General features: G+C 39.2%; 11 protein-coding genes across 14 annotated transcripts; 5 read left to right on the forward strand and 6 right to left on the reverse strand.

Annotated features, from left to right (window-relative positions):
- The first annotated feature begins 2,247 nt into the window (after positions 1-2,247).
- On the forward strand, positions 2,248-29,612 carry LOC128305552 (uncharacterized). Its single transcript, XM_053043053.1, has 20 exons — positions 2,248-4,003; positions 4,148-4,397; positions 7,374-7,428; positions 7,504-8,484; positions 13,330-13,512; positions 13,592-13,750; positions 13,834-14,047; positions 14,120-14,269; positions 14,335-14,505; positions 17,114-17,291; positions 17,421-17,586; positions 21,053-21,457; positions 22,128-23,208; positions 23,272-23,621; positions 24,604-24,719; positions 25,054-25,141; positions 25,896-26,535; positions 26,611-26,746; positions 26,832-26,961; positions 27,040-29,612. Exons 1-20 carry the CDS (start codon positions 2,248-2,250, stop codon positions 27,127-27,129), a joined length of 7,299 nt encoding a protein of 2,432 aa, XP_052899013.1. The 3' UTR covers positions 27,130-29,612.
- On the reverse strand, positions 10,559-12,502 carry LOC128305553 (putative per-hexamer repeat protein 5). Its single transcript, XM_053043054.1, has 3 exons — positions 11,602-12,502; positions 11,389-11,535; positions 10,559-11,313 (listed from the first exon to the last, which is right to left on the reverse strand). Exons 1-3 carry the CDS (start codon positions 12,500-12,502, stop codon positions 10,559-10,561), a joined length of 1,803 nt encoding a protein of 600 aa, XP_052899014.1.
- An 8,023-nt stretch (positions 29,613-37,635) lies between the features above and the next one.
- On the forward strand, positions 37,636-39,848 carry LOC128306033 (CXXC-type zinc finger protein 1). 2 transcript variants are annotated; one of them, XM_053043716.1, is made up of 5 exons: positions 37,636-37,813; positions 37,897-38,018; positions 38,105-39,172; positions 39,251-39,507; positions 39,579-39,848. In XM_053043716.1, the coding sequence occupies exons 1-4, from the start codon at positions 37,781-37,783 to the stop codon at positions 39,471-39,473; spliced, it is 1,446 nt and encodes a 481-aa protein (XP_052899676.1). In that variant the 5' UTR covers positions 37,636-37,780; the 3' UTR covers positions 39,474-39,507; positions 39,579-39,848. The 2 variants fall into 2 exon arrangements, with proteins under 2 accessions (XP_052899676.1, XP_052899675.1); XM_053043715.1 differs by having other exon boundaries at positions 39,251-39,848.
- Positions 39,849-39,859: 11 nt separating this feature from the next.
- Positions 39,860-44,993, reverse strand: LOC128306032 (DNA-directed RNA polymerase III subunit RPC1). The gene is made up of 8 exons (XM_053043714.1): positions 44,865-44,993; positions 43,836-44,799; positions 43,555-43,761; positions 42,214-43,477; positions 41,680-42,115; positions 41,054-41,581; positions 40,469-40,976; positions 39,860-40,402 (listed from the first exon to the last, which is right to left on the reverse strand). The coding sequence occupies exons 1-8, from the start codon at positions 44,906-44,908 to the stop codon at positions 40,214-40,216; spliced, it is 4,140 nt and encodes a 1,379-aa protein (XP_052899674.1). The 5' UTR covers positions 44,909-44,993; the 3' UTR covers positions 39,860-40,213.
- A 743-nt stretch (positions 44,994-45,736) lies between these two features.
- LOC128300824 (uncharacterized) lies at positions 45,737-53,868 on the reverse strand. 3 transcript variants are annotated; one of them, XM_053037030.1, is made up of 9 exons: positions 53,772-53,868; positions 52,805-52,946; positions 52,259-52,691; positions 51,766-52,183; positions 50,616-51,681; positions 49,577-49,803; positions 49,175-49,353; positions 47,393-47,586; positions 45,737-46,533 (listed from the first exon to the last, which is right to left on the reverse strand). In XM_053037030.1, the coding sequence occupies exons 2-9, from the start codon at positions 52,815-52,817 to the stop codon at positions 46,514-46,516; spliced, it is 2,550 nt and encodes an 849-aa protein (XP_052892990.1). In that variant the 5' UTR covers positions 52,818-52,946; positions 53,772-53,868; the 3' UTR covers positions 45,737-46,513. The 3 variants fall into 3 exon arrangements, with proteins under 3 accessions (XP_052892990.1, XP_052892988.1, XP_052892989.1); XM_053037028.1 differs by having other exon boundaries at positions 50,616-52,183; XM_053037029.1 differs by lacking the exon at positions 53,772-53,868 and adding an exon at positions 53,091-53,228 and having other exon boundaries at positions 50,616-52,183.
- Positions 53,869-57,958: 4,090 nt separating this feature from the next.
- Positions 57,959-103,536, forward strand: LOC128302031 (sodium channel protein para). The gene is made up of 34 exons (XM_053038744.1): positions 57,959-58,151; positions 65,383-65,472; positions 65,618-65,814; positions 67,377-67,409; positions 69,546-69,701; positions 70,044-70,249; positions 71,587-71,715; positions 72,358-72,449; positions 73,460-73,672; positions 73,750-73,810; positions 73,910-74,054; positions 74,479-74,643; positions 75,296-75,571; positions 78,918-78,980; positions 79,567-79,750; positions 80,774-80,970; positions 81,049-81,148; positions 81,225-81,293; positions 84,038-84,315; positions 84,447-84,620; positions 86,263-86,425; positions 87,427-87,614; positions 87,679-87,886; positions 90,189-90,370; positions 90,728-90,869; positions 90,948-91,213; positions 91,292-91,465; positions 91,809-91,931; positions 95,224-95,346; positions 95,418-95,612; positions 95,686-95,931; positions 96,005-96,275; positions 96,365-96,669; positions 96,752-103,536. The coding sequence occupies exons 3-34, from the start codon at positions 65,659-65,661 to the stop codon at positions 97,766-97,768; spliced, it is 6,300 nt and encodes a 2,099-aa protein (XP_052894704.1). The 5' UTR covers positions 57,959-58,151; positions 65,383-65,472; positions 65,618-65,658; the 3' UTR covers positions 97,769-103,536.
- Positions 103,537-112,033: 8,497 nt separating this feature from the next.
- On the forward strand, positions 112,034-113,878 carry LOC128303965 (ATP-dependent RNA helicase abstrakt). Its single transcript, XM_053041074.1, has one exon. The coding sequence runs from the start codon at positions 112,034-112,036 to the stop codon at positions 113,876-113,878; it is 1,845 nt and encodes a 614-aa protein (XP_052897034.1).
- A 570-nt stretch (positions 113,879-114,448) lies between these two features.
- Positions 114,449-114,887, forward strand: LOC128303671 (cytochrome b-c1 complex subunit 9). Its single transcript, XM_053040714.1, has 2 exons — positions 114,449-114,661; positions 114,751-114,887. The coding sequence occupies exons 1-2, from the start codon at positions 114,530-114,532 to the stop codon at positions 114,787-114,789; spliced, it is 171 nt and encodes a 56-aa protein (XP_052896674.1). The 5' UTR covers positions 114,449-114,529; the 3' UTR covers positions 114,790-114,887.
- LOC128303670 (39S ribosomal protein L18, mitochondrial) lies at positions 114,779-115,476 on the reverse strand. The gene is made up of 2 exons (XM_053040713.1): positions 115,296-115,476; positions 114,779-115,229 (listed from the first exon to the last, which is right to left on the reverse strand). The coding sequence occupies exons 1-2, from the start codon at positions 115,463-115,465 to the stop codon at positions 114,881-114,883; spliced, it is 519 nt and encodes a 172-aa protein (XP_052896673.1). The 5' UTR covers positions 115,466-115,476; the 3' UTR covers positions 114,779-114,880.
- A 360-nt stretch (positions 115,477-115,836) lies between these two features.
- LOC128302033 (probable arginine--tRNA ligase, cytoplasmic) lies at positions 115,837-118,547 on the reverse strand. Its single transcript, XM_053038747.1, has 5 exons — positions 118,329-118,547; positions 117,928-118,259; positions 116,802-117,864; positions 116,427-116,733; positions 115,837-116,353 (listed from the first exon to the last, which is right to left on the reverse strand). Exons 1-5 carry the CDS (start codon positions 118,506-118,508, stop codon positions 116,244-116,246), a joined length of 1,992 nt encoding a protein of 663 aa, XP_052894707.1. The 5' UTR covers positions 118,509-118,547; the 3' UTR covers positions 115,837-116,243.
- Positions 118,548-130,885: 12,338 nt separating this feature from the next.
- On the reverse strand, positions 130,886-139,808 carry LOC128304130 (zinc finger protein ZFP2-like). Its single transcript, XM_053041270.1, has 3 exons — positions 139,801-139,808; positions 132,260-132,488; positions 130,886-132,175 (listed from the first exon to the last, which is right to left on the reverse strand). Exons 1-3 carry the CDS (start codon positions 139,806-139,808, stop codon positions 130,904-130,906), a joined length of 1,509 nt encoding a protein of 502 aa, XP_052897230.1. The 3' UTR covers positions 130,886-130,903.
- Between the last annotated feature and the right edge of the window lie 4,371 nt (positions 139,809-144,179).

Raw genomic sequence — 144,179 nt, forward strand, 5'->3', positions numbered from 1 at the left:
ACAAAAATGTGAACAAACCGTCTCTATATCCGTCCCATACTGTACCGTTGATGTTTCGTAGCAAAATTAAAATCTCATTAATGCAGCAAATTCTAGACACATTCGACATTGGAAACAATTTCTCATGCATTATTGTTTCGTTAAGTGGTTCAGCGACAGGGAACCTTATGTGAGGCAGTGTATTTAAAAAATACAGAATATATTTATGGGATTAAACGCTTAACGAAACAAGCGTATTTTTATAATCCATGTACGCGAGCCAATTGCATTAGATTAATGTGGAACAAATATCGTTCGTTATGGCCAAAGGTCGTACGGTGAATACTAGTACTAGGTCCTACCAACATTTTTTTATGTTAGCTTCAATTTATTATTTTTATTATAACGAATGGCTGAGCTGATTTTAAATTATTATCTTAAAAAAAATTAATTTGTTACACATTTTCTTAATTTCACGATTTCGCTTAGAGAAAATTTCTTTACCGCTCCAAGTGATCAAATATATCCCATTGGAAATATCGTAAAAGAAAACAAAACAAAGCACAAAACACACTTCCACAAAATGAAACATATGGCCAACAGCATTTCGTGAAAATATAAAGAATGAAATGATGCAGAATGCAATAACAATAAACACTTGCTCGTTGCTTCGCAATATGCTGCACTTGACACCAGCCCTCGAGTGGATGACTTTTACGATCTGTCAATAAATAATCAATTACGCGCTCGTTTGTGGGTCTTGGTTTCTTGCCTCGGACCTACCATCCATCAGCCATGAACGTTGTTCTAGTTTGCCTCGTTAGCTGACGCTCTTGTTCGGTTGCTTATCGGGATAAACTGGAAACACAATGTTGTCAGCATACGCTTTAAGCTCGAGTGAAATTGAAATCCATAATGCAGGTGTTGACAGTAGAAATTCACGGGCAGACTGAGCCTGAGACAGACCAACTGGCCAGTGCACTTTTATTTCGTCCTGAGCCTTGGCTTGTTTCCGTTTTGTCAGGATGTTCGCATGACTTGAGCCGTTCTCTAGCCAGCCGTTTGGTGAACAGCGCAATACGACGAATGTAAATAGAAAGCAAAAGGAAGCGGGACGACAAAACGGACGAAAAACTACGCGATGAATATTTCTTCAGGCGCACCTGCTGTCGGTTCCGAACATTCGTGCTGTAGCAGCGTAGAAGTGAATTTGCTGCTCAATGCTCTTTCCTTTGCACGCAGTAATCCACGATATCCACTGTTGGAGAATATCAAAAGGGGTTATTACACCACTGCAACTTGCCAAATATTGACTGCCGTACGCGTCAACATAATTTGCAACACCGGTAAGAACACATCCCGGTGCGCGGTGTTGGGCAAACTTTCTGCAGAAGGAGAATGTTTTCCTTAGTTCTGAGGGCAAATGGGTTAACCCGTATAGTGTTTACTGTAACCGCGCAGCAAGCGATGGCATCATGCTGGTAGCTTGCTTCCCTTTGGAAACTGTTGTCAGTAGGGAGTCGAGAACAGGGAGTCGAAAATACAACAGTAAAATTTGCTAAAGCTGTTGCATTTTATAACAGCGTTCAGTGCAGAAGTAAAAGGAGCTGGCATTCGTGGCAGCAGGATTAGAGCGTAGAACGTAGCCTATAAGGTTAGCTATTCGTTAGGTTTCGTATTGAAAACACACCATACTGGAGACGATCTTTCTTTTCGCTCTTGGGCAATTCTTAAGCCACAAAGCCCCACCAAAAAGTCATTTACTGGGAGGACATTTCATGAACACTTGTCCCAACAAGCGATGTCTCCAAGTGTACAGGTGATTGTGTTACTGCAGCATGGCAATGACCCTTCGGGAAGTGGATTGAAGTTGTTCATATCCGGTCCATGCAGGAAGTGAGAACATTTAGCTCAAATGCACAAACCCGTATCAAAGTAGTCGGGAAATCAAGAGACGATTTGATACATGTTCGTTGTTTTTTGCCCTTATCAAGATGTCATCCTTGACTTCGTAATGTTACGATGCACTATGCTGCTTGCTTTAATTGGTTCGATGCGCGGTGAATGTCCTAGGGGTACTTTAATATGTGCGTGAGTGTGTAAAGCTATGTGAAACGAGAGTTGACGTAGAATTTTCCCATGGTTGTGACAGGTTGACGACTTCCGTGCGTACGATTGCTTTGCTTGCCATGTCCTCACTGAAAAGTTTACGTGTAATTAATTAGTTTTTTCCTTTGTACACATCCACAGGTTTCGTTTCAGATCAAAATGTTAAAGTGGACGGTTACAAAGCGTTCGGAAGCCAACGCAAAAAATGTGCTCCCACGGGATAAATTGTTATTGCAGCAGCGCCAACACGCGAGACGTTCTTTGGGAGCGTTAAGTGAGCGCTTAGTCAGCGTCACCGCAGACGGTGCTGGGAACGGTGGATCCAGAAGCAGGAAAGGTCGTCGATCACTGGGAGGACCTATCCGTGAAGTTTGCCCGAACTATGATAAGGAAAATCAATGCATTACCTCGACGCCGCATCCTACGATTGGACGGAGCGTTGGTTCACCGTACTCTATGGCGTTGCGTGATGTTAGTAACATTACTCCGAACACTACGCCATGCCGCCTGTCAAACAGTACGCCGCAGAGTCGCAAACGAACATTAGCCGTTTCGCCCTTGTCGTCAGGCCTGAAGCGAAAAGAGCACGTGGACAGTGTGCGTGAACCTTACGCCACAACACTGCCCACGTTCGACATTGAGTATTCTCCTTGTGGCGTGAAGGATGTGCCGTTCTTAGCGCTTCGTGGGCTGGGATTGACTGAATTCGACAAACCGGGTCGTTACTTCCCAGCGGATGAACAGGAGCCCTCTGCCAAACGGATGAAAACGTTCACGAAACCACTGCCACTCGTTGAGGATTGCCAACGTTGTCAACCTACCGAGGACAAGTTGAACCCCTGTTTGACTCCGTTGTCGTCGCGCCTGTCCGAATTACGCTTTAATAAAATCAACTTCAAGCGACCCCTTGCCGTGGGCAAAGCGATCAACAGTATGCCGCAGCCAGCACCGCCACCACCACCACCATCATCCATAGAAAACATGGAAGATTCCGAGCTGTCGCTCAACTCATCCGAAATGGGCGATCTAACGCTCGACAAGATGATCGATGCCATACTGGAGAGCGCCAAGAAGGACAGCAGATGGGCAACGCCACGTCCAAAACGATCGTTGAGTGTCAAATCAAAGCAATCGAAAGGATCTTCACCCACCTACACGCCTGCAGATGATCCTGCGGCAGATTTGTACCTCGGACTCCGGTGCCCTCCCCGGTTGTATCGGCAGGAAGGAGAAACAACGATAATACTGGAAGAAACGGCGAGCCACATCAACGAACGGGAGGTAAAAACTCCTGATTCCACGCAGGATCAGCATTGCACGGCTGCCAAACACACGGCGAAGATTGATTATGTGCGTCAATCACTAAGCAAATGCGTTGCCGCTAGCCCGCTCGAGGCTGCGTGTCACCTGCGCCGCCAGAAAGCGGTCCGAAGAAAGCACAAGCTTGAAACTGTCGGCAATAGTGAAAAGCAGGGCACACAGCGGCACGAACTTACGCTCGAGGATTGTCAGGCGGGCAGTCCCGAGACGCCGCACATGCACTGCAATCAGTCGAAACTCAGTCAACTAAATGTGATGCAAACTCCGGTACGCGAGGATCACCTGCGATTGGGCTCGGAAAATCCGTCCCAACAAATGTTGTCGGCCAACGCAACACCCGATATACGTTCCATCGATTTGCAGGGCACCTCGACACCCACCGGTGGATCGATCGAGAAGAGTCGAAAATGTTTGACCTTCTCCCCGACGCCCAGCGAGGATTCGATCGAAAAGCGACGATCCGTAGCGTCGTCGACGAATTCGCGCTGCTCCAGAACGAGCACGTTCACCGGATCGGCAATCGGTGCTGGTGCGATGCGCGGTACACTGGAGCTTAGCGTCTATCTTGAGCAGGATCGGCGATTACACGTACACGGTGAGTGGTGTATGGTATGGCATCGTTGACGCCGTTTTAGTGCTCTCAAACTAACCCCATTCACTTGGCCCGTGTGCACTTCTGGCGCACGCGATCATTGCTACAGGTATAACATTTCCGCATTGCCTCTGGTTTCTTTCACAGTTATCCGGTGTAAAGATCTTCAACGAAGCACTTCCACTAGCAGTACGGGTGGTAACAACGCTATTAATGCGTACGTCAAGGTGGCACTGATCAACTTCGGAGCGCCTCAAACGGATTTAGGCTTTCAACGGACCACTGTGCACCGGAACTCAAGTAATCCCTGCTACGACCAACGCTTCCATTTCGAAATTCACCCAAACGACGAGCGCCGCGTACAGCTGGCCGTGTGGCATCGAGATCGGGAATACAAGTAAGTGTAACGTGGGATAAGCATTGGGTACAATTAAATGTCACGCTACGAACCAGAACGACTGGTTGTCAATAAACGAATGATATGCAGAACGGTCCAACGCCGCCAAGTTTGTCGTTGGCACAGTACACAAATGTCGGTAAAATCTCGCATCAGCCCATCGCTCTCTCGGCTCTCAGCTGGTGCACTTTTGCGCATGTGTCCACTTGCAGTATTCGGAGTTATCGGATGCGTGGTCCTAGTTTTCGGGCTTCAACACTCGCGGTCGCTGTTGCTTATGCGGCAGGCCGTACATACGGACACAGTTCAAATTCAGCTCCCGGGTACATTCCAGACCGTTTTTTGGTGTGATCTCTCCGCCCAATAATACCAGGGACCTATTGGCCAGTGGTTTTCCAAAGACCGTGAAACTTCCCACGAAACTGGTTCCGGTTGCATTGCAGTAGTATGTCATTCAGTTGAAAATAGTGCAATATTTCTAACGTTTAGGTGAGAAATCAACAGCATTCGTGCATGGAATAAAGTAATTTGTGCACGGGGCAGTGTCATGCGGGTGCGGGAGGGGCAGGAAGGGGGGCTGGGTGCTGTGGTCCATGATAATTGTTTTGATAGTGTGTGTGTATGCAGGTGCGTGCGAGTGTGCAAAAAAGTAACCCCTAACAAAATTTCGCTCAAAAAACGCAGCAAATCTGGTTGTGTTACATTATCGAAGTGCGGAAAAGGTACCAGTTTATGTGATTGAGTGAATATTTCTTCCTGGTGGAACTCTTGCGAATGTACTCAGCCGTACTGCCAGCTCTGTGTGTTTCGAAAGGAACGTTCTCTGCCAGCCAGAACGACAAGGCATATGCAGCAACAGTGTAACACAACACACTGGAATACTGCGACACCATGCATAGTTGCGGGTGGAAGTGCCGACCAAAATGTGAAGTTGTTGTGCTGCTTCACATTGATGTGACTGCAGAACATCAAGGAAGCATTCGTCCCCTAAGAAATTCAGTCCATCAAAATGAACAGAAAAGAGGAACAATGTTTCTCATCTCGGTTTCAATGTGCAGGGTAGACAGGAATAAAAGTGTATGGAACAATTAGAGCTGCCACGATAAGAGCATCAATTATACTAAAATTTAAACGGCGCATGCGCGCTGGTGACGCGCGTGTTTCACGATGGAAAAGTGCGAATGTGTAAGTGGAGGCATGTATAGCTACTCCAACGGATATAGAAAAACTTCGTTTTATGTAATCGTCAGTGGAAAAGTAGACCAGGGACTGTGCACATCGGGCATGGTGGCGTACCGTGAGAGCATGAAATATGTTACCGTAGATTCGTCTAATATGCTGTATAGTTATCAATAACATACAAAACAAATAATAATTATTGCTAAATGAAAAGTGTAAGTCGATCTTCGAGCTAGAGTGAAATCGGATTCTTCAGCAGGCCCCATGCCTCATGAACGATATTTCAAAGTGATTAAAGGCGGACTTTCAACTTATAATTGATTGATGATAAAAAAAACGAATCGAAACATAATCATGATAGCCGGCCTCTTATGAAAAAAAAGACTTTTGAATCATCTAATATGTATTTTATATAATCTAAAAAGTGTTGATCACTGCAAAATTTATTGCAAAAGATTTTTATAATAATGACTTGTCGTAAGCATTCAACGTTCTTTCATTTATGAAGCGATTTCTTCGAACAACGAAATTGATTAGTAAGAGTTGGTGGTCTGTGGTGTTGTTTCACAGAAAGATCAAAATGAAAAAGAAATATTTAGTCTATAGCTATGAAGTAAACGAGTTCCTATTTAAAGATGCTTTAAAGCACTTTACCAAAATGGAATGATTCGTTTTCTTACATAATACAAGACACACCAATGCATTGCGTTCATTTTTTAAATCAACAATTTGGGCTGTATGATTTTGGAGGTTCGGTTATGATATGGTGTATTTAAGTTATTTACAGCTATTTAAAATTGTTACAACTCGTACAACTCTCGCTACACTAGAGGTGTATCACATCTTCAGAAAAATCGAAACCATAAAGGAATATAAAATTCTGTGACCTTTCAACACGTCAGCTACCGGCAATGCTGCCGGTGGGTCGATTAGTTTTCCATTCAGCCTTTGGAGAATTGCCCGAGCCTGTTTGCATGTTCCGTTCCGGGCTACGAACCGCCCACATATGGAAGGCTTCGTAGACAAACTGAACCGGTGCCAATTAAATAAAAGCTTCAAAGCCATCATGCAAATATATTGCTTTCAATAGGCGCTCTAATTTCATTGCTCTACTCATTCCATCCCTCCATTAGGAGTCTGAATTCCCATGCTGATAGCTTGTCAACACTACATTTTAGGAAATTGGCAAATAATGCTTTAATAAAGATTATGTAGAGCAACTGTAAACAAGTGCAAACAACATTTTGTAATTTTAAATGAACAAAATTGTGTCATAAAACGAATATCATAATTATCGTTTGGAAGTATCCCATGCATTCGGATGCAGTTTATACAATCTTCTTGTACTATTTCTGTATGTTCTTCATTTTAAAAATGTCTGAAACAGTTATATTTCCCTAATATGACATCGTTAGTATTGATGTTACTGCAAATAATGCAAATGCAAATTAAAATAACCATTAAGCAATATAAAGTTGGCATTAATAGTTTAACACTACATGATACTAATGGAACTGATGATTGTTACTTATACTTGAGCGCTTATTTGGTTTCGCGCATTATTTCGGTAAATGTAGTATTTCAAGGTCAAGAGCTAAATTTACCACAAGGGGCAACGAAACAATGGCACTAATTATGAAGACTAAGTAGATTGAGTGGGATACTATGAAAAGTAAAGCTACCTGACAACAGCGAACGTAAAAAACAAATTGCCATAACATACAAACATAAACCAATCGTCACGTTGTAATATAAATTAATTAATTATGTTTTTTTTCTCTCATTTTAATATTACAGGCGTAGTGAGTTTCTAGGATGTATGTCATTCCCAATAAAACATGTTACTGCATCGGTAAGTGATCATTTAATATCTCCGCTTATTGCTAATGTTGCACTTGATGCTAATGAAACATTTTCGTTGTCACAGGGCATTAATGGAACATACCGTCTGCAGCCACAATCCTGTCTGACGAATCCTACTGTACCCATACTAGAAACAATGTGTGAAAATTCACAATCGAGCATGGAGGAACTAATGAACGCTGAAGACAGCAGTAGCGCAAAGGCAACTAGCACGGTTACCTCGACAACCGCGTCTCTGGCTGCCGGAGCAACTGGTGGTATCATCGGCAATGCTGGCGGAGAACAAATTAGCCTCAGCAAGAAGGCCATCCACCAGCGCGATGCAGATGAGAATCTGTTTCTGCGCTTCCTGGAACTTGATCCGTCTCCCGAAGCATCACAGACGATCGGCACCGGCGGCGGAGGGAGTCAGACAACACCGGCCACTCCTCGCCGTAGCTCGGTCAGTGCCGTTAGTGGTCCGCTCAAACCAACGACAGGAGGAACATCGTCCGGTCGGACACCATTTACCATTACGAAGCGGTTGGCGCGAACGGGCGATCGAGGTTTTGGATTTTCCATCGTATGGACTCATCCGCCCAGAGTGGAAAAGGTTGAAACGGGTTTGTCGGCGGATCGAGCAGGCATTTTACCCGGTGATTACGTGGTGTTCGTCGATAAGCACAACGTGGTTACGATGCCCGAACAGGACGTGTTGAACCTGATTCGAACACAAGGCAATTCGCTGCTGCTAGAGATCTTTCGCCGACCACAGTCGACCGGTGGACTACAGCTGCAAAATCGAACCAATGGTTTGCGCAACATGTCCGCTGGACAAACGCTCAGCTCGAATTTTGGTGGCATCACGAACAGCACGGGAAACATAACTACGCTCAACGTGTCTGCCGGTGGTGGTGTTCTAGCGCAACCGGATGAAGGTGAACCATTCGCGAGAACTTCTCCGTCTCCGTTCGGTGTGGCTCGATCATCCACCGCGTGTTCGAATATTTCGATTGAAACCGCCAAGCGAAAACTTCATCTACCACAGGTCACTTTTAGCAAAGAGGTAGGTAAAGGTGTTCTCGTGTAGGTGTCTTACCGCGAAGACTCTTGATTTGGAGCAGATCGCATCCAGAGGTTACGATCTGCCCATTTGATGATGGTTCCACTGTAAAACAGAAAACTCCATCAAAGAATGTTTCAATTACGACGCACATGCAAAAGCATTTAGATAGACGGATTAACACAATCACTGCCAATGTTTAATGGACGTGTTGCGAGCAGAAAACAGTCTGTTCGGAGCATTGACATCAATCGGATTCGTAAGGATAAAGATTTAAGTAGGATTAAGTGAATCATGCGCATTACATTGAAGACGCGTCATCAGAACATGTTGGAAAAATACGCTTCATAAGTTAAGGACACTGCTCCCCTGCTAGCGGTACAGTGTCACAAGAGCTGTGCTGCCAGAGCTAAGAATGTTGTGAGCCTGCAAGCCATGGTTGTGCTAGCGGCTTGATTGTTATTGAATTTACGTGTACAGACGTAAAGGTGGCACTGGGGCATATGCGTGTGTAGCTGTAATCACAGTTCATTAGTTTATTCAGTGAATTTGAGATTTTTGTTTTGTTATCGACCTTTACGGAATTATTAAAAGCGATGATTACGGAGACGGAGGTTAAAAAAAGATGAGCAGAACCCGGTTCACCATCGGTTTCGAATTGACTGATATTTGTGGAAAATTGCAATAATTAGATAACGCCCGCTGGTTTGTTCGGTTTGGACATCCAACACGTGCGAAGAGAACGGTGTGCCTAATAAACGGTCGACACTGAGCTCGGGAACCGCAAAGCGAATAGCGTAGAAGAGGGTATCGATTTGTCGGTGGTGTAAACACCGACCAGCTTTAGATGAAAAATTAATCAAAATTACCGTGTAATTTGTAGTTTTTGTACGGGTACTCTTGTTAAAATTAACATAACCTTTAGGTTAAAAGCACAAAACCGATGGTGAACCAAAGCCAAGGAACAGTCGGAGTGGCTAATGCGTTGTTTATAGTTAGGCTCTATCGAAAGATGTTCTGTTTTACATTTTTCATGGCTTCGGATTTTGGCAATCAGTGGAAAAAAAATACATTTTAGTTTTCACTGTCAACCTTACTTAACACATCACCGGAAGTATAACCCCGGCTATATGAACTATTCGAGCCCGGAACAACTTCCCGAACAACTGATTTCCAATGAGGATGAAACATATGAAATAATCGGTACATAAAACACGAAAATATCAATGATTCGAGTATAAATTTAACATAGAAATAGAAGGCTTATTACAACGGTTAATTACGTCTGAGCACAAGTGTTCGGTCCCTAACACTACTTTCAGCTTAAGCGAATGATCGGCGAAACGTGTTTGGTTTCACTCGGTTACGGAGGTGAACCCATATGACCACATACGAGGTTGTATGACTGTAGTTTTAACAAAATGTCGATAAAAGCGAAAATTTCAAAACACACACTTTTAGGTAAAGGACCATGTTTAAGGTGTTTTTAAGTTTTGTTTTTTTTTTCCTAGCATAATATATGTTTGTTCTGTTTTAGGTCAATTTAGTTTAGTATTTATTAGTTTCTGAAAATTAAATTATCCTTTTTTTAATCAACGCTGAAAATAAACTACAAAACTGTTACACACAAGCAATGATTGTCATTTTTATTTAAACACATTTTGTAGGTGTATGATTTTAACGTTTCGTTAGTTAGTTATGATGTTTTCAATGTTTCAGTTAGCTTTGTTACGTTTGCTCCTTAACTATCAGTACTTCAACACTGATCAAGTAATCGCAGTTGCCGCAGGAGTTATTTTGACCGCTCACAGTTATGCGTCGTCGTCAGTTATGGCAATGTAGATGGTCTAGAAAGAGGTCAGGTTGTAGCATGATCGGTTGGAATCCAGCACCACACAAAAAGACACTTGTTTGACACTTGAAGACAATAGTGAGACACATACAAAAAGATTGGTTTTTGGGGTTTTTAAAACCTGTTCATCACACATTCCCTGGCATGGATTCATTTATTGCAGTTTGGTAGTTCGAGTAAGGAGAATTAGTAAATGGTAGATTAGTAATGTTTCACATGCGCTGTTTACCCATGTCTGTGGCCACCGGCACGAATTCCGGCTTGGAAACCGCCTCCCAGAGGTCCCTGCACACGCAGCCCTGCCCCGATTCCGCCATGATGCCTTCCAAATCCTCCTACACCAGCTCCGATTCCAGCCTGAATGCCTCCCCCGAGTGGTCCACGAATTCCAATACCAATGCCAAATCCACCATGGAATCCACGGTGACCGCCGAATTCCTCCGATGAATGGCGACGCCTCATGCAGCCACCGGAGCGACCACCACCATTGTTTGCCGAAGGAGCCGGTGTCGGTTGCACTGGATTGGCCGGAGTCTGCACGGTTGTGGTTGATGACGTGGTTGTGGTTGAAATTTGCTGCATGATTTGCTGTGTCACTTGCAAAAGGCTCTGACTAGTGGACGTGATCAATATGAACTGACCATTGATGTTGATAATAATTGAAATGGAGCTTGAGCCAGCATTGGGAGCGGTTGTGGTAGCGGTACCAGTATTGGAAGCACCTGTTGATGCAGAGTTACTAGCCGTCGTAAGAGCAGCCTTAGTGCTAGACGTTGTAACGGAGGCTGCAGTAGTGCTTATTGTCGTCGTTGTCACAGGAACCACGGAAGCGGTAGTGGTTGTTGTCGTCGTAGTTGTCACAGGAACCACGGAAGCGGTAGTAGTTGTTGTCGTCGTAGCAGCAGTGGTGGTTCCACTATTAAGGGTTTGAATGATCGCTGTAATCGTAGCAGTGTCAGCAGCGTTAACAGTAATGATCGCTGAAAAAAAACATGAAAGCAACATTTTGTTAGTAATCCGCTGTGAGAAAGATGTTGTAGCTGTACGGTGCTTACATCCGCCAATGTTAAACGACACTGTGCTTCCAGATGATGGTGCAGCGGTGGTAGTCGTGGTCATCGCAACGGTGGTCGATGAGCTTGCCAAGACGGCATTGATAGCATTGATAGTTGCCTGATCACTGGCAGCGATGCTGATGATGCCTATTGGAGAAAGATCGACGATCAACTCTAGTTCTAAGATGGTTACAAGAATATTTTAACACGTACTTCCATTAATGTTGAATGTCACAGTTCCTGTGGGAGCAGATGTAACTGTGGTTGCTGATGCGCTGGTAGTTGTAGTTGGGGCAATGGTCGTAATAGGTAGAACCGTGGTCGTGGTAGGAGCGGCAGTCGTCGTGGTAGGAGCTGCCGTGGTCGTGGTAGGAGCTGCCGTGGTCGTAGTAGGAGCTGCCGTGGTCGTAGTAGGAGCTGCCGTCGTCGTGGTTGGAGCGACTGTAGTCGTGGTAGGAGCGGCTGTAGTCGTGGTTGTCGCAGCTGTTGTAGCAGCAACAGTGGTGGTAGTAGCACCACCACTTCCACTGAGGAGACCAGTACCAAGAAGACCACCGGTAGAGCCGATTCCAAGACCCGCTGTTCCACTGCTAGTTCCGGTTCCTGTTCCAAGCAAACCCGTACCAAGAACACCACCGGTTGTACCTAGTCCAGAGCCCAACAATCCGTTCGTAGTAGCGGTTCCGAGCAATCCTGTGTTCAGAACACCGTTGGTAGCACCAAGTCCGGATCCCAATAAACCATTCGTGGTTGCGGTTCCAAGCAATCCTGTGTTCAGAACACCGTTGGTGGCACCAAGCCCCGATCCTAGGAGCCCATTTGTGGTAGCGGTTCCGAGCAATCCTGTGTTCAGAACACCGTTGGTAGCACCAAGTCCGGATCCCAATAAACCATTCGTGGTTGCGGTTCCAAGCAATCCTGTGTTCAGAACACCGTTGGTGGCACCAAGCCCCGATCCTAGCAGCCCATTTGTGGTAGCGGTTCCAAGCAACCCTGTGTTCAGAACACCGTTGGTAGCGCCTAGTCCTGATCCTAGCAATCCGCCGCCCAGTTGCGGTTCTGCTTGTAGTGGAACCAAAATTCCCAGCAAGATGAATGTCAAAGTTAGACGCATGTTTCCTAAGTCCGTTCGTTTGATCCGATATGGAGTTTCGTCGGAAGTAACGGTCTTCGGGTATAAGGAAACAAATTGAGTTTGTACTGAGTGTCTCCCAAAACATTTTGTCGCCCTTTTATATGAAAACTGTGGCTTACTGTATCGTTAAAAATGTCGTACCAAACAAATGTTCTATTATGTGCATTACAAGTGTACAATTGTGGGCATTTTTTGTATCGCTTACAATAGGGTCGTTTGTAGACTCATGAGAAAACTGAACGAATACGTAAATAGAGTTGGAAGAAAAAAAATACTAGAAGGGTAAAAGGTAAAGCACATCGAACTAGTTAGGAACTGCGTTTTCGTACAGCAGATTTGAGGTTTGAATTTTTTATGCAATTGAATAACTCCACCACCAACAACATTTGAAAATACACACTGTACACTTTACACTGAAATGAGGTTACCACTTTATATCTAAGGTTCCGTTACGATACTTCGTATTTCAACAACAAACTGGGGAAGTTGAATTAACTTTATGAATAAGGAATTTAGTTAAAAAGTTGCTTAGTTGTCGTTGATCGTTGTGATGGTATAGAGTTGAACTTCAACTGTGGAAGTAATGTTTCATTTGAAAGTTAAAACATCTCATTCTATTTCTCATCTTATTTTATTACTATATTTGGACAGCTCTTTATATCTCAACATTCTAATAGCTTAGTTATTGTGTTTATATAGTATCAACTAGTATTACGTGGTAGAACGACATCAGAATAGCTATATTGGTCGCTTGGCAGTTGATCATATGCGCTTAACGTTCGAAATGGTTGCTCTATTCTTTACAGTCAATTGTTCAACAATTTCCTGACGATCATCGCCGCAAGTTCCTCTATCAGCTGATTAGCCGTGAACAGCATTTTATTAACGCCATCAATTTTGGTATTGAGCGATTTGTCAATCCACTACGCGAACGAAAAGACTTAATCTCACCGAACGATCACAAAATCCTGTTTCAAAACATTGACGAGGTTGGTTTAGCTTACAGTTGTGATATCTAATAAGATTACTAGCTACTAAATATTTGCATTGAATGTGTCGTCCCATCAGCTATCGCGAATATCTGAAGATATTCTGGAGCAAATAATTCAGGACGAAACCGAACCACAAATCCATTTTGCTTCCCGTGTTTATTTATCGAAAAGTACAGCACTTTGTGCGGCTTACAGGAAGTATTGCAATGGACTGAAGAAAGCAGATTGCGTTTTGGTAAGATATTGAGATTGTGCATATAATTCTTTGTCAACCGAGATTATGAATAACTGCATGGACCTTCCTTCTTTTCTCTGTAGGTCAACAAGTCAAGAAATTCGAACTGTGATTTTATGAAATTCATTACGGAGCCACCGGTACCAAGGAAACGTCCAGATCTAACTACATTCATACATCGACCGCTTCAGCATTTTAGGGAAATTTTAAAATTAGTGCAAATGATAGCGTCCCATTGTCGTGTAGATAGTGAAGAACATAATAATTTCAGCAGTATCATAAGCGAATTACAGGCAAGTTTACGAACCAGGTTGTGTGCGAAGTGTCTAGAGGGTTTAAAATCACGTGGATTCCTATCATTGCAGGCAGCGTACCGTGAAATAACCGTTGGTGGAGGGCTTATGGAGCCGATCGGCGAAGGGCGTCCACTTTTAACGTTACAGGATTTAGAGGCACGCATGGTGTTCACGAAATGCAAACCATTTCAGTTGGCATCCCATGGACGGCAGTGGATTTTTGGTGAGTCTTGATGATAATACCGGTATACGATTTGTTGGCTAAATGTCGAAATCTCTATTGCACAGGTGGGGATCTGTCACGAGTTGAGGGACGCTCTATAAAACCTTACTGGACGCTGCTGTTTAGTGACATCTTGCTGTTTGCGAAAGTAAGCCGAGACCGTGTGCTGTTTATTACCGAGGAACCGATAGCACTATCCACAATAACTGATTCCTGTTTTAATATTCGCAAAAAAGGTAAGTTTTACAAACACACGTCCACACTTCGGGGTTCGGGGAAAAAAGGCAAGATTTTTTGCCTGCATTGCCTGACTTTGGTGACCAATATTTCGAAAATTTAAAGTTTACAAAAGATTACTCTGACAAGGTGACATTTGGTTCCGAAAAAAAACAACTTGTTGTTGTTTGGTTCATTAATTCGTCGTTTACAAGTCGTTACCAAGGGTCACCACAAAGCGCCCCTGTCTTCACACGACAGGACTGGTCGAAAAATCCCATCTAGAACCATCCCCTGTAGGACTGACTATCAGACTTCATGTGGTAAAATATCAGTTGTTAGTACCAGGTTGTCTGATAATTGTTTGGCTTAACACATAGATCGCGCTAGTAGATTTAAATCGATATCATTTTTGGTTTGCACCAACCTTGAAATGAGTTCTGTCAAAATTTGACAGCACTCGGACAATAACCTAGTAGGCTAGAGCATTTTGTATGACGCAACTTTTGTGTATTGAATAATCATGGAAAAGAAGGAATTTCGCGTGATGATAAAGTATTGGTTTTTGAAGGGGAAAAATACAGTCGAAGCCAAAAGTTGGCTTAATAAAGAATTTTTGGACACTGTTCCACCAAAATCAACCATTAAATATTAGTATGCTAAATTTAAAAGTGTTGAAATGAGCACTGGAGATGGTGAACAGTGGACGCCCAAAAGAGGTGGTTACTGACGAAAACAGTAAAACAATTCACAAAACTATTAAAAGCAAGCGTAATGTGAAGTTGATCGAGATAGCTGATACCCTAAAGATGTCTGAGGAACGTGTTGGACATATCGTTCACGAGTATTTGGATATGAGAAAGCTCTGCGCAATATGGCTGCCGCGCGAGCTCACATTTGACCGAAAATAACGAGTTGATGATTCTGAGCAGTGTTTGGAGCTGTTTGAGCGAAATAAATCCGAGTTTTTGCGTCAGTATGTTACTGTGGATGAGTCTTGGCTTCTCCACTTCACTCCAAAGTCCAATAGACAGTCATCCGAGTGGACTGGACGCGATGAACCTGCGCCAAAGCGGAGGAAAAACGCAACAATCAGTTGGCAAGGTTATGGCGTCAGTTTTTTGGGATTCGCAAGGAATAATCTTCATCGACTATCTTGAGAAAGGAAACACCATTTATTGCGACCACTATATCAAGTTATTGGAGCGTTTGAAGGACGAAATTGCCAAAAAACGGCCACATTTGAAAAAAAAAAAGTTTTGTTTCATCAAGACAACGCACCGTGCCACAAATCAGTGAAAACAATGGCAAAATTCATGAATTAGGCTACGAAATGCTTCGCCACCCATCGTATGCCCCAGATATGGCTCCCAGTGACCATTTCCATTTTTCAGATCGCAAAAGGATGATCGCTGGGAAGAAATTTTCTAGGAGAGGGGCATCATGAAATTATCTCTAAAATAGCAACTATTGCATTGACTGAGGAGAGTACAAATTTCTCAAGGCATTTCCTCCTTGTCTTTTGCCGTATCCCGGGCATGCTCGTTTGTGATTGTGTGTAGTGCCGTTGTTGAAATTGCTGGTGCTATTGCTGGTGAAGATGTAGTTGTTGCAGATGTCCGTGTGGGTGTTTCTTCCTCTCGATTTGTTGGATTTGATTCAATTGGTGCGTTTGTTGTGATATAATTTCCTTAACTGTCCTATTGGATTCCGGTGGATGATGATATATCAACAAAATTGCAACTTATTATACAGCAAAATGGTGCACATTCGAGCAAAATCGGACAAATTGAAGCATGGTTAATAAAACCATCCATAAAAAAATATTGGATTTCTTGTTTTCCAGCCTAATATTAATATTAAAGCCCCTCTTCTCCAAGTTAAAATGACGGTGAAATTAGTAAATTGTGGAATATGAACATGGGTAGGAGATTCGATGGGCGCCTGCGGTTATTGCTGCAAATGAACATTGCGGGCAAGAAGAACAATATTTAGAAAATAGTTTTAAATTGAAATAGTTTTCAATAGTAATAGATGGAAGTCTCAAAAGCAGGCATCGTGAGGCATCATTTGCGAGTGATCCATTGACCCGACAGAGAAGAAGTCTGATGGCAAATCGCGTAGCATTAAGATGGATTGTTTCGATGCGCTGGCTCCAGATATGTGCTGAGGGGCCCGAAACAAGGCATGTGTCCTCTCATATCGCCAAGACTAAATATCAAAGCGCAGGGTTGAGGAGATTTCTAAACTCTTTTGACATGTGAAATAACATGTCTAGATTTTTATGGTTAATTAAATTTATCATGTGAGGTCTAAAACTGCGTTGTTCGTCAAGAAGGATTCATAAATCTCTAACAAATACCAAACTTTGCAATAAACTATTGTCAATGTTTTAGTCCAGGGGTCTTCTAACTTTTCAGTCCGCGGGCTACTTTGATTGAAACTACCGTAGGTGGGGGCCACTTACACAGAGGCTGGAGGCTCCCGACATGCCGTAATTTAGAGACCGTCGTTTAGAGAGTGTCGAATAGAATAAGAGAGCTGAAGTTTAAAATGCTAACTTATCGCTTAGTATTGTATATTATTGAGGTAAATAATTGTTTAATCAACGCTTGTTTGTTCCACCAGGTACTGAATTCCGAATCACCATAGATCCCAACGGCAGACAGATTGAAAGTCCCACGGTACATTGTGCACCGGACTTATCCCGGACACCGAAAAAAAATTCCAAAAAACGGTACATCGTACTTCGCGCTCCGTCGACAGAATTGAAAGCAGTGTGGCAAAATTTGCTAACAAGGCAAATGTGAGTATGTTGCTGCTTTGGCAATACAATAACGGATTTTGACGCTTAGCAGCAGTGTAGTAGATTTGTTGCGTTAGTTACAGCATGATATTTATTCGTTTTCCTTTTTTACTGAACATCCTATTGCAGTTTTTTAGTAAATGCAACTCTAGGATCAACACCATTAAGCAGCCCACTTGACTCACCGGATATTTTGCAATCGTTTGTACCAATAAGCGATATCGGAGCGACGGCTACATCAGCATCCTCGGTGAAGGTGCCATCGTTGGATGGTGTTCACCTAAAAAACCAACAGGTGTGTTCCCTAGGTTCATTACCATTAGCAACATATTGTCATAGTAATAGTAACATTAGCAATACAAGCTTTCACAACGCTGCCACGACGGTACTGAGTGGCATAGGAATAAGTAGTGGCAGAAAACACTCAACCTTGAGCGGGCGAAGTATCACAGTAGATAGTCGTAGTTATCGATCGTTAGCAACCGTGCAGGATTCGATATCCGAGTTACCCGAATTAATTTTACTGCAGCATGGTCGTACAAATCATAACTCAACAAATGATTCGGCTGCCCGGATGGCCGCCATGAACAAATCCGATGGTTCCACATGTACAGCAGATGAGATAAATCAAAACTATTTGAACAACATAGTTGCGGGTGGGGTAGCGTCAAAGCACGTGTCCAGCGAGGATTTGCAGAACAGTCAGGCACAGTCAGGTGGAACCCTTTCTGTTTCCACTAGAGATCGCATTTTGCACAGTTTTTCACGTGGCTCACGTGACAACATGCGATCTATTGTTGAGTTTAGTCTCAGTTCCGTGGGGCGATCGTTTATCGATAACGGGGATGAATCGGATCAGGATGCACATTCGATGGTGATGGAAGATGATTACATGCCCACGCCCGAGACACCACCGCCGAACGTATCGCCATCGTCCTCCAACAAGGTGTCTGATACGTTTTCGAATGATTTTAAGGAAATGATTATTCCACCCAGCGCCACCGTATCACCGATCGAGGCTAACCACAAAAGTAAAGGCAACGATTGCAGTAAATACCTTCTAGCCAGCGGATACGGAGGGTCGTGGGATTTGCTTGAGCTTGATCTCGACTTTCATCAGGTGAATTGTGATCCTTCGTTTGGCAATGATGTTACGGAAACAGAATTCCTGGGCGATGATGACGATCCTTTCGGTATGCTTCCCACGCAACCAACCCCCCCGAACCTGCTGGATTTGTAGTCAAAAGCGGATGATTTAGTTTTTCGCGAGTATAGCGACTACTACCAGCGATCGCGAGGTGAATCAGATCGAGATAGGTTATGCGAAGATCGGTGGTATATCGCTGGTTCGGGCGTTATCAAAGAGCATAGCGAATAAAAGGCAATAAGTGCAAGCTGTCTGACAGTAACTGTACCGCCGTCCATCTATGGGTATTTGTCCATTTTATCTGTTTATCTTCACTCGTATGATTGATTGTTCGTGAAATGCGTCGCAAAATTCACAAACCTTTCATGCACAACGAACTGTGTAGACGTTTGAGTTTGTTTTCCGAAAGCAATCTCCATGTGCAGCTTGCCACATCCATTTTACAACATATGCAGCGAATAACGATAGCAAGTATCTATTAACGGTTATAACTTTAAAGCTAGATTGTGCGTGTCCAACTAAATGTTGCATTAGACATCGTAATTTATTTCGAACAGTATAACAACTCAGGTATGGGAGAGATCAATGTGAAGAATCGAGGAGATGTTGTTGGTGAATTAGAGTGAATTTTACAATTTCCTACAGCCGCAGTAAAGTGTGTCTGGCAATGAAATGTTACATAATGTGTACAGGAAAATAGTTTTATGGCTGTTAAATTAGTGAAAAACATTATGAGATTTGTTTCGCCTTTTCAAGAGAAACATTTTCAAAGTGATTGTCCAATTCACTTCGATTCATTAATAACAAGTATAATTTGAGATATTATGCATGCATTTTCTTCAAGGTATTACAAAACTTTATTGCATGTATTCATAAGATGTCATAAGCAGATGAACAAAACGTTAAACGGAAAAGATGCTCTAGTTTCTTACGAGTTCAACATATTGTGTACCCTACTTTGGAAATATGTTGTGCAATTCGTTACACGCTTTGCAACATACATCCCTCATACAATCCTTAGCGGTTTTCCTGCAAATGTTACATTTATTGATTGTCGTTGGTTTTTAGATTTATCTCGTACATTCCGTGCCAGTGCTGCAAATTCGATGGAAACATTTAGCACACGTTCTGTAGGAACGATTTTGAATAAGAATAATTTAACCGTTTTATGTCATTTTAAGAACATAAGTGGTTTGATAGCAATTTTAAATATTGAGAAATGTCTATAGGATAAATATTAAAGTTAGCGCAATAGTCGAAAGCATAGACACTAGATGAATTTGAAACTTGGTAGTTAAAAGGAAACAATCTCAACTTTATTGCAATTCAACCGTGTTCCCAACACTGTATACTAACGCAATTGATCAGCCGTTTTGGCATTTAAAGATAAATGTGTGTGTGTGTGTGTGTGTGTGCGTCTGCTAAGAAGATACTACAGTTAATGTGGCGCTAAGTACAACAAGATCCAGGCAATTCGTTATACGAACAATTCACCTTTATCAATTAAGAGCATCTAAATAAACATTCGTGTATCTGTATGAGCTAGATTACACTAAATTTACCAACAAGCCAATGTGCGCAACGTTATCCATAAAAAGCTCGGCATTCACGGGTTAGTACAGCTTGCAAAGAGGAATTCTAGAGGGCAAAACGCTATCAGCACAATCTAAATGTGAAAAAATAATGACACTTCTAATTTGGGTACAGTTTTCCTTTGATCGAAAACAAAAAAAAACTCATTTTTGGAAACAGTAGATGCAGATGAGCAGCATCAGCTAGTACATCCATTTACAGACAAAAGGTTACATATGAATGAAGAGGATAATAAATACAATTGTGTTCGGAAAATTAAACGCTTGTTAGTTTCATTCCATGTGCAACAGGCTGTGTCCTTCAAAGAGAGTACGTACGTTCAAAAGCTTTGATCAGCTAAACAAAACTTCTACCACGCGTGGGAAATGTAATTCAATTCGTGTACAACACAGAAAAAAAAACACAGTCCGGCATTGCTTGGGAAGCGGAATCTTAAGGAACACCATTCGTTGATTCTGATATATTCAACAACAAAAAGAAAACTAGATTTTTACCAATAATGTCTAAACCTCCGGTAACGTTGAGCGTGATCAAACCTTTAAATCCAAAATCTATGGGTACAAATTTTAACTGGGCATTACAGCAGTTTTGAACTCAATATAGCAACCGCCTTTGTACTAATCGTAAAACGATAACTGTAACAAGCGTTAAATTTTTCGTACAAAATTGATTTTTGTTTTCCATTTCATTATTTTGGTTCGTATAACAACCCTGCAGCAAGCTTAGGAAAAGCTACAACTGAGACAGATCGTACTGAACTGAAGGTTCCGATCGAACAAGTCCAAATTGATGTGTGATAGCATTTTGCACAAGTACGTAATATAGTGGAAATATTTTAGCGAGTATGGCAGCTTAATTACCCTTACCAAAGCACTTATTTTCTACTCAGATATACATTTCAAATGCATGTCCTTTCCTTTAATTTATGTCTCTTTTTCTCTCTTCCTCATTTTGTTCACGCTATCTTACAATGCCCACGGGTTTTTTGTTGTCGTTGTTGTCGTTGCGATGCGTCCTTCAGTCAAGGCTGAGCAGAGTTCCAAAGCAAGTCGAAGAGCTTATCGATGAAAAGTGTAGAAAGCTCAATAAAACCGGTATACCGCAGGGCAGTGCTCTACATTTGGCGCAATGGATGAAAGGTCAGCTGAATAAACAGATCATCGAATCCGATCCTATAGATTCCGAACCCGAGCAATTGGTAGAAGATTGGTCGGTAGAGCAAGTGAATAATCGGTCAAAAGAACTGAACCTGGTCGATGCTGACGGAAGCCCTTACAGATCCGCTTCCCATTGCAATGGCACTAGTAATGGGATTGTAGGCAAAAATAATGGACCCCCGAGCCAACCGCCAACTGACGACAATTCAGCGTTTGAGGACGATGATGATAATAAGAGTGTTTCTAAGAGCACAACATCCGACAGTCAAGTAAGTATAAAATAACAACTTGTGCCGCTCCCTTAATTTGCTATGCGAAACACCGACATGAATCGTTTCGTTTGTTTTTGAATGTTACGCGATGTTACTTGAAATGTATTTAATCACACAGCCAAGAGAGCAAACCAGAGTGTGTTGTCATAGTTATGCTATCGCTTCTTCATATACAAAATGAGTAAATTATTCATCTACAGCGAACGTCATTTGCCCCATTAATGATCGAAATGGAACCACATCCGGGTTTAGTTAGCAATATGTGTTTTTGAGCCCACCTGCAACTGTTTGCGAGTGGCTTACATCATTATCATCTAAAAGTTTTTAAGTACTACTACAAATAACATCGCGTAGAGCAAAGCCAAGACTATATGTAATATGTAACTAAAAACAAAATCGAATGTGGTTGCTCGAATTGGAACATTTACGATTTTGGCTTGAAACTAAAGTGATATTGACTCAATGCCGTTTTGAATAATCAAATTTAGTACACTATAAACTTAGAAATATTCAAATATTAACTAGTTCAATTACACGAGCAACTAATTTAATTTTAAAAGTTGTAACTATAATCCGATAGTTAAAATAGTACACAATTAGAGCACAAAACAGATGAAAGAGTTATGTGTTTTCTACATTAAATACTTCTTTACTTCTTCAAACACAGATAACTGTGAGATCAAGCCCATTAAGCAACAAGTTGGACACGATATCCGTGTGTCGGCAGTGCCACAAGAACTGCAAAAGCCGCTTAAATTCACCAAGCAGCAACTCACTGACGGTGCAGCACAGCCACAGTACTCCGTCAAATCGTTGCTGCGTGTCCAACTCCACCACCGGTAGCAGCCTCAATAAGAGCCCGAACTCAATGTCAAGCGTATCCTCGTCAAGCACATTGACCATGCGCGGAAGAGCCGCGGCCCAGGAAGCGGATTGCGCAAGTCAAGGATCGATAGCGGAGGGTGCAATCTGCCACCGGCAGGCATCGCTTGTTCATGTGAAGCAGGTAGGAGAGTCCGAACGACATCTGCAACTGTCGACCAACGGCAACTATAAAACAATGTGCCAAACACCATGCCATTGCAAGTGTACACCAAAAGATTTCGAAAAAAGCACTCTCAGTCCCGATGAGTTGCTACACGAGCGGGTTAAAATATTGGATAATGTTTGCGAAGCCACCACCACCACCACCACAAATATAATCATTCAGCATTCGAAGGATACTAGCAAGATGAATGGTTATCCGCGTTCGTTGCAGGAGCGTGTCGATGAAGACACTGGCAACCGTGATGAGCGCAAGTTGGAGTATAATAATAACGAGAACGATGATACCGAGTGGTCCTTGATGGGGTTGATTGGATTGGCTCAACTAAATCCAGCTGCATCGTTAGTTCATATGGATCCGTTCGAAGCATTGCCAACCATCGCTGTAGTACCGCCGACGCCAGATGCTTTAGGCAATGTGACTTACGCACGGCAGGTTATGCCGCCATCGCCATGGACAACGCTTGAAAGAAGTCATCTTCAGCTAGCCCCGAGTAGCTTAAGTTCTGCACACGTGACCGAAGGAACGCTCAGCGACGAATATTCGCCCGATAACTCACCAGAGGACGAAATAGCCGAACCGCCGTATAGAGCATTGAATCCTGGTTTGAAGCGTTACGGAACAATATCGAGTTTGGAGCGAGTTCCGTCGGAGGATACGGATGATAACAAGACATATTCTTCAGAAGAAGATTCGGAAAGTGGTATGTGTATGGTGCGATATGGTAGTTTGACGACAACTGTTGATATGTTTAACCCTTCTTTAGACATTAAGATTGTTACCAAAGAAGTATACGACAATAATACGCAGACATTTCTGAACTGGACGACCAGGGCGGGCAACTTTATCGAGGAGTCTCGCGCCTTCATCGATCGGTATCTTGGACGTCGCGACAACAGTACTGAAGAGCCAGAAACGAATGGTGATGATTGGGAGAAAACCCGCGTAGAAAAACGCCCCGGTGAACAGCATGCGGCGAGCAGTGGCGGCGATGAGGAGGAAACAGTCGAAGGTGAAACGTCGGCCACCTCTGGGGAGGAAGTTTGGGGTACTCCTACCAGTGGTGGTGAAAATGACGATATGCAGATATTTGGAAGCATTGAACAAACACATTCGGTAAGTTTGGTTAGGTTGTAATAATAGTATATTTTACTTGTTTCGCATTATGCTTACTCAAGCTGCTGTAATTTGGTTGAACGAGATCACTTTGCATTTAATTTAGCTTATCTAAACGACGTGTACCTGACGATCCGTAGTGGATCTTAGGGTCGAGGGTTACCAAATTACAGAGCAGTAACTTCAGAATAATAAGTAGAAAATAGCCTCTAGACATCGGAGTTCAATAAAATCCGTGGCGGCTCTTGTCAACATTTCTAAAGATTGTATAGACCTTTAGCATGCGATATTCCTCCGTTAAGTCGAATATCGAACAAAAGCTGGCCTGAGAGGTAAAACTGAAAAAGCTAGGATGGCATTCATGCTTGTTACTATGTGCTTGTGATGACTATAAGCCATATTTTGATTGGATTTATAAACAAGGATCGTGAGGTAGTTGACAGACAGGTGTCGTTGTTTGTCGATCAATCTGAATATGCGATCATCTATGATCGATGGTCTTCAATCGGACAGCTGTGGATAAATGTTGACGTCGACATCAGCCTGTTGACTAACCTGAAGATCAAAATGTGATACAAAAAAGCACAGAACCAAAAACATCCTCTTTTGGCGGGTAAAGAACAAGGAGATCAACGTTATTGCCAAAACAACCTGGTTGCCAGGATTATTACCAGGTTAACCAACTTATAGATTTTGTAGTTGTTGATTAGTTTTTTGAGTTCATGTTCGATTAAGGCCCAGTTCAGTATTAAGAGAAACGGGGCGACACGATTTGGGATAAGGATTTGAACACTCCAGCTGAATATCAGAAAATCTGTAAGTTAAATAGATGTCACAGGATCACTCATTCTAATTATTCGAGCACGGCTTAAATGGTCCATTCAATCGCATATCAAATAGCCACATACGGATTCATATTGAACTTAATTGTTGCTAACCACTCAATTTCTCTAAATGTGTTTGCTTTCATATTGAAAACTAGTCGCCAACCAAGTCGTCTTCGTCATATACAGGTGACGATGACACTGAGCTGATGATGGACGAATTGCTGATGGCGCCTCCGATGACGGCAAGTGCAGTTCGTGGACTTCTCCCTAGGTATGTTGGCGCTTGAGATATACACCATTACTAGGAAGATAGTTATAGATTATCTAGTTCAGTTGTGACTCTGTCCATTGATTGATAGAACATTATAACCTTTCTCATCGATGATCTCAAAACTGTTCGATCTAGATAGCTTAGTACCAATATGTTCTGATTAAAGTAGAGAACGAATAGATGCGCGCAAAACGCTGTGCAACGATTTAGTTATGGAGAGTCTTTGTACGAATTTATTTGATCTGTTAGTATAGATGGTTTTTCTTCATTCTTCCATTAACCCCCCCATGCTGAAAAATATGTTTGATTACTGTGAACACTTCGATACAAGTAGAAGAAAGCTTGAACCTCTGTTCGAAGAGGACAGTGAGAGCGCGGAATCAGATGATGACAGTAAACCACTCAGCGGTCGCGATCACCAGGTAGGATATGAGTAGTACGATATGTAATTTGTAGCAAACAAAATCATTTCTTAACTATAAGGTAGACTTTCACTTTCCATCTTCAGGCATGATACCTTTGATGCATACAATTTCATTTGTAGGTTTATTTGCAGTTTTATAATGGTATTACTAGATCACTACCCTTACGGTACTTGAACGCTACGGTTGACAAGCATACGCATGATCGTTTTTGGTAGTGTATATTGTATGTTTTTTTTAGCGTTCAGCTGCCATACAAATTGAATACCTAGAAAATCTATTATTTTGTGGCAGTATTTGTTGAATGAAATGTTCAGTAGCGTTCGTAGCAATTGGTTTTCAATTATTGCACAACCAGTTCCATTTTGCAGCACATAAACGTAAGACGAACCAAGAGAACAGCTCAATTTCGCTAGTTCACTAACAACTAAATGATGCAGAAATTGAAAATTGTTAGTTCATTCTCGCCGTTTAACTTTTCTTCTATGCAAATATAGAGCACCGTGTTATGCGTGAGGTATGAGTTTGGTCAGAAGAAAATTTAAATTCAAATGAGATACATTTTCGTTTTGTTTTTAACAACGTCTCAGTGTCAAAAAAAAAGTCAACCCGTTTTGCGTCTTTGTGCGTGTGGCTGCGTGTGTGTGTGTATCTTTTTTCGTCTAGCTCCAACTACTAACGTTTGTTCGCTCGTTTGTTCGATTGCGTAGATATCTTATAATTAGCGGGTAATTTACTTTCGATAAATTGGCAGGGGCAAGCTTCGGAAAAAAATCCTCCGGTTTATGCGGATTTAAACGATTCCACCGGTACCGATTCGGTAAGTACGACGCCGTCATCGACCCCGCAGCCCGAGAGGAGCGAGACGATCAAGACTACCACTCCAGACGAAAACTATGGGAGTGTTGCTGACAGATGTTATGCATCTGTGCAGCTCCCGAACACCGGGACACCCTGTGCAAGCGATACCGCACGTTTCGCCGACAAGGCAAATGCACCGATCGGGCTCAGCCCAAGGCTCGAGATGCGCTTGGCACTGAATCACGACATTCTCGGCGACGAAGATCTGCTCACCTACAGTCCTGGGCCGGACCTGACGGCAATTCTCGGGCGCGACCTCTCCACATACCATCGGATGAATGGGAAGGACATTATCATGAATCGTATCGTGACGCGTGTGAGCAGCTACATGAACATTCAAGCGGCGGTGACATCGACCCCGGCCAGCAAACCGACCACGGTGGAACCCCACAGCTCTGCGACCAACCAAGCTATGAAAAACGGAATGAGCTCATCATATCAGCAAAACAATTCAAAGATGGATACACCTATACTGCACCGTCGAAAACCTACCGCCCCAGTTACCTGGAGCAGTTTTGGGTTTGCGGATCGAGGTAACAGCCTAACACGCAAATTGGATTCGTCGGCAGCGGCCTACTAAGCAAGAAACATATTTCTTACCTTTGCAGAAGAAAGGACTCTGTCGGACCTGGAACGTTTGGCGAGGCGGGAGAAAGTTTACTGTATGACCCAGCTCAATCACAACGCTTCTCAGCTGAAAAGAGTAGCTAGCTTTAATACAACCACGAAACACACCAGTAAGCTGTAAGCATCTGTGCCACATTCAATACAATGCTAGTGACATTGATTATTGGGCTTAATGCGGTATTTCTATCCATTGCTTTCGCAGATTCAACTTTTTGTATCGACGCAACTCGGAAAATCAACTGGCGGGACTCTTGACCTCGAAAGACAGTGCGGAAGATAGTGCCACGTGCCATTCCGATCCGAGCCGTTTGAATTCTCCCCGAAAGGAAACGGTATGCGAGGTTCGTTTACCTTTAGCTTGCGTTCATTTTAATACATTTCCATTCGCTTTTGCTCCATGCGTCTTGCAGGTGAAATCACTCGATCGAAGGTTTTGGAAGCAACTGAGCAAAAGACGACGCGCTAGTTTCCACGAGGAACTCACAACTGGCGCATCTTAGGTTAACCGACCTTTAGCATACGATGCTCTTTTTGCACAAGTGTGTTCTCTTTTTTAACCTAGACTGTGTGTTACTAGACAGCGATGCTAGTTTGAGCGTCCTTTTATAACTCATACTGTAATGTTAATAATGGGGCACCACTATTCGCAAATCATTCTCTCGCTAACCTTATTGATCTGTCGCTGCTGCAGCTCAACAGTTATTGCAGCGATTTCAACAGTTATTAGGCTAGTATCTGTGGAACTTAACACTTTTTTGTGTAGTCATTTATGATACTATGCGCAAGCCCACAACTCTGTTCAGAATCTAATATGATCGTGTACTGATTTTAAGTATAATCGTGTTTTTGTGCAAATAGAAAGACAAGTTTATGTTCGTACATTTTCTCTACAGTAGTTGATAGCACAGAGAACTAACAACTAACAAACTAAAAGAGAACTAAAGAGAACTAGAAGAAAAATACTGCAGCATTTCAAGCATCAAGAATATTCGATACAACGGAAATTTAAACCAAAAATACAGGAACAAAAACTAATCTCGCGTACTTTGGGTACCTTGTTAGTATGGGGAAAAAAAGAACCATTTTCTTTATGAAACTTTACGAAAAGATAACCAATGAGTAAGAAACAATGCTGCATGTACTACATATGACAAGTGACAGATGGCATCACTGCTCCGAGATAACGCATTAATGTTCCGAATCCTGTAAATATGCACACTGTTTAAAAACATTTCCACTCTACTTCAATAACTAATTCTTTGCGGTGATGTAAGTCGTTACAAGAAATAATGCACATAATTTAAATTCAGTTTCGGCGCAAGGGAAAGGAGATTTATTTGAGATGTTTTGATACAAAGGTACGGCTTGACAATCCACGATTGCGAGGTTTTATCGATTTACTGTTTTGGCGTAATTTAGAGCAATTGTTCGATTACCTCTACAAAAAAAAAATATCACCGGAAAAGCCGGCTGAAAAAGCCAGCAAAGAACATTTATTTCTCGGTCTGCTATCGTCAATATTACGTCCAGCTGAATATGTACCATCCGCGCCAACGAGTATACTATACAAAATGGCCTCCCGTCCGGAACCCTAGTAACTCTATGTAAGTTGCTTCGTTATGAATGTGAGATGATGGATATCACTTCTTTTAATACACCCAAAACGTTTAGAAAGGTCAGACACACTAAAAGCAACCAGACCAGGTATTGCCAGATATCTTAGTGTTAAGTTCGCTAGTGATAGTTATTAAATTTTAAATAGATTGTTTATGTATTTTAGCTAACAACTATTTTCAGAAGTTTTCAGAACACTAAGATGCTTACTAAAATGATCAGAATTGTTTACGTTGCATCTCTTGTGGAATGCGGTTATCCCAACTGAGTTGTATGGAAGCAACGATTTCGAAATGATCTGTTTACCAGCTCATGTATTCTTCTGTAAGATGTATTTTTGTACAATTTACTACTCTTAAAATGGTAAAATGCATCAAAATTCATCCTTCTATTTTACGTCCTTGGACAAACGAACATATATAATAATCCTGCAAACTGCAAAGGCTTCTTATTAGAAACAGAAGAAATGGAATGGCTTAAGCTTTCATTCTCATTCGCACAAACTGGTTGTACGCACTGTGTACAGATTAAAACAAAACAAACGTAAACAAAAACGCCAAAAAAGAAGCTTTACAATGTACATTTCACAATTATACGCCGAAAGCAAATAATAGATCGAGTACGAATGCAATAGCTAATAAAAGAAAACACACAAACACAAACACAAGCATCACGGTAGTTAACTTTGAAAAGCATGATGGGTAAGCGAAAAACACTTTACGTGTAAAGAAAATACTTCTTACCAGTAGATACATCTAATTGAATTTGTAAACCCTAAAATAGAAAGATCAAAAAGCCGTCTTTTTAATAACAATTCATACAATGCATTCAAAAATCGCTTCAAGTTCGGTACTCTTGCACACACAGAAGTTACCGGTGTCGATGTCGATGGAATCTGCAATAAATAAATGCAATTTGTCATTCTTCACGTAGCTAATTCTAAAAGACATTCAGAATAGATGGGGATCGTGGCCTACTGAAATTGAAAGTAAAAAGGGGTGGTAAATGTAACGGTAAATCAGTCAATGCAATTTTGTGATAACTGTCACAATAAACTAAAACAAGGATACAGAATCAAGCGAAAGGCGTGAATAAAAACAACATTTTGAGTTAATATACCACAATGGCAATTTGGTAGTTTGCATAAGGTAAACCACAATACCACAGAAACAAAATTAAGGTAACATTGAGCAACGGGTTGTACGACAAAAAACGAATTATGTGAAAATACTAACATATTAACACAAGGAGCTACTAACAAAAATCTGTCACCATCGTATTAGACGAAAAACCAAACAAAACAGTATTTTGCCTTAAACTGCAATTCGACATGAAGTATTAGACATGAAAAACATCTTCACGAAACAAAATAATGTAATAAATCAATTGTTTACGAATTTTAAGCAAATCAAAAATGGGTTTTTTTATTGGAAATTTTATTTAAAAACGATTGCTTTGAGAAATTTTTCAATCAACTATAACGAACCATTTTATTTTGTAAAAACTTTCGGATAAATAATTTTTCCTACGGAGATACTATTTTCCAGCGATCTGGTTTTCAGGTATTAGAAAATTTTTAAAACTGGTGAATTTAATATGTGTAAGATGATGATAAGTCCCACTTCATACCCCAACACAGGTTTGAGAGAGATGAAATTATCTTGAAGATATTTAAACTCTAATAATAATGTATATATATAAAAAAAAACTAATCGATAAGTTGAGGCATCAAGTAACTTTCCAAGGCACGCGTCGAATTCCATACACTTCCAACCATGAAACTAGTGTTGGGCGGATCGGATCGGATCAGATTCTTGGATTCGATCCTTCGCCGGATCAATCCGGATTCAATCCTCAATCCAAGATCTTCTGGATTGGAATTCCAAACAATCCTTCTGGATCCGGCTCTTTCATGACGAGAATCAGGATCTGAATTTGTCATTGCGAAAATCCGAGATCGAAGCAAGAGACCGGATTCGGAGGATTTGCCATTTTGGAAATCTGTTAATGGAATGCACAATAGTTATTATAATAAGGGAATCGTCCCCAATTCCCCAAGGGAATTCTAATATACCAAGATTTTGTTATTTTAATAAATCACGCCTTCTTCTTTGGTTGGTTTATTGAAACTGCATCGTCTACAGTGCGTTAAAAAACTAAAATAACAAAATATATTGATCATTGATGGTGCGTTTTACGAGAATGTTTAAATTATGAACATGTGCAGCACCGTAGAATCCGTATTCGGATGATATTCTAATACATTTTCTCTGGGATGTATATAAATATATTCTGTAAAATCACAACGAAGAAGACATTACATTTTTTTTCAAAGCTAGGTTCGGATCGGATTCAGAGGATCGATCCCAAGGTGGATCCGGATCGGACGGATCGAATCCCTTATGGGAGCGATTTTTCTCATCTCTACATGAAACTCGCATGTACTAATTACCCAGTGTCCGTTAAAGAGGTTAAAGAGGTGTCCGTCTGCCGAGTGCCATTGATTGGGTAATGGTCTACCAGCTGTGTCGTTCTTGACAAGCAACTCAGTTTTAGACCTCTTACGACAAATCTAATTAACCGCAGTAATCAGACGCCAGGCCTACTATTTCGAGTGACTAAAGATTTCCGTGACCCCATATGCACAAACCCTACTTTATTCGTTAGTCCGACCAATCTTAGAATACTCGAGTATTGTTTGGTGTCCTTCAACGCATACCTGGAGCCAACGCATCGAAGCGATCCAACGGAAGGCAACCCGATTTGCCATTAGGTTTCTTTCCTGAAGAGCGAACGACACACGCCCAGACTACTCAGCAGGATGCCGGCTCTTGGGACTTCAGCCATTGGCGGTACAACGGACAATGGCTCGATGTATGTTTGTTGCTGGCCTCATCGGTAACGAAATTGACGCACCGGCTCTTCTTAGCTCCATCAACTTTTTTGCTCCGTCCAGGAGTCTAAGGCAATGGGAAATAATTAAAACTACTCGGTATAGAATCACTTTCAAACAGAACAAATGTGTACAGTTTTTAATGGAAACCACAATAATACGGCCAAGCCCACGGACACCAATAGCAAGACTTATCTACCGTCCTGAGAATCGACCTTTCCAGAATGTACAACAAACGACGGAGCCCTTGTTTATCTCTCAAATGTCTACTTCAACGAGCACGTGTCTGAAACTGTGTTGTCTCATACATTTTTTGTAACCAATTAATAATTTTATTGTTATTGACCACCCTATACCGCATTGTTGGATCCGACACGGTAACTTACCATTGACAGGCAACGGTCAGCGGTTGTTGTGTAGGTGTGATCCACCGGAGTCAGCGAAAGATCAGTACGACAGTAAGTTCACCGTACAGCTCTTTGAGTTCGTCTTAGTAGCGGATTCTGAATTGCCCTTCCGCACATACGGAGCGAAAAATCCTCTGTAATTGCTGCACTCTAGCTTATCTCCCTTCTTGTACATGGGTTAGATGATACCAAGATTCCAATAATTTCGTTCTCTACTGCTGCACTCCTTTTTTTATAAGTTCGGCTACTATTCCGTCGTTGCCTGGTGTCTTATTTTGCTTGAGTCGACGGATGGTCTTTCGCGGTTCGTCAATGCTAGGTGGCAGTAGTGGAGCCTCTAGTTGTGTGTTGAAATGGTCGTTTAATAATTCATCAAAATTCTGAGCTCGCCGCGAGAGGAACTCTTAGTGACCAGATCTCCTTCCTTATTTCGACAACAGGTTAACCTACGTTTGAAGTTGTTTCGGTGACCTGCTATCTCTTGGTAAAACTTTTTTCCGGGCCTGTAACGCAGTCTGGTTTCTAGAAGTTCCCACACTCGATGTTCCTCCCGGAGTTGTTTCTTGATGCGGTGAACTTTTTCTCCTCCCGTCTGAGCCGTTTGATTTCCTCTGGGCATGCCCGCGTTCTATGCCGCTGCTACATTGCTCGGTATGCGCAGTTCTTACGTTCGGTCACTTTTCTGCATTCTTCGTCAAACCTGCCAGATCTGGTGTAGCCCCGACGTGGTGGGATAGTGTCATTGACAGAGTTAATAGTACTTGCACTTAGAGCGATCCACCTTTCTCTCGTAGTTGTGTATTCATTTTCTGGTAGTAGAGCTTCACCTATGGAGGTTGTGTATGTCTGTTAGCTAGTACAATCCTTCTTTCTTTAGGATTGTCAGAGGAGAGAATCTTCATAGAGAACCCACATCCTTAGCCAAGGAATCCTGCTCAAACAGGAACCACTATAGTCAGGGAACTGCCCGATTCGCAGGAGCGCCTACGGACTAACAACTCCTCAAGCCTCAGAAACCCATGCCGGATGGCCGGTAAGAGCATTTACGTCAGCATAGGCTCTCTGGGTACATTTGTCCTTACTAAGAAGCTAACAAAACTCCCAAGGCGCCGCGCGATTGTCATTGGTTACATGTCAGGCGTTCGAGATGATCACGGAATCCACACGGGAGTAATGAAACTATCCGTGCTTCAGCCTACTCCCCTCGCGATTGGCAAAGCACGGTCCACGTATAGACTACATGGTGGAAGGGCATGGTGCTCGTCCATGGTTCCACATAGTCACCCTTCGCGCACTCAATCTCACGAGTCTGATGCTGCAATGTCGGGATTGACCACGTGGCGCACCCCTACAGCGTCGCATACCACAATGTCTACAACCGAGAACTGCCCGCAAGGAACATGTAAACAGCCTCAAGCGTTCAAACCCACGTAGACATCGATTTGTACGCTTGCCACACGATACACCTGTCAACTACCACCGTTCACTTATGCGTTCAAGAGCCGGTTGGTGTACCTGCGACCACTCAATTTGTGCGCAAGGAGTTCTGTGTGCGGGGAGCTAACTGTGAAGGCTTTAGGAAGAGTTGGCAAACGAAGGAACCTTATCTGGGTCGGAACCTTCCCTCTTTCATTCGTCTCACATTATGTTAGCTTGGCCATGACACCTTGACCTTGAGCCCACAACAGAGAGGAGATACGGCGCACCCTGGTGGCACCGCGCTTATCCCCAAACCTTTCGCACTCTCTTCATGCAGATCAAGGTCGTAGTTGTATGAACGAGACTCCGGATAACTAGTCCATTAGGAGAATCCACTGGCCTACTGCTAAGGACACGGCGCATTGGCACCAGGCGGCACCGAGCTTATCCCCAATCTTTGCAAAGGCCTCTCATGACTACGGAGGTGGTGCGCAGTCAATGGCGTTCAAAAACTATTCCCAGGATTGCAAGTTTCTGCCCCGGCTGGAGCCATGATAAGGTCTACTTATAGTGGGTAGACCGTTAGGGGCCGGGCCGGACTCATCCAGTTCCCGGTTTACACCCGTTCACGTTAACCGCTATATTTCGGCCCCACACCTACAGAACACGACGCATTTCAGACTGGACTAGGTCCGGCTTCAACATCCTCCATGCTCGGTTCTGCTGCAGACGCGGCAATATTAGATTTGAACGTAGAGCTGCTGCGCCCTCATGGGTGCAGACCACCTTACCGTTCCCAACACTCACGCCTGCGAAGACACAACGGCTTTTAGGGTTGACCTTTCAGTGGCGAACTACTCCACCTTCCAGTTCCTACATTTCGCGGCCCGCAATCGTCCCAACTTAGTTAGGGTATACTGAGTTAGTGCTTATGCTTATGCTTCTCAAGTGGCCAACTTTTCTTTAGCACACATCCGTAAAATGCAAAGTACTGGAAGTATTGCGCTAGATTCGTCAGTTCTTGGCATAGCAGCAGATCAAGAAGCTGTTCCTCGCAAGGAACAGGACATCAAAAAACAAGACATGAAACAAGGAACGGCATATGGATGGCATAACATTATGGCAGTTTGCTCTGGTGGGACACAATGTGATTAGAATGATCCTTACAGAGGACTTTAAAGGGCCCAAATGTGAGTGATACTGGGCTGAACGTGTTAAAACGTAAAGGCAACAGGATCGGTCTTAACAGGCAGCATTAAAATAGTTGACCAATTTTAGTCAATTTTATTTTTCATACGGATTCCTTGCTACATTCCTTGCTTATGATTCTAGCTTTGTTTCATCGTTTGTAGCTATCTTATTGTTAACACTCAGAGTGTGTGAATGTGAACAGTCCGGCAACTGCTTTCGAAGTATGTTTGAACTGTAGCCGTCATACCAGACACCATGTAAAAAAGTGCAGAAAAAATGGAGGTGGAAAAGCAAAATTAAAAAGATCTTTTCGTTCCTCTATGTGGTTGAAGTAATCCGAAAAAATAGTGAAAAAGTACCTGGACAAATCTGAAATCATGTCCTGCTTTGTTATCAAGATAGAAAAAACTCAGCATTGTGTCTCACCATGCTTCACAATGCCTTGTGAACAGCAAATGATTAATACTTGGATGATCGTATTACTGAACGTATTACTGAACTTTTTGCAACATCTTTAACATTGTGTACGGTACTGGATTGACTAGTACGGTACGAAAGTGGCTAAGAGTATCTTTTTTCATTTTTGTGACATTACGTTGAATAAACATGACATTCTCAACCTGGTCAGTCGCCGAGAATCGTTTGGATCAAAATTGCCCGCTAACACTACAGCATTCTCTTTTTCCCGAATGATGTTTTTACTGCATGATGACCATCTAATTCTGCCTTCACTAATGTTTATTATGTCGACATATTATAAACAATAAAGAATGAGAAGTCTACAAAACAAAATAATGCTAACATTTCAGGTACTTATTTAAATGTAAATTAACACATTCAACACCATGCCCAAATCGTGCATGGCTTATTACTTTTGATAACGTCTTCCCAAACCGCGATCTTGAACAAGCTTCACTCCGCTGATCGTTAATGTCAACTGCACCATGAATGCATAATACAGCACAACCCCGTGAACTCCCAACATATGACCACATCAGAGATAATGGTTCTAGATCCCTCGTTTTCAGCTACACCCTTTTTCTATTTTTGGTCTGATTAATGCAAAAAACGTCCCTTTAAAATGTTACAAAAATGGGCATCTTCAATATGCATAGGACTTGTATTTTTCCGTTGGCCTGTTGAACTCAATACTGATAGTTTTGTTCTTTTGGTGCAAGTGCCTATCGAAAGTCCGAAATGCATTCCAATCATTGTTCCATATCGACGCATCAATCGACGCGTTGATCATAAAACAAAACCCGATACGTTTGCCTACCCTCAGACTGGGACTCCGTGGCAACATCGGTTGGCCGACAAGGTAAAATGTAATGATATGGTATAATGCAAAGTTCTGTTCTCACTATTTCTACAGCTGATCCGTGCAATCATACGAATGGAAAAATGTCTAGCACACTCCTCTTCACTCTGCTCCACTTCCGTACACGAACAATCCAACACCGTATTAACACTCATATAGAATAGAATTGATGCACACGACCTTCTCCAAGACAAGACAAAACAGTACGGAAGAGAGAGGTACCATCACACCCGTGGGTACAAACCGTGGTGATTTTATTTTTGGACCGTTACGTCTGGATTCGTCTAAAAATGCGTTATGTTTTAGAACTGCTTGGTCGAAGCCTCTGAAAATTGGAAAAATGGTCTAAAATTTAGATTTTTGTTTGTTTGGGTTTTGGGTCGCGCGACCTTTTGAGTTAGTTCCAAGTTTTGGGTTGCTCTCTTTGGGTTTGGGAATTGGGTTTGTTTTTGGTTTGTGTCTTAGGCTCACACAAAAAAAAAACGAACGAGAAATAGCGCTGCAAATATTTATCATTTTTACCCTAGTTGATCAAAAATGTCTTTTGCATAAAACGCTGTGGTATTCTCCCAAAAGGTCGCGCGACCCAAAACTTGGAACTAATCGTGACCGTTTTTGGACGTCGCGTTTCGGTCTTGATTATGTGCCAAAGGAAGCAGGTTTGACCTCAGCTCGCGACCTCAGCTCGCGACCAAAATTTTGGGTCGATTAGTTCCAAGTTTTGGGTCGCGCGACCTTTTGGGCGATCTTTTGAGCTTCTAGACGTCCAAAAATGGTCTAAACCAAGGTCTAAAATTTAGATTTTTGTACGTTGGGCGAAATGTGGCTTTTGGGTTTGGGTCGAAATGTGGCGTTTGGGCTTTTTGAGTTGCTCTCTTTGGGTTTGGGAATTGGGTTTGTTTTTGGTTTGTGTCTTAGGCACACACAAAAAAAACAAACGAGAGATAGCGCTGCAAATATTTATCATTTGTACCCTAGTTGATCAAAAATGTCTTTTGCATAAAACGCTGTGGTATTCTCCCAAAAGGTCGCGCGACCCAAAACTTGGAACTAATCGTGACCGTTTTTGGACGTCGCGTTTCGGTCTTGATTATGTGCCAAAGGAAGCAGGTTTGACCTCAGCTCGCGACCAAAATTTTGGGTCGATTAGTTCCAAGTTTTGGGTCGCGCGACCTTTTGGGCGACCTTTTGAGCTTCTAGACGTCCAAAAATGGTCTAAACCAAGGTCTAAAATTTAGATTTTTGTACGTTTGGGCGAAATGTGGCTTTTGGGTTTGGGTCGAAATGTGGCGTTTGGGCTTTTTGGGTTGCTCTCTTTGGGTTTGGGAATTGGGTTTGTTTTTGGTTTGTGTCTTAGGCACACAAAAAAAAAAAAACAAACAAGAGATGGCGCTGCAAATATTTATCATTTTTACCCTAGTTGATCAAAAATGTCTTTTGCATAAAACGCTGTGGTATTCTCCCAAGACCGTTTTTGGACGTCGCGTTTCGGTCTTGATTATGTGCCAAAGGAAGCAGGTTTGACCTCAGCTCGCGACCTCAGCTCGCGACCAAAATTTTGGGTCGATTAGTTCCAAGTTTTGGGTCGCGCGACCTTTTGGGCGACCTTTTGAGCTTCTAGACGTCCAAAAATGGTCTAAACCAAGGTCTAAAATTTAGATTTTTGTACGTTTGGGCGAAATGTGGCTTTTGGGTTTGGGTCGAAATTTGGCGTTTGGGCTTTTTGAGTTGCTCTCTTTGGGTTTGGGAATTGAGTTTGTTTTTGGTTTGTGTCTTAGGCACACAAAAAAAAACAAACGAGAGATGGCGCTGCAAATATTTATCATTTTTACCCTAGTTGATCAAAAATGTCTTTTGCATAAAACGCTGTGGTATTCTGCGGAACATCCGTTCATTTTCCTACCATCATTTTCCTGATGGCATCGTTTTATTCATATTTTTAATATAAAGATATTGATTATTCAATGCACATTTTACATGCATTAGAATGATCTTAGTTGCTCTACGTGCCATGCAAAACGGAAAATTTTATGTTTCACTGCTTCTCTTACAACAGCTCCAAATTTATCGCAATTTTTCACTCTACCTACACTTAAAACCAGAAGCATAAACGCGGATCCCACATGTCAAAGTAAGCAAAAACGTAAAAAAAGAAACAAAACATTCTTCGCAAAACAGCAAACGATTTTCAGTTTCTAAAGGCAATAGAGAAGCGGGAATTGAAGTAGTATTGAAAAATACAACAATTTCGCTGTTCAAACAGCTGCAACTGAACTCCGCTGCAGCCTATTGAAAAGCACATAGTAACAATGAGTGAACTTAAAAAAAGGAAGAAAAAATCCGTAAGTAACAGCAGCGTAAGTTGCAAAGTCTCACGTAATTGAACCAAAGTTATTCTTACTTTGGTTCGTTTTATCATTTGCAGAAGGAGGAAATTGCCAAGGAGTTTGATTTACCTGAAAGAAAAAGTAAAATCGCCACTATATACAAACAAGATGGGCAGGCTTATTGCTTATGTAGATCATCAGACTCGTCGAGATTCATGATGTAAGTAGTTTTTGTTAATATTGACGCGACAGTTCATGAGATTGTCGAATCACACACATCCGTTTATTCATTCCTTTCGAGAATAGTGGCTGCGATGCTTGTGAAGAGTGGTATCACGGCGATTGTATTAACGTTTCGGAAAAAGAAGCAAAACACATTAAGCATTACTACTGCCAGCGATGCAAGGAAGAAGATCCGTCGTTGCAAACGGTCTTTCGATTGGTCCCAGTTGCTGGCCCAACGCCTATTCCGGAGGAAAAAAAGCCTCCAAAGAAAAAGAAAGAAAAACCTATTGGCAGTTCTTCGGAAAAGCGGTGCGGTAACTGTGATGGTTGCCTTGCAGCGAATTGTGGTAACTGTGACGGATGTCTAGATCATACAAAACACGGCCGAAAACAACGGTGTGAGATGCGCATTTGTAGCAATTCTAGTACTAGGAAAAAAGATCGGGCTGCTGTAAAAGCCGCCGGTCGAAACAAGAGGAGAAAACGTTCGCTTACGCCAGAGGTAATTCGAAATCCGGCATTGGAAGGTGATCGGCAATGTTTCGGTCCCGGTTGCATTATGACTGCACGACCCCAATCAAAGTATTGTTCGGATGAGTGCGGTATGAAATTGGCCACAAGCCGGATTTATCAAGTATTGCCCCAACGCATCCAAGAATGGTCTCTGAGCCCGGCCGTTGGCGAGGAACAAAACAAAAAAGCGCTGGAATCGATCCGTATGAAGCAAGCGATCGTTAGAGCTACACTCGCAGAGCTCGACAAACGACATGCGGAGCTGGATCTCTTGGTTGAACGGGCAAAGCGGTGCACGTTGGATCCGAATGCCTTGGAAAATACCGACGTGGAGGATGAGATGTCCATGTACTGTATAACGTGTGGCCACGAAATTCATTCGAAAACCGCCATTCGACACATGGAGAAATGCTTCAACAAGTACGAGAGCCAGGCAAGCTTTGGTAGCATCTTTAAAACACGTATCGATGGCAATTCTATGTTTTGCGATTTCTACAATCCAGCAAGCAAAACCTACTGCAAACGCCTTCGTGTGTTGTGCCCTGAACACTGTAAGGACCCCAAGATAAACGACACGGATGTTTGCGGCTGTCCCTTAGTGCGAAATGTATTTCAATTGACGGGTGAATTCTGCCGGTAAGTCGTCATTTGAAATTGTTGCATTGTTTGTCTGTTTGTTGCAAAAAACTAAAATTGCATTCGAATCCCTTTCAGAGCTCCAAAAAAAAATTGCTTCAAACATTATGTGTGGGAAAAGATTCGACGTGCTGAAATAGACCTTGAACGCGTACGACAGTGGTTAAAAATGGACGAACTGGTCGAGCAGGAGAGACAAATCCGTCAGGCCATGGCATCACGAGCCGGAGTACTAGGACTTATGCTACACTCAACGTACAACCATGATATAATGGAAAAGCTGTGTACTGGCAAGTTTTAGGCATGCATTATGCTTATTATGCTGAAGGAATAATGTAAGGAAATATCTGAATATATGAGTGTAAGGTATTTTCTAATCGATTCTTACATACTTCATATGATCCAGCCATCCAACGTTCAATCGAACCACGCGTATATTTTTGAAGAGCTGACAAAACGTCCGATAAGGTAAAAACTCACACAAAGCATTTATACATTGACAGTCGCGTTCAGGGCACCCTTACGGTATGAAAATCATTTCTACCGCAGAAAATGATCATGTCGTAATTCTGACGAGATAATCGTTATTTTTTATCTATCGAATAAGATGTCCATTTAGGCTCTGGTTTAAGAACTAATCGCTCTAAGCCGTTACAGTAACTAAGAATAAAACTCAAGTGATGGAAAACTTAAATCGAATCTTTGTTGATTGATTGGTGGGACGACTACTTTTTTAATGATTCCTAAGAGCTTTTGAAATACTTCATATTCACCTTTCTGGCTGTTGTGTAATTAAAAATGCATTTAGCCATTATTAAATGGTGGTCATAGAATCAACAATGGGATGAGTAACTAACACAAACCACGTTTCTAGATGGTTAGATTTAATGCTACTTACATAACCAAGAAAAATGGAAAAGTCAGCGTCGGATTCGGATGCACTGTCATTGGCATGTTGAACGGCTTGTTGGTGCAAAACAGACAACGACGGTTTTTTACGAAGGAATTTCATTGCTAATTATAAAACAACCTACGATGTACTTATACCATGTTAAAAATAGGCTCGCTGATCTGCTCCAGTTGCGTATCGTGGTGATTGTGAATTAGCTTAAACAAGCCGGTACCAATCGAAGCGGGCATACCCAGTATAATACGCTCCGAGACGCCGTCTACGGAATCCGTTTGACCGTAGTATGCTGCGTCGAACAAATGATCGGCCGTTTTTTCGAACTGTAGAAACGGTTGGTATATTACAAACATATCAAATCAACCTAAAAGCTACCGGATTCAACTTACCGACGCAAGATTAAACACAGATTCACGCATTTTTGCCAAACCGTGACGCGTTATTCCAAGTACTTCCCCGCGCGACGTCATTTGACTGGCTAGCAACATGATGTGTCGGTGATCAACGCTCATTCCGTGGCCTTCCATCACTTCGGTGATTTCCGTCATAATTGTAGTCCGTGCTGCCTCTATTCCTAACGTCTGGTACACCTCCAGGATGTTATTGCTCTTGGTTCGCGTTCCAATCACTCCGAACGTGGCCATAACATCACGTAACCCACAGCCTTCCACGCACAGCCGATACTTGGCCGTGCCACGGGAATCATCGACGGCGATAACTGCTCGGGACACTTGCGGCAATCCTGCAACCACCACGTTTGGTATTGCTGTGGTGAGACGTTGCAGTTCCGCATTTAAGCTGTGGCTGTGTTTGCTGCTATCAGGACGTATTGTAATAATTGAAGCACCACAAACGTCCACATTATCCTGCTTTAGCTTTAGTTTAGACGTACAGATTCTGATATGGAAGGATAAAAATGTATGAACGTTAGAATGTTGGGAAATTGAAATCGCCACCATCTATGGTACACTTACGAGTAGCGTATAGTCTCGGCATTGACCTCCAAGCCAAGCACTCGAATGCGATCTAGATCGAGTTTAATCAAAAGGAAACAGTCGTCTGTCTTATACACCTGTTCTATGAAGGAAGAAATTTCTCCCAGTGTTGTTTTCTCGATGCGGGCTTTTACTTTACGCGCGAACTCCATGTTGATGTTGTTCTCAATCTCCGCAGTTATGATTGGTGTAGAGATGGCTTTGGTAGCATTAATAATTTCCACAATACGGGGTACTCCCTGTGTAATGTTCATGGAAGCAACGCCAGCAAAATGGAAAGTTTTTAGCGTCATTTGTGTACCGGGCTCGCCGATACTCTGTGCGGCCAATGCACCAACGGCCGTTCCCGGTTCGGTAATGGCTTTGTTGTACTTGTTGCGAACTTCCAACAGAAATTGTTCTAGCTGACCGGCGGTAGTGCGCTCAACTTCCATTGATACTTTTGGTCCGTTGCGATAAAGTCGTTGAATTGTCGTCAAACGGGTGGAAAACTTTTGCAAAAATTCCCTAAAATTATATGAACGATATTTAGCCTATGTTGCTTCATATTCGCTGTTTCCTCCATCAGTGGAAAACTTTCCTTCTGAACCATAAGTAATACTTACAAACATTCATTGCGAAAATTTTCACCACATTTAGAAAACTCTGGTTTGGATAAAATTCGTTTTCCTATGCTATTCACTTCCTCTCCGCGTAATGGCAATTCATCGCGGTAGGGAAGCATATTGCGCACGTGCATAAATTGTCTTTCTATATCCACCGGTTTATTCTTCACCTCCATGTAGACTGGATCTAAACCGTCGGCACCGTAGGTGAATTCTACTACCTCACCAATGGCGTTCCGAACGGTACTATCATACTGTACGACCAAATCTTCAAGACATTTGACCAAACGTCGCTGTAGGTAACCCGTCTCTGCTGTCTTGACTGCCGTATCAACAAGTCCCTCTCGGCCAGCCATTGTGTGGAAGAAAAATTCGGTCGGTGTTAAACCGGAATAAAAGCTGTTCTGCACGAAACCACGAGCGGCGGGAATTTTAGCTGCGTGAAACGTTTTAGAACAATTGACGAATGATTTGAAAAATAAATATCGATTATAATTTGTATATCATATATCTCGTGAACAGGGTTTTACTTACAAAACTTCTCAAAATGAGGTAGTGCGCGGTCCTCAAATCCGTTTGGTACTCGTTTACCGTTGATAGCTTGCTGCCCTACACAGGCAATCATTTGTGAGATATTGATGTTTGATCCTTTCGAACCCGATTGGGCCATAATAAGAGCGCTGTTTGTTGGGTGTAGTTCTCTAAAGCAAGCTTTTGCTGCTAGCTCACGGATGCTGGACAGTTCCTTCAGCATGACTGCTTCCAGGGTTTGCTCTGCAGTGCAACCAGGTTGGCATTGTAATGTTCCCTTCTTCATCTCAGCAATGTACTCGTCACACTTGCGATATCCATTTTCCAACAGCTTTTGCTTTTCTTCCAGCAGCTGTCGACTTGGTGTAACATCACCGATGCCAAACGAAAATCCATGGTTCATCATAAAGTACGATGCCATCCGTGCCAGTCTCCACATGGATCGTATCGCATAATCCTCGCCAAAGTCGCGCAGAATTACATAAAATATACAACTTTTCGTGCCCGAACCCAGTGTGCCCTTGTCCATGGCACCACATAGCAGCTGCGAGTTTCTTATGACTACCCACGAATCCTTCACGCACAGATCCATATCTTTTGTGTAGTTACGTCCCTTGGTGGACAGGTTCGCGTTTACACAGGAAACGCTGTTGGGTTTCAGGATGAGGCTGAATATTTGCTTACCAGTCCACAACTTCCGTGGTTTCAAAATGGCTGGACGTGGCAAATCGATTACCATGTTATAATCTGGACCCGATAGCATGCAAGCGGCCAGCTGCATCACCTGTTCGCGGGTCAAAAATTGATCCTTTTGCGTTAGGAGGTATCCACCGGTGATGAAGTCCTGTGTGGCGGCTATAAGCAACTCTCCGTTGCGTGGCGTTACCAAGTTTGACTTGTTGCCCATCAGTACGAATGCTTCAGCGCGGGCCTCTTCCGTTTGCGGCAAGTGAAGATTCATTTCGTCACCATCAAAATCGGCATTGTAGGGTGTGCAAGCACATTCATTAAAGCGGAATGTTCGTTGCGGTTGAACCTTTGCTACGTGACACATGATGCTCAGTTTGTGCAGACTGGGCTGACGATTGAACAGCACGACATCACCATCAATTAGATGGCGCTCGACAATATCACCGCATTTGAGATCTTGTGCTACTTTGTCGCGGTTTCCATACGCGAGGTACTTCTTGAACACGCTCCCTTTCTGTTGCACGTAGTTTGCTCCCGGATGTTTGTCGGTACCATTGCGAACCAAGTCCCGCATACGCTATTCAAACGATGACAAAGCATACATTCGAATTAATGTTACATGGAACTACTCCAAATTCATATACTATTAATTACCTTAATATTAGCCGAATTAACTTTTTCTGGAAAGGTTAGAATTTTTGCTACCCTTTCTGGTACACCAACTTGATGTATCATCAAATTGGGATCGGGAGAAATTACAGTACGTGCCGAAAAATCCACTCGTTTCCCAGAAAGATTTCCTCGAAAACGGCCTTGTTTTCCTTTTAGGCGCTGCACGATACCGCGGGTTGGCTTTTTCGGCTGGAAAGCAAAGCATAATACAGTGGTAATAACTTTACATAACAATAGAACCCTTATGTAGCTAATCTACCTACCATTAGCGAAAGCGGGATACCGGAGAGCTCACTGTTGAAATACAGCGCACAGTGGAGTTGCAAATAGTCCCAATCTTCCTGAATCAGCTCTATCTTACCCCCGGTCATCATGTGTTTTGCAATCACGTCGCTGATGAGCAGTATTTCGCTCTGTTTCATTGTTAAGTCGTCTTCCGTCGTACCTGCCTTTACCTCCGACACAACCGAGGGTCTAATGCACACCGGGGGCACAAAAACGCGCGTTACAATTAGATCGGCCGGATTTGATTGTGCGGATGTCATCCCAAGCAATGGCACGTCGCTTTTTGGAATATTTCTAAACAAATCCAAAACTTCGACCGGATTCAGTTCCTTCGACAATGAAGCAGGACCGACGACGGTTTGCGAAAGTTCGCGATTCGATTCGATTGCGGATTGCATCTGATGAAGCGCATTGGTGACCAACGGATCGGACGGCTTCTTTCCACGAAATGGTTCATGCACTATTTTCATTAGACCTGGACCTTTCTTTACTGGGCCGTTCAAGCTGTTACAGTAGGGACATTTGGTGCTTTTCTTCGCTTTTTTCAACACCTGACTGTGGATGGACTTTTTTGCCAAGTATGATAAATTGGGATTCACCAGTCGAGCGCTAAATTGTTTCTTTTCCTCTTCCTTCAACATTACTCGAGAACATACTTTGCATATCGATTGCAGTATCGTAATCGTTGCACGAAAGTGTCCTACATGAAATACCGGCAGAGCCAGATCGATGTATCCAAAGTGTCCCACACAGTCATTTAAACCTTTCTTGCAGGTTTCGCAGGTGGCATCCTTTTGACTAACTCCCATCCGTCGGTCCAGTACTCCGTAAGCAACCGGTGTACGTTCCGCATTTTGGTTGTATAAATTCTTTGCAACCACATGAAGATGAGCCTCCTGTTGGATTTGCTGGGGGCTGTCAATATTGAACGAAACTTGCGATCTGCGGAACGATACAAAATCACAGGTAAGTATTCAACGATTTAGAAGCTTATTTACCAGTTTTACATTTTCTTAACTACATCCGCTTCACGAAACTGCTCCTTTGGCATTTTGAAAACGAATTCAGCTTCAACTATTGCGATCGTTTATGTATTTTACACCGGTACAATGCCGAAGCGCGTGTGCCGAGTATACGATCAAAACAAACTTTTGACAGATGGTTGTGAGCGACGGTACCGCACAGTGTGCTGATATCGAACAGCAGAGCGGCATTTTTACATCCTCTGCCGTACGTTGCATTTCATAGCGGCAAAACTATGTTGCATTGCTTCGCAACTGTTCTTTCTCGTACTTCATGTACACTTGGAGCATTGGTGTAACTACATTTAATTGGTTATGTTGGTGTCTATAATTGGCTTTCTCTTAATCTGTAAACATCAGAAACATGTAATATTTTAATTCATTTTTCGGCCCTAATCTCGAAGACAGTGTTTCGTAAAATCGTTTGCAACAGAAACAAATATATTGTACAGGCAGTCCCCGTGATACGGTATTACAGTGAGTCGACAAAGAAAGATTTGTTGAACAATTTTTCACCTTTTTCCTTAGATTTTGTGCTATAAACTACCTCAGCTGGCAAATTCCCAAAATCGCGAATACAGGGTTTGGCAATAGGTGCCTAACTTATGGAATCGCCCAAGCGAATAAGATAAACGGTGAGATTGATATTGAAACACAAGACATTTTATGGTATCGCGTGAATTAGACTTGGAATCGCGTGCACAATTTAGTGGAATAAGAGAAGTGAAGTGTAAGAGAAGCCGCGTAGCCGCGGGGATTGCCTGTACACGCTTATTGTAGCAGTTAATTGTTACTTTTTCGGATATGATAAGAATAAAGGGACGGAGGGAAAGAAAAATAATGTTCATAATGGTTTACGATAATGGATATCTGTTTTTTTTTCTTCAAAATTTAGAAAAAAATATTCACAATTATATAAATAATTCCACCACTTCCTAGAAGTTCACGGCTTGTGACACTTTTCAGTTACGCTATTGACTTTCCTTCTTCGTCGGTCATTCAAAGCTTGGATACAAAACAGTGGCTATAAATTAATCTATACAACTGTTGATTCAAGAGCGAGCTTGCTACCGCATGATGATATTGTTGATCAAACTTAATTTAAAACTGACGTACATACTACATAAATCGGAATTGATTTAATTACATTATCATACAATGTCGTTTCCCTAGACAATCACGTACCAGTAGAGACTACTATCAGACTGTAAAACGATGCGATGTTGCACATTTTGCTGCACTCAAGGTAAGCTTGTGGCCTAAGAACATCGGAGTTACATTTAACCTGATCACTGCTACGACAAAAAAGGAAAGCGTGAATTATTTAACAACACATTAACAATATCAATCAGATATACAATCTGTTAGTTGCTGTAGTTCGGTATCCTACAACGTTGTGCTCTTTTTGATGATGCTTCTACGTTGCCGTTGCATTTGCGCTGGGTATCATACAAATTGAAAAGTATTCTACTCTACTAGTCGCGTTTAAAATACGACCGGCTACGGTTGTTCTAAAGTTGTCATCTGGTTAACAGTTACGATGCGATGCAATTGGTTTCACTGTACCAAAACAGTAGAACTGGTTTGATTGCCGTCCTGGATTGAAACAGCCGGGATGCCTAGAGAACCTACGTTTATTTTTGACGTCTGTAGTCTGTGTGCAGCTCCCCCCAAACAGCAGCCAGCGACAAATGCAATAAAAAAATAAAGAAAAGGACGCATTGAATAAAGCGAATATCACAAAAGTATTATATAGCTTCTATAGAGGATACACAATATAAAATAGGACGAATGTTGTAAGTGAAAGGTTACGGGAATATAAACTGCTTGGACAAGAGTATGCTTTTTTATTGTATATGGGTTATGCCTGCGTAACGATATCGACGTAACTCTCAATATGCCTTAATGTGCTGGTGTACATACATTATCGCATATTATATTTGAAATTTTTTTATAAAGGGCTGTAGTTCATCAAATGTTCAGAAATATTGGCCAAACATAATTTCATGCTTGCATGAAATAGTCCTCTGAATGACCTGGTAAAACAAAATAGTGAGAATGGCCTAAAAATGTAAAGTTATATTTCTAAAATCAATGATCGATAAGCAATAGCACCTATGCGTATATGTACGCAACGGAATGGCAATAAATTTTCTCTCCCTGCTGATGAATTCATTATTACTGTCCGAGTCCTAGAATCAAATATAAACAGTAATGCAAGTAATTGCAGTCAGTACCACGACGGAACATGACGATTATTGTCCTGTTAGATAGAGGATATAGTTTGTCGATTGGTTCTAAGAGACTTCACCGACATGGCACGAAATAGTATCTGAGAATCCATCTAATATTTGATGATTAGCATTTTTTATTCTGATAAACGTACGTAGGGTATTGGATGAAACGACCGTGGCTACAGGCGAATATATTTGACAGGGACGGGATTAATGTAGCATGTAGACAAAGAATATATGAAAACAACTCACTATCACTTGCATTATCAGATACTTTACCTACTAAGGGATCAGCAGATATTTGAGAAGATATTAAGCCGACCCCAGATGTAGATGTCGTAGTTGCTGTACCAGTTGATACCGATGACATTATGCATTTGGCTTGCGCGGCCGTCAAGATTCCTCCATTGTTTCCCACTGGCATTTTCCTTCCGGCTCCACTCATCCTACACATATTGCCCCCATAATTCGAACTTTAAAGTGACAAATATTTCAATAATTGTTACTAGTGTGGAATAGTGTAATAGTTTCATAATAACAGGATTCAATCATTAAAAGAACGTTTAAAATATATGCTATAACCCAATATAACCGCTGCAGCAAAATTCAATTCAATTGTAGATGTTCACTCATTTCTTATTATACTTCTGTTCAATCCTGAGGTATGATATTAAATGTGCAAAAATATACAAATTAATGAAATACCATTTATGTTTTAGAATAATTGTGTTTCCTGTATTGGTAATATTTTAATTTTGACAAACATGAAACATAAAAACTTATAAACACGGTATGACAAACTTTGAATAGAATTTATGAATTAACCACCATAAATACCTGCATATTTTAAGATATATATACGTGTATATTATATGATACATTTACACATATACTGTATTTTCACGCATATAGCATCACCTTTGCTATGCAACTTGTTTTGAAAAAAAAATGTCAAAACAAAACAAAATCAGCTTGTATTACACCACCCCTACTTTTCAACGAACAGACGGTGTTATACACGTGAAAATACGGTATATGTAATCAAAATTCCATAAAAAAATTAACTTACAATAAATACCCAGTTAACTTAACTTTAGCAAAATTCAATAAAAAAAACTATCGCTATTCTGGAATTGATAGCGTATTATTCGTTCAAGAAGCCATTCATTGTAGCATTTGTCATAGCGCCAATCTATTATACAGCACTAACGTACCTCCCAAAGTTATGTTTCGGCGATTCAATCAACGTTCACCATGGTTCTATTTAACAATGTCCTTGTACCAATTTAAATATCAGCTGTAGATCAGATCAGATTGTAGAATTATGGCTTGCTATCCCAAAGAGTGTTGTGATTGTATAACTTAAGACTTTCTTTAAACGGATTGCGGATGACGAAGTATTCAATAAACATTTAACATTATTTGCCAACCACCAGCACTGCAATTACAGTATTGTACTTGTAAATGTTTTGTTAGTTCTATAAACGACGATAGGACTTGCTCTGTTTGGTGGATACCTTTATTATTTTAACCATCGTAGTCCATGGCTCAATTCATAAATAATTTGAAATCCTCTAAATTACTTAAATTATTGAAATATGAGCAAACTTTAATAGAAAAGTATTGATAAAACATAACATCCATTCCAGATTATTCGGCAAAAACAAAGGTATTATAATATGTAAAAGAAATAGTTTCAGGAGCTTCGAAACAAACACAACTGGTACAATTATGAAAGACGGAACACAAATATTACGCAATTTTCAGGAAACAGCTACCTACAGTCACTTAAACATAAGTACTAAACCTACAGCTGGGCGAGTGACGCACGGATTCTTCTGTCGGGTATTTAGCTTAATCATAACTTTGTATTTTAGCAATAATGAGTGCAATAATTTAATAATACACATTTAGCAGCAATGGGTGCGATTTCTGGCAATTGAGGAAATGTTAGTCGAAACAGATTATCAATTGCAGTAATTAAGTAAAATGAACATATTGTCAACATAACATTTTAAAATGACTTTAGTTGTATTCCGCAAACAAATTATTCAAACTTACCCCATGCCTATTTTGGGTGGCATTGTTTTATTAAGATCCTCATCAGATATTTTGCGTTTTTGGCCTGGTCGCAGCATAATTGTATGCGGTTGTGATTGCGTCGTTAAGCTATGCGACGTTTGCTGCTGCGAAGGTTGTGGTTGGGGTGGTGGCCTTTGCTGCATCTGTTCGACATTAGGCTACAATATAAGAAGAATAATTAAAATAAATGTAGATATGGTAAAGATTAAAAAATAAGCTCGAGAATTGAAACTTTTATTCTCTCTTTGCTCTAATGAAATTTCACGAGAACTGAATCAGCAGTATCAAGCATATGCTTAGCTTATTAGCTGCGCATATGTGAATGGCAATATAATTGTGATAATAGAGTTATAAAACATGAAGTCACTATATAGGTAATACCTTTGGAGCTTCTTGAGTAGAATATTGTACAGCCGTAAAGGACGGTGGCGGTGGGGGTGGTTGTGGAGGAATCGGGGCATTTATTATAATTTGATGCTGTGGTCCTTGTTGATTTTCAATTAGCTGCGACTGTGGTGCTTGTGGTGGAGGTTGCGTTTGTGCATTAGCCAAGCTGGTAATGATTTGCTGAGTTGGCGGTGGCACCGTATGAAATTGAACCTGTACACCTATGAAAACGAACGAAAAGAAAATACATCAGTTGTGTTTGTGTAATGAGTAATACATTTTTAATAAGTAATATGGACATGCTGGAGTACTGCAATACTGTTCGCTGGATTCGTAAATTTTTCGCACACATCGTGATCAATGGAGTATATATGGAACCACAATTTAATAGGATAATCTAGGAAACCTGCCCTGAATGACTCTCGTTTATTAGCCTAACCGTCTAACTGACTAACAGAATGGATGTCCAAAATACAACGTTAAAATCTTTGTTGAGCGCACTAGCCAAGCTTAGACAGTTTTAACGAACATATGATCGGAAAACTTGCGTTTTTCACTTTGAAGAATTTCCTTCGATTAGCCATAGCAGTAGCATAGTGCTCATGAAGTGTTAATTTTCACCAAGATGAAGCTAAATAGCGATAGAATCGGTAAACACATCATTCATTTGTCCTACACTTTATAACTTCGATGTACGCTGGACAAATTAAATAAGATTCGTAGATACGAAACGTTCTGGAATTGATAATATTTTCATTATAGTTAATCCATCAGTTACTTTCCAGACGACTGGTGGATAGATTCTCCAGATAACATTGTAGGTTAAATAATAAGTAATAAGTTGTCCAAGGAACTTCTTCGATATCTTAAACGGTGTCCAAATGGTGGTATTTGTTGTGCCGGCCGATCCGTATTACTAGTAGTTTGATTCATTTTCTAAGTTGTTTTTTGGAGGTTCGATGTAATTTTTTGTTGTTTCAACATTTTGTCATTTGCATTTCAAATCAAACTGTGAACAACATGGCAAACTTACCTTGCGGAGGTTGAATTTGTGGATTAAATGCACTAGTCGCTATGATTTGCTGCTGCTGCGATGCCGGCGGCCGATACTCCGCAGCGCTAATAATCGTGGGTTGACTAATGATGTGAATTTCATTTGGGTTCCGCATGGGTTGTGTAGTTATCTGTATACTCGGCACTGTGCTGACCGGAACTTGCTGTATTTGTTGTCCTGCGGCTGATGCAGTTACCACAGGCCATGGTTGTGGTGCACTGACGACAAAATGAGACCCACTCACTTGCATTTGTTGGGGAGGTGGAGCAAACGATTGAATCGACACAGGTATTTGGCTAAAAATTTGCTGCGGAATCCCACCATGACTGATTGGTGCATTCGGTTGCGACGTAATGATCGTATTGCCGACTATATGTTGCACTGTCGGTGGAGGCACAGACATGATCGGTGGTGGCGGCTGGCTGATCGGTATGCCCGGTATCGACGAAACAGGAATCACAGTTGTTTTAGTTAGTTGGCCGCTGGTCGGAATTTGCTGCAGGATGGTCCCGGGAGGTGGGCCCTCATCGAGCTTGAGCGATTCCTGCTTGATTTGCAACTCCGCAGGTCCACCAACTTTCTTTCCGTCCGCCCCGTTTATGAGCATTCCCGTCGGTTGAGTTATCGGCGCTTGTGGTCCCATGGGGGCCAACTCCGGAGGCGGATGATGCGTAAGAATCGGTTGCTGTGTTTGGAAAATTATCTGATTCTGTGGTTGTGGTGCCGTCTGATGAATAATGTTCGGCGGTGGAACCATGAACGCTGTGCTGCCCTGCACAGTGATGATCTGTTGAGTTTGTGGTGGCCGCTGAAAGTGGTCGAATTGAGGCGGAGGTATTGTTGTTTGTACAATTCCCTGTACAGGCTGCGGTTGGGGCTGAATGAGATGCTGAATCGTAACCTGTCCACTCGGATGGGGACCACTGCTGGTCTGAATGGATGGATTTTGCTGTATATACTGCACCTGGTATGGCGGTGCGGGATTGACAATGATCTGCTGGGCTGCCTCGGTCGGTGCCTGCTGAATTTGTATGCTTGGCGGTGGCTGAGACAAATGGGTTCCAGCAGGTGAGTTTTTGATCTGCACTATAGGGGGACGTATTTGTGTCCCCGGTGGAGGATTGCTTACGTTTGCAATTTGCGATGGAGGCGCTGTGGTTTGGATTTGTGAGATTACAACATTATTCGGCTGTTGATGGATTTGTACTGGCACGTGTGACTGTATTATTGTAGGCGCCTGCTGAATGATTTGCGGTGGTGGTGGCTGACTTTGTGGCAAAGCGGGTGGGTGTTGGACAAAATTTGGCGGGGGTGGACCAAGAACTGTCGGCGGTGGTTGATGAATAATACCATTGGGCTGCGTAACATGCTGGGTTCTTAGGATCGGAGGCATTTGCGTGACTTGGGTCGTTTGCACTAAGTTCGATTGGGGTATTAGCTGAAAGTTTGCTTTAGGAATATTGTTCTCTTGGAAGAAGGAGAGCTCTTCTTGTAGGGTTTCAATTAAATTTTTCGCCAACTGTTTGGCACTCTGCAGCCCTTCCAATCTAAAAGAAGAAAAGGAAAATATTGTTTTAATCAGTGCTTGTAGACTTCTTGTAGTGACTTTAGGGTACACTTACGACGGATGTTCAATGAACAAATGTAATGGTTCGGGAGCTTCTTGCATTGTTTGTGGTTCAAGATTCATGGATCCCCGACCTCTTAACGTGACTATAGCACCTGTTTCAGTGCGAATATAGTTTAAATTTGTACCGCCGTCACCCAATACACGCGATCGCACATTAAATGCGGGAGGTGCATGATCTAGCCCAATCATAAGCTTGGCGACACACATCGTTGTTCCATTTGGGGCACTAACAATTGCTGGAGGAGGATTGCTGATAATTTTGGAAATCTGCTGCTGCTGTTGCTGCTGCTGTTGATGCTGTTGCTGTGCTGTGTGTTGGTGCTGTTGTTCTTGTTGCTTCTGCTGTTGTTGCTGCTGGTGGTGCGTTTGTTGCTGCTGGTAATCTATGGATGCCGGTTCGAAATGAGGTTGTATCATTTCGAGACCTGAATTAAAACATACGACTCTGTTAGTTTGTTGCGCTATTTAGTATATCAATTTTCGAACAACGGGACAATTAGAATAATAAATCAATATTTGTACAAAAAACATTACTTACTTGCGACATGCATTGTACTGAAGTTGTTGCTCTTATTAATTGCACTGTATTTTTCGAATTATCAAATTTCAATTGATAAACAATTATCGCGTTACAAACACACCGACGCACACAAACCAATATTTATAACATTTTCAGCAAACTACAAAGCAATAAAAACATGTTGAAACTCTTGTTCAGTAGACCAGCGGTTCAGCACTGCTGGAATGAATGTTTCTTATTTGCGTGTTCTTCGTAAGACACAACAGACGTAGAAAGTATATACATCAAGCGCTAGAATACAAACCGTGTCTTTTAGAATTCCACTCAACTGAATAAGATTGCAGTCGGAACACAAACAGCTGAACATTTTATCAAGACTAGTCACCTATCTGGCATATTTACACACCGCGAATCTATATTTTCTTCGCATGTCTAATCACTGGTTCATTATCGATTACACTTCTTCTTCTACTTCCTGGCATTGTTTTGTTCTTGTAAGCAATGATGCGCTAGCAAACTTTCGTCTTTGGGTATTTGCTGTCCACGTTCGTGTTGGTAAGGAAAGCGAATTTTAAGTCAATTCAAACCCGATTGAAGGGCACATAATTGACGCAATACAAACTGGTTTGCGTTATTATACGTTCTTTTTTTCTTCCGTACAAGCTTGTTGTTACACTATGATAAACATGCCACACTGTCACATAACGCATCGGCAAACTCCATGGTGCATTAGCTATGTAGAGATTTTGATAGTAAAGTCTTTTGAAATGCCAGGCGTCGCAGAATTTCTTCCTTTTTTAACTTCAATGTTTTCTAACCCTATCCCATTGCACGAACGGCGCACACGTTCTCAAGCGAACGGACTGAAACTCCGCGCATGATGCAGCATCGCGTAACCAATTGTCGTAGTCCGTAGCATCAGTGATTAACACTCGGCATTGGATGCAGTACGAATTACTTTATGCTTCGAATTAGAAGTGCCCACCTAATTCAGATGTAAAAATATACGCTTCAAGTAGAAGAAAACAAAGCAACGACACCACCGCACTGCATTGGAGAAAATTTTTGACACTCCTATTTTTGTTTGCAAGGTTGTGTTGTGTTTATTGACAGCTGTGACTGACGGCTGTCATTGTGATGAGCGTTTTGGTAAGTTGTCACTGCTGTTGAATGCTTGCCCATAGTGCAGAATTCGAAATTATGAAATACAAACGCGTTTTCTCAGGCTAGAGAAACCCATCCAGACTGAGTTCATACAATCAAGAGCTAATTAAATGCATCTTGCAAAGAAATAACGTTAAAGCTCGCAAATTGCGATTATTTTATTGTTCAATGAAAACATTAAATCTCCTCATGGAGTAGTATCTGTTACGTGTTGTAACAATTGATAGCATGGAATTGTACGGTTGTTTGCACGGCATTAGGTTGTGTAATAAGACAACGAATGCTCTTAGAGACTACGAAACGGCAGTTTTAACCTTTAACCTGGATGTAGTTGCAGCTTTGTACAGTATTTTCCCGAGTTACGCTAATAACGCGTGCCCAAAAAAATCTCATAACTCGAATTTTCGCGTAACTCGAATTCCCTGTATAATATCATTTATAGTTAGTATTTAGGGATCGATTTCTTCTTTACACATTACGAAGCACATTAATTGTTGCTACTTTTACATTTATCTCGACAAATGGACCAAATATTAATTAACCAATTAAAAAGTAACGATTTTTTGGGAATCTTTGAAATACCACCTATCGTAAGGAAAAGCAGCGGTGCCAGTCTTCAAACGACAGGACCGACAAAATCCAATCCCAGCTACGATTCGGAACGAACATTTGCTTTAAAATGTGTTTTTAAACGTAAAATTTAGGGTTTGAGTAACAGTGTTTATTTTATTCATGACGAACGGCCAGGCGGTATGAACTGCACAGGTAAAGTTCATTTAAATTTTAGCCAAAATTTAACGAAAGAAAAATAATAATGTATTTTTAGGATAGTTTAATGATTTCTTACAGCCTACCCTTCTTTAACCTTTTAATGTGCAAAATATTCGCAATCATGCGGGAAAAGAAATGAGTGCTCATACAATTTTCCTTTGGCTCAATTTTAGATTATACTTGCTTTTTAAACATACTGGCTTAGCGGTGTTTTAGTAACCGTGTCAGTCTTCACATGATAGAAACCAAAATCCAAAGTCTGTTCCCTGATCAAAGCCACGTCCGCTGGACTTACTACCCAGCTTCGGGTAAGAAAGCCAAAAATGGCAGACATAGATCTGTTCAGGTTGTTGTGCCATTAAAAAAATCTTTCGATTTATTTTGGGCTATCTGAATTTAAAGTAGATTCTCTTACAAGCATGTGAACGTCACTAAGTGAAAACTTAAAGCTGTTCTGAAATTTAAATGTTAAAAAGAATTGAAAAATATGCTGTCATAATGTAATATAAAATACAAATAGAAAATTCTATAAAATCGCTGGACAAAAGTTTAGTTTTCAAGGTAAGAAGACCTCTTGGTCAAACAACAATCAAAAACGAAAGTAAAAACACAAAAATACAGGGACAATAACATAACATAAAATGCAATAAAAAAAATTACATGGAGACGCCTAGTTACTAGTGCATGTGGGTTAGGAATATTTAATGTATGAAACATGTATGTCTATTAAATATGTTAATCCCGTTCCAGTGCATATTTTTCGGAGAAATACAAAAAATATTGTAGAAATGTAAAAATGTCAAATGTAGAAAAAAGTTTTACTATAAACATTTAATATGTTCAAAGACCTAGTATTGCAAATTTTTATAATATAAAAGATGGCATTCGTGTAGCATACACTTTTGTTCGCTGCAGTTCATTTGGAATGACGTGAATTCGAAGGATGATAGCCCAAACGATGAGAATGAACGAATGCTCGATTCAGTTTAGTGAGAGCTGTAACGTGTGACGGAAGTGTCTCAAGAGTAGCATAGTGTCGCGTTAGTATCACTTGCACCAATTTTCAAGAGTACATAAAACTGGCTGCTATTATTTTATTGATTTCGTGCAAAACCCATCCTGCATCCGATTATCCATCGTTCAGTGATTCAAACCGCGATCCGATTAAACAACGACAATTTCTATCCATCGCAAAGTTATCGAATAGTTGGTGCTTACTTGGTGATTTTCATGTTTTTTTTTAGTTCCTCTTTGCTGCATGCTGGTGAAAAAGTTCCTTCTCTTTGTAAAAAAAATCCATACCACCCATCACTTTTTCCTATGTTCTTTCCAATACTGTAAAAGGTACCGAAAATGGGAGAGTTTGTCCTTTCTTCATCCTTACGTGTTCGGTGCTGCGGAGATACTCGGAGCTTTTGAGTTCGTGTTTTTCCCGTTCGTGCTATTTGATAATATTAGTGGTTTGGTTTGGTGCGTATGCACGCAACTAAGAGAGAGAGCGCGAGAGAGAGAGAGAGGGCAAATCAAGCTCGGAATTCGTTTCACCGTGTTTACTATGTACTACACCCTATGAAAGCGCCGCTAGGCAAAGAGAGAAAAGTTCAAACAGGGAATGGCGGTGAAAAATGAGAAATGTTAGACGCACTAAAAATAGGGACATTGGAAAATGTCGGAGAACCAATGCCAAAATGTGGGAGCGCAAGCTTCTGCCAATCAGTAACTTTTGAACAGGAGCACTGAAGCTGCTACGGTTGTGTGAGTATGTATGAGAAAACGAAACTGTAAAACAGAGCACGGACTGACTCGTGTGCAGTGGAGATTACTGAGCAGTATGACGACATTTTTGGGATAATTGTTATGGCAGAGAGTCACCATCAAGAGCAGTTTTCCACGACGATTCTCTCCGTCTGAAAATCCTGAAATGAAATAACGTTGCGTATTGCAGTGTAAAACTCTAGCGAAGAACGGGCTAGGCAAGACTTCATTCCAGTTGACCATGGATAATCACTCTTAGAATTGGTATTTCATTGGGTTAAAAATATTACAAGCTGCATTAAAACGAAAAGTTCAAAGTGTACTCTATTCTGCATTTGTGCAAATTCACACATACGAAATCGTTGATCGAATATAGTGCGTTAATCATCGTGCCATCGAAAGCGTTTTTTTTCTGTTGCAGTATTTTATTCATACCAGCTCCAGTACAGGTCCAAGTTTTCATTATTTAAGAGGTTTTTTTTATAGCATCCCTTATTTTCGTTATCGAACTACGAAATAATGTTGGCAGAAAGGGTTTAGCTCACCTATCGACTAACGAATCGTTTGAGGGTTTCTACTATGCCAATATTTTCTAATAGTAAAAGTTCAATGAACAAAGGACGTGTGGTGAAAAAAGCTTAAAATACATAGTGAATCCAATGTATGACATCACAATCGTGAACCTGTGTTTCGCGAGTAACGACTGAATTGTAATGTTTCATTTATGCCACCAGCACACCTGGAAGAAATTTTTCATGAAGCAGTGTTACGAATCGAGCCAAAAAAAAAGGGAAAGTTCCATGTGTTTAAATTATGTGTGTACGGCTTTACGCTTATTAATCGTTTAGTATCAAAACCATGTTCTATGACGATTTCTCCACTTCTCCATCAGCTGCACCCATTTACGGCATTGCAAACAATTTTGTGTTCCCGTTTTTGTTTTTGCTTGTGTTGCTTCAATTAATCCATTAACTACCACAGGAGCTTGTCATGCTTTTTAAAATGATCAATGTGCGGTTAAAAGTGTGTGGATATGTATCAACACCGTAAAGTGGAATGATGAAAGAAAGTGTGTTCAATGGCATAGTGTGTGCGGGTGTTTCTTTAATTTAATTTGTTTCCTGGCAGATCTCTGATCCTTTAAACAAAAGCAAAAGTTAATGCAAGTGTTCAGAGGCGAGCAACTAGATGCCGTAGTTTACGTGTGCGAGTGCGTGCTGGGTGTACATATAAAACAAAAAGATGCCCGAATAAATTGCGTGAATCAATAGTTTGGAATAGCGGCATGTTCGATACCATCGATTCGTGAATCTATTTTTTATCGATATGCGGAGTAACATTTCCCATCGCTAAACGAAAGCCATAAGTGTTGTATTGCCCGACAAAATTGCTTAGTATTCCGACCATCTTTATCATCGCTATTATCCGAAGCAGCCACTAATAAGCAAGCGACAGTGATAGGCAGCAGAAGCAATGCAAACTCAGCAGTAGCAACATTAGCATTACGATCAGCAGCATAAAGGCGTCAGAGGGATCGAATAGTTCGAAACGCAACTATTACCGCAGCAGCTGCAGCAAGCTTTTGTAAAATCGAAAAGCTTTTGATTGATATCGCTTTTGTCGCTACGAAAGAATTATATTACAGTGTTTTGGAGAAAGCAGGCCAATTTCAAGGGTAAATGTTAAGTATTGCGGAATTAATTATATATGCACCGTACATACCCATTCAGCATTGCGCTTTTATTTGGGGCTTCGAGAGGGTTTTTTTGTTCTTGTATTGATTATTTTCCTTTGTCTGTAAAAATGTGTTTTCTCGACGTGTTGTTTTGCTATTATCAAAAGAGCTAGGTGTCGTTTGGTGGAAACATGTTTGTTTCGCTATAGTTAATTTGTACCTGAATGTGTGCAACTGTCGTGTAATGAGAAAATATTGTGGAAATGTGTTCAAAGGCGATTTTTTAACTTTTCTTCTCGAAAGTCGTATCGATTTTCTTCCGCCCGGAGAGTCATTTTATTCATTTCGACTACAACACTTCTAAGCTTCTTTTCGTTCTATGTATTGTACTTGCTTCCGATTTGGGTTCGGTTTGAAGTACGACAGCCTATCCGTAGCCGTTGATGGTAGTGGTACCATGCTGTTTTCCGGGAGCATGTGTTAGTCTGATACCAGAAACTCCATTTATACTGAAAAGCTCATCAGGACATGTGTCCTTATTGTTGGCTAGGTGGAGCTTTTTTGGTGGAGCCCTCTTTCGTTTTCGGTTTCCTCTCGAATGTGATTGCTGCTGGTATACAAGCATGCGGTTGTGAGTCACACGAGCGCACGTTTTTTCATTGAATATTACATATATCTCTCTTTGCTTCGTCATCCGCATGGTCCCTGCTAACCTCGCGCTAGCCCTGGAAGGGTCAGTGAGTTTTTCTTCCTGTACAATTCAACCCTATGCGGTATGCTCACTTGTCTGTTAGCGTATTCTGTTATGCAGAGCTTTGCACTATTTTGTACTACTTTTAGCGTTTCAACAACGCAAGGAGGAAACAAAAAAAAAAAACACGCTACAGTGCTAGAAATGCATTTTGAAATAATTTTCTCTTTTAGAGAATTTTCTCTTGAAATTGTATAATCTGCTGTATATTTGCTGTTGAATTCTGCCAGTTTTTTAAAATGTGAAAGGCATTTTACAAGATATATGGTGTATTGCACATATCACACTTCAGTAAGAAAGTGATCATTTGCTAGCAATTGGTTACATGAAGATGGCATGCCAACGATACTTAAAAAATAAATGCCTGTCATGATACACGCATCTGTACCGCATGTTGACTTCTGTGCTTCAAATGCTTTCATATGCCGTCATGTAACTTACTTGTGCACTACAACTGTTCACTAACACGCTAGTGGAAGGCAGCAATGACTGAAAAGAATAAATTAAAAAAGAGAATAGAAAAAGGAACTTAAATAGACGCGATTAAGGACACGAGCATGTGATATCGATTTTAGTTGGCGCCTCTGAGGGCAGACATCAAACTGCAACAGAGCTGGTGCCACTATCTCGGACCATAGGTCATAAAATACCTAACTATGAAATGAATGAAACTAAAGGAGAATCCGTCTTGCCAAACCAGAGAAAGAGAGAGAGAGAGAGAGAGAGAGAGAGAGAGAAAGAGAAAGAGAGAACCATCGGAACCTTCAAGAGAAATTACATGTAAGCAGGAGAAAACTGCGAAGATCAGTCCGAGTAAATAAATGTTGACTCGCGCAGCTATTGCATGTAAAGCACTGCAATTCAAATAAGTAGTAGTATAAGAATGCTGTGGAGAGACACAACCTCTTGCTCAGAGAACTTGTAGGAAGTGAATCGAGCAGGAACGTATTTTCATACAAAATAGCACCAAAAGGTACTGCAACCGGCACAGCATACATTGCATGGGCATTGCAGAGGCTAGATGGCATTTTTTAGTATAAAAAATTGCTAAGTTTATATCCTGATTCAATGCAACCACTTGGCTCAAGTAAACAAGTGATTGCTTTAAGCTTTTCGTTTTATATCCTTTAGATGACAAGCGAATATATTACAGTTTTCATTGCACTTCTTGTCAGTTATGGTTCAAAGAATTAAAAAATGTAACGGTAGCAAAATGTTGTGAATTAATCTTATTTTGATTGGACACGGAATTCGCATTTCTATTTGTATGGTCCATTTTGATCGCTGAAGATCCATGATCCAGCTGAGGAAACGAATTTCGTTTTTCTAGAAAAATGAAACAAATATTTAAAAGGTGTCTGACAGCCTTCATAAGTTTTATGATTTTTTGTTATTTATGTATTAACATAAATTGTGCTATTAACGTAAACAACACATGAAATACTAATGAATTTTTGGACAAATCAATTAATGAGACATCAAAGAGCTGTAATAAACTTTTTTTTACCGTTCTAGAGCGGTGGTGGTGATATAAATTGGAATTAGTTGGAATCAGTTTTAATGAAATCTGCATTATGTATCGATATAGAACATACATAATTTAAGCTTAGCATAACATTCCTTATAGCGTATTCGACTGAATTTCATGTTGCATTGTTTAAACATTACAAAATCCTTCTTAAATTTATCGTTAAGTTCATTCGTTTTCTAGTAATGGAAATGTTGTTCACTTTACCGATCCATTACTAAATTCGTCTTTGTGGCATACATTTAAAATTATAGCTAAAATAGGCTGTTAGAACTTTGTTGTATTTTTAAAAGACCGCTGAATAGTCGTTAGATATTCTCGTTTCATTTTTTGTTCTTTTATGCAGATTCTAAATTAAAGAATATCAGTTTTCCGGTAATTTAGTGCCTGTTTAGTATTAAAAGCGTATTGAACCGTGCCCTCGTGATCTCATTGTGTGCGACTATCCTGTTCCTGATTAATACAATGATAGCTAATCGTGTAGTGGCCAAATAACAGTAAGGATAAAGGATGCACAAATAGATATCTTCTTATCTTCTGGCTTAGGCGATTTCTGTGCTTTTTCTTACTTAATTTACTCGAGGATATAAAGTCAGTCCTGCGTATGAGAGATTGGACCGGGTGGTTGTTTAGACCGGTCCTGTCGTGTGAAGACCGGCGCCTCATAGATCATAGATATGATGGCATGCTTCATTGGCGTATTTGTAAGATCTATGGTATCATTATTACTGTGTATCAACTTGATATATTTTTTTATTATCTTTATTACCAGAAAGATATATGGTCATTAACATTAACTGGCATTAACATTAATGTGATTTTTTAATACTAAAACCACTACATATGTATGCGGTGATGAATGATGGATAATGATTTCAAATTTTGAGCAAATTTTTTCTTGCATAGAAATATGACAAATGCCGTCATTATGGATGAATAAACAAAAATCTTATTGATATATTGTTCTGCATCGTGCAATAAGTTCGAGCCAAAATTATTGTTTAAGTTATTTGCATGGATTTCATTGCAAAATTCAGTCTTTATAATAGTTCCGGTAACTGATTTCAAGTATATTTCAGTTTTCTGTTTTACATGAAGTTTAATTTGCTGCATAAAACCAGTTGTTTATTTGGGCTTACCAATCCGCTGTTGCGATAGTAATATTTCGTGAAAGACCTTGTAATAATACTTATAATATCATATTGCTCAATAATCATCCTTGCTTTCTATAGCGATTTACAGCAAGATAATCTATTCATGTATACTCCTAAGTATGTAGTTCAATTATTTCTCGAACCCTCCTATATCTAGAAATTGGTACTTTTGGCTCGTAATTAGGATGCCATATATCCTTCAATTTGCAAAATATCATGAAAATGGGCTTTCATATCTTTTGTTAGAAAAGGGTTTAGCAATAATTAAATAGGAAAACATTGATTGAAACTTCTGGAGATGGGAGCCACATGGTAACTTTAATAATATTATTCTGATATTTCGCTGGAGATATTTTTTTCCACAATTTTATCAGAAGAACTAGCAAATTTTATTTTTAACGGTAATTTGAACAAGGCAATCTCTTGTGATGTTAACATTAGATCTAGCTTGGAAGACTTCATTGAGATCCCAAAAATAACATATTGGAGCGAGGCCGGTCTTCACAAGAACGGCAGGACTAAAACCCCATTAAGATTAATCCTCCGTAGCAAGGACTTGACTATCCTTAACTATTTGGCGGCTACGTAGTAAAATAAAGTCGATATGGCCAAACCGTTCTAACGACCAATATAAATAAATAGAATATAATACTTACATTGCAGTAAATAAGAATTTTTTTATATTTTCAGAACAAATTTGCAATGTCTGAAAAAACAAGTTTCTTTTTCTAAATTAAATTATTAGAATAATTCCTAATTTTATAATTTGGTCCCTTTCTATGTTCCCATCAAATCATATATAAAAAATTATTTTAGAGATAGGAACCCATAAAATTAGTAATAGCGTAAACAAATAATTTTTGATCAACAAAAATACGAATGGAACGTATAAAGTTAGAGCTTGCTCCTAACATTTTCTTTATAATACAGAACAGGAATTGTGTTTAATTGTGCTAGAATTAGTGTCACATGTTTACCCAAACATCAAATTAATAGATAACGCAAGAAAAGGTAGCCCATAACTAGCATGAGGTTCGTAGTCTAGTTACGTATTTATGTTTATGATCTGCGCATGCGCAGTGCGCATGTTATTAAAGTTTGTATATCTGTGTGTATCTAGTTAGCAATGAATAATGTAGAATATCATTGCTCTTTTAATTATAGTAAAATCTTTGTTATTATAGTTTTTTCAGTTTTTTTTAATGAAATCTGTTGTGTCTTTTAAGTTTTTGAAATGTAAAAAATATGTTTCATAATTTAAGGGTCATTTTAAAATGTTCATGCTCTGCTTATCAATACTAAACATATAAAGATACATTTTATCTAACACGTCTCGCTGAAATGCATAACTATAGCTTAGCATGATGTTATCACAAACATTAAACATCAACATTAACTTAGCTTCATTTTTAATGATTAACCGCCATTATTGTTGTGATTATGATGAGTAAAAATTAGAGATGGTTATCAATTTTGATACCATGATTACCTGTTGGTTTAAATTATTATGTGTGTCGTTATTTGGAATTCAATATTTCATTTCACCCCATACTATTTACAATCGGTTGTCCTTAACATAAGTAATTCAATGCGCATGTTTGACCTGACGTCATGCTACAGAGATTGAAAATATTGCGGAATGTGTCGCCTTGGAAACAAATGGCCGTATCATACGTACAGTTGACTCATTGGTTCGGTTTGTTTTAATTTTTATAATCAAGTATAGACCAAATTGAATGTAAGATCCCATTTTCATTTTATTGGGTGTGGACATATCAGTTCATGTGTTAACATGTACAATATTGAAGCAGATGAGGAAGCAAAAAAAAATAGGTTATTTATTTTTAATGTAAGTTTGTATAAAGATACATTCATACAAAGATCCGAAAGTTTTTGTTCATACAAAGGACCAATTATCATTTATGTAATGCATAATTTCACAAAGAAACTGAAGCAAAACACTAATCGCAGTTGCATTGAAGTATCATAACATCACCATATCATCGGGGTTTAATAACTTTTGAACCGCGCAGTTATTTTCCGACTGCACCTTTTATTACTGAAAGTATCTTTTTCTTTATCGGCGCAACAACCTCAAGATCCTTATGCCTGCTATTTCTGGCTTTCTTTTGACTTTATTTCCTCGTAGCCGGATAGTCGATCCTGCGTACGGAGGATTGGTCCGGATGGGATTTTGAACCGGTCCTGTCGTATAAATTAAAAATAATTTCAGTGTTATTCGCTTATACTGTTTGGGCAGCTAATCTCGAAATAGAGGATGGAACTGCTCTAACTACCTGTTTACAATTATGGTATTCGTTAATGCATTTGATGTCGTTTCAAGATGCTCAATTCCCTTTGTTTTTTCATTAGCTTACTTTTTATAAATTTGTTTTTGGGCGAAACAACCAGTAGTTTGTGTTATGCAATAATAATGTAATTGTTTGGTGCTTAAGAGTAAAATTTATCTCTCTGATTCTGCTTAGCGTAACGATGTACTAGGTCATGCTGCCATTTCTGGCTAGCAGGATTTATTTTACCACGCAGCCGGATAGTCAGTCTAAAATACAATTAACATTATTTTGGGGACATTTCCTTCCTTGAATAGTGAAAGGGCACCTTATTTCAGGTGCAAAAAAAACGAAAAAACCGTCAAAATTTATTAAACATTGTTACTTGTGCACATTCCTGCAAATATCGCTTTCATATAGCCATCCCTTTCAGGTGCAAGTGACACGATGTACTAAGTGGGCACATATACTCGTTTGAGTGCAAATGCAGTGGTTGCTGTGTATCGTTTCTCATACCAAATTTCAAATAGTCGTTCTCCTATACGCAGGAACATTGAACAACCACGGTGAAATAACCGTTAAAGAAAACCCGGTTGAATGAATAAATAATCTGATTCTCTTAAGCAATACGACCTGGCAATCGTTCCCTTTGTATAAAAAATAGTAGCACCTCATCCACTAATTATTTTTCGGTTCCCGTTTCCTTTAATGTAGTGCGATAGCGTGTTAGATATTATTTATTAATTATTATTTATGATTTATTATTTCCTTTATCCAGTGTAAAGCATACTGCTTTTTATGAAAACAACAATTTACTTAATGAGTGTTGAATTTATTCAATCAAAATAACTACAACAGATTTAAGATCGTATTGAAACTTGTGCTAAGATAATGTATACTCTGTATTGACTTAGACCGTATGGTACTGTACGGTTTATCCACATGTTGCCAGATATGCACAAATTAAATTGATAAGTCATTCACAAACGAATCCTATGTAACCATCTATTTATATTTTACCATTTAATAATGTGGCATATAATACTCCATGTGGTAATAATTGATAAGCATTTGAATAGAATAATCGATAATGAATGGCTAAACAACATGTTCGAATTGTTTTAAATCTGCTAGTGAACCATGTCTCCTAAGAATTATAAAGAAATTAGGTGTAGATGTTTTAAATAATAGATTTTTTATATTTATGCTTCGTCTTTTGTGGTACTACAACCTACGTGACGTGACGTGCGAAGTCCGGCGTCGCTATCTCGTACATCTCAAATATTAAGTTATCGGACAGAATATTTGTAGAACGATTTCGGATGGGTGTTAATGTGTTAAAATTGGGAGTAGTATTGAATATTATCAGAAAATTGCAATAGAGCATTTCTTTATGGCATCATTCACGAAATAGACCGTATTTCTTTGTTGTTCAATGGCACACTTTATTCAACTGATTCCATAATTGATGAACCTTTCAATAATGTTATTTTCCTTTTCCTTACAGAGATTTCCCGATGGAATAAATGCGTCATTATCATTACAATGGCGTCGTATATATAACTGTGATCTGTGGAAAGAAATTCATGAGCCCCATGTAAGTACATACTGATTCACCATTATTCAAAAGCTATAGAAAATCAATTAATGCAAGCCGTACTTTATTTTTAAAAAAATGAGCATTGTTTGCGATTCGAAAAGAAAGCGCACTATATTCGGCTTAACCGTATTGCTATTTTTAGGCCTTGGACATCAGAGGCTCTCATTGTTGGCCATATAGACAATGACCGAAGACTCCGATTCGATATCTGAGGAAGAACGTAGTTTGTTCCGTCCTTTCACTCGTGAATCATTACAAGCTATTGAAGCACGTATTGCAGATGAAGAAGCCAAACAGCGAGAATTGGAAAGAAAGCGAGCCGAGGGGGAGGTAAATACTGTTTCCTGCTATGAATATAATAGAACCTGCTGTGCTTTGATACCGCTTCAAGCCTTCCTTCATTCATTTCCCTATACCTGAGAACAACAACTGTCATATTAGCCATCACTTGTTGCTCCACTATTTGTATTTCTAAAGTTGGTCCTATTGCTTTTAGGAACTATACTATTTCCTTTCAGTCGTATTCATACTGGAAAATGGTTCACTTTCTACTATAAGCGTTAATGTTGTGTTACGTTTGTTTTGATTTTAATTTGTCGCGCCTTCATCTATAGTACTATTGAAACTTTCTCTGAAACATTTCTTATGTATAACATTACATGAACTTAACTTGTTTGATTTTGCAAGAATGTTTTTTGTAACTATAATTGTGTACATAACATAACCATTCTTTTAAGTCTGTAACTTGTACAATAAATGTTTATATGCTAAACATAAGTTACTATCGATATGTATCTTTTTTGTTACGTACAACAATAGAGTTAATTTGTTTACGTTCCATTTGTTTTAGATTGTTTTGAAACTCATCCTTCAATTATTCAAACCCATACTATGCGAAGCACGGTAATGTCCAAGTTACTCGCTAGTCTTCATACCGTCAGATTACAAACACTCTTCATGTGTTGTTCAACACAATAACTATTGTATGCATTTCTGTGAAACTCAGTCGATTTATGATGAGTTTGGTTAATGATTGAGATTTTTTAAACCACCTTCTCAGCTCGATCTTTGTTATTTGAATTGATTGAATTTCAATTTAGATTTCAATAAAATAATACTAGATACAGTAACTGCTTACTTCTAAGAAGAGTCCCGCCTTTCATCTAGTCAAAATTTTGCTGTTGGAAACATAAAGATGCATGAATGATTTTTTTTGTCATACATTGTTTTCAGCTATTTGATGATATAGTTAGAGATTAATTTTTCGGATCGGATATATTTAACATACGCATATGACAAATTATCGTCCGTTATAGAAGTTCGTTAGATACTGTAGGTGAATTTGAATAGATTTTATATTTGCAAGTGAACTCAGTTTTGAGTTTATGCTACAACCGAGATGTAATCTGTATAAATCAAAAAGTTGATAGTATTTGTGTTTAGTAATGGTGGAGCACAACCTGTTCGGTTAAATCATATCGGTACATTTGATATAGTCACATGGAAATTCATCTTCTCATGCATCGAACCATATCGAGACAATCCTTCATGCGGTCAAATGAAAAGTTGCTTATGGGCTTGTAATGCACATTCATATCCAAAGAAATCGAAAACAAAATGGAAAAATTGTCATAATTGGCAACACTTGCGTAAAACTCCTAAATCATTCCCACAAATATTTAATAACTCGGATCTAAAAAAAGATTTGCACGGCAATCCAATGCGCCAATCCAAAGTGCCTCATGGTTCAATCGTTGAAGTACACGAACACGTCAGCAATTCGCAAACAAGCATTAAATCCATATTATCACTGCAAATGCGCTACCTTAAAACAAAACGTAGAGGTCAACGCTAGTAAATGGTTTTATTAACATTTTAATACATACCACCCTCCTTTACAGAGTGATTTTGGTCGGAAGAAAAAGAAAAAAGAAGTAAGATTCTAATTTCCACTATTCAGCAAGCAAAAGCATTTAATTTAATCTATATATATACATTATTTGAAACTATATATATAGATAACAAACAACATATACAAAGTTTTATTTACGTTCTATAATAGTATTTTATTATATATTTTTAGCATTTCACATTTAGTACTGAAAAGCATATCAGTTGCAAGATTGGCTGCGATTCATTTGGAAAATTGCATCACACAATTCATTACACAACGTGTGGAAATCATTGCTTCTATGGAAATGTGTGCTTGTTATAGCTTCGATGCGTTGTATATTACATTCGTTGAATATTTTATTGCTGCTAGAACAAAACACAGCTTATGTTGTAAAGTTTATAGAGTAAAATTAAAATTACCTATAAATTAACAAAAACCTAACTCAATAAAAATGGCACTAATGTCACGGTTCTCATAAACATTCTCAACACACAAAATTACTAAACTAGTGCTGGAAACAGTTCCAATGAAAATGCAAACCCTTGAACCCATGTCTTTGTTTGTATATTATAAAGTAACTTTGAACAGAGCATTGCTAATTTGTGTATATTTTAATCGTGTACATTTTTGAATGACCGTGACTTATCGGAACTTAACTTATATTTCAATGTGTTTAATTTTCCTTCTATATGCTACTATGTTTTGTGTGTTTCATATCAAAGCTAGTCGTGTTTATATTTTATATTTGTTTGACGGTGTTTAAAGTTTAGTTAGTTCTTTTATTCCTCTTCGAATAAATTACTTAGCAAACATGTCTTACTGCACATTTCTTCTGCTATTTCTTATGCATTGTTTATATTTGATTAGAAAGCAGTTTTGTTTGATAATGGTAGTGTGGTCTTAGACTGGTCTGTAAACTCAAAAAACTGTCAAAGCTTGTATGTCAAACAATTTGTAAAAATAAACTTAAAACTCATTTAACCACTTATTGCTGCTAATGACAGATATTTTAAGTTACATGATTTATACAATAAGTAATTCGTAAAGAAATTGTACATTATTTTAATAACAAGCTATAAGAAATTATGTGAACTAACTAATCGGGTTGCAGATCTTACTGTTGTTTGTATTATTGACATCAGTCAACTTTTCCTTGTCTTACTTACCCCAACACGTTAACGATTTGTAGGCAATACGTCCATGACATGCAACAGTACAGTAGAGCTAGAATTAGGAAAAAGTGTAAATATCATTCGCAAAATTGTACGATAGATACCCAAAACTGATGACAATTGCGATAATAAGTCCAGTGGTATCAAACAGTCTGAATGATGATGTAATAAAAAGGTAAATTAGTTTATTTGCTCTGGGAATTAGACGTGCTACGATATGAGCCAGTTAGAGAGCTAGGTTTGTGATATCGATCTTCTTCCAAACACGCGTTTGAAAGCATGAAGCCAATATAGAAGCCCGGCCAGAGGCTTGGCAGGTCACTCGGAGAAATGATTGCATAATGGTACACATTTGCCTCATAAAGGCAGTGTTAGACACGTTTAAGTCTATGTGTACCTAGTAAATGTATAACAAAGTAATACACGCACCTTTTTTTTTAAATAGCAATGATTTGATAACAGTACAATTCAATATTGTTAATCTAGTGCAATAAAATAGTTGCTTACAATAAATATTTAAAACATTTCTTTACGAAATCAATGATTCAATGTATGAACAATTTTGAAGTAAAGCCTTTTATTTTTATCAACAATTAACTTATGATTTGGCAACAGTTTTGTGAGCATTGCACAGATCTGTTAGAATGTCATTGCTTGTTGTCCAAAAACTGTAAATAAGATTTTCGTTTACAAAATTCTGTTGCATGTTTGATGTTTTGATGTATATAAAATGTTATAATTTTAAAAAGGTGATGCTTTATCGAGTTACAGAACATTAAGTGTTATAACTAAAAGGCACTTATCCTTTGTACAACAACAACGTGTACGAAATACTAACTAGTTTTATATGTTCTTCTTCCTACTTCTCTTTCCATTTTTTACTAATCATCGTTAAAAATATTCTATCATTTGAATGGCGTGACTCACGATTATATACGTGACTTCAAAATACTATTATGCAAATGGCTGGATGCGACCACCATCGTACAATTATAAATTTGCAGATACGCTACGATGACGAGGATGAGGATGAAGGTCCCCAACCGGACCCTACACTTGAACAGGGTGTACCTGTCCCAGTTCGAATGCAGGGCAGCTTCCCTCCGGAGTTGGCCTCCACGCCTCTCGAGGATATTGACGGTTTTTATTCGAATCAAAGGGTAGGTAGCTAATGGTTGTGATGCCAATTTTTAATTCAAGACGATATCTTATTTACAATCGACTCACCAAGAGCATAAGCAGCTTTACTCTAAAGTAAAATAAAATTACTACATACAGTGAGATTTACTAAAACATGACATAAACTTTACTTCCAAACTCGATACCCTCGATCACTTTAACTACTCAAAAGAATAATTTTGCTGCTAATGTAATCTGCTCTAACCACAGTTTAACAGCTCGTTGACATGGTTGATGACTTTAATTTGACTGATATCGATGAATTATAAGTATGTTACGCCACTATTTATAAAAGATGTAATGTTTTACTTTTTTCTTTACAGACATTCGTAGTGATTAGTAAAGGAAAAGATATTTTTCGTTTCTCCGCCACCAACGCATTATACGTACTCGATCCGTTTAACCCTATACGTCGCGTAGCTATTTATATTTTAGTACATCCACTGTTTTCACTTTTTATAATAACGACCATTCTTGTTAATTGTATATTGATGATTATGCCTACCACGCCGACAGTCGAATCTACCGAGTGAGTATTGATGTGTACTACTAGATGTGTACGTGTAACAGTATGTGATTAGCTTACTTTATTTATCTATACCTATACATTGTCTTATCCCCATATCACGATCATGATCATACCATCATCTCATATTCCAGAGACATCGGATCCCTGATTGATTGATCTGATTGCTTTACCTTTAAAGTAATGTGTTTTATTGCGTCTGTCACCTTACTGCATTAGGGTGGATGTGACGGTTCGACACTTTCCGAAAACCCCATTCCCAACATCTCCAATTTTATTGTTGTTTGTACTATAACAGTCGTTTAATAATTTCCTCAGTACATAACAATACTTTGTATTATATTTAGCCTGTAATAATGTGCTGCATCAATAGCAATTTTAAGGTTACAGGTAGTTGAAGTAACTTTAAAGTCATGTTTTAGAAATGGGGTAGATCTGAAACGGAACTTGATGATTTTTCATCTGTTGTACTATTCAACAAATTTCTAAGTATCCCAATTCTGGATTAGACTTAACACGAGAAAACTGAAAAATACTATTTTTCGTTTTAATTTATTGCTGGGAAATTTTATATTTATACCGTTAGAATATAGAGTTAGTTATGTGGAGAAAAACACGATGTTATAACATATAATGTAACATCTAGCGATGTTTAGATTTTATACACAATTAGCTACCTTGTACATGAAGTACTAATGATAATGGTAATTTGTTATGGTGATTAATGAATTTCAACATTGTTGTTACCTCAGAATATGATGTATAGTGGAAACCTTTTTTTCGAAGAAACAAACAACTTCAAACACGTTAAAACATCTTAAAAAATAGTATCTTGATCAGACCTTGCCTTGCTTAGTTACCTACCCAGTTCTACATGGTATTACTATGTTTGTTTTACGTATCTTTGAAGAAGTTTGTCACTTAAATTTGTTTGATTTCGAATAACCAATTCCCCATGAATGTTAAAGCAAATGAAGACTTACCATTGAAGCAAATTGTTACCTTCTTAAGCTTGCTAAGTTTGATACACAATTGCAACGTTAAACACACTTCTAATTTTTTCCCTTTCATCACATAATTATCGTATTAAGGGTTACACCATAGAACATATAAAATATGAAAATTGTTTCAATTACTTAATACAAAAATATAGAACCGAATCTCATGAAATTACATTTTTGAATGGATGAAACTTTTGTATTGTAGCCATTATTTCACCGATCGAACCATAATTTTCTTCTTGTAAGAATCTGCTTCAATAATTGTTGCTGGCCATCGTTGCTATTAAAACTGAAAAAATACTCCTATTTTTTGTCTTGTGTTACTATCCACTACTACAGGGTGATATTCACCGGCATCTACACGTTCGAATCAGCTGTAAAAGTGATGGCGCGAGGTTTCATATTACAACCGTTTACTTATCTTAGAGATGCATGGAATTGGTTGGACTTCGTAGTAATAGCATTAGCGTGAGTTACAACATATTTTAGTTAACGGGTTAAACTAGAAACTAGCAAACAATAGGTATTACCTGTTGAAATCCAACGTGGAAGTGTTGAGAGTTAAAATACATCGAGGTTATAAATTTTATCCCAATGCACTTCCACGCTGGAATAATAAAGTTTTATTTTGTCCCAAGTTTAGAAATTTATGACTAAACTTATCCATAGGACTATCCATAGTATGTAGAATAATCATTCCATTACTAGGTGTATTTCTTTACACACATATTCGTACTTAGTTTAGGACTTCATGGTTTTGGCGAGTGGGAGGGAATTGATATCATAGAATCGAAATGATTGAAACAGTTGATTTTTGCAACAAATTAAAAGATGTTATCCCGGTTGGGTTTCGTGTGTAACGTTCAAAACGAGCTGTAAGAGCTGGTAATAGTATATTGAGCAAACGCAATCGTCACTGTTTCATGAACTTTTATGCATCTAGCTAAAAGAACCTTACTAACGCCATAAGACTAGAACCAAACTTCTCAAACACTATTTTGAGGAAATCAATCAATAGCTGTAGAGGTTGAGCATTTGTCTATTTACTAATTACTATTTATTTCGATGTTTTCTTTAAACGCTCTTCTGAATGGTTTATTAATACCATAGATATGTAACTATGGGTATAGATCTGGGTAATCTCGCTGCGTTGAGAACATTCAGGGTATTACGAGCTCTCAAAACAGTAGCCATTGTTCCGGGTGAGTATGAAAAATATACTTAGATCGGTGATATTGCAAAACATTTCTGTAAATAACGTTTTAAAACATAACGTATTCAATAAAAAATGGATAAATTTCTCAATCAATCTCCAAGCAGTGAAAGGTCACCTTATCCCGGGTGTACTCGGCCGTTCGTTGGTTATTTCGTCTTCAAAGGTTCTGTTCTGTTGATTAAGCGTCTTTGGGAGGGTAGTGTTATTTGGTGTTACGGTATCCTCAACTCATCCTATTAAGTTCAACTTGTACTGTGTCCAAAGCAATAGTCTGACTGGTTTTGTTGTAATTTGTTACAAAATGACAGATTATGTTGTCAATATTTGCATGTGTAGGATAGCTATAAAAGACGAAGCAATGCTAGGTGTCAGAAACTGGTGTCAGAAACATTACTACATACTATAATGGCCGTATCGACTTAATTTTTTATCATGTAACCGGATAGTCAATCCGCTTGCTTGCCATCCTTGCAAATGCCTTGCCGGCATGATGGTCGCGGCGCCGGTCTTCACACGTACGGACCGGACCAAAATCCCATCCGGACCAATCCCCCGTACACATGACTGACTATCTAGCTACGCGTAAATAAAATCACTGAAAGTCAGAAACCGCAGACCCTAATCCACTTGAGGTTGTTGTGCCGGCAAAAAAGAAAAAGAAGAAGAAAGCGTACCAATCAAAATGACTAATTTGGTAGTTCTATAGTGTTGTGCGCATAAAGTTGTGCGACAAACTACAAAAATGACGTTGCAATTTCATGATTTTATAACGTTATAATTTTAATTTTCAAGGTTCAAATTTGAAGATAAGGCGCTCAAAATTGGCCCGTTAGTTAGACCGAAATGTGCTGCAATATTACATAAAGAAATGTTTTGTGGATCGTTTAAAATTAATTAAAACAAAATAAAATAATTTTTCACACCACAAAGACGCTTGGACCACTTCGATAATGATGCTATTGCACGAAATTAATACGCACCTTTATTGTTTTGCAGGTTTAAAAACCATCGTCGGAGCTGTCATAGAATCCGTAAAGAATCTCAGAGATGTGATAATTTTAACAATGTTTTCGTTATCCGTGTTTGCTTTAATGGGTCTACAAATCTACATGGGCGTGCTAACACAAAAATGCATAAAAGAGTTCCCAATGGATGGTTCATGGGGTAATCTCACACATGAAAGCTGGGAGCTGTTCAACAGCAATGACAGTTAGTATCAGTTCGGTTCATGCCACTGGTTACACTCGTAACGGATTATACTAAAGTCACATCTTTCATTTTTGTAGCGAATTGGTTCTATTCCGAAAGCGGCGACATTCCACTTTGTGGTAACTCATCTGGAGCTGGGTATGTAAAAATAGCAGTACATTATTAATCCTGTTGATGTAATTCGAAAAACAAACGATAATTTGACATACGAAATAATTTTGCTATGTCTCGTTTTAGGCAATGTGATGAAGGTTACATTTGTTTACAAGGTTACGGCAAAAATCCAAATTACGGGTATACAAGTTTTGATACATTCGGATGGGCATTCTTGTCTGCCTTTCGTCTAATGACTCAAGATTATTGGGAGAATTTATATCAACTGGTTGGTATCAATAGGTTTCTCATTGGAGAACTGCAATTTTACTACTACTTTCTTTTGTTTAGAGATCATTAATATTCCTTATTTCTATTCTCTACGTTTGTTCTAACGCGAATGAAAAAAAGATTTAGATTTCCTGTTTTGTTAGGACCTTCGTTTCTTTTTTCTTAGTTGTTTTGGCAACCAGTTTATTTTTTATATCGAAATTAGCAGAATGATACAGAAAACGATAAATCTATGTTTGGTTGTACACTTAACACTATTTGGTTGTCTAATATTTGTATCCTTGTACATGTTGAGTAGTAATTATTCTTCCTTATTTTGTTTCGTACTATACAATTATCAGTTTGTACCATTATACTTATATAAGTCAATTCCACCTTATTAAACCTCCTTCAATCCTTTTCTTCGATGGTGTGCAAAACAGGTGTTACGATCAGCTGGACCGTGGCACATGCTCTTCTTCATTGTGATTATCTTCTTGGGTTCGTTTTACCTTGTAAATTTAATCTTGGCCATCGTTGCCATGTCGTACGACGAACTCCAGAAGAAGGCCGAAGAGGAAGAGGCCGCCGAGGAAGAAGCACTTCGGGTGAGAACATTACCTCTAAGAAGAAAATGAACGTAAAACGGCGTATGTTATGTACATGTAACATTACGCTCATTTTGGGCAATGCGATCTGGCCGCTGCATTTGAGTTAACTAAAAAAAAAACAAAAACAAAAAACCAAATACGTTCCTTTTCATTCTGAACTTGTTCGTTATATTCGTTAACCGTTCGTTAACCACCGTTCGTTTTTGGTGTAGTGTCTTTTATGTTCATATTTGACTATCTGAAACGATCAGAGAAAACCCAACCACATTGCAATGCAAATGATTACGAAGGGTCAAAATAGTAAAAGTTTGAAGCAAATCAACTGAAAATTTAAATTTCGTTCATGCTCCATGGGGTTGAACCACTAAAGATTATTGACGTGACATTTGTATTGAAATAAGCTGTTTAATTGATATACTTGTATCAAAATGACTAGCATCACACAATTTAACATATGAGTAAATATCGTTGTGCGTGTGTGTATGTGTGTGTGTGTGTATATGGGATAACCGCTTTAAACGGTTATCATCATATGCAGTTAAAACAAATTCCCAAACATTTACTAATCGGTGTATTTCATTTTTACACGTGGCTTTAACAAACATCGACAAATACATATTGTACCCCGCACTGGTACAACAAACCACAGGAAGCAGAAGAAGCTGCAGCAGCGAAGGCAGCTAAGCTGGAAGCGCAACAAGCAGCTGCAGCGGCGGCGGCCAATCCAGAGATCGCTAAAAGCCCATCGGATTTCTCTTGTCACAGCTATGAGTTGTTCGTCGGACAGGAGAAGGGCAACGACGATAACAATAAGGAGAAGATGTCCATCAGAAGCGAAGGATTGGAGTCGGTGAGCGAAATCACAAGAACAACCGCACCAACAGCTACTGCAGCTGGCACTGCAAAAGCCCGTAAAGTGAGCGCGGTAAGTATGTTACCGCTATGTTGCACCATCACTGAAAACTCGTTCTTCAAACTACTGATACTACTACTACTATTACTACTACAATACTACTACTATATTTATGGAACTATCGGGCTCCGTTAAGATCCAGATACACTAAAGATACCTGATCACAACATCTCTTCCTTCATTACTCAATTCATCAGCAACGCAGTTTAGGCAACACAATGAACGAGAGCACATCATTCTCAACTTTACTTTTGTTCTTCGGCTTACGTCGTCTGTTTTCATCTATTTCATTAGCCAACTTCAAATCAGTTTATCTTGAGTGTTTCGAAATAGTCAGCTTGATGTTTTGTTCACTCTGAGTTCATTATTCGATGCGTTCTATAAATATTAATGTGATGAACAAATGGAATATATGTTTAACTTAAATTGGTTCTGCATTAAAGATTGGTTCGTCATTTATTGTTTTGCATCAATCTACTGTAGAGTTACACTTTGCATTTTACTAGATTCAACCCATTTTTCTTATTACCAATGCACTCATAAAACGCCAATACTCACCAACATCACAAACAAAACATCACAGAACATTGTTTTCAACGATCCTCTCTATTGTATCCTCTACGAGTAGATTTGAAATAATGTGAACATCTTCTTTCGCTGTAACACTACTCAGATATTCCAGCTTCTTGTCAAATTGTACTGCCTTGCCTTGTATAACATATGTTTGTCATCATTAGTGATCCGTTGACATGTTTAAAATCAAGTTCGATGAATTTGTAACATTGTGCTGCTTCTCTTACATTTCGATGTGCAGTGGGTCTTTGATAGAAGTAAGCATACACACATCTTACATATTTACTTGGTTTTTACCTCGTTAATCTCCATCTTGAGGTTGCCGCCTGCTCAATCCTTTGGTATGTCTATGTCATCAGCGTATACCTGGGTCTGGATTGACTTATAGAGGATGGTCCCCTAAGTTTCCAAGGTCCTTAAGGTCCCTAAGTTCCTCCAAGTCGCAGATGGCCCTCTCAAGCGCTAGGTTGAAGAGTAAACAAGATAGCCCATCTCCTTGGCGCAGACCCTTGGTTGTAGCACAAGGTCGACAGAGTTTTCCATCCAACATCACCTGGCATATTTGTCGATACGCCTTGGTCGTTCTAATGAAACCAAAAAAAAAAATCACCTGGCAAGTGACGTTGTTCATTGTCATTCGTACTGTAGTAAGTTTGACCGGATTTCCAAAAGAGCTTATTGGGTATCGTCCAACGACAACATCGCTGAATACATGGAAGGAGTGTAGCTGCAGCTCCGTCATCTTCTAGAAGATTTGCTGCAAGATGAAGATCTGATCAGTGAATGATTTTCCGTTTTGGAAACCCGTTTATAGAAAAGGGAGAATGATTACACGAACGGACCGGACTAAACTCCCATCTGGACAAATCTTCAGTACGCAGGACTGACTATCCAGCTACGGGTAAATAAAGTTGTTGTGGTTGTGGTGCCGAAAAAGAAGATATATGGATCATAAAACTCTTGTGTTCTTTGAACACGGACAACAACAATTGAGCATTCGCTCAGGAATATACATTGAGAGGGAAACAAATGATTGTTTAAACAACCATTTGACAACAAATAGCCTTGAAATAGCTTATTTACTGTGTGATTTATATGGTTGAAGAAAGTTATGCTATTGCAATTATGAAGTTATTATTGTACACGATGATTATGTACTGGTAGTAGTGCCGGTCTTCACACAACAGGACCGGTTCAAAATCCCATCCGGACCAATTTTTCGTGCGCAGGACTGACTATCCGGTTACTGGAAGTAAAGCCAAAGAAAGCCAGAAATGGCAGGTCTAAACCTCTTGAGGTTGTAGTGCCGGTAAAGAAGAAGTTTGATACTCGATCCTTTTTTGTAACGATGATGGATGGTGAATGAATTCTGGTGATTGACTTTAATTTACGTAATAGTAATTAAGTATTTGATTTGAAAATCAAGCTTTTTACTATGGTATGAAAATAGGTTTTATTAATAGGTTATCCAATGGCTTTTAAATCCTCATTTTAATCAATACGAAACAATATGCACAGTGAACCAATCATATATCCTTGTTGTAAAATCATGCATTCAAATTCACGCGATCCAGTATTCATAATTGGGTTTTTTTCATTTTCAACTATTACGCTCATCTGTCAACCATACAAAAAACCGTCGGTAACTCGTTTATACACAACCCTTGTACACGTTACATACATACACCATCCAACGAACATGTTTATAATGTTAAAATTCCTCAAACTACAATCGACCACTGTGGGTCAGGGGGTCGCTACTGTTCAAAAGGTAGGTTAATGGCTTTAGTTTTTATAGGTTTTTTCATTTGCAATGTTTCTGTTTCGATCGATTTTTTTTGTTGACTAATTTTAGGTAAAGTAGTAATCAGTTTTTTTCTCTGTCCAATGCGCTGCAATGTAAATTATATGATAGATGTGATTATGTCTACTTTTCGTACCATAATGATTAGAGTATTTAATATAAATCATTCCAGTTTTGTAACGAACCCTTTTAAAAAAATAATTTTCACCACGGTTAATTGCAATCATTATTGCAAGATCAGTCAATTGAAGATCAGATCAGTAAGATCAGTCAATTGAAGACAACAACAAAAAAAACTGATACATATTAGTTCGCATAGCATTGCAAGCTTTTTATGCGCAAATTAATGAGGAAATAACAACTGTTAATAACATGCTTGGTTTACAATAGTATATTAATGCAGGTTATTCTTTTGTGTTTTTAGTTTTGCTTTCGATTTTAGCCTTTATTATTAACACACATATTTAACTATACTGTTCATGTAGCTTCGGTAGTGAAAATGTTCCACCTATATTGATACTTTTATATACACAGTTGATACATATTGTTAGAAAACATTATTTTTAAAGCGTTTTTTCGATTTTTTTTTATCAATAATCACAAAATCACAAATTGACTTCAAACAAACAGATTAAAGTAACTTAATATGAAAGGTTGCAACGAAAAACGAATTAAATTACTGTCTAAAGCACATAATTGAACCAGCATTTTTGGAAAAGAATGGTATACAATATACAATTTATTATGCTCTATTTGTAATATAAACAAACTCATAACATTACATCTAGTTGATGTCTGTCATATATATGCGGACGTGGATGTTTCAACAACATTACACATTATTGTAAAAAAATACTTACAAAATGCCACCAGTTCCAATATTAATGCAGCGCAGTGAAAAATGTTATTCTCAGACCAATACAATACTGAAATAACCTGCAACAGTAACACACTAACCAAATAAAACCTGTTACTTTTTAGGCTTCACTTTCATTACCCGGTTCACCATTTAATCTTCGTAGAGGATCTAGAGGATCACATCAGGTACAATCAAGTCGAAAATTGCACTAACCCATATTAATGTTTTAAGTTCTTTATTATTTTTCCCATTTTTTTTTGTTATACACTACTGACTTGCGATTGGTTAGCATTTTACAGCATTTCTTAAGATGAAAAAGAAATTGCAATTTTTTTTATATTGTGCTTGTCCCAAACGCTGGCAAATTGTTTCAATTTGTTTTACCGTATACTTTTTTATTTCTTTTTGCTCCTGCTGCCTCCCATTTTATCCTCATCGATCTTTATCGTGTTTTCAATATTTTCTTTGTCTTTCTCTTTTTCTCTCTATATTTTTTTACATTATGCACTGATTTAACATATTGGTTATCCCCATTCTACTATCCTCCCGACAAACAAACATACATAATTTGCCGAAACAAACTTCATCGCAACACACTGTGATACACTTTTACAAAACATTGGCATAAAATTGTATCCTGCTCCTGGTCGATCCTTTTTTCCATACGTTTATTCCATAATTATCTTTCAAAATCCATTGCCTCCGTGACGGATGTCAACAACGGAACCTGTCCACCTGGGGTCGACTTCGCCGCTGATCATCAATCTGCAGTTCACGATACGTAACGGTAGAGGACGTTTCGTTGGTGTACCTGGTAGCGATAGAAAACCATTGGTACTCTCAACATATCTCGATGCACAAGAACATTTGCCATATGCCGATGATTCGAACGCGGTGACGCCGATGTCGGAGGAAAATGGTGCAATCATCGTTCCAGTATACTATGCTAATTTAGGTACACTATAAAATATATTACTCCTTCAAATTCATACGACATTGCTCCCTCCATATTGTCTCTCTTTAACTCTCTCGCTCTCTCTTTCCTCTGCTCTCTCATACATTTTACTAATCCATCATCAACTAGTAACTACTTGCTCGTCAACTTTTGTCGACCAACAGTTTTACTTCATACTGACAGTAGCGTTACTTCATACTGAGTTAAAATATTCATACTAACTGTTTATTTCCCTTTTATTGTAGCGATAGAATGGTTTCTCATCAGTAAATGTAAATTGTGTTATGAGAAAGATTGCCATAATGTGTTCTTACATTTTTAGTTGACATAAAAGCATTGCCAACAATATCATGTTAGCACAACACAACAAAGCGTTTCATGTACTTAACATTGAAATAAGAATACTAATGAGAGCGCGGATTATTTTTTTAGAAGAGAGATATATACATACACAATTGGGCAATTGGGATTGGAATTGGTATTGGAAAATATTTTTATAGTGTCCAGAAAACAAACAAAATGCTCTGACTCGATTGTGTAGCGGCTAATGCTGTGCCCTATTTGGTACAATAGATCGGATATAAGTTGTTGGATATAAGAAAAGAAAAGCGAGCATAATCCGTTCCAATACACAACCGAGCAAGACGATAGCTTTGGCAGTGCAAAGTACAACATTCATAGTTTGAATTTAGTAGTACATGATTTGTTCAAGCACAAATAACGGAAAATGCATTTACACCAAGAAAACAGTATTCGATTGCTCCATGCAACTTGCTAATTTCTCTGTTAGCTTTTCACATTACAGTGAACGTTTCCAGTCTTGTATATTAAATTCGATAAACACTCATTTCATCTATTGTCATATTCATTATCATGCATTTTGATTTGCAAAACAAAAAATCCATGTACGCACTATTGCTTTCACGCATAGCGGCTAATAAAGCCTTAAACTAACCACAATCTTCTCTTCCGTTGGTATCTATCGATTGATTGTGGTGTTGGATACTTGGGTTCAACCATCAGGTTCGAGGCATTCGTCGTATACTTCACACCAATCGCGTATTTCCTACACATCTCATGGGGATCTGCTCGGTGGCATGACGAAAGAGAGTCGCCTGCGTAATCGATCTGCGCGTAATACTAACCATTCAATTGTGCCCCCTCCGAACGCTACTACTCTATCTTACGCCGATACCAACCACAAAGGACAGCGAGATTTCGTAAGCGATTTTGCCAAGAAACCACCTTAGCTTGTTGACACTGAATGCGCATGAATGTGGAATGTGTTGTTTTTGCAGGACATGACACAGGACTGTACGGACGATGCTGGCAAAATAAAACACAACGACAATCCTTTCATAGAACCTGCTCAAACCCAAACCGTGGTAGATATGAAAGGTACGGCAAAAAAAATCAAATCAAATATTTCAGAAGCAAATCGGAACTCAATTAATCTATTTCCCTTCTATTTTAGACGTGATGGTGTTGAACGACATTATTGAGCAAGCTGCTGGTCGGCACAGTAGAGCTAGTGATCACGGAGGTAATGTCGAAATGCATCCTATCGTATATATTGTTTATATCAAAGCGCAATGTAAATTGTATTCACGATGATTTTGAATTGAATTTGTGTCATGTATATTATTGTCTACCATATTTTTTCTTCGATTTTTGTGTTTTATAAATAAATTTATATGCTTATATTTTTCGTGTTCATCTTGGCGAACAAATTGTTTCTTTTGAAACAATTGTTTGTTCAACGGAAGTTGTTTTTTCTTCTTAAAATCGTATTAAGATCCAAAAATTTTTGCTATTACTGTACTCGATGTGTTTCACATACGTTTCCTTTGAAACCTTCATTGGCGTACGGTATTTTGAACGTTTTTCTAAATGTATTTGTTTTGTAAGACGTTATTTTTCCATATTTTTATACAGAATTGTACAATTTCTGAAACTGTGTTCGACGAGAGTTCCTTTGCATTTTAAATTGAACTTGATGTTTATGGGTTTTTGATTGCTGATCAGTTATCTGGATATCCTTTCTCGGACATTGCATTGTTTTGTTCATTTTATAAATTATCATACACTTAAACACAAAAAGAAAATCGCTATTTGTTACACGGCTAATCTAATTTCGAGTCGTAACGTTAGCCATCATGTGGTGTACTCAAGTGTTTCGACTTAATGTATTGTATGAATTAGATTTGTTGTGCTAGAACAATATGAAACTGAACCCTTAATGTGATTGAACGTTATTTGTAATAGACGGCAGAGCAAATAAATTAACTCCTTTTCCATACTTCCGTCCAACGTTGAAAACAACTCAAGTAATATCCGTTCTGTCCTTGTACTTTGTTTGTTTTTGTATGATAACACCAACGTGAAGTGATCGACTTCGATTTTTAAATGAGCTAATCTTCCTTTGTGTCGTTAATTCTAACGATAAGAACCAATTTTGTAGATACATGTATGTTCCATTCCCATTATTCACTTCCTATTTTTTTTCTTATCTCTTTTCTTAGTTATGTATCATGACATCATTTTGTGTGTAAAAAAAAAACAAAAAAAATCAAAACCATCCTGAGACATACTAATCACTGTGTATTTAATCTGTTGCTAGCCTTAAAACTCCTAGTTGACTCCACTTTCTTGTGTTTTATTTATCTTTTTTGGAGCGATAATGAGATTTCTTTCCGTATGAATAATGCCTTCCATGGTAATGAATATCAAACGAAGTATGAAGTAAGAACCTAATCGTTAACATAAGTCAGAAGAGCTTATAAGCATAAGACATCATGCCATAGAATTATTCCACCTGTAGACCGTGCACAATTTTATTGCTCTAGTTCTAGAAAGTATTACTAGTAACATGTTTAGATATTTGTAGAATAATTGTGTGTGATATGGTTTTGTTTCTCTGTTTGATTTCACCTTGTAATGCAAGTTGCAGAGTAGTTCCCGTAGAGCTTGAAGTAATGTTAGTAAAATAGAAATCTATTTGGAACGCACCGGAATGGGATGAAAAGTGACCAATGTTACGTCCTCCGAAGGAATGAATGCATCCGTACAATTATGGTTTTGTTATGTTTATCATACATTTTCACATGTATTTGTTTGGTTCAGTATCAATTTAACTTTTATTTACAATAACCTCATCATAATAGCGGACGCCTCCAGGATGCAATATGAATGTGCCAAAACATTTCATGCTGCTGATTAAATGGATTGATTATTGCATCTTTAGATCATTAGATCATTTTAATAAATGAATAAGACAGGGCGTTCACTTACGTTTACTTTTGTGAAGTAAGGGCTAACGTTAAAATAAAACGCTTAGCCCTTTTCGTTAAATTTAAAATGCATCAACCGTTCGCTTGCACACAGTTGAACACACAGATTTCAAGATACGGAAGCAAGAAGCTTCTAAATGAACAAACTTGTTATGCATTTGGATGAGCGAATTCAAATGTACAAACATGCGAGTGTGGCCAACTGAACGTGATTCTTGAAACGTTTTTGATCTGCACCAGCAACTAAGCCAATACTAGATACACTAGATATAATACATTCATCTAGGGTAGACAATTTTGCTTCTACTGATCAAAATTTACAAAACACCTCATTGACTGAACATGATAAATTTTGCAGTTTGAAAAATCTTAGCATAGTAGCAACTCATCAGTCAATACCAGCTTATGCTTGACATGGAACAAGATCTTAGTTAAATGCGCAATGTAGCTAACTACACGACATTTCTGAATTTTATCGAATTACTGTGAGACTGGAACAATTTTCAGAATTTCGGGGTTTTCTTTCTACAGTAATGACTATAAGCAAATAGTGTTAAAAGCGTCATATATAAAGTTGAAATGTAGAAATAGTTTGGTCAAATTGATCCAGCCTCTAATCGATAAACTTCATAGCTAACAAGCAAATAAAATAAATTTCTTGTAAGAATTAAAAATTAATTCAATTTAAATTCTGAGCATTCTGCATCAGATGGTCGTATTTCATGCTTTGCTTTAGCTAGAATACTGATTGCAAAATAGATCATATTTTATGTGGGAAAAATTGCAACAGCAAGCTTACCACATAAAATACACATTCAAGGCACATTCTATCGGCTAAAAGGATTTTCAATCTCGCAACAGTCATAAAAGCCAGCTAAAAAAAAATTGCTGCACTAAACAAGTGTACTAACTAAGTACATACAACAAAAAAGACAAATACAACACAAATGGAAGTGAGTCAAAACCCTTCGCACTAATGCTCGCCTACGATGTTCAGTCTCTGTTTATTACTTCCCCACAGAGGACGACGACGAGGACGGCCCAACGTTCAAGGATAAGGCGCTCGAGTTCCTGATGAAGATGATCGACATTTTCTGCGTCTGGGACTGTTGTTGGGTTTGGCTTAAATTTCAGGAAGGTGTTGCTTTTATTGTGTTCGACCCATTTGTGGAGCTGTTCATTACGCTCTGCATTGTGGTAAATACGTTGTTCATGGCGTTAGATCATCATGATATGGATCCCGACATGGAGAAGGCTCTGAAAAGTGGCAACTATGTAAGTTTCGAATAATTTAATGCATCGCGTTTGCCAATTCTTCCTTTGCGTATGTTTAGTTAAATAAGGGTGTCGAACTGGATTGCTGATGTTTGGATTAAACTGGTTTAATGCGAATTTTTTTGTTACAGTTCTTCACAGCAACTTTCGCCATCGAAGCAACAATGAAGCTTATTGCCATGAGCCCCAAATACTACTTTCAAGAGGGTTGGAATATCTTCGATTTTATTATTGTAGCACTGTCCCTACTAGAGTTGGGGCTTGAGGGTGTTCAAGGATTGTCAGTATTACGCTCATTCCGTTTGGTAAGTATCGGTCAGGGGTGAGCTTCTGGCCGTTGACTAGTTTTGGGCAAACTGCCACCCTGTACCATAACGTCTTAATGACGAATGTCTGTTTAACATGCTGTTTCAATCGTGTCGTATTACACAAGTAAAATGTTTGTAGCAGTTTTCTTCAATTATAACACAGATAATGTTGAACCCTTCCTGAGGAATGAAATCGCCATGTCAATTTAAATATTTTGACTGATTTAGACTCGACGGATTATTTGCGTTACATCATATATCATTCTGAAATATTGATACGCTTGCAATTACAGCTGAGAGTGTTCAAACTGGCAAAATCCTGGCCTACATTAAATCTTCTCATATCCATCATGGGACGCACAGTTGGTGCGCTTGGCAATTTAACCTTCGTCTTATGTATCATCATTTTCATCTTCGCCGTGATGGGGATGCAACTTTTTGGCAAGAACTACACAGGTAGTGTGAGAAAGGCCAAACCTGTGCTTGGGAGATTGGATTTTTCGTTCAAAATCTTCGCTACATTTCTTAGCTGCTCCTTTTTCTCTCTCTCTCTCACTCTCTCTCTCTCTCTCTCTCTCTCTCTCTCTATTCATCTCTGCTATATGCTGAACAAACTATCAATAATGCCTTTAGAGCTACTCTTTCGTTTCACCTTTACAAATCTAATTAACTTTCCAACTTTGTACTATCACTCTGTTGTTACTCTTAACACACTTACGAGCTCAAGGACCCACATGCAGTAGAATGTTTCTTAAGGAAAAGGTTTTTGTTCGTTCAGCGTTAAATTCCAACGTACAACGTCAAGCAAACAAACGATATTTAGTCTATAACATAAAGAATAGTTCGATGCATGTGAGTTGCTCTTGATAGCACGAAGTGTGTTAGGCTTTCCACTCAAACTCTGTCCCTTGGTTAAGTAATTAACGCTGTGATATTTTTCTCTCAACTCTGCATAACCTTTCATTAGCTGCAAGACACTGATAAAGCCCGTTATTAGGTATCGGCATTAGCAGCATTAGCGGCAATCTTGCAAACACCGTACAAGATCTGATCTTGCGCTTATATTTAATGTAGCTAAAGATCTTACGATGTAGTCGAAGACGAATTGAAAGCATCAATACGAAAACTTGCATACATCATAGTGGTATCCGATTGCAGTTAGTGGATGTGTTTAGATGAAACAGCATGATAGGGTATATTAACGTATCGGGCGAATCCGACTGAAAGAATGACTTCTTCCTATTATCCTTCACATGAAGGAACATCATTCCGACGATTAACTACTCGTTCTGATGTACTTAAGTAAAAAACTAATGGTTAATGAAACATGCTTTCTACTCTTGCTCATTTTCTCTACTGTCTCTCTATTTCTCTCTTTCTTCTTTTTCATGGTTCTTTTTTCTCTCACATTAATCGTATGTAATTGAAACACTTTTCGCTAAAACAAACCAATGCCACAAAATCATAACACAAATCAACAACCTGCATCAACAACGTCGCTATCGTACCGCATACGCAAAACCAATTCGAATGGCGAAACATTTCAAACCGTATAATTTAAAATCGCGTTTCATTTCGATCACAAAACTTCTCAAACTATCAAACACGTCATCAACACAAATCATTTTGAAAACGACAGCTTCGAGTGTTTAAGCTCGCCAAATCGTGGCCAACGCTGAATTTACTCATTTCCATCATGGGCAGAACGATGGGAGCGTTAGGTAATCTGACGTTCGTGCTCTGCATTATCATCTTCATCTTTGCCGTGATGGGAATGCAGCTGTTCGGAAAGAACTATGTCGGTAAGTAGCGGGCACTGCAAAATGGCGCAAAATACTTTGTGATTGAAAGCATCGTACATAACAACCATAATCACAGCGAAAAACCAGGCAATCGTTTCGTGGCAATATTCGTTTCCATCGTACCATTTGTATAAATGTACACCACGGCAATACTCAAGAACAATTCGGGAAAAGCATGGAACATAGTTGATTGTGAATGGTATTTTCAACGGTGGCCAACCGGTGCTTACCGTTTCGATCACATAATATAGTGCAATAGCTAAGGGGTGCTTTTGCTATGCTTTTTGGAACAGTAGTTATAATTTAGTTCAGTAAAGGCCCGCGAATGGTTGTACGCATTCGTAAAAAGACTAGAAAATAGTTCAACAGATTGAATACGTGTTTAAGGTAGTGTATTTAGCGTACGATATCCATTGATTCTTAACCATATTGCTTGATGTTCTAATACGCGGCTTTCGATTCAATTACGAGTTACAACTTTCTATCATTTGTAAGAAAATCTATGACTGCTGATGTGTCTCCTAAATTACTAGAAACTGTATCGTTATTTCTTATCTGATCTCTAGCTATAAAAAAAAAGTTCAAAATCGATGCATTTGTATAAAATTCTCACTACAATTCCATTTGAATACAACAGACTGCAACAGATCTCCTATAGAGCAGCCGCTATTTTCTTGCATTTGGTATGTTGTTCTGATTTGCAGCGAACATGTTTAATACTGTATTATGTCCGCTGATTGCTGTCTTGCATACAATGGTTTGCTAAACAACAACAAATAATCAAACGACAAGCTTTTAGATAAAAACAAGCTCTAGAAACAGCTTACGTATGCCTCGATAATCAGCAAATCTGCTAGCTTATCCACGCGGATTCTTTGTATATCAAACTGCAAGTTCGATTGCTTTACATTTACGCCGAAGTGCTAGTGGCAAAATACTGTTATCCTAATTGTTTTTCGTTCGTATTTTTCTTCAATTCCTTTCGAAACGATTTCTTGCAGATAATGTGGATAGGTTCCCGGATCATGATCTGCCAAGATGGAATTTTACAGATTTTATGCATTCCTTCATGATTGTGTTCCGAGTGCTGTGCGGTGAATGGATCGAATCCATGTGGGACTGTATGCTTGTTGGCGATGTGTCATGCATACCATTTTTCCTGGCTACAGTAGTGATAGGAAATTTAGTCGTAAGTAGCGTAACAATCCCATCTGTGTTGACCATTAGTACTTATCCTGGTTCTTATTTTGCAGGTTCTTAACCTTTTCTTAGCCTTGCTTTTGTCAAATTTCGGTTCTTCATCCCTGTCCGCACCAACGGCAGACAACGAGACCAACAAGATCGCCGAAGCGTTTAACAGAATATCGCGCTTTTCAAACTGGATCAAGGCGAACGTAGCGAATGCGCTCAAGTTTGTTAAGAACAAACTAACAAGTCAAATAGCATCCGTGCAACCTGCAGGTAAGCGATGCAATTCAGTTCGTTATTCAGGTAGAAGGTTACTATCCACTTACATTACCGCTGTTAACATTGGCGCTAGTGTGCGATTATGCTTTAGGTTATTTGCTGTTACCTACTGTAGTGTAGATACATCCTACCGACTATTGTTGTTTTGTGATAATTTTGGGGATGTTTGAAACTTGTACGATATATGATGTAATGAGTTAAGCGATTCATATATATTTCAAACTGATTCGGATTCAATATGTATGGCATCGTTTCAAAATTGTGCAGCAAATTGTAACAATACTTTCAAATTGTTCAGCAATTGTCCGATCGAATTCGCGTGCATGAACACCCTGTAAATTTAATCTTACATTTCAATTTTAAAACATACATATAAGATTCGCAACCTAAGACTGATGTATTTACACGTATACAGGGCTGTAGTGTGATGTTCAATACAATTAAGTCCTGATAAAAATGTTAGTCTTCTCTTATTATGAAGTTTTCAGACAAATGATCGTCAATCGTAATTTTATTTGGTATCAGAATAAATAAGACGTCAAATCACTTTTAATTTTCATTTAAACTAAGACATGTTAAGATATTCTATCAGTACAATTGCTCCGTGAAGATTGCTTGAGAAAATGAAGGGATTTCTCCTTTGGGGTTATGAAAAATACATTCATAGCATTAAATCAACTCACAGGAATTATGTTCGCGCACGTACACAAACATTAAACGAGTTATAAAGTTGTCGATATATGAAACTGCTTTAAATTTTATTATTATTATTATTTTATTATTTATGAAAATACGGCATTGCCGTCATAATGGAATTTAAATAAAAATTTTATTATTTACGATGATCGCCAAGAGTGGATTTTTTCCTTCTACCCAAAAGTAGTAATTGAGCTTTACATTATTATGTTGCTAGTTTGGTAGTAATTTATCGTGCTATGTTAATATGTTTGTGTGTTATGAAGAAGACAAACAAATAGAAACTCGAAAACAAAAATGATAATGTTACAAACATATGTGTATCGTTCAGTAGTGTGTGGCTTGAGGTAATTTGGTGTTTTCTTGTGCCCTTGTAATACTATAACAAACCAGCTTCGAAATATCAGCATTCCGAGGCATTCCGCTTAGAAAGACTAATTAATTGGTTTGATTTTGTGTAAACGACACAAAATGACGACAGTTGACTGCACAATGAAATTGGTAGATTGCAATTAAACTTTACGGTTATAAATTTAATAAAGTAAATTTTCCAATCTTTTACGTTGAAACATTTGGCGCGGTCTTGTGGTGTATTGGTAGTGGCGCCGGTCTTTATATGACCCTCCCCCTCAATTATCCCTCTCAAACAACTACTTATCGGCCATGAAAACTAATTACAGCAATGACATTGGTTTCCATCGTTTAAGATCGATACCGCTAATCTAATAAGCATGTTTACTATTACTATTTACTATTAGCTGGACCAACCGACCGACAGCGGTTGTTGTTGGGAAACTATCCAAAATGGTGCTCAAAATTAGATTCCATCAGTGATTCGGTTGGTGCACAGCAATTCACTAGACTTCCTTGTCCTTGTGGACTTACTAAACCACCAGTCCAGCTATAACGCACCACCATAGATCAAACGACTGATCTTGATCGTGTTGATAGTTTTACATAAAATACCACTACCTACTACTGCGGACGTTTTTGTACAGAAAAATGTAAATGTATTGTTCGTGTTTTGTATTTACCTACTGTTTGCTCCCCCAAAATATGTGTTCTGCCACGCTTGTGTTTTTCCTGATTGTGGATCTCATGTGGATGGTAGTAGACATTTGTCGTTGTTTGCGTTTAAAAACGGTTGTATGCATTTCTTTGTTGTATGTTGATGAAATGTGCATTTGTGTATTTGTGTGTGTGCTCCGATATTTATAATATCCGTGTGCCTACAAACGATTCTTAACTCAACTGTATCCATTTTTTCTCTCGATTTATTTACTTTTGCAATATCAATTTTATATCCTACGCGAACTGCGCACTGAAACAAACTGCGTTCAATGGAATGCTATGCCATTGTGAATCTTCTGATGTGCTTATCTTGTTCGACTTATTTTGGATATCGCGGAATTGAAATGATATTCTATCACTGGTAATTTATTCGACTCAACCTCAACAAACATATGTGTTGGTACCATCGGTTAAACATGAAAAAAATTGTTGCACACCTTTATGGAAACTGAATCATGACACACAAACAAACAAACAAACAAAAACACACATGCGTTAGGCAAAGGAGTATGTCCATGTATATCTGCAGAACATGGCGAAAATGAGCTGGAACTTACTCCAGATGACATACTGGCTGATGGATTGCTGAAGAAAGGAATCAAGGAACACAACCAACTGGAGGTGGCTATAGGCGATGGGATGGAATTTACCATTCACGGTGATCTGAAGAACAAAGCAAAGAAGAATAAGCAGATCATGAACAACTCAAAGGTACGTACATACTTTCCTACTATCGATTCCGCACCTTTGCATCCATTCATCGATTTGGTTTTGTTATTGGTATGAGCGTTTTGTTTTGTTTCATTGGTCATACAAGTTGGTCCCAACACAATTACCCAATTCATTTTGACCAATATGGCACAAAACCCATTTTGCCTGCAACCTGCAAACAGTTTTTATACGCACACTCATTCACTATTACTACCAGAACCTTTAGCTGCTAAGCAAAACATTAATCTCATTATGTGTGTATTATGTCTTGATAATTAGGTGATAGGCAATTCTATTAGTAATCATCAAGATAATAAATTAGAACATGAACTGAATCATAGAGGCGTGTCCTTGCAGGACGATGATACTGCCAGTATCAAATCTTATGGCAGTCACAAAAATCGCCCATTCAAAGACGAAAGCCACAAAGGTAGCGCCGAAACGATGGAGGGCGAAGAAAAACGTGACGCCAGCAAGGAAGATCTAGGAATTGACGAAGGTGGGTATCGCAGTGCGATCGAATGGCCCGGAGTTAACCTTTTTTTTCATGTCAATTGTCTCCGTCCACTCCGTCCAGAGCTCGACGATGAAGGCGAAGGCGAGGAAGGTCCGCTGGATGGCGAGCTTATTATTCACGCCGAAGAGGATGAAGTGATCGAAGATTCACCGGCTGACTGCTGTCCGGATAATTGCTATAAAAAGTTCCCGGTGCTCGCTGGAGACGATGATGCTCCGTTCTGGCAGGGCTGGGGAAACCTGCGCCTCAAAACGTTCCAGCTGATTGAGAATAAGTACTTCGAGACTGCTGTAATTACCATGATTTTGCTTAGTAGCTTAGCCTTGGTAAGTGTGGCACAATCGACGATCGATGTACGGCTTTTCCAATGATCATTTGCTCTATATCCTTTTATACCCCTTCAGGCACTTGAAGATGTACATCTTCCCCAGCGCCCTATTCTTCAAGATATCCTTTATTATATGGACCGAATATTCACAGTGATATTTTTTTTAGAGATGTTAATCAAATGGTTAGCTTTAGGTTTTAAAGTATATTTTACGAATGCTTGGTGTTGGCTTGATTTTATTATCGTAATGGTAAGTACAATCGTCCTGCGCGCCGTGTGAACATATTGACTGGACCCTCATATAATTCTGTTATCTCCATATCATATACGTAGTAAAACGATCATAATAACAACTTATTTTAACCATAGTTTCTCACACAATCACACACCCCAATAAGAGAGACGAAATGATTAATCTTGTAACATATAAACTCATTATTTGCTGAACATAAGTAAGCACTCATGTGATATATATGTATTATAGGTTATATTAGAGTGATTGCGTTAGAGAAGCTTATGACCGGTTATCTTTTAGTTGATTTCCGTTTCATTGCGTCCATTTTTCCTTCGTTCAATGATTTTCTTTTCCTTAGCTATCGCTGATAAACCTTGCCGCTATCTGGGTGGGAGCGGCCGATATTCCAGCGTTCCGTTCGATGCGTACACTGCGCGCCTTGCGCCCGCTTCGGGCCGTATCACGTTGGGAGGGTATGAGAGTAAGTACCAAGGCACTTGGTTTACTTGCGTACGTTTCGATTTGCAAAAGAGGCCACTCTACCTCTGGGCTTTGATGGTGTACCACTTTGTGCAGTGACATTGTTCGTGGAAGCTATCTTGCTCTTCCTTCAATTTCCTATATATTCTAGCTGGCGAAACACGATTGTTATCTATTTTTTCCTTGTAGTCTTCTTTATGTTTGTATAGACGTGTGCTGTATTTCCTTCAAAACATTTGTCCAAAGAAATCAATCTGTCATCTATCCATCTTTTGTTACGCGTTGCTGGTTAATATATAACATTGAGCAAACGTTTTACGCAGCTTATGGTTCTACAATGTGTACTATTCGATGTTTAGTATCAACCGAACACTTCTTGTAACGGTCTTCTTCTTAGGTGTGAAATTGTGCAACTTTCTAAACATTTGTAAAACGTTCATGCAGCGTCAGTATGCCGATAATTGTTTACATTCATGACGGAAACGTTTATAGATCCTCCAAAAGAAATGAAACGTTTGGGAAATTTTGTAAATGACAATAATGCAACCTAATGGATTTTTATCAGTTTATGAAATATTCAGTTCTCTCCTGATTCACATTTAGGTGTAATTTTTGTGTTTTAGATTTCAATATTTATGTTGCAAGCATTAACACTACTGTTACTTGTTGATAGGGAATATAAAAATAAGATTAGATAACTTAGCTTTGTACATCATTTTTTGTATCATTATTTCTATGGTACAAACATTGAATTTTCCTTTAAACGTGTACACTCACAACGTTTCCGTTTGCTAAAATTATGTTTTGTATAGTATATTTTCGACACTATTACACGGTATGGGCAGAAAGGGCATTAATCTGACAATTTGTGACAGCAAGGGTAAAGGAGGAAGCTTTTTTTTGGGATTTTGTAATCACGAGAAGAAGGTGGTTGCTAAATTGTCTATCCAAGTGAGATACTCGGCTATGCCCTTTGTATTTGTGTACAACACATAAAAACCACAAATATCTAACACGATCTTTAAAGAGCATAATAATTAGCATTACCACGATAGACTTTTAACGATACTTAAACTAGATTCCCTACCGGAGTTTACTAAAGGCATATCAAAACGATGGTAACCTCGATTACTGAGATCACAGATGTACATACATGTGGATTGACAATAAATCAGCCAATTAAAGGAATGTTGAATGTTGTGCGTGATTATCTTGGGCTAAACTTAAACATTGGCTCACTTTTCCTTCAAAAGACTTATGGGCGCACAAAATGACGTTGAAAGCAATGAAAACAACGACCTTTCGTGCCTTTTAAACGCTGCTGTACGTGTTATACATGTAGCTGATGCTGATGCAAACCAGTCGCTTTAGTATGTGTCGATGTCACTTTTATGTGTTGTGTTCTTTTTTTTTACTTGCGTTGGTTGTATACTTTTGTTTTCTTTATACTTACTCATTTGCAATTAATTACATTGACCTCTTTTTGTGTACAGATGCCAATAAAATGGTAAATTTGGCATTATATTACGGTATTTTACGGTTGAACACATTCTCTATTTCGAAAAAATAAATAGAACATAGCTTGAGCATTAACTTGGCCAACGAAAACTTGTATAGTTTTACAAGCGATTTGCACAAACTATATTGACGATGCCAAACTATGCCTATCTGAAAACAGAAATCGAAATGGGGTTTTATACACTCTGTTCAAGGAACATTCCACAATTTCTTGCTTGTTCGTTGTTTATTCCTACTTTAATTAAGAAATGCAAATGTGAAGCTATAACATGAAGCTTATAAGAACAATTATACAGTTACTTAATTTATTACAAAAATACACATACACTGCATATTCGTAGGATTAGTCATTAAAATCATGTATCAGATTAAACGCAAATGTGAAAGATGCAAACATAGTTCTTTCGTTTGTATGATCTCCACACAATAACTCCACACATTACCGTGATCATGAGGAAATGTAGTAGTAGCTCAATCATATGGAGACAACAAAAGTTACGGGCGGTTACAGATCGTTATGCTCACCAACCATTAAATGTTCACCTGATTTGACCCATGCTTTTCCTAGGTATCTTTAATAAACTTCGTTGCTTCACTTTGTGGAGCTGGTGGTATTCAAGCATTCAAAACCATGCGAACTCTTAGAGCACTGAGACCGCTACGTGCCATGTCCCGTATGCAGGGAATGAGGGTACGTAACATCCAAAGTATTTACTTTACTCTAATAAGTTTCGAAAACCAGCATTCAAGCATTAAACATTAGAGCAAACAGTCATTTTACATATCGATTTGCACTTCTTACCTTTGTTTTCAAAGCATCAAACCAGTACGAAACATCATCAACAAACCAATCCTTAAAAGCGCTATCCTTAAAACTGCTCTTTCTAGATTGTTCCTACATGGTGTTAGCTATTTTTGAATCATAAAAATTGAAGTAGACTATGTTACTATAATGATGAGAATCTATACATATATTTTTTAGAGCTCTTTATGGCCATTATCTCATCACGCTGCATCTGAATATTTCATGAGTAGGAGTAGTGTGGTTCCTTATTCTGTATGTTTTGCATTTCCAATCTGTTGCTTCATTTTATTATGGTTTAGTTTTTGTAACACTGTCACACTCGTGGAATGGAAATTTGTTTTGCTTGTGAATTAAATGCCTTAAGTGTACGTTGGTGTCATGGCTATCCAGTATACATCATGTACATACATACTTACACGTAGTACAAAAACATTGTAGTACACGCGATGTTGTAATGAATTTGCCAATACACGTGTTTATTGTATGTTAAAAAACATACACTATTGAACAACATTGATATTAATCCTTAGCACGAAATTGTCCATCACAATGTATCTGAATATAAAATTAGTGTTTTCCGTTAGCTTATCATAATGAAAATCAGCTCATCTACATAAAAAGTTATTTTATGGAATGTTTTGCATTTCGTGTTTCATGTTTTTTTCAAGTCACAAACAGTTCTGCGCATCGGTTATATTTTTTTCTGTACATTTATTAATCGTTATCAACAGAACTGTAAGTGAAATGAAAAAAAATGAAACGCTGTGTATGCTTTTTACATAGATTTTCACCACTGTATTGCACGTAATATGTTCAATGCATTGTCGACAATGGTGGGCTTTAACTCTTCCATGTAAAACAATAGCAACTAACATGCCATAGTTGCCGTTTTCTCAACCATTATTAATGTTATCTTCTCTGTATCATTGAATCAACTTGTATGCAATTGATTCACAACCGTATTGCGCAGGTCGTCGTGAATGCATTGGTTCAAGCTATACCGTCCATCTTCAACGTGCTGCTGGTTTGTTTGATATTCTGGCTGATATTTGCTATTATGGGAGTGCAATTATTTGCTGGAAAATACTTCAAGGTACTATCAATTATTATTATAGCATCAAGCTCGTGGTAATCCATTTCCGGGTCATCTCTTTGTTTTGGCAGTGTGTGGATAAAAATAAAACAACATTACCTCACGAAATTATTCCGGACGTAAATGCGTGCAAAGCCGAAAACTATACATGGGAAAATTCACCGATGAACTTCGATCACGTCGGCAAAGCGTATCTGTGTCTTTTCCAAGTAGCGACATTTAAGGGATGGATACAAATCATGAACGATGCCATTGATTCCCGTGATGTACGTTTCTCCCATGCACCAGGAGCACCTTTGGAAGAGGTCTAAATCTCGATCATATGTTTAAATTTTGCAGGTCGGCAAACAGCCTATACGGGAGACAAACATCTACATGTATCTCTACTTTGTGTTCTTCATTATCTTCGGATCGTTCTTCACATTGAATCTATTCATCGGTGTGATTATTGATAACTTCAACGAACAGAAAAAGAAAGCCGGAGGATCACTGGAAATGTTCATGACGGAAGATCAGAAAAAGTACTACAATGCCATGAAAAAGATGGGATCGAAGAAACCTCTTAAGGCAATCCCGCGACCAAGGGTATGCGCCTTAAAAAAAAACATGCGTTGTACCTTAACGTGACACACTAATCCGTTCCCCTCATTCGTTACAGTGGCGTCCGCAAGCAATAGTGTTCGAAATAGTAACGAATAAGAAGTTTGACATGATCATCATGTTGTTCATCGGCTTCAACATGTTAACCATGACGCTGGATCACTACAAACAATCAGAAACGTTTAGCGCGGTGCTTGACTACTTGAATATGATATTCATCTGCATTTTCAGCAGTGAATGTTTGATGAAGATTTTCGCCCTACGTTACCATTACTTTATCGAGCCGTGGAATCTTTTTGATTTCGTTGTGGTTATTCTTTCGATTTTAGGTGAGTGTGGATGATTGCTTTCAATTGGTAGCATACATCGCGACCTTCGATTTATTTCTAATGAATTGTTCTGTTTCCGTCCACATCAGGTCTTGTGTTAAGTGATCTTATTGAAAAATACTTTGTATCTCCAACGCTTCTGCGAGTCGTACGAGTTGCAAAAGTGGGCCGTGTATTGCGTTTGGTAAAAGGTGCCAAGGGTATACGGACGCTGCTTTTTGCGTTAGCTATGTCGCTGCCTGCACTGTTCAACATCTGCCTGCTGCTCTTTTTGGTGATGTTCATCTTTGCCATTTTTGGGATGTCATTCTTCATGCATGTCAAGGACAAGAGTGGCTTGGATGATGTGTACAACTTTAAAACTTTCGGTCAGAGCATGATCTTGCTGTTTCAGGTAAGTTGCTGTTTGCTGGCATATGTGCATATGGTGCAACGCTACACCTCATGCCCTATACATTCTCCATTCCGCTTTGCAGATGTCCACTTCCGCCGGGTGGGATGGTGTGCTAGACGGTATCATCAACGAAGAGGACTGTCTGCCGCCGGACAATGATAAAGGTTACCCGGGAAATTGTGGTTCATCGACGATCGGCATCACGTACCTATTGGCGTATCTAGTAATAAGTTTTCTTATCGTCATCAACATGTACATTGCTGTTATTCTCGAAAACTATTCCCAAGCAACGGAAGACGTGCAGGAGGGATTAACGGACGATGACTACGATATGTACTACGAAATATGGCAGCAGTTTGATCCGGACGGTACACAATACGTCCGGTACGACCAACTGTCCGACTTTCTGGACGTGCTGGAACCGCCCCTGCAGATACACAAACCGAATCGTTATAAAATTATTTCGATGGATATTCCTATATGTCGGGGCGACATGATGTTCTGTGTCGATATCCTGGACGCACTCACGAAAGACTTTTTCGCTCGGAAAGGAAATCCAATCGAAGAGACGGCAGAGCTCGGCGAGGTACAGCAGCGTCCGGACGAGGTCGGTTACGAACCAGTGTCGTCTACGCTCTGGAGACAACGCGAGGAGTACTGTGCTCGTCTGATACAGCACGCATGGAAACGCTACAAACAGCGTCACGGCGGTGGAACCGACGGTTCCGGAGATGATCTTGAAATAGATGCCTGTGATAACGGTAATGATGGTGGCAATGGCAATGATAATGATGGTAGCGGTGGAGCTGCAGTAGGTAGTGGAGACAATGGTAGCCAAATCGCCGGTGGCAGTATAGGCGGCGGCGGTGGCACCCCCGGTAGTGGTAAAAGTAAAGGAATTCTCGGCGGTTCTCAGGCGAACGTAGGTGTAGTGGATCATAGTCTATCATCAAAGGAATCACCGGATAGTAACGGCGATCCTCAAGGCCGCCAGACGGCCGTTCTGGTGGAGAGTGACGGATTCGTGACGAAAAACGGTCACCGCGTCGTCATACACTCACGATCTCCCAGCATAACATCGCGAACGGCGGATGTCTGAGCCAGGTCTCGCCCCCCTCTCTCGGATTCAGATTCCGAAGCACGGCAGAAATAATATTTCCAACTGATATGGAATGTAAGATTGAAGTACATCACAACTAACATCGACAAATTCTCTCAAACACACACGCAAGCTATCTTATGTACATGTACATATAGTCAGGTCAATCGAAAGACGCGACATCAAACTCTTCAACCAACAAAACAGAACAGAAGGATAATCGTAAGGAAATCTGAAGAGATTGTTTTGCTGGTGCTGATAAGACTCTGGCACACATTCAGTCAGGCAGTGACCGTATCCAACTAGAAATACACAGCAAATCTATCACACTGCACCAATGAGCAGGAAAAGTCGATCAACGAGGCTTGAGGTGTTGAAAAGCAAATATGATCTTACACGGGGTGCACCGTAAGATTCATCACAGGGAAGAAGCTTAAACCGAACACATACCTACAAAAATATCGTCATCGTTATAGCATACTCGAGAATTTTTATAATTTCAATTAATCCTTTTTTGGTTACTAAATAAGTTATACATTGTTTTTTAGTTTAATTGCAAGGATACTAAGTATTATTAATATCGAGTAACAGTACAAAGCATTGCGTAATTTACGATTCAATTTAACGATTTACGATTAGGTATACAAGTGCGTTCATTAAAACACATCTGTACTACAATGAGTTGATCTGCAACTGGCATAAGTACCACATTGAGTTAATTTTGTAAGCTCGTTTATGTTTCATCCTTTATTTTTTGGTGTAATGCAAAAAAAGAATGCAAAACTCGAATATGATGAACTCGAATTTCAAGAAATAACGTTTGCTAAATCAATTCAATCAACTAGATTCCAATCAAATCATTAAAAAAATCAAATGCATAACAAGGATTGCGGAATGCGCTAAAAAGCAACGATTGTAATTGTAGTTCTTTATCGCAATTCTCGCCAAATTTTGATATCGTTATTGTTTTCTTTTTTCAATAATTCGATGCCCCCCCAATGACGTTACTTCAACGTGAAGCCATAGTGACGATGATGATGTTTTCTTTCTACCGTATATTTCTTTTTGACCAATTACACGAATCCGTTTAACACCAATCCAAATCAAAGAAATTTCAATGCAACATTTGAACGTGTAAGAATGCCACGAAATGCTCTGGATGTATACAACCCCGTGCAAAGTTAGCAGCAGAAAGGCCTGTGTGTGCGTGTATTGTATTCATAGGTTAAAATGCTTGAACATTTGCCAGCAATCCAAGGCATACACACGGATGACATTTCGATGAGAACACAAGTAAAGACGATTAAGATATCCTTTAGCACAAGAGCACTATTTCATAAAGTATGCATGGATCCTGACAGTATTTATCAGTAAAACCTCTGCTACGTTGTACTGCAACATGAACAAAGCAAAACAAAACTGCAAACAGCGTATATTGAAATTGATCAGCATATCCACAACTAACCATGGAAATGCTACTCTACTAAAACGTCACACCAAATCTGTCAGCCACTAGCAAAGCAAAATCAAGCTTGGCCAATTTCATTACTAATATGTTTCTGCGTGCAAATCAAAAAAGCCATCAACAAAGAGGAATGAGAGATATAAATGATCTTGGAAAATGTTCTAACAGAAAAAGCATAATCATTTATATCGAAGTGCTACAAACCAAACACTAACAAAAATCAAATGCGAGGGGTCGGGGCGAGCCTTTAAATATAACGATAAAAAAAACTTATTGAAATTAATGATAAGAAAATAAAACTATACACTCACGCTTATACACTAAACAAAATGAACACTATTTCACAGGATCACCGATTCATAATCAAAAACAAAAAAAAGAAAAACACACTTACACAAACACACACACACAAACACACATACACACACTCAACATACTAGAAATGCTTTTTAACATAAACGAATATTGCCAGCATTTGAATATAAGATGCTAGAGATCGCTGGCAGTAATGCAAAAATAGGTAAATTAAAGAAAAGAAGAAAAAGGAACATACCAGAAATAAAAAAAAACTAGCTATAGTTTCAAAACGATGGCGAATTTCTTGCACATTTAGCGTATTACGAAAGTGGGGTGTGTCTAAATCCATTTTGTTAAAATCCTTTCAGTCGGTTTTGCACCGGAGACTATTAACTTATTATGTAAAAAATGGTTCGAAGTATTAAGGAAGTGCTTCATACAACTGAAACGCTAACGAGTATCAAAGAATAAGACAGCAAATGTCAAAAACAAACACACAAAAAATCTAGTGATGATCGGGTGGATGAGAGGAGAAGAAAGCTAGAATAGAAGGCATCATAGACAGTAAAAGCTAATCAAAAAAGGCTTGAATATCAATCATTTTCAGAACACAGAACCTCTGAAGAATGAGAAGAAGCAGAAAAAAGGAAATAACTTAAAGGGCAGAGGAGGAGTTAAACATGCTACTTAACTGCAACAGAACATTTGATAAGCTTGGTAAAAAAGTGCTCTATGCACGCGCGTATGCACCAACACATTAAAAAAAGGAAGGTATAAAATCGTGGCAAACATTGCTATATCTTAAAAACGAACGTTTCTTTATAGGTTCCCTTTTTACCGATTGCTTCATAAGAATGCTTTTGTGATATTAAATAAAAAACTAAAACATGCAAAAAAAAACATAACAAAAATAACAAATGCTTTTGATGGTGTCGTTTCCAACTAGGTGCAGAAAACATAGAACGACATAGAAGCAAAAGGGAGAAGAAAGATCTGCCTGATAATGAATCCGGTTCTCCACTACACAATGCAGATGTAAAATATGAATCAGAAAACAAGATTAGGTTAGGTTCGGCAGCGAAGATACGTTCAGAAAAGCGGAGGTTTATCTCTGATCCATGTATTGACTATATAGCCTAAGCCAGTTTTAAACATTGGAAATCGCTCCCCACTCACGAACAGTCGACAAATTCACATGTATCTTTATACGTTTGTACAAAACGAAAACAAAACAAAAAACAATGCGTATGGATCACTGCCACATACATGCATTCGCTCACTTTACCAGTACCTATGAACGCTTCCTCCCTGTTTGTTCCGTTCGAAACCGATTCATTCGAATGTGATTGAGAGCACACTTTGGGTTTTGGCATACTACAACTACTATTGTTTGCCACGTTTTCTTAGTAACACGCAACAGGAGACATAAAACAACACACGCTCACTACATTGTGACCTATGATTACTACCTGGTAGACAATGTTACGATGTTGAAGCCGTTCTGCTAAGCTTAATGTGTTCGTTTACTCCCACACACAAACATACTTTGATATCGGTATTATGCTTTTACTTCATGCTTGATCGTAGCATGTTCAAAGAAAACGAACCCGGCTTAAAACCGAAAGCAAACGGATAAATCTTGTAGATAGGTAGCACAACGCTCATTACAAATTGAAGGTTGGTGTGAGTGCACCAGGAGCCACTTCATCCAGCACGATTATTTTTACTTCTAAATATCGAGCAAATTTAATGAGAGCGCCCACCAAACACAGGTACTGCAAAACATGGGTCACAAAAAAACAAAACAAACAAATATATACCAAAGATTTAAAATCAACCTCTTACAGTTCGTGCAAATTTAATGGTATGGTAATAGGGCAGAAATGGACAACAACAAGAACAAACAGACATAAAACATACGTTCATTTTTAATTGTTTCCGCTGTCATCGGCATCAATCGCATATACTGAAACATATGCAAATAAACGCACAAACGTGCGCATTATTGCACGGCCACGTACATAAAAAAAACACTTACACAAACAAAAAATAGGCATATACACAATTCGTCGTTACACGGAACAATAATTTTATCCATCTCACTAAAAACTACTAGCAAATCACATGGCAAAACGATTTGATGCTTTCGTATTAGCGACAGAGACAGAGACAGAGAGAGAGAGAGAGACAGAGAGAGAGAGAGAGAGAGAGAGAGAGAGAGAGCGAATCGTAAAGTGTTTGTTTCGTTCGTGTACTACCACTACCCATTCCATTACACCATTTACACCACAGACGTAAATCAGCAAACGAGGAGGATCTGTTTTTCTTTACAAATTTCTGCTCCGATTGGTTGATTCATACGTTTTGTTGTGTCACCCATGTACACCGTTGTTTACAGTGATACGCTAAGGGAGGAAGTTGCAATAACAGCCGTTGATACAACAGCCCCATCTCGTGTGTTGAATGAAAATGTTCGCTTGAAGCGGTGGAGATAATCTCACACAACCAAAAAATTAAAAAAAAAAACAAAAAAAAACAACCAAAACTAGGACGACGAGACGGGGAACAGCAGTAGAGAGAAAAAATAAAAAAACAATATGCAAAACAAAAAACGCAGCCACAATACTAAGACGCATATATTGCTTGTGAAGATATATTTAAAAAGAGTGAAGAAACATAGATCAAGCCAGTTTAGATAGATAACGCGATAAGAGACGTGCAATGATGTTTTTTTGCGTATCCAGTTGCGCTTGCTGTCCAATTTGCTAATTGTCTATTTGCTAGCGCGCTAGTGCCGGCACACATGCGTACATGTTTGTGCTTTTTCGTCATACATGCATTCATCCACACGTGTCCGTCTTGCAAGCGCATTAGTACTCGAAATACGAAACAATACACGCAGTATAAAACGTACATACACAGAACAGATAGAATAGGGAGAATAGATAGAAACACAATGAACAACCAAATTGGGATACTTGCGCTAACGTGTGTAATCCTCAATGGAAGTTAAATTAACTCAAATTGGCATGGCACATGACAGCAAACGAAAAGTAAAGAAATAAAAAAAAACACCCAAAACAAACAAAGCGGATGTTAAAGCATAAGTAAAGGAACATTCACGCACTTAAGCAATGCACACATTTGAGTAAGTGAAGCATGGGTGTGAGAGCAAACCGAGCTAGCAAAGAACCACGCCAAAAAAATAAAAACAAAAGTTTAGTAATGTTTCCCCATTACACCAATGGGGGAATTATACTCTCTAAGATAGGAATAGCAAAAATAGAAAAGAAAAGAAAAAAAACGTGACAGACGCCTGCAAACATAAACAACACCAGTAAAAGGCGCGCTTTTGCTGCTACTGTACTAATTCTCCTTTAATAATTCAGGTTTAAGTGTAGCAAGAACAGAACATAGCTGCATGCGCATGCTTCTATAGAACGTACGGCATCCAAAGGCAATAATAAAAAAAAAAACAACATTTAAAAAGAAACATTGCAGCGCGCAAAAATGGGAATAAATACAACAAGCTAAGCGGTGAATGCAAAAAATGCAACCACACACACAAACACACAGAAATAATGTATTGAGGGAGAACAATTCCTCCCATGTCCAAAAAATAAACAACAATTTCAGTGCCTTTTTCAAAAATAAGTGTGCAAGAAAACCCAAAAAAATGCCCAAAAGTCGAACACATGCTGAGAACGCGTTTCGAATGAACTACATTTGAAACGACGCAAACCAAATCGATTTGAATCGAACGTACGGACAACTATATCGCTTAGATCGAATAGAGCTAATTCAAGCAAGTTAAATCGCAACCATGAATAGAGTAACTCTCCTATCCTGGGACTGGAAGGAGTGGACGGATGAAGAGATTTTAAATCGTGCATGATTTCACTAGATCCACAACAGATGGTGGTAGCATATTAAAAAAAAACAAAACAAAAACAAACTTATATTAGGAATCTGTATAAATGATTCGTAGCATGCAAGCAAGGCGCAAGAGTGACAAACATGAAGTATTTGTATTAAGCTATGAAGTCTCTTTAGCTGGTGCAAGATTGATTTTATTTTTCTATACTTAAAACGCGCATCACAGTTCGGAAGCGAATCAAACGAATGCAATACGAAACCAGGAAACCAAAGAAGTATACTGTTTTGTTCGTTCTTTAGGGATTATGCATTTGCAGTGCGTTCATTCATCGTTTCCCAACTCTTTCTAAGCACATTCGAACTTTCGAACTTATGAGTATTTGTTTTTCGCAATTTGTTAATTGCAGAGTGAAGGTCGCTCCACTTCAAAAATTTGCCCAAACCCTGTGCGAGATTACATAAACACAGGGGTTTCCTTTGTTTAGTTTCACCGAGTTTTATCAAACATTCGTTATTCAAGTATTAACACGAACCGATCCACATAAGTTGCTAAGCAATCGCCACGGCTAAGAGCTTGACCCAGGTATAACATAACTTCGTCCATTACGGTCCGTGGATACGCAAACGCAAACCGTAATTCTTTCTAGCTGTAGTGTACACACACCTGGAAGGAATTGTTTCGGCTTACGCCTCCACCTCCTCCCTCCCCCGCCTCCTCACCACTCATGAAGATCATGCTAAACCATGCTGCGGTAGCTTAAACAGCTTCAAAGCATTTACTGAAATTCAATGCTTGCTGATAGAGGGTAACCAGATTTGACGAAGTTATTAACAAAGATGATAATCTACTCAATCGAACTCGACCAAGTTTCGATCTAAACCATATAATGTACAATCAAAGAGACAAGTGAACGCCACTTCAAGCGAACATTTATTGCAGATGGAAGCAAACACAGACACCCCCCCGTGTGGTTGTATAAATTAGCAGATCGAATGCAAACGAACCCGGTAAATAGTGGCGCAACACACGCGAAAGGATAAGGTATTGACGAAAATCTGAGATATAAAAAAAAAACAGAACAAATAAAAAAACCTACATTATGACGGAAGCTAAATGGGACAAATGGGAAACGTGAGGAAATGAAAAAGAAAAATCGAAACAAAAAACGAAATTAACAAGCAACACGATAAGCGATAGAATGACAACCGTAAGAGCATGGAAATAACATAGAATTCATCAAGATGCAACATTTCAACCTAACGCAAGCCGAACCGAAGTTTTGTTTTTCGTTTCGTTTGTGTCTTCTCTGTAGCGATAAAATCGATAATGACATTAGCAGATGCGAATCAGAGTACTTTTACAAGTAGCAGCCGGGAACCAACTAAAAGCAAGAGAACAGATAGAGAAAACTCCCAGTTATAACTGAGCCGTACATATATAAATATATATATAGATATATTTCGCGAAGAGCATCTAAATTTGTTTATTTTCCAGTGATAAAGATGGGCTTTGGCTCGGCCGATACATCAACGTGTACATTTTATTGCATACGAGAGTAAAACCAACAACAAGAGTACACACATACACACTTACATAAACATACAGTCGCTAGGAATCGCTTTAAAAGAACCAAATACACTGCGCCACTTAAGTACATTATTTATATAGCAAAACCCCAAATTTCGGACGTGACCAAGTCCAACAATTAATTCAACACTCGGACAACACATCGTTATTGCGTGTGGTAGCAACATTTGTTTACATAATTCAGTTATATTTACAATGGATGATAGGAAAAGAGTCATATGATACACAGCTACTTCCCCAGCTGTTGCTATTAAACCTTGGTTCTACCTAAACACTCCACTCCACTGGTGGTACTATTCGCAATGTAACTAACATTGCTTTCATTGTAACGACCCATTGAAATCTTTTGTGCAAGAAGGTCTAGCAATAGAATAGCCTTTTTCACACACGTGTGTGAATTGATAAGTTTTATTTCAGTGCTTTCGACCACTTTCGGTTGTCCATTTCCGTTTTTTTTTTTTGTTTATGTATGTTACCAATTGGAAAAGGGTTGACTTCGCCACAGTTCCAACTTAAAAATGGGTTTCGAATGATCACCAAACTTACAGTTATGCTTGCTGATGTAACGGTGCAGAATATATAGTGAACTATTTTTCTACTATCTAGTGCAGGGTGCAAGGGTACTAACTGTGTGCAACACGACGAACTAACGTCCGTGCGTGTTTGCATGTGTGCCAGTAAAGAACGATCTACTAACGATCGGGGTGTAGGGGTGTGTTGCGTAAATGGTTCATACTTTCTTTGTACTTTTGCTGGAGATGTTTAAAAGTATACCGCATTCCCCACTTCTAAACATATCACAGTGAAAAGCAATGTCCTTTTTCTTACACATTGGGAAAAGTTCTTAGAAATATAATTTTAGTAGCCGCTGGTACTTGCAAGGCATGTGCACCCGAATAACTGGTGTGAAAAATGTTCACGAATCTGTTCTGCGGTCAAATTCTGTGTCTTCCCGATAGGATTTGGCCGATACAGCCGAAGGTCTTGTAAGCAAACATCAGTATCGCGCCCATTGCTGTGAATGTAATGAATTCCGTTTAAAAGTGGGTTTATTCCCCAAACTTCCAAACTAACGCCGAATCGCTTACTTCATAGCTCTATGTGAAATATAGGTGCTCAGCGAATTAGCTCACCAAAACTCATTAAAATTGAGTGCGGCTACGTTTTGTTGCCATTAAAGTCAGCTTGTTTAGCCTTTAAGTTCATATTTTCGGAAATATTTTCAATCGAATGCCAACGTTCTGATGCTGATTTTATTCCCCCATTTCGTTCGGTTTCTGTTATAATTGTAGAACAATATTATCGAAACTCGACCAACAAAGCAACTGTTTACGAAACATTATTACACATTCAGATTACAAATTCGCCCAATCGCCCAACATCCATCATTTTCTCTGACAAATTTAGCTTCATTGGTCTACTGGTCTACGCTGGCAATTGGACTTCGTATTAATAGGACACAAATTACGTTACCGTTCATTGTCGATCCTAAAACATGCTGAATAAATTTGCCCTTTTTTCAATGGTCATAGCTAGGATAGTAATCAGAGCTAAGGGCAATATTTGCTAAATCTAACAATTAAAAAACAAACATATACACAAAACCAAACAACCCCGTACACAGAGAACACAACAACAAAAAAACACTGAACAATATGTACTACCACACAAATCATAAATGTGCAAACATTTTGGGAAAAACAGTAAGGCAAATGACAGCTAATGGAAAACGACGATGCAAATGCATGAGCGATGAAACAACAAACAAAAAGATTATAGATTTATTATTCATTATGATTATTGTAAAAGAAAAAAATTGTTGAAGTTTGTACAAATAAAATAAATGATAAAATATAGAACTTGACTGCTTTAGAAATAGTGTTCGGATCGGCTTAATTCAAAGGGGGGATTCAAAGCACATGATGATATATTTATTTATACTGTTCTATTTTATTACATGGGTTTTGACTTAAAGTTTTAAAAGTAATTAAAGTAGAGGTCACTTTGTAGTCTATCTAAAATGAATATTCATGTAGAAGTTTTAGAGGCAAGTCGGAAGTTTGTAAGATTGTTTGTATCATTAGAGTTTCGCGGAAACACTCTGCGTATTTGAAATTAAAAATGAGGGGGGGTCGGTTGCCTACCAATTTCTTCAGAGACCCCTTGTGATACACTTTGGGGCCCCATCTAGCATGCGGTGAGAGTTAAAAGGTCGTTTTTTGGATCCTCTCCCGGCACAATCCATACACCTTTTAAATAGCTTTTTTCAAGGCCCCCTACACGGCGAGGCTATAGGCGGCAGCCTATTCCGCCCATCGTGAAATCCGTCACTTGCACTCGCCAGCGAAAAATCGAGTGTGGATTTGTGGTGACTACAAGCAAACTGTGAATCCTAACCTTGTTGTGGTCAAGCACCGTTCGCTTGCTGAAGGGAGGTAATTTTGCAAATTTGATCTTGTCTAAGCTATTTACAAATAAAAGTTACTCCAGATGATCGGATGTTACGGTGCGACTTGTGAGGTACTTCGGAGGCGGACGATCATCGCGAAACGGATCCCTTTCGCAAGAATCAAATAGATTGTAATCTTAAAGAACGACTTCGAAGCGGAAGTTGCATTCGAAGGATTACTTCGGAGAAGACCAAGTGCAATTTGCATTGGGCAAACATCGCCTCTCGAATCCCATCCAGATCTCTAACCAAAATCAAAGACAAAGTCGATCAATCTGTGTCTTGTAAAAAATGATGATTTATTCTAAAAAGTCTTTTCTGATATACTTGTTTGATTACAGTGTATTAGTGAATGTTGTAATATCATTTTTAATTTATTTATCATTCGCGTACCAATTCTCCGAATTCTACGTGACATCGGGACCCTCTCTAGCATACGGAGAAGCCCAGTCATACAAGGCGGTTGAGTTTCTTTTGTTCTCGTAGTTGAGTTTTGAGTCAACTCGGATTCGAGTAGACCACCGATAGGAAGACGAAATTGACCTTCACGCACACACTCTTACCGGGATGTTATATAACGCCCCGCGTAACCAACCCGCTTAGTCGCCCGGCGGCTTTTGCAGCGTGTTTTGGACTTACGCCGGGTCGTAGGCAAAAATATTATTCTAGGCAAAAAAAGGGGGGTGGCAGAGCTAGCACCACTCTCTGGCTCTCTCGTGAGAGCCTTTGTCAGAGAATGATACTCTTTTTCCCCATACTATTTGCGTGGCGATAGTGCTGTAATGAAAGAAAACATTGGATTGAATCGGTCGAGCAACAGCAATAGGTACATCTTTCAGGGTCGCGCGAGTGGCTTGGCTCACGTGCGTTGCCTATGGTTTATAAACAATGCGTAACGGGAAGGACTTTTGTCATTGAAAATTTTGAAAAACATTCAAATGGCTTGGCGATTGGCTGTTTTTAAATAAAACATAAAATTTAATGCATTTTGAAATATTTTTTGCATTGAAAAATAATGAAAATAATACAATTTACAAAAATACAATTTTTTTTGTATAAGTTTTTGAACTTTAAATACCATAAAAAGATGTATTATTTTATTCTTTACATTTTTGTAGAACATCAATTTTATCTATCTCTGCTACTTTTCTAGTTATTCTTAAAAATATGTGAAAATTATAGAAAAAACCACTGATGTGTATAGAAAAACTACATTTCTTATTCTTAACCACTTTGTAGAACAACGTATGTATCTATCACTTAAACTTTTCCTAATTTTATTAAATACCCCCCTGTGTTACCGATCGCCACAAAGCAATGCCCAGGAATGTATCAAATTATACCTAGTTTTGATCATTGAATTTGTGCGCTTGTCCTTCAAAATATCTTAGAAAAAAGTGTACCAATTGTTTAGTTAAAGTGTTGCCAATACTTTACAACCGATGGTTTATTAATAAAGAATAATTTAAGTACGATTAAATGCAGAAATCCACACACGCTGATCAGTTGGACGCTTTGAATAAAGTCCGGCTCGAACCCGACAGACGCGAGCACAGTACATAGGCGCGTACGCTGTAGGACAAACACCGGCTCTAAATCGGCAGACGCGAGCACAGTACATAGGTACCTGTCGACACACGCGTTGTCGGTCGATCGCTTTGAATGTGTTGGTGCGTTGCGATGCCCGTATACGCGCGATGGAGGACGTGGATCGCGTACCGTGATTTTGCGTGTGTATCACGTGTGTGTTCGATTTTTTATCTCGCGTCGCATGTAGGCCAGAACGAGAGATCCGAATAGAAAATGGATGGAAGGAGTCCAATTGCTGGTTGGGAGATATCTGAATAAAAAATGGATGGACGTGTTCGAATTGTTCACTGGGACGTGTTTGTTCGTTTGTTTATCTCACGTTGCATGTAGGCCAGAACGAGAGATCCGAGTAAAAAATGTAAAGGCGTGGTCAAATTGTTCATTGAGAACAAATCCGTGAAGTTACGAAGGCGATGAAATACAGAAGTCAAAGCCATGAGAGATTGCATCGAATTCAGCAAATATTCGACGCATCGGGTCGAATCGACCAGCTCTTGGACTTGGTATAAACGTAGGAAATCCCGACGTCTCCCGAGTAAAAACGTAGTGCTGAGACGTCGGGAGTATGCATCGATGTCAATGCGGGACAACATAGCTACGGCGAATCGATGGCATTGTTGAGCAGGCCAACAGTAAACATGCACTGAGTATTGCGTCGCCTAATAGCAAGGGGCTCAAGGCCCAAAAGCCGGCAACGTGCATCGTATTTCTAGCCGAGCATTGAACGATGCTGCAGTAATTTGTTTTGATGAACACAGTGTCTCGAAATTTTTTGGTAGTCTGAATGATGAGGTGTAGAAGTTGATTACCTTTGGCAATAACATCGTCAGTGTGCAGATTGAAGGTCAGTCTTGCATCGAGCAATATCGGCACAGGCCTATGCGGCCTTGCGGTAAATTTGCCACAGGCTGTAGCAGCAGAGACCTTTCCATTAATAGTATCTAGAGGGAGAAATTCATAGCGTTCTCCATCACTAGCCACAGTACACACACGTCATGAACGTCAACTGTTCATACGGCGAGTATGGAGTGCACGTGTGCGGGCGGATATGCTACCGACAGTCCCGCTAAACAGACAAGGGGGACCGAGTGTTTTAACATATGTGTGCTATAAGATATACACTACAGGTAGAGCAACAGGAGGACCATAAGTTCGCTTCTTCCTTACTTTCTGCATGTGCTCTCAAATTTCGTATGGTCTCACCTAGTTCATCTCACATAGGAAACATTCTCACTATAGGCGCTCCGACTGAACCACAAAATATCATACGAAAAGAGATGATCCGGACGCAAAAAGTCCGTACCTTCATACGGAATCATTCTCACAATAGAAATTCCGGCTGCTCCGGATCTTCATAAAAAAACCGAACTCAAAACAGCCTCATCCTCATACAAAAGCCGGACTCAAAATAGCCGGACCTAGTGGAATTATTATCACTATGAAAATTTCGGCTGATCCGGATCTCCGGATCTATCATGTGTGCGTTTCTTTGCGGCGTTGTGCCGTCGTGACAGTTATTGTGTTTATATGTTTATGTTTTATATGTTAATTAAACGGGTTTTGCGAGGATTTAGGAGAACATTTATAAGTTATTTTTAAGTGGCCAAAGTTTCCATGTAATTCTTAAAAACTTGTCTTTCTCCCGATGCTATTTTTCAGCCATTTTTTCTTGTGTTAATTAACGTTTATGTATTGTTAAGTATGCTTTCATAGGCAGTTTTAGCAGTATGTGAGATCCAGCAGTTTTCTTCGAGGTTTATGTAACAAATTATATTTAAATTAACTTTCTATGACTAGTCTTTCTAAGTCAGATGTTCTTCAGTTTTTCTTGTTGGTTTAACAATAGTCCAGTAGTATCAATGGTTTTTAAAAGTTTTTCATTGGTTTTCTTGTCGTTTTCACAAGTTTTCCATGAATTATAATCCCTTTTTAACTAATTATAACTCTGATCGGAATCATTCTCACTAAAAAAAAACATTGCCCGAACTATTCTTGTAAGCATACTGAATGATGCCAGATCACTCAGACTCTATCGGAATCATTTTTATGAATCGCATCGGACTCATTTATATGGATAGGATCGGACTCAGTACTCCATCGGATAGGATCGGAATCATGATTCCGGCCCGGAGCGCTCTTCTCTAATCTACATGCACACTCCCGACGTCTGAGGACTAGGGGTTTCCTGCGATTATCCCAACCTCTGTTGATGTATTTAGAATCGAGTATCGCCTGAACGTACAACACCACTAAGACACTACGTCTTTGCTGTTCCGAAGCTAATGCTTAACTTACTAATAATACCGGCCAGGAAACAAATACCGCTGGTACCAATACAGCTGATCTCGTACTGGGCAACAATTGCTTGCTTGTGTAACGCTCGTCGTAGGAATAAGTATACGTATTATGCGATTTTCGAATGCTTAGTTTCCGATGTATTATTGGATCTAAAGCTTAACTGTCTTTTCAATCTTTTCCTGCTTGTTTTGCCCTTTCATCTAAAATTGGTACATATCACTGTCCTTTCAATAACATTAACATGCACGTGCACTCACTGAATTTGTTTTTACTTTGCAATACAAAATATCACTTTCTCGCACTCGCATCACAAGCGGTACATCAAAACACTATTGCTGTCTGTTGCCAGCAGCCGCTTGAAGAAAATTCCTAGTAGCAAATGCCGGTGAATGGTTTAGTAGAACGTTGAGAGGTACCAAACCAGACCGCCCATATGTTAACCTTTCAACTGTAAACTACGTAGAAGAAAAATTTCGTCAGGACAAAAGTAAAATTGGAATGCGCGGAATGAAATTGCTGCTTGGGAAAGAAACTTCAACTCAATCGTTGAAATAGGCAGCATACACACAATCTAGTTTGCTGGTTTATTTTGATCGATACGCGGTGTACAAATTTGTAAACAGTAGAAAAGATCCATCGAAGCCATTTCAAACGCTTGTTCTTTCCAATTTTTCACTCTAATTCTTTCGTGATTTTAGCAAAATGTCGGCACCTTCCATTAAAAGATATAGGAGGGATTCTGAAAAAAGTGACGATGAGGAAGAACACGATAAATACGTCCCTTACGTACCGGTGAGGGAAAGAAAGAAGCAGCAGCTGCTCAAAATGGGTCGCATCGTTCAACTAACTGCAGAAGCGTCTGCAGTAGGAAAATCGTCCAGCGAAAATGAACACGAAGAGGAAAGCACGGAGGAATCATGGGGCAGAAAATTCAACATTAGCCTGTTAGATCAGCACACTGAGCTTAAGAAGATAGCTGAGGCTAAAAAGATTAGCGCTGTTGAGAAGCAGCTCAAGGAGGAGGAGAAAATTCTTGAAAGTGTTGCCGAAAAGAAAGCGCTCATGGGTGTCGCTGAGTTGGCAAAAGGCATACAATACGAAGATCCCATTAAAACCAGCTGGACACCACCAAGATACATTTTAGCCAAGCCCGATTCACGCCATGAAAAGATTCGCGAAAAGCTTCGCATATTAACGGAGGGAGACAACGTACCACCACCGCTACTTACTTTTCGTGAAATGAAGCTTCCTAAAGCAGTGCTGGCAGCATTATCGAAGCGAAACATCAAAAAACCTTCTCCGATTCAGGTACAAGGCATACCGGCTGTGTTAGCAGGACGGGACTTGATCGGAATAGCTTTTACCGGTTCCGGGAAAACGCTGGTGTTTGTTTTGCCGATAATTATGTTCTGCTTGGAGCAGGAGTTACGGCTACCGTTCATAAAACGAGAAGGGCCTTATGGATTAATCATTTGTCCATCGCGGGAGTTGGCGAAACAGACGCACGATATCATCCAATATTATTGCCGACATCTACAGGAAGCTGGTATGCCGGAAATCCGTACCGTACTAGCAATTGGAGGAGTTCCGGTGAACGATGCCATCGCGATTATTCAGCAAGGTGCACATATCATGGTAGCTACACCAGGTCGCCTGATGGATATGCTGGATAAAAAATTGGTTAATCTCGACGTCTGCCGTTACTTGTGCATGGATGAAGCTGATCGAATGATTGACATGGGCTTTGAGGAAGACGTTCGTACAATATTTTCCTACTTCAAGGGGCAACGTCAGACTTTACTGTTTTCTGCTACTATGCCTAAAAAGATCCAAAACTTTGCCAAATCTGCTCTTGTAAAACCCGTCACCATAAACGTCGGCCGAGCAGGTGCAGCTTCTATGAATGTCACACAGGATGTAGAATATGTGAAACAAGAGGCAAAGGTGGTGTACCTATTGGAGTGTCTGCAGAAAACACCGCCACCGGTGCTAATATTCGCTGAAAAAAAGCAGGACGTTGATGCGATTCATGAATATTTGCTGCTGAAGGGCGTGGAAGCTGTGGCGATCCATGGTGGGAAGGACCAAGAAGAACGCTATCGTTCGGTCGAATCGTTTAGAAACCAAGAAAAAGACGTCCTGGTCGCTACTGACGTCGCGTCCAAAGGGTTGGATTTTCCAGACGTACAACATGTAATTAATTATGACATGCCGGACGATATCGAGAACTACGTTCATCGAATCGGTCGTACCGGAAGATCCGGTTCGAAAGGTTTAGCGACAACGTTTATCAACAAGGCGACGGAGCAGTTTGTGCTGCTAGATTTAAAACATCTTTTGATCGAGGCAAAACAAAAAGTTCCTCCATTCTTGGGTGAACTTTGCTCAGAGACAGAGAAGTATGCCGATCTGGGCGATGGTTGCAGTTACTGTGGTGGTTTAGGTCATCGTATCACCGAGTGTCCAAAGCTTGAAGCTGTACAAAGCAAGCAAGCTTCTAACATTGGTCGTAGAGATTATTTGTCGAATACGGCGGCTGATTATTAGGGCATATTAATAGCAGTGTTGGTATTAGTATGTAAGCAACCTTTATTAAGTCATGTATAATAAATATAACTGATGATTTATCAAGTTTAGATGGCAATGATTCTTTATAATGCTTAACATTTGAAAAGAAATTTTCTTTTCTATTCATACTTGTATAAGAACAGGTAAAACTTACAATTATTAGGGTAAATAATACAAATAATTATAAGGGGAAAAAATTATTGGTAGATCTAGTTTTGCAACAGCAAATACTTCTGCACTAAATTCCTAGTTTCCTAGTTTAATTTTTATTCAACGAAAAAAAAGCGTTAGTTATTGAAATTATATTGGTAAAAGACTCTAACCAAAGCATGTGTTTGCTATGTTTCTGTAATGAAAGATTTTTTTTAAGGAAAAACAATACGAATCTTCAACAATTTTTTCATACCTCTTCGACTAATCTCGGTTGATAAACAGCTGTTTTAAAAATAGTGCCAGTTGTTCGAAAAATATACGAAGCTCGAATTTCAGACCATAACGTCAAATATTTTGCTGCTGACAGGCTGCGACCGTGGCTTCATGTTGGTCCAAGTTGACATTTGTAATTTTCTTCGCCCGTGTTGTGATTGCAAGAGCAAAAGGAAATTCCTGCGGTCGTCCATTCGCATCAAAATGAAGCTGCTAAACAATGTGCTGCTGAAACGCACGTCCACCTACTTGGTTGGTATTGCGGGATGTGTATTTTTCTTCGAGCGTGGCTTCGATATGATTACCGATGTGGTGTTCGAATCCCATAACAAAGGGGTAAGTGCTCAGCGCAGCGCTTCGTTTGCAACGAGGGCGACTGTTTATTATGTAATGTATACTGATACATTTTTGTTTTTGCTTCGCAGAAACTGTGGAAAGACATCAAGCACAAGTACGAGCAGTAAGGATAGCAAACTAAATTGATATGAAACAGCTTCTCGTTTATTGATGTAATAAACCGTAGCTCACTAAACCACCATGTAATTCTGTGTTGTGTTACTCTGTAACTTCCCATGGCTTTTCTGGTCGTTCCATGTCCCACGAGTAAGTTGGACGAATACGCTCCGGTTCTTGTAACCGAATTCCGCTCTCTTCTACGGCACGAAGAAATGCGTCTACCTTCACACTAGCAGTCGCTTTTAGATCACATCGCATTTCGGTTAGTCCAGCATCTAAACAGCGGGAGGCGAACGCCTTTCCCAGCGTGCTGTACGCTGTAAAGTCATTCCCTTTGTAAAGGTGACGCTTTAAAGCCCATTCTGTGGTGCTACATTCGACGACGGTACCGTTTTCAAAGTGAACCAATTTAGCGGTAACATATTTGTTGCTCGCATTCAATTCCAACCTAAAAAACATTGATCATCAATTTAGTAGTGCATCATTGTTCAATCGAAATGCAATCCAAACATACCTGTGCCAAAAGTTTCGGACGGGTCTTTCTAGATGATAGCCGTCTGTTTTGTATGCTAGTCGCAAACGTTCGAGATTTCTAGGGTTTCTGTTCACAACGTAAAGCGTTCCTTCGGTAATTTTATTTGTTTGGCGAATTTTGGAAAGAATTTGCTTCGCGCTTGCCGCCATGGTGCTTTCGGGTTATGATTACACCGAATGACATAAATGCGTCATCGAATGAACACTGCCTTAAAAGAGAGGTTGATTTCTTCAGTTCTTCTGGTTTGATTTCACTGGCGGCCGTTGTATTCGCGATCGCTTCGGTTGTTGATTTTTTTATTTCGTTTCAATTTCCCTACTTTAGTTCACATATGTTTCGTATTTGTGTTAACCATTCAAAATACACAATAGAAAATTTGAAAAAAAAATAAAATTTTAAAAATCTACACATTAACTAATTTATTATCCCTCTCTTCTTGGCGTAACGACTTACTAAGTGAAGTCTGTCATTTCTAGCTTACTAGACTTCTTTTACCACGTAGCTGGATAGTCAATTGCTATGAAGGATTGGTCCGGACGGAATTTTGGTCCGATCCGTTCGTGAGAAGACCGGCGTCGTCGCCATCATGCCACCGGACGCACTATCTATTTTTTCATTCAATCTTAATTTGTTGATTTCAAACCAGTAAGGAATCATTTTTATTTATTATCTGGAGCTGATTTGTTCGCAATCTGCCACTATTAGACTACTAAATTAAAAAGTCAAATTACATTTACATTTAGTCAATGACATTTAGATGCAAAGGCTTAGATTAGGCAAATCTTTTTCACGTTTGATTGGAACGAAACATGGTAGAACCTACCAGTTACTTAAATAACTTCTTTATTCAATCAATTCAATGCCGCACACAATTTCGGCTAACAGTGTGTGGCATGATGCAGCGTATCGATTAGAATAGTTGCATTATTAGATTTTATGCACCGGTTTTAGACCAAGAATATCGAAACATTTTCCTAGCACCCTTGATGTGGCCTCGCACAGCAGAATCCTAGATGCATGAACCTTGATGATTTCACCTGCAAAATACAGACCAATAAATACCATCAGCACACTCATCGAATTCTGCTTGGTAATACATTAACATCTTACCTTGCTTATTCTTTTCAATACAGTAGCAATTATCGTAAAACTCGCTAAACGTGGTGCAAACTTCATACACAAACTCGCACAGATAATGCAACGAAAGATTCTTCGTGATAACTAAAACGACATCGGTGAAACGGAGCAACACCTTGGCAAGCTTCCATTCCTTCTCGTGCTCCAGGTTGATCTTCGTGCTTTCGATCACCTTTTGTATATTGTTAGCAAAGTCTCCTCCACAATTTCGGGCAATCGAGCGAATGCGAGTGTAGGCATACAGTAAGTAGACGGCGGTATTACCTTTATCTTCCAACATCTGTAAGAGAAAACAAATTGCATTGTACAAAAAAAAATCATTCATAACAATTCACAACCATATTTTACCTTGTCAAAGGAAAACACATATTCGTTGTTACGGTTGTGGGATAGATCCGCGTATTTGATGCATCCGTACGCAACCGATTGTTGTGCGGCAACCAACTCGTCATGCGTGAGTGCTAAGTTACGTTCTTTTTGCACCAGTTTATCCATTGCCCGTTTCAATCCCTCATCGAGTAGCTCTGCCAGCTTTACCGTATCGCCAGACCGGGTCTTGAATTTTTTGCCATCTTCGCCAAGCACAACACCAAAGCCAACGTGGTCAACACGATGTTTGCTCTCGTCCAGAATTTTAGCCCGTTTTGCACAGGAAAAGATGATCTGGAAGTGAGTGGCCTGGCCCGCATCGGTTACATAAATGAGCCAGTCTGCTTTTTCCTCGTGTAATCGTTGTTTGATGGCTGCCATGTCGGAAGTGTCGTACGTAAATCCACCATCCGATTTTACGATAGTTAACGGAATTCCGGCATGGTCTTCGCCCCACATAATAAGGCGACCTTCGTCTTCTTCGAGAAAACCGCTTTGCTTTAGTTCCTCCACGACTTTCTTCATTCGACTTTGATAGAACGATTCGCCACGCTCGATCAGCTTTACATCCAGCCGGTTGTAGATGGTTTGGAACTCTTTACGTGATACATCGCATATTAGGTTCCATGCTTTTAAGTAGCTAGCCTCTCCACTTTGGAGTTTGACTACACACTCATAAGCACGCTTTTTAAATGTCTCGTCACTATCAAACCGAATCTTGGACTCCTTGTAAAATGCTTGCAAATCACTTATAGGCGGTGAGACGGTTTGAAAGTTTGGAAAACGATCCTGCAGATGAGCAATTAACATGCCAAACTGTGTCCCCCAGTCGCCTATGTGGTTTATGCGAAGCACATCATGGCCAACAAACTCCAGAAAACGACAAATCGAATCACCAATAATGGTCGAGCGCAAATGGCCCACATGCATTTCCTTGGCTACATTGGGCGACGAGAAGTCCACTACTACACGTTTTTTGTCCATTTTCGGTGCATTAATTCCTTCCTTTAAGATGCTCATTATACGTTGCTCTCCATATGACCTGTCCAGAGTTGAACGATTGATTTAGTAAGGTGTGAAATGTTGTGACCAGGCGGAACTATACCTAGAAAGAAAAATGTTCACATATCCCGCTCCGGCTATTTCAAACTTTTCAACGCAAGCAATTGGAGTTTGCACTACATCAATAAGCTTTTGGGCAACTTCGCGAGGTGACGTTTTAACCGATTGTTGCTTCAGTAGCTGAGCAATCTGCATTGCGCTATTGCACTGATAATCACCAAACTTTGGCGATGTGGAAATAGTCACCACGGCCGCTACCGGTATGCCGGAAAAAGCCTTACGAATTGCTTCGGAGAAAATTCGTTGAAGTTCACCTAAAATAGATTCGTTTGGTACAGAGGTACATTCGTTGGATCCGCCTTCTTTGGCAATAGCCTGAAATGAATGAGGTAAAGTTTATTCATTACAAAAGATGTTCAATGTTGGCTCTATTCTAATACCTACCGATTGCAGAATCTCCAAGCGGTGTTTTAATCTTGTGTTTTCTTGCATCAGCGCTTTAAGCTCCACGCTATCCTCTTCCAGCGCTTCACCATTTCGGGTATTTTTTATTTCAGATTGCAGGAGATGAATTTCTTTTTCCATATTCCTGATACACTTGGTAGCATTATCGAAATCAGACATTCTGGTAGTGAAAGATGCTTTGCAAAACTGTAACTTTGTAGCACTTGTAACCCTCAGACTGTGTTTATGTGCGACGTCCGCAAAACGTGCAAACCGCTTACCCAAGGAGCAATTTTCACCCTGCAACTCCCAGTTTCTCTGCGTTTCACATCGACACAACACATCAACTGAACGGCTCTCAATAAGGTATCATTCCATCTCTTTCGTACATTGCACTGCTTCTTCCTGAGTTGCTGCTTTTCTGAGACTTGGTCTGTTGTGAAGAATGGTGCTGGATGTGTATGTGTGTGCGTGCATGAAATGAAGTGTTGCAAGGATTTCCAGTGTTGTTCCATTTCCAGTGGAAAATGGTGCTAAATGTTACTACTGCCAAGACCTCTAAATGTTCTCCCAGAGAAAGAAGGTTGAAATTCAACACGTGGTCAGTGAAAGCAACCGCTTAGAAGAGCAATTGCAAAGTGCAATGAAGCGTGTGTGTGTGTGTGTGTGTGTGTGTATGTGTGTGTGTGTGTGTGTGTATGTGATATGTATAATAAATGCGGTTCTTAAATAAAGCAAAAATTACAACTAATAACCTAAAAAAGTGATGGAATCAGAGCCAATGTGCGAAACCGCTGTTGCGAAAAAGCGAACAGGCCCTTAACGGGTCTTCGTTCTTTCCGCCTAACTTTCCACACCGAAAACCAAGTCTCAGAAAAGCAGGAGGGCAGGAAGAAGCAGTGCAATGTACGAAAGAGATGGAATGATACGGCTTATTGAGAACCGTTTAATTGATTTATTGTGTCGGTATGAAAAGCAGTGAAACTGGGAGATGACGGGGTACAAAATGCTCCTTGGGACGGCAACATGTCACTTGTCAAACTTCGGTTGGTGAAACGTCATCATATGCATTCCCAGTGAAAATACTCAAACAATCAAACCGACCAAAACTCTCAGTTCCAAATTTTTCGACTTGTGCAAGCCGAACAGTTTGCGCAACCTGCCTTTATACGCAACAATATAACTGTGCAAAATCGTTTGTACAAGCCAATTTGTGCAAATGGCATTAGCGTGTAAGCCGGTCTTTACCGTATTCAGGTGATTCTTTGATAGTCTTTTTAGCGAAGAAGAATTTGGCAATATGACATTGCATCGTTGTACTTTGTGGTTCAACGAAAACACAACAGCAAGCTTATTTTTTTATTAAAATGTATCTTTCTGCAGTAAAACGAATAGTTTACTGAATATGCATTAAACTAAGAACGCAATAGATTGTGAAATACATTGTGTCTAAATTACAACGAGTAATCATAACTATAAGTGACTATATCCTTATTGATTGGAAAAAGCCGAGTCAACGAGTTGCGACTGGAAGACGGTAAAAGTGGTTGTGTATTATTCAAGATAATCAGGATAAGCAATTGCGAAAGAAAATTTGACCAGTTGGAAGGTAAATTCAAATGAATATTATTTGCATACCTTTCCACCTTCCTACTTCTTACTATGACCGATCCAATGAAATTCGATCGCCGACCTTTCGATGTGTTGTACCAAACTCCGAGTAACGAGACCGTTGAATCACATTATAAGTTAAGCCAAATTATGAATTACACAACATTGTATGTGTTCAATAAAATGTTAGCAACACAAGATCTCATCACCGCAACAAAAATATTATCATATTGATCTACACTGAAAAAAAAAGTTTTAGTATTTCCATCGATATAACTGCCGGAAAAACTCAAGAGACTCGGACTCTATGCAAAAAAAAATCTTTACCCAATCCATTGACGCTACGTTGTCGTTTGGAGTATCTGTCCTGTGTATCTGGATTTTTTTTCTATCTTGCGTCTTTCGTGCAATCTGTTCAGATTATTGGTCAGAGGCTGATCATCAATAGAACGGACTAAGCGAACGCAAGAGGAGTCAGAGCATCAACGTTAACTGAGGACCTGTTTCATCGAATGATAGGTGTCAAACTCCCAGCACTTTAGTGCGTATCTTAATGTCATCGTCGGCGCTGACTTTTGACCCAAGATAGGTTTTGAATGTAGGTTTTTTTACGAGTTTATAAGCTTCTTTGACGCTTTTGTTCGGACATGGACTTTTACCCAGTAAAAAAAACCTCTTGGACCCTAATGCACCCTCCTAATGCACGGAAGAGGTACTGCTGTGTACTCAGTTTGGCATACGCGTATGACACGCGCTAGCAACATTTGCACTATCGTGCATCACTACGCTGTACACTGAACACACACACTCAAGCACGGCATGCAGTTGATTTGTCGTCACTGTCGTTGAAGTTTTTTCAGGATCATTGCTGTTTATATAACATCCTCTCAAAGGTCTGCTCTCTGCAACATCATCGGCACGATATTCGACATATTCACCGTCGTACTGCATTCGTTGTTCAATTGCTGGCATTTCTCTTGAGCAAAGCAGAACGTCTCCAGCTATCTCTCGTCAATGGGATCAATGAATATGTCCAAAGCCCGTTCGTTGCGCTGGTCCAGGCATCCTGCACCTTGTTCATCTCCGCCTCCGACTCCGCCTGTCGATAACTTCGAAGGTGCAATCACCTATCTGTATGTAACCCTTGCGTAGTTTGGGATTTGTTAACATGACTGCTGCTAGTATCACCAACAATTTGGTTTTGCCTTGTTAATCTAGAACCCGAATTTTTCTATGTCATCAGCGTATTCCAAACTCTGGATTGAATTATAGAAGATAGTCCTCGAAGCACTTTAGTTTAATTGAACTATAGTATAACTTTTTTTTAAGAGAATCGACTAATATTTTTTAAATGTTTAATGGTTGATTCTTATTAAGTAATTCGTAATACAATTGAATCGCCTAATCGTTGCTTTGAGCGTTGTGTTAGTCCGGAACACTGTATTGTTGGAAATATCGTGCAGAATTGACGGTGTCTAGATGTTGTGCGTGAAACAGTAGCGACGGTTCATTTTTTATCCAGGAAACAGAAAAATATCGCCAGTTGAGTAGAGTAGCGATAATTGCACCACTCTTCACCCGACGGGAGCGGTCGCATACGGACCAATCCTCTATACATAGGAGTGGCTATCCGGCTATGTGTAGAGTCAAAAACCCGAAAATGGCATACACAACAACCTATTGAGGTTGTGGCAATGGCAATCCATCCTCCTACACCTTTCCTTATCAGTATGAAATCCTTTTTCGTTTATATACCACCGATGATACCGTTTATATACCAGACGATATAGTTTGAATATCCAGCGACTCCTCAGCCGAACAAACAAGACATAAAATATAAAACGGTATGGACAAACTAAATCGATGATGTAGCGTTACCTGATATCATCCTCCGCTTAATGCTGTTGAAGCTGCTGCCAACACATCACATGATGTTATCGACGTACCTGATTCTAATATCGATCCTGAAAAGGTGAAATCCTCACCTCTCAAACTGAAAACAAGCTATTCATCAGCGCCAGATGGAATTCTATCCGGATAAGTATTGGAAATCATGGCCAGTATCAGTATTCCAGATCAGGGCCAGATTCTAATTCTATCTGTGGTGTTTAAGCGATGTTGTAGCTCCCTATCCCGTCTACTGGCTCGCATGTTCCAGATCTCGCTTTCTACTGGTACGGCTCCGAATATATGGAAAACCTCAAGGATTAGGTCGATTTTAAAGGCAGGTGATCCTCGCCTAGCAGCAAACTACAGAGCAATTACTTCTATGTGTTCTTGTGCTAAAACAATGGACGTCATGATCCATGAGATGTTATTGAGAGCCTCGACGTAATACATCTGTTCTGTACAAGATGGATTCATACCAAAACGTTCAACATCCACAAATTTGGTAAAATTTGTATCGGAATGATTGAGCTGTATGGACAAAAGTTTCCAGATGGATTGTGTTTCTCAAAGATCAGATCCAGATCTCAAAGCAGCTTTCGACAACATATCCATCGATATACTGCTGGAAAAACTCAAAAGACTCGGACTCTATGAAAAAAAAACACGCATGCCTTCAATCTTACTTGTTGAACAGCAAATACAGTGTAAGATATGAAGAGTCATTTTAAACCGAATACGAGAGTACGTCCGGTGCACCGCAAGGAAATAGTTTGGGTCCACTGTTCGCGCCCATCGTGGAATTTGGTTCTATCATTACATGCCGAACTATGGAAACAAAAAATCGGATCGATCCAAACAAGATTCAACGGTTACCGTGGCAAGACCGTAACAACTTACCACCTTACCGGGCCCGACTATTGGGATTAGAAACTCTTGAAAACAGGCATAGAAATGCTCAAGCATTATTTGTTGCAGGCGTGCTATGTGGCGCCATTGATGCCCCTGGTATATTAGAAAAAATCAGCCTAAACGCTACAAGAAACGCAACACGAAACCGATTGATTATCTGTAGAGACTTCAATGAATAAGAATGAAAAATACGCAATACGGTTGAAATGACCACTTATTATCGATGACCAGTGAATTCAACAGATTGTCTGAGCATTTCGAATATAATATGAGTATAACAACATTCAGGGAACTTCCGTGATATGTTTTATAGCAAATTCATATGTTCGTAAAGTGTGACTTTGAAAATGATAATATTATTATGTATTTAACAAACAATGAAAATCAAATGTCAAAATTACAGCACCCATTTACCATACAGCAATTAGATATGTTCCCGGTGCTTTCAACATAAACCAATAAATTCTCTATTATACGCGCCATATATTATATATTCCGATATATAATATTCCGATTCCGATATTCCCGATATATTCTCTAAAGATTCTCACCAAGTTGCCAATGCTGTCGAATACAGCATTACAGCATCGAAAACACACTCCAACACATTTTGACGGAATGCAACGGATACAAAGCTCTAAAATATCCTGTGATCTGGATGACAACTTAGATATCATTCTGTCTCCTGATGAAAATGCTATATATTCTAATGTATTCTAAAATCCCTCAGAAAGACACTTTTGTATAAAGACGTATAAAAACTGCATAAAACAATTACATACTAAAATTACTGTTTACGGCAGAATGTAGGCAACGAGTAAAGAGGAAGACATGTAGTTGCAACTACAGAGTTAACATAGTTGAAACAAGAGGACAGTTAAGCGGAGCAGAAAACGCAAAGGAGCTCTCCCCGGTTGTAACCTATACCGAAATAATTGAACAATTTTGCCCAATTTGTTATAAACTAATTAGTAATATTTCACGTGAAATATTTCCGAAACATATCAAAGTGTAGGCGTCCTTCACATTACAACTTTCTTAGAGCAGCTAGTACTCTCTAAGAATCTTGTTGATAAGTTGGCACTAACAAATCTAGTTGGTTATCGAAATGTCGAGAGCCGAGACACGTCTGAATTCATATTTGCGAAAGAAGCAGCTTGTGTTGAACGTTTGGTCAATCGCATAAGTCTTTAAGAATGCCTACAATGATTGTCAGGTATTGGAAGTGCCAATAGAAGTGTTTGCAGTTAGTAGATGAATGAAGAATGAGTTCCTACACGTGATGGATAAAATAAAAGAGTAGGACACGTCAAAATTGATTTACCGAATTTCGACGGAGGTGTAACGAAGTCATTGACGTTTAGGAATCGTTTAATTTCGATGTTCCACGCTGCGAGAGAAATTCCGGCAGCAATGAAACTGCAATATCTTCTTGCATCGCTAAAGGGTGATACAGCCGCATTGGTTGAACATAAGGACCTGACGGCGAACAACTAACCGATCACGTGAAACGCGCTCTACAAGCGGTATGACGACAAGAATGCGCTTTATATCGTGAATATTACCGCGCCTTGAATATCCTGCCGGCGTTGTCTACGGATCGAGTGGAGGATTTAATGAATCAAGTGGACGAGTTTTCCCGTCTCGAGAAGGGCCTCATCAAATTGGGCGAGCCTGTAGAGAAGTTGTATGTTGCATAAACGTAAATTCTTTATGTGAAGGTCGGCGAGAGAACAATTTGCGCTTTGGAGGAATTGTCTATGTCTACCCGACAGGAGCGCGATGAATATGTCAAGCTGAAGAAGTTTCTCAACGATCGCATCAACATGTTGCAGTCATCTCACAAGCTCCTCACGCCTTCGACACAGCGAGTGGTGAAGCAAGATACTGTAACAAGATCAGCAACGAGATACTGTTGGAGCTGGGAAACATGCTGCGGTGCTCCCAACGCAAGGGCTCTAAGGCATATTTCGAGAAAAAGTCCTGTGGGTTATGCAAGGGACAACATACAGTAAATTCTTGCTCGAAGTTTGCAGAACTGTCGGTGAAGGAAAGAAGAAGAATGCTTAATGAAATGAAAAAATACAAACAAATTCGCATTCAATTGTACGTGAAGTGAATTAAACCTTAAAAACTGAGCAAGAATATATTTTTCTTGTGTCTAATTTCGTTTAAACGGCCCAGAAATATTGCGAAATAGCCAAATTCTCTCACATCAGAATCCCATTTCGAGAATGTAGCATCAGTACTTTTTATGCAAATTCTAATTTAAATTTATTGTCACCGCTTGAATAAAAAATATGCTTCGGTCAATCGATATGGCTGAAGTACATCCCCACGATGCGTACCGATTGACAAAAGGAAACAAAAAGAAACGAACAAATTGTTATTAATGGGGCAAACACAGATTTATTGAGATCGTATTAACCGAATTTACCCTACTTCACTGAGGAATTCATGAAAATTGATAGTTCACCAAGTATCTACGCAAATGTCAAGTTCTGATACATTTCAAGTGGTAGACTTCGACCAGGTAGAAAAGCGTTGCGTTCTATAGTTTCTTGCGTAGTTTTACCAAAGTCACTTGTTCAACTAAACTAGATTATATTTTATAAAGAAAAATAGTTATGTCACTTGTATTTTTGTTAATATTTATATTTTCCTTTATAAGCATAAGGATGTATATAAGTTATATTAAACTCGTGTAACCTTGGAGCATGAAAGACCCTGTCTTTAGTTTTGATATGTTTAATTTATCTCTCTCATATTGGACTAAATTTTAGCTTTCTTGCTATTCACTACCATAAATCTACGCTCTAGGCATTGCTTTCCGGTTTTCCTTGGAAGTATGCATTGGCTTATGCCTCAGTGTTTATTTTTCATCTGTAAGCAGTCTGCTTGATTGGCAGACGGTGCGTATATTAGGCTGATTCGTTTCCGATACTGATGAAAATCTTCAGCAGGGATTTTGCCGTCCAAATAATCAATGTTGACTTTTATCAGAATATCGGTCAAATTGCCCTAGAGGGTCGACGTAGTCAGTGAAACCTCAACTAATAAACTTCATAGCCAAATAAAGTGTGCAAACGAATACTAATGAGACTGAAATTAATCTATGGAAATTGTAAGAAACTATTTGATTTAGTGCCTATTCAAGTTTTCCCTAATTTATGTGGTAAGATGGGATTTATCTACTAATCCAAAAATTATTGTAAAATTCCTAATGTATGAGATAGAACCGATATGAGGCACTGTGGAAATAAATTTACTATTTATTTATTAAAGTAAGTTGAGGCTACTTGTCGATTATGTTTTGTTTTGCCCTCGCATCCAGCAATGAATGATTTTTTTCCATAACCCCTGATCTCTTACATCACATATACATATGTTACATCGGAGTGGCTGATACCGTACAGCAAATAACAATCCAATTTTTAAGAATTTTTACGAAATTTACAGATTTCTTCTACTCACACACTGTTAGATGTGGTATATTTCGGTGTATAGTTAGTTTATTTGTTGTTGATTGTATGGCATAGAATTAATAATACTGAACGAAGAAGCATGGAGGAAAATGTATTAAAGAGAGTGGTTTGTAGGGGAAAAAATATTCGTCATCAAGTGCAGAACGCATGCGGTCCGGTGTTACGGTGTTTAAGATTTGTTTCACGCACAAATCGAAACCTGATATTGCACAGGTAACGATTCTCGATGCCATGTGGCAGGGTTTGAGGATGGCAGTGTTTGGTCAATTATTTCAACATCCAAGTGAACTGCCACGACTTTCTTTACATTTCGCTGGCATTCAAAAGACTTTGAGCGTATACAAAGGTATAAAAAATTTAAAAAACTCTGCGGACAATATGCTATCACAATTTTCAAAAGACTTACCAGCAGAAGCTATACAGCATGGATAATTTATACGAACATATTTACTATGGTACCATGATGTTACCAATTTGATGTATCTAGAAACTCGTGTGAAGTGTCCCGCAATTTCAGTACTGTTTCTACCATCTGGCCCTATTCGTGAAAGGTGTGCGAAACCCTGCAATGGAGTATGCACAATAGAAATTCAATCACAATACAAGCCAATCATTTATAATTAAAAAGCGGTGTGGTTATAGACTATGTATGAATATATTCATCTAAAATGTGAAGCATGTCCGATATTTGAAGCTGTCTTATAACTACATTATATAAGAACAAATAGAAAAAAAATTACTACATTATTGGTGTATTTAGAATCTCTTTGAGGTCTTTTGAAACATATTAGACTCTTGAGAACAAGATATATTTCTATATTCTATGAATGTACTACGGATATCCTATGCAAACCTTTTTCCGTTACGTCCAAGTCAAGCAGGGTAGTAACGTTTTTCATCAAATTTCCAAGATAGGGTTTAATGAGTGTCTGTCGGCAATCAAGGTATTTTTGTCCATCTGATACTAAGTTAAATTAACCACATATCTTAAATTGTTTTCTTTTTTCATATTTAATTTAAAATTGGCGAAATCAATTTGGCTCGTAATCCATGTTATGCAATCTCATGTTTTCGTCGTCCCCGCATCGGATTTGGCAATCGCTCGAAACATTTGTAAGATTAGCTTTTGTTTTACCAAGGTCCATATGAGTCATTGTCACTTTTTTGCATTCTGCAAGAAAGCCCAGAAACAAAAGACAAAGGTTTTATTGCCCTATTTCAAGACTTTACTCACAAAGAGTCATTTGTGCCAAGTTCACTGTTCCCGTCACATTCCTTCGTCCGGGCTTTCGTTGCTGGAAAACATCTTGCATAACAAGTGCCCTTTCACTTTGATTGTGTGAAGGATATGTTGAATTTTTCATGCCATCTCGTCGTGAAGATCGTGGCGTTTAACGATTCATTTCTTAGCGTGCAGGGGTCGTGACCGGTGACAAGCGGGTTCACCTTTCTTTCTAATCTTCTCTGCCGAACTTACCGTGTGATTGGTCCGGCGCGGTGACACTCAGCTTACCGACATGGAAAATGATAAAACGATTGTCTCTGATGGAAGAATAATGCTTTTATGACTTACATAGCATGTTTCATTCATGATCCTTTTATGAGTGCCTCCAGTGTGACTCGGCAATGGCGCACCAAGTTTGTCGAGCCTGATGTACTCAATCAGAGAAAATCCTCTTTGAGCTCAAGAAGCACACTGTTTTTTTTCGGTACTGTAGTCTGTTGTAATTAATAATATATTTGTCGCCACCGCAAATACCAACAACACGCAACGTTGTACGAAGAACAGAAAACTTTTTCGAATTTCGGAATTTAATCAGGATAGTGTCTGTTTAGGGAGAAAGTTCTTGCATGTTTTTGGAGCATTTTGTATTTTAGGTTATAACGAGCGGGCATTTGAGTTAGTAGTGAGTCAGTTTTACCACAATTTCAAATATTTCGTACGTTGATTTAAAACCAATTTCCACTGGATGCAAAACCAAGTGGGTGGAAATAAGAAAAAAAAATCGATTCAAAATCAGTGTTATCACAGTGAGACCTGCACCGAGCCGTTAGGTACGCAGCGGTAGAATAATGATTTTTAGCTTCTAGAAAGGACTTGTTCACTCAGAGCACGTACACAAACGGCCAAAATTTGAGACGACACGTACGCTATGCCAGCATACTACATACTGGTCGTGCCTGAACCACCAGCCATAAAGGCTGCTGCGCCAGAAACGGAGCCATTGGAACAGGCCAACCCGGCGAATGTTCCAGAGGAACGGAAATGCGCTACCATCGGTGGATGGGTTGTGAACGGGAAGCGTGATGGTATTAGATGGTAGCAGGCACGTTAATATTTTGCGGCAGCAGCGGCAGGTTGTAACGCAGCGTGTGGAAGTATTTCGGATGCTACAAACGGTTTCTAGCGCACAGATAATGAATTCAAGTCACACGATCTCGACAGAACAATAAGACATAATCAAGTTTCGCTAGCAGCACTGGTCACTAGTGGTGGCGTTGGAGGTGAAAAGTGGCCCCGTGCGATCGGGCAGGAATCGATGAAATCACGCATGGCCGTTGCTGGTGGTAGAAAGGCGTGACCAACATTTTGTACAAAATACACGTATTGACGGATCTCAAAGGAGAGGAAATGAAAACCAACTTATATGAAAGGTGCTTAACTATGTAATCAAATTATAATAAATTGCTTAGAGTTTCTAAACAATTTGGAAATCAATTAAAAATTAAATCTTATTCTTCCGAATTGTCTGTGAAGATTGGGTAAAAACCCAAACACTTGAAGGCTCAGAGTACAAAAATACATTAAAAAAGATATGCACTGTTCGATTTTTAAAATTTGTGTAAAACTTTTTACTACACGTACGATGGTGATGTATTGTTTAACAAAAGCAAACAAAGACGACTTCTACTTGGTATTTCCACCAAACGGGAATAACTTTTCTTGTGCCTCAATCGATGGGCAGAGGAATTGGATTTGCGAAAAAAAGTAAGACACCTGCACAAAATAATCATACGCTTGACATGAAATTCTCACAAATAACTATAATTAACGATGAAAATCATACGAATATTATCAATCGAATCATCGGTACGGAATCAATAATCATTGAAATTGCTGATGTTTGGTATGAATTGGTTCCTTTCGTTTGTGTTTCCAGTTCGTTTGTTGTATTGGAAAGGGGGGGAAAAACATTGTAATGGTCTATTTCCGATTCGTGTATCTTCTTGGTGAATGTGCAACAGTATCTACTCAAAGAAATAATACTATTAAAAGCTATATAAACGTAAAACAAAAGATGTTGAAAACATCAAGCTGATCTCATATATTTTGTACGTGGAAAAATTCTACTTTCGATAAGAAGTCCGAGCAGCTGTCGGTGATAGGAGTGAAAAAAAAAGATAGTTGTATCATTTCGTACGATATGCCACCGCTGTTCGGAGGAATTTTATGAAAAAAAGTTTTTGGACCCAAGCTAACATTTCGCAATTCAACAACATTTAGTACGCAGTACGGTACTTTCTGCATCAAAGAAACGTGTAATTTGAGCAATTCAATTTTGTTTTCTCCTTTGTCCTTTGTGCTGTTTCGGTGCGCAGGAATGGACGGTCAAAAACGTGGCACCATAATTTGGCGCGTCTACGTGATTGGCGTAAGCAAAATGAAAAAAAAGGAGAAGAAACGTGGGTTAACTGGATAGTGTGCCCACGGTTCGTTGCCGCTCGTGTGGAGTTATGGTTTGAAACGAATTATACGTAATATAAAAAACTTTTTGAATCATATTCAAAACAATGGAATAACAAACCATGTGTAGAGTAAAGATGATACTTTGTCAAAAATATGTTATGAGTTTATGGAAAGTATGTGTACAAATGTCATCATAGATGCAATAGCAAAGCAATAGTAGGCATAATGCAAAAACCCTATTCAAAATGTCAAATGCGACGACATCAATTTGAAATCATTGCCACGCTCCACCAGCATTAGTGTTCGGCTTGATAGTTCTTTGAGGTTCTTCATTATATTGGTCCCTTCTTATAACCCTTTTTTAAAAAAATACTAATAGTTTTATTATGCACCCATTTGCGTCCATTCCGATGGGATTTGAGTGCTATGGAAAATTTCTGCTTAAGATGCAGCCTTTACACGACTTCATCCTACGGAGTATCTTTCAATTAGTTAGCTTATTGAAAGAGTCCCTTTTTCCAAAGGGTTCCGTCTAAGAAAGTGACATTGTACGTGGCATAGTGCGTCCCCGTTAAAGAGCTAACTACTCCCACAAGAATTATTTGCCGCACACCTTTCATGACCGTGCGGGATCAACTTACCTCGGTTCCATCGGCAACATATGCATACGAGATAGGCAAGCAACACTGTAAAGACGAGTTGGATAAGTTGGCTGGGACGAATCTTCCCGTCTCGCCCATTATTGTTTTTGTGTTTCCATTAATTCGGGCCTAGGTGTGGCGAGTGGATTGTCACAAAATGTGGTTTGTGACGGTAATTAAAACACAGATCTTATCCTGTAGGCATTTGGCTGTTTTATATGAACCCAGCGGTACAAACATTTATGTATATATTTCATACACTCGCAGAGAGATATCACAGAATTAGTCCTTATCGCACAGTAAATTTAACCTTTGCCTCTTACGTTGCTCGCTGGCAAGGGCCCAACGCAGTCAGTTAGATATGGGGTTTAGGTTAAGGATTCCACACATCCCGCACTGGAAGGGACAATCGTCGGCCTCGTGCAGTTTGAAATGGGTACGCAACTCCTTCTCCTCCCGGAAAGATTTGCTACAGATAACGCATTTGTACCGACATCGTCCCTTTTCACGCACACTTTCCTCAGCACCGTGTAGCTCTTTTCGATGGGCCACCAAGGTATCGGTACGTTCGAAGACGCTGCCACAGATATCGCAAGCGAGATTTTTTGACGCACTAGTTCCCCCACTGACTCGTGCTGTTACTACCGTACGAGCACATGCGTGAGATTTGTGGTGGAAGGTGAGATGACTCAGTTTGCTGAACTGTTTCCCACACTCCGCACAATGGTGTTGAGCTTCATCCCGGTGGATTTGTGTATGGCGCTGGAAGGAGTTTTTGTACGCGAAGGTACGTCCGCACTGGCCACAGCAGTACTTCTTCTCCTTGGTGTGCGTCATCAGGTGATCCTGATAGTGGGACTTGAAACGAAACGTTTTCGAGCAGGTCGTACACTGATATGCGTGGTTTCCCGTGTGAAGCTTCTGGTGCGCCTTAAGGTTACACGATTGCGTGAAGGATTTGCCACACTCGTCACACTTGAATGGCCGTAATCCGATGTGCACTTTTTCGTGCTTCTTGAAAGCGAACTTCGATTTGAACGCTTTCTTACACACTGGACACTCGTAGTCGCGCTGCTCCTTGTGCAATTCCCGATGGACTGTTAGAGCACTGCCCTGGACGAACGTTTTGCAGCAAATGTCACAGCGGAACGGACGTTCACCGGTGTGGATGCGAAGATGCTGTCGTAGGTTCGATCGCAGTTTAAACGTTTTTTCGCACACCGCACATTTGTTACAATTCTGTCCCGGATGCTTCGTACCATGATGTTCGCGGAGGTGTTTTTTCATCGTAAATCGTTCGTCACAGATTTCACACGTGTAGCTTTTCGATTTGTCTTTCTTCTGCTTCCGTAAATACTCCTTCGTTTGCGGGAGTTCAACAGCATTGAGAGTTGTTAGCGAGTCAGTGTTAGCACTTGCTTGATCGTCACTCGAGTCCTCCGTGTTGCTCAAACCGATTCCTTCATCGAAACTGGACGATGAATCTTCTAACACTATGTCGTTGCTAATTGGAACATACTCGGTTGCATTTATTTCGCAGTCAAACACCGGACGACCATCATTGCCCTCCGATGATACGCTGTCTTGACGCTTGGCATGTAGGAACAGTGAATCTCTCGGGTTCTGTTAAGAAACGTGTAGGTAAATGGTATATGATGCATTTCAATCAAAAATTCTACACACATTTGCTCTGACCATTTTTCTTACCGATTTCCCCGAGGTGTTTAGGAGTAACAGATCGTCCTTCACGATGTGTTGCATCAGTTTTGCCTGCGTTGCGTTTTTCATCACAGAGGTTTCGGGTGGTGATTGAGCCTTATCCATACTATCGTCCCCGTTTTCCATTTCGTTGACCGAAACGGTCACATACTCCAGAGAGGAAAATTGAACTGCAGGTGTGTACTCAACCGTATGCGGAACGTACACAATGACGAGTCTGTAAGGAGAAAAAAGGACAAGAATTTAGAATAATTGTCACATTAAAAGAAAATACACCTTAGTTTCGCCTTGTTTATAGGAATATTCTTCTGATTTCAACGTGTATAATTGTCTTACGTTGATTTCTATTAAACCGTATCCGGATCGTCAGTCCTGCTTACAGGGTTACGCTCTGGATGGGATTTAGTACCAGTCCGATAGCGTGAAAGCCGCTTATGACAATGACATTAATGATCATATGAATAACACTGTTAGAATGATAATTACATAACTCTCAAATTTTCCTTCTAGACATGTAAAGAGGCTTTTAACAAATGCAATTTGCAACGTTTCTTCAGTACATGGTTACGATAATCGAAATGCAATTTCGAAAAGTTGATAGTATATTGCAATTATTTAATACTGCAAGATTGTTTTACTTTGCTTTTCCAAGAATTAAATAACCGTTATTATATGATTTGTATTAGTTTTATCTCTTTCGAATGGCTTCTTGCTGGACAGTAATAAAAGAAACAAGAATTAATTTCTCTCTTAACTACTCAAAAGAAGCAATCTTTTCAGAAAATACATTAAATACATAAAATACATGAATGAATAAGAATTTTAAGAAATTGGAGTAATGATATCTTCAACATCTTTGTTTTGTAGAAATAAGAATCATAGCTTTTATAAAATACTAAAATATATACTAAATACTGCTATATACTAAAATACTGCTTTTATTAAATACTTTTATAAACTACGTTTTCAAAGCAATGCATCGTAGTCTGTTCATCGTTCTTATTGAAGTTAATGCCCTTCAGTAGTGAAAAGGATAGCTTCTGATCAATATCTCTGTTAAAATCAACAACATTTTTAAATAATGTTTAGGTTGAACCATCATTCTGGAAACAAATAGATAACAAATAGCAAAAAAGATCGGTTTGATGCTAAATGTTTGATGTAAATAGGAGTCTGTTAGCATTGTCATATATAAACAGAACAATTCATTCATTCATTCATTCATTCATATGATTGGCTTTTGTAAACATTTGGTATATGGATAGTTATAGCTTGTTCCTATCCTGTCTATCTTAGTAGCGGTCTTTCTTCTTCCAAAAAGTAAATCCTGCCTAGTTAAGGTTTTACTAGAACGCAACACGTTACTCGTACATCATGTCAGTGTCACATATTGCATCCGTTTACCGTTTATACCACATCGTCAGATAATTAACCATCCCGGAAACCGAATCTGCCGTTATTTGTGAACTATTTTTTTCCACCCTTCAATTGATGGGGGTGACAATAATAGTTCTACACTCATTTTTCTCATTCGTTCCGAATGGTTCCGAGGAAGCATTTTTCATCTTGCTGCAGAAAATGATTTATGGCCACCAAGAGTGCCGTTTATACACGTTCTTTTGCGAATGAGACATAATTTACTGCTGTCAATATGGCATTAGACGTATGACATTGGACTTCTTGCTGGACGTGAAGCTGGAATATCGGATTCTCTACGCAAGAAACGAAACCGACCGGTATGCGTACTCCATCCTTCGGACGCTATGGGACAAGAGGGCCGCTCACCGTAGCACGAGAGACATAGCTCAATCGGTGAATTTTCGGCTTCGCCCGAGGAGGGTTGTCGCACTACGGTATAATTTGTTTTGCTCTCAAACATCCACTAACAAATACCAACATGCTGTTGCTGCAAAGGTGTGAAGGGGCGATGGTTGACTAAAAAAAAGGCTGGCAAACGAAGCCAGAAAGCAGGAAAAAAACTGGTCAGAAACAAATTGTCTTTTTAACGCACTTAAGCTTCCCTTTTGTACTTTTACCGTTCGGCATGCTGAGCATCTAAGAAGTGTTGAATCGTCGGTTACTTGCCGCTACCATTTCGCGATTAATTAATCGACCTTACCATGAGTAACCGTGGTGCGAGTAGACGAAGAAAAAAAAAGCAAAATCATCAGAGACACGCACAAAATAAAACAAAACGAATCGACCGCGGCCAACGTTAAAAATTTACGCATTTTCATTAAAACTGCTGCTCGTGAGGCGTGAGGCTGTAAAAATGTAAATTAGATTACATCGCAGCTCAAGAACCAAATTCCACACGCAGGGCAAAAGTCATTTCGTTCTTCACTCTTTGGATGAATGAATAAGGGAGGCATTCATGCCGGAAAGGACAACGGTACTGGGGACAGGCAAGAATTTACCTTTAATCTTCAAAGTGTATCACGTAACACTTGGTCTAATCCGATCGAAAAGTAACAAAATCCAAAGAAAAAAGGTTAACTGCTTTGCAGTCTATTGCACACCGGAATGTAGGTAATGCATTCAAATTGACATTACTATTTCGCCGAGTTTTTCTTTTCTGCCCTCCCTGTTGCGAGAATACAGTCACGTGACCGAAATCAACTTGATTACCCGTGGATTCAATGGATGAAATCAATCGGTATGCTTCCACGCACTAGGCCTTCACATGGTGGAGCATCCCCAAAACCATCGCTGGCGAAACATCGATACAGGCTGCATGTAATAGCTAGGACTGTTGTAATGACTACGCACTTCGACGGCCTGTTTAACATTTATTTGTTTCACTGCGAAACCCACCGCCTGCTGCATCACTCTTTTCGTGTGCTGCTCGCCCACGTTCCTAAAAGCAACCCCAAACGTTTTGTGTGGAATTTTTGCGCCAAGGGTAACATATGCAAAATAAACGAATATTAACTTGGGATTACAATAATTTTCTTCAATTGTGAAAAATACCACCCACTCTGCATTGGGCTCTGCCCTGACACGGCGAAACACTTGTTAACAATGTTCTTCCAAACGACCAAGACCGTTAACAAATTCAGCTTATCGCATGCGGTGGAAACGGCAACATTTCTTCGAAAATGGGGTGCAACATCGGCTGGTTGGAGATCATTTTTCTCTTTTGGAAGTTTTGGTCACAGTTTGTACTTTTTTTTGTTCTTTACAACGCACAAAAGATGTTCCGTGCAAGAACGGCAATCACTTCGCACCGACTGCGTAATGTTATTCGCGCTTTTTATTGAGCCTGGAATGGTGGAAAAAAGAGTGAAACAATTTATGTTTCAAAATAGTTCACAGATGCTTGCTTGCACGCAACGAAGGAAGGTTCTTTTTTCGTTGATTGGCCAAATAAACTGCCTCATCTCGTAGGGGGTGCCTCATCCTACCGTGAAAGGGGCCGCTGGTTTTTTTCTTCCTATTTAAACGATGTAAACCTGAAGGGTCGAGCATCTTCTTCATACGTGTAATCGATTTAGAGTGACTGATTTGAATGTGACTATTGCGTCTGTATCAATTGTGCATCAGCCGTGTAGTTGAGGACTCCTTCCTCGGGAGTCCTTCCCCGTTGCGTTTGTGACTTAACAAACATCAAATTTATGGTTGTTTAGAAGACACATGTAAGACAATAATGTGTTCGTGTGCGCTCAATCGCATTTGAGCGTAAGCTGTGTATCGATGCGTAATGTTGATGTTACTGCACACATTTTTTGCGTTCGGTTTGCTGGTATGATTGGATTTGAAATTAGCATATTTTCGCAAAACATTTGTATGCCGTAATTCGCTTTTTGTGTTTTTAAATTGACCCACGTGCTTAACGGGTTGGAAGGGAAATTAAATTAGCATTTTTAATTTTGTGTAACGCTACGAATATACGCTATTGAGAATGCTCGTTAAAAAAATCTTAGATAAAAACATTTGTTTTGTCTTTGTGAATGTAAGGATTTGCAAATGACACATTTTGCATTTTCTATACGTGCTGTTTCGCATTATTAATGCCTAAATCTTATTTCTCTCTTGATAATCAAATAAAACTGTCCGAAATAAAAATAATACTCTATTTATTTGAAAAACCATATAAGCTCGCCATGTAGGCATCATTTGTTTTGAATAAAAATTTAACGTAAGTACGAACACTATATAAACAATATACCATAATAGTGATCTTCATTAACAACCCTAGGATTAAGATTAAATTCTATCATTAAATTCTGTTTTTTTTTAATTAAATAATCATTTCCCTAGTTACGCAGATAATAAGCTTCAGAAAGTCCTCGTACACACGTAAATTTGATATTTCATGATCAAATATGTTTTTGCATGTTGCAAATCAAATTCAAAATTAATATTTTTTACGAGTGCTTCAAAATCTCGTATTTTTGAGTTAATTCGTGTGATTTTTTCCACAAATATTTTGCATCCGTTTCACGTCAGTTTTCACGAATATGTAAAAAAGATACTTAAAGTTATTACAAAAAAAGCAGCAAATAACGACGTCTATATGTTCACAATTTGTTGATGGAAATATATGGAAATTGTTCGCGGTAATTTCGTTTCGATTCAATCAAATCTGTTAATACCAACTGCTGAAAAAAATGCTGAAAAACTGCTGGAAATGAAATTCCGTCAAGTGCTATCGCTATTGAGTATTGCCAAAACACCTCAGACTTATTTACTACAGTTGTTCGAGAGCGATGCTCAAAATCAAGCGTAGATCAGAATTCCATTTCTGTATGAAAACTGATCAACTAAAATTTTTATAAGATTTTTGCAATTCTGAATACTAAAAACATTGAAATATAATTCAGTTTTCTCCTTTACCTTCTCCGGATAGTCGGAAACAGTTTATAGGGTTTGTACATATGTTTGCAACCGTTACACCATCATAGAGAGACATTTCTTTCTCCGAACTGTGTTTATTTCGCCAAACACATTTTCACAATATAGAACCACATTCAAAATTCAAAATAGAAAGTTGTGTTCCCAGGCTCTATACGAATATTTTTTTCAAATTCATTCATATATATTGAATTCTTGTTGCAAATATGATTACAAACCATCGATAAGATTACGATTATGATTACAAACCATCAATAAGATTAGATTAGATATCGATTTAACTTTCTGGGCCTTCCATAGTCAATCCACTGTTTTGAGAACCGGCAGTATACTATCCATAAGTTCTTTTGAACTGAATTTGCCTTGCTTTACAGTAACTTTACAGTGACTGATTAGTCAATAAATCGATGTTTTTTGGATAAAAGCGTGATCATATCCTGTTCAGTAAACTTGCGAGTTCGAAGAAGAAAAATATAATCTATGTTCAACTAATAGGTGGTTACGGCTCAAGATCTCAGCGTAAACTCGAAGTGTGAATTATCGATATGTTCGAAATCCTTGGATAGATTACGATTATGTATCGTGAAGAAAACGCTTTACTGGTGCTTATATATAATAAGAAATAGAAAAAAAAATGGTAAATAGTGCTTCTACAATTTTCTACAGCATAGTTACTAGTCACAGATTTGAGTTAGGTAGACATTTCGAAAGACTTATAAACCTGTTAGTATTCGAATTCATAAGGTAATTAAATTTCACCCTCATGTCAAACGTATTACCGATCCAATCGCCAACATCAATATCTCTCGTAATGAAGAAATAATTCCAACGAATTAGGAATATTGCTTACCTGCATAAATAGCAATGCCATAAAATTGTCTCATTAATTTCTGTGCATGGGAAATGCCTTCCAAAGGGATTAATGCAACAAATGAAAGAGCGTGCTAAGCGTACGGCTCTAAGTGACTGGTGCAGCAAACGTTATGTTATGTGTTTAGCAATGAAGGGTGCCACCTTTGGACGAAAACGCCCCACATCTGTGGCGAATCATCGTGCTGCGTCGTATCGGTGCGGTATTTATTCCAGATTCCCTTATACCCGTACGTACGGTAACCTGTTAGCAGTCAGCAGTTCCAGCGGGTCGAGGCGAAAAATGGCTCACTCTTCGCTCATAACGTAATTACGGGAGTGGTATTACACAAATTGAGCATTTATGAAAATGAGCTTCACTTTTGGTTTTCTGCATGCTTGGGTTTTCTTCTGGAGGGAGAATACATGGTGAAGCGGAACCGTTGTATGCGTAGAAGCTGAGCGGGAGCTGTGGACCATGAATCGATTGTGTTTACGACGGAATGTCAAAGATTTCGTTAATGTCCGTGGTAAACCGTTGATGGGGAAAAAGTTTAGCGTTTCTCCCAGACCGTGCACGTGCTTGCTTCTAGAATGAGGAAGCAATCAGAAGGGCAGCGTGTTGCGGTCGACCGCTTTGACAGGACATGAGAAGCCAATGTTCCAATCATAGCTGTATTGTAAATTGTACCATCTGAAGCGGCCGAAGAAACCGTCACAAACTAGCAATCAGTGATGGATTATTGAGCATCAAATAGGAATAAAGTTGCTCCTCTGTGGGGATAAAAGTGATGCGACGAAAATTGTCAGTTCATTCCTATTAAAGCTGTCACCCACAGCATTATTGACGTAAGGGTTGGAAGAAGAATCGATCATAATGAGAAGAAGAACGTTCGATTTAAGAAGGGCAATGATTTTGGCCAATGTTGTTCACGGTTAGTTGCATCGAGAATTCGTTTACAGTTTGTGACGTGCCGCCAGCTCAAGATATCGTATCTGAACCACACTGCTTCAAGATTCTGACAAGCTGCTCGGCAATAGGTGCTTAATTATTTGCAACAATATTTAAAAACGGGCGAAAAAGAAAATCATAATTCGATGTTGAAACAAAATTCACGCTAAACGCAATCCGATACAGTTCGCAACATTCACTATATAACATTACAACCGTAAATTTTTCTTACAAAGAGAAAAAAAACCTGATTGCTCCGCATCGTACAAAACTTATCTTCCCGTACCTTATGTATTGTAGTACTCGATTTTAAATTCCAGCGTTTTGTAGGTTTTTTTTTTGTCATTTGCAGTTCAGCATCTGTGCATGCTGCTGCCACTTCTGTGGCATGTCGTCTGGCGACTGACGTTATCGTGTTCTTTCTTATGTTCTCAGTGCGTGCTATCTGCGCAAAACCTGTTGTCCGCCTGACAAGCCAGATCGCAAACGATCTCGTACCAGACTCGAAAATTGTTCTGTTCTTTTGCTGGTTGACCGTTGATTGTCTGTACTGTGCAAAATCAGAACGATTCTTGTCTCGATTCTTCATTTGATATTTCGTGATTGATTTCTGTAAAATCAATTATGTGGCGATTTAGCCAAAAACTGTGCGCACTGTGCCAAAACTTGCGAAAGGAACGATCATCAGCACCACACGTCAAGAGCTTTGGGTATTGCGCATAATTTCGAGAAAGAATTATCGAGAATTTTTTAATGTCCCTTTTTTATTATATGAAAATTTTTATGTTTCTTTGATATTCATGATATTATGATTGATATATCTTTGTTTTTACCTAAAACTAATGAAAACTTTGGTTTTTTATTCGAAACTTACGAATTCATTTTGGCTGTTCGATTTATTTCCGCCGAGTATTCCCAAAAGCTCAGCGTTCTTGTTGTCTACCGTGGATCAATGTATTCACTGCACTCCAATATTTATACTATTGATAGATGTCTGGATTGCAATCACTTGTTTTCCTGATGTGTACACGTAATTTTCACTCCATTTCAACACACCGAGGGTGAGCAATTTGTCACTTTTCTACAAAATTGTATTCATATTCTTAACATAAATTATACAACGCATTTTTTATTCTCAAACTCCTACCACAAGAAACACTTCCACAGCAATTGTACACTGGTAATGTTGTAAAAGACGAATCACTTTTCACTTCCATCCGGCAAACACAATCGGCGACTCATACGCTCATACACGTCCGCTGGCAACAGCGACTAGTGCCAGACTGGTCTTCATTGTTTATGCAGCACATGCCGCCACCGTTTGGCCGTACAATACCCGATTTTTCTTTCCCATCGCATCCCGATGCAAGATGCGTAAGAACGTGGTCCTGCCACGCTACGGAAATGAGACGACGAGCATCTATCTCTGGTCACCGCTGCCGTCCACAGTAGATGAATAAGCGAGAAAAGCAATGTTGGGAGGAACGTCTCGCGGGAGACAACAGGGCGCATGTGCGGTATTTCTTGTGCTTTTTGCTGCTGCATGCACTACAAATACGGTACCGACAGCGGAACAGGTAGAATGTTAAATACATACTTTTTATACGAACATAAATTCCTTCACTGCATAGGCGATCATTGCACATTATGTGCAAGTTGTGCAAGGGAAAATTATAAAAAATGAGTACGGTTAATTTACGGCTGTAAAACATTTAAACTTTCGGCAAAGTGAATGCAAATTTATCCTAAATTAAATGTAAACGGCACAAATAATTGATTACCACTATACTTTAATTAAATGTTCGTTAGTCAAATTATGAGAATAAAAAGCATTGTGCATTGAAAACTGTATCGAATAATAATTCATACGTACAAAACCTAAAGTGTACACACTACATTTACCTCACCTGTGAACATTTTATTGTGCAGCGGCGTCAACCAATCAGAGCGAAGCAAACTTAGGGAACCGTGGTTTCGCTGCAGCCAATCAGAGGCATTGTTTCGGGACACGGAATAAAAAATACGGTCAGCTGAAGTATGCCAGGAATGTTTACCATATTCAAACGGTAGCTTAAATTGAAGTTTAATTCATTCTTGCCCAAAATTTTCACTCTTTTGTCTCAAATTGTCTGTAAATTATAAGGGTTAAAAGAAAACTTTAAATAAAATACGTTGTATAAAAACAATATGAAATTTTAATCTTCTTCTTTAGCGGCACACAAATCTCTAGGCCTCTAAGCTACAAGCAGTTGTTAGATCTATGCTTGCCATTTACGGCATTCTATTCTTTATTACTTTATTTTTTATCTAATGCTTTATTACTCATAGCTGCACAGCCAGTACTGCGCACGGGGAATTGGTCCGGATGAGATTTTGGAACGGTCCTGTTGTGTAAAATCGGAACCGCTACCAAATACACTACCGGACCACCTGGGATCTTCCTAGTAGTCAAGGTTTTATCGTGAAATAATGATTAGCTCAAATTCGGTCAAACTTTCTTGAAACCAAAAAAAAATTGAAAAAAATTATGTGATAACAGGAACATGCACTATCATTAATGCAAATTTACTACAGTACGATGCATTCGTATAGCCGCACCAATTTATTGATATATTTATCAGTGGAATGATCCGAATCCGAATGATGAAACCGAACAACCTTTACTTTTCTACTAGTTTCTTTAACTTTTCAAACTCAAATTATAACAAAAGTTTCTAAAGAAAATAGCTTAAGCTAGTCTAAATCACAAGAAAACGTAGAAAAGTCGCCGAAAAAGTTTTAAAAAAGTAGTCTAACTGTCTTGAACTAATCTTTTTTTTTGTATGTGATAACTTCTCTTTTGGTTTTAATAACCGCAAAGAATTTTTGTACTATTGAATTAAAAGGTTTTCGATTGTTTGTGAGCCGATTTGTTCTCAGTATTGATTTATGCACATTTGTAGGATATGGACTGACGTTCCTTTGCGCAAACCTTTGATGCCGTTATTCTCAAAAGATTTACGGTAGCATTACAATCTAAACTGTAAGCTGGCCATTTATGCACGATGTTCTCTTTTGATTCCAATAATGCCAGGACCTTTCAGTAAGTGTTCGAGATCATTCCGGTAGATAAGTAGCTCAGCATAGATAAAAAAAATACATGCCAAATTATTATCATCTCAAACCATCATCACCTCCAAAAATTTCTCTTACATCGGATCACCCCTTGACTCCTCTAATCATACCAATATAGACTGTAGTGGTCAGGGCAATCCGAATTGAACATTTTTTTCAAATATGAAGGATCTGTGGTTCCATTCATTAGTACAGTGCATGTGGTTATGTGCAAACTTCAATCAATTCACTTTATGATGGATTGCAGGTTTAGGGTTTTGGATTGAATTGACACAAAGGTGCGTTTTCTAGCAATGCTAATGCTTAATTCGAGCTTCGGGATGTAGATCACTCATATGAGGTTTTGGGATGTACAATATTTTGCATACCAGATTATGTGCGACTAGATCCTCTTTTCTCCTGCTCTTGTTCATTTAAGTCTCTAAATGACTAGTATTGTAAACCTGCCAATGAAATGAGTGATGACGCGGCTTTGCTTCCAAATGATGTAGACGAACTGGTAACCTCTAGCACTTGTACACCTAATTGTCGCTTGATTTATTCATCACCATCGAACAATTTGTACGATTTTAATCGTCCATTCTATATCGTTTTATGGCTGAAATGTGTATAAATTATTTATATGCAGTGAAAAAGTTATACAGAATTCCTAATAGCTAAACTAATTGTAAAGCATATGTAATAATATAAGCGATATGTGCCAAAAACTCATGAGCGATCTGTTTAAAATAATAGAGATAAACAATTTTTGAAAGACTAAGATTTTTGTAGCTTTACAGCTGAGAATGATCTTTCATTGATGTATAAGAAGTATATGGAGAAAACTGTACAGTCGTGGTATTCATACAACAGCAGCATATTCGAAGTAGAAGAAATCTGTTGAACTAAATATGGATAATGCAAGTACCTTTGGAAGGGCTTCAACCGTTTCACCAATAAATTATGTATATTTTGCAAATTAAAAAAAAACATTTGAGATGCGTTCATTTCGATAGTTTCGATTAGAGGTCCGATTTTCCACAAATGACTCACATCACAAATCATGCAAATATAGCATACCGAACAGCTAATTTTGTGATTCACTATGCAGTTTCTAAACATGTTTGGTTAAATGTGCGTACCAAATATGCGGCAAATGATCTTAAATGACGATCCTATCTAATGGTGAATTCACTATACCTTTAACTCGACATACCATATGACACAACGGGTAAAAAGTGGGTATCAACTGAACCGGGAGCTGTTGAAACGTGATACGGATACGTTACCTAAAAGCAAATAACACTTGAATATGTCCACATGGGATCTTGTGGAAGAAGCTTTGAGCGAAAAATTTATTGGTGCGAATATGAGATATATCTCATATGACTCAGAAGATTCAAGCAATATGAAAAAAGACTCTCTTTTTTTGCACTACTTCTAACGCTTCCATGTGTTTAGTTATAACTCAAATGGTTTGTTTATCCGGCACCTCGCTATTATTCACTTCAACAATCGGTCATTGCAACACTGTTCAACATCAACGACGCAATGTTTGTACTAGCTTAGCTTTACAATTCTAGCAATACCGTGGTTATTCATAAGCTTTTGCCCAAAATTTAAGAATGAAAGATAGCCGCAAGATTACGAAATTCTCTCGTCCTTCTCTCAACGGTAACTTGAAGCACGGGGCGGAATGAATCACTGTTATCTAGATTTTACGCGGCAGCCAAATAAGCTTGTCACACCATTAGAACGCAGAGTTTTCGTACGGCTGGTTTATTGAATAACAAAAAAAAACAACCAAACGAAGAGAGTTTCCGACCAGGTAGCTTTCTATCCGCACGGTAAATGAATACATCGTATAATTTAATCATAAAAGTGCAGCGCCACCGAAAACATGCAACATCCTTATCAGCAAGCCTCCGATCAACCAGTTGTGTGCGTTGACTTTGTTCATCCCTTTTCACGTCTTCACGCTCGTTTTACAATTTATCTTTTGGTCGTAAATTTTCACCGTCCAACCGACCGGCTCAGCGGATGAGACCTGCTTCGCGTCCGTATTCCGACGAATTCATAAAAATGTCACAAATATGAAGAAGCGGTATACCGTCAGGTAGAACATGAACCGCTCATAATTCACCGTCTTGTGTCGTGGTG

The sequence above is a fragment of the Anopheles moucheti genome, chromosome 3 (genome assembly GCF_943734755.1).
Source record: "Anopheles moucheti chromosome 3, idAnoMoucSN_F20_07, whole genome shotgun sequence".
NCBI lineage: Eukaryota > Metazoa > Arthropoda > Insecta > Diptera > Culicidae > Anopheles > Anopheles moucheti.

What these genes read in the sequence shown, in the direction of transcription:
- LOC128303965 (XM_053041074.1), top strand. Translation starts at nt 112,034, where the DNA reads ATGTCGGCACCTTCCATTAAAAGATATAGGAGGGATTCTGAAAAAAGT.
- LOC128302031 (XM_053038744.1), top strand. Translation starts at nt 65,659, where the DNA reads ATGACCGAAGACTCCGATTCGATATCTGAGGAAGAACGTAGTTTGTTC. An exon ending in CCGACAGTCGAATCTACCGA is followed by an intron (nt 70,250 to 71,586) that starts GTGAGTATTGAT and finishes CCACTACTACAG; the next exon opens with GGTGATATTCACCGGCATCT. An exon ending in GGGAGAATTTATATCAACTG is followed by an intron (nt 74,055 to 74,478) that starts GTTGGTATCAAT and finishes TGTGCAAAACAG; the next exon opens with GTGTTACGATCAGCTGGACC.
- LOC128306032 (XM_053043714.1), bottom strand. Translation starts at nt 44,908, where the DNA reads ATGCCAAAGGAGCAGTTTCGTGAAGCGGATGTAGTTAAGAAAAT. An exon ending in TTAATTCGGCTAATATTAAG is followed by an intron (nt 43,478 to 43,554) that starts GTAATTAATAGT and finishes TCGTTTGAATAG; the next exon opens with CGTATGCGGGACTTGGTTCG. An exon ending in ACCTCATTTTGAGAAGTTTT is followed by an intron (nt 42,116 to 42,213) that starts GTAAGTAAAACC and finishes CGTTTCACGCAG; the next exon opens with CTAAAATTCCCGCCGCTCGT.
- LOC128305553 (XM_053043054.1), bottom strand. Translation starts at nt 12,502, where the DNA reads ATGCGTCTAACTTTGACATTCATCTTGCTGGGAATTTTGGTTCCACTA. An exon ending in GACATTCAACATTAATGGAA is followed by an intron (nt 11,536 to 11,601) that starts GTACGTGTTAAA and finishes TTTCTCCAATAG; the next exon opens with GCATCATCAGCATCGCTGCC. An exon ending in GTCGTTTAACATTGGCGGAT is followed by an intron (nt 11,314 to 11,388) that starts GTAAGCACCGTA and finishes GTTTTTTTTCAG; the next exon opens with CGATCATTACTGTTAACGCT.
- LOC128302033 (XM_053038747.1), bottom strand. Translation starts at nt 118,508, where the DNA reads ATGTCTGATTTCGATAATGCTACCAAGTGTATCAGGAATATGGAAAAA. An exon ending in GCTTGGAGATTCTGCAATCG is followed by an intron (nt 118,260 to 118,328) that starts GTAGGTATTAGA and finishes CATTCATTTCAG; the next exon opens with GCTATTGCCAAAGAAGGCGG. An exon ending in TATTGAAAAGAATAAGCAAG is followed by an intron (nt 116,354 to 116,426) that starts GTAAGATGTTAA and finishes TGTATTTTGCAG; the next exon opens with GTGAAATCATCAAGGTTCAT.
- LOC128303670 (XM_053040713.1), bottom strand. Translation starts at nt 115,465, where the DNA reads ATGGCGGCAAGCGCGAAGCAAATTCTTTCCAAAATTCGCCAAACAAAT. An exon ending in GTCCGAAACTTTTGGCACAG is followed by an intron (nt 115,230 to 115,295) that starts GTATGTTTGGAT and finishes AATGTTTTTTAG; the next exon opens with GTTGGAATTGAATGCGAGCA.
- LOC128300824 (XM_053037028.1), bottom strand. An exon ending in TTGTTCATTGAACATCCGTC is followed by an intron (nt 52,184 to 52,258) that starts GTAAGTGTACCC and finishes TTCTTCTTTTAG; the next exon opens with ATTGGAAGGGCTGCAGAGTG. An exon ending in CTACTCAAGAAGCTCCAAAG is followed by an intron (nt 49,354 to 49,576) that starts GTATTACCTATA and finishes CTTATATTGTAG; the next exon opens with CCTAATGTCGAACAGATGCA.
- LOC128304130 (XM_053041270.1), bottom strand. An exon ending in TAAACACCTCGGGGAAATCG is followed by an intron (nt 132,176 to 132,259) that starts GTAAGAAAAATG and finishes GTTTCTTAACAG; the next exon opens with AACCCGAGAGATTCACTGTT.
- LOC128303671 (XM_053040714.1), top strand. Translation starts at nt 114,530, where the DNA reads ATGAAGCTGCTAAACAATGTGCTGCTGAAACGCACGTCCACCTACTTG. An exon ending in TCGAATCCCATAACAAAGGG is followed by an intron (nt 114,662 to 114,750) that starts GTAAGTGCTCAG and finishes TTTGCTTCGCAG; the next exon opens with AAACTGTGGAAAGACATCAA.
- LOC128306033 (XM_053043715.1), top strand. Translation starts at nt 37,781, where the DNA reads ATGAGTGAACTTAAAAAAAGGAAGAAAAAATCC. An exon ending in AAAAAAGGAAGAAAAAATCC is followed by an intron (nt 37,814 to 37,896) that starts GTAAGTAACAGC and finishes TATCATTTGCAG; the next exon opens with AAGGAGGAAATTGCCAAGGA. An exon ending in TTGACGGGTGAATTCTGCCG is followed by an intron (nt 39,173 to 39,250) that starts GTAAGTCGTCAT and finishes AATCCCTTTCAG; the next exon opens with AGCTCCAAAAAAAAATTGCT.
- LOC128305552 (XM_053043053.1), top strand. Translation starts at nt 2,248, where the DNA reads ATGTTAAAGTGGACGGTTACAAAGCGTTCGGAAGCCAACGCAAAAAAT. An exon ending in AGGTCACTTTTAGCAAAGAG is followed by an intron (nt 8,485 to 13,329) that starts GTAGGTAAAGGT and finishes TATTCTTTACAG; the next exon opens with TCAATTGTTCAACAATTTCC. An exon ending in TGTTTCAAAACATTGACGAG is followed by an intron (nt 13,513 to 13,591) that starts GTTGGTTTAGCT and finishes TCGTCCCATCAG; the next exon opens with CTATCGCGAATATCTGAAGA.